Source organism: Ascaphus truei, chromosome 17 (genome assembly GCF_040206685.1).
Source record: "Ascaphus truei isolate aAscTru1 chromosome 17, aAscTru1.hap1, whole genome shotgun sequence".
NCBI classification, from domain to species: domain Eukaryota; kingdom Metazoa; phylum Chordata; class Amphibia; order Anura; family Ascaphidae; genus Ascaphus; species Ascaphus truei.
Genome location: NC_134499.1, coordinates 43,213,133 through 43,327,873, shown reverse-complemented (window position 1 = coordinate 43,327,873; position 114,741 = coordinate 43,213,133). Strand labels below are relative to the sequence as shown.

The 114,741-nt window shown below is 43.7% G+C and overlaps 1 protein-coding gene across 1 annotated transcript; it reads left to right on the top strand.

Moving 5' to 3' along the window:
• Positions 1-1,107: 1,107 nt before the first annotated feature.
• EFCC1 (EF-hand and coiled-coil domain containing 1) lies at positions 1,108-95,954 on the top strand. The gene is made up of 8 exons (XM_075573666.1): positions 1,108-2,081; positions 10,185-10,594; positions 76,892-77,034; positions 85,298-85,433; positions 87,122-87,287; positions 88,395-88,568; positions 92,195-92,264; positions 93,550-95,954. Exons 1-8 carry the CDS (start codon positions 1,167-1,169, stop codon positions 93,675-93,677), a joined length of 2,142 nt encoding a protein of 713 aa, XP_075429781.1. The 5' UTR covers positions 1,108-1,166; the 3' UTR covers positions 93,678-95,954.
• Positions 95,955-114,741: the final 18,787 nt, after the last annotated feature.

The following is a 114,741-nucleotide window of genomic DNA, read 5'->3' as shown; positions in this document are numbered from 1 at the left end:
AGAGGCTGGACTGGGAGACAGGCAGCACTGGGAGACAGGCAGGACTGAGAGAGGCAGCACTGGGAGACAGGCAGGACTGAGAGAGGCAGCACTGGGAGACAGGCAGGACTGAGAGAGGCAGCACTGGGAGACAGGCAGGACTGAGAGAGGCAGCACTGGGAGACAGGCAGGACTGGGAGAGGCAGCACTGGGAGACAGGCAGGACTGAGAGAGGCAGCACTGGGAGACAGGCAGGTCTGAGAGAGGCAGCACTGGGAGACAGGCAGGACTGAGAGAGGCAGCACTGGGAGACAGGCAGGACTGAGAGAGGCAGCACTGGGAGACAGGCAGGACTGAGAGAGGCAGCACTGGGAGACAGGCAGGTCTGAGAGAGGCAGCACTGGGAGACAGGCAGGACTGAGAGAGGCAGCACTGGGAGACAGGCAGGACTGAGAGAGGCAGCACTGGGAGACAGGCAGGACTGAGAGAGGCAGCACTGGGAGACAGGCAGGTCTGAGAGAGGCAGCACTGGGAGACAGGCAGGACTGAGAGAGGCAGCACTGGGAGACAGGCAGGACTGAGAGAGGCAGCACTGGGAGACAGGCAGGACTGGGAGACAGGCTGGACACTTCCATCACAGAGTAACTTGTAGTCTCTTGAGACTGGATGTAACCTCGGGGCGGAGCAGCAAAGTCTCAGACTCTCAGTGAGCAACTCAGAGCTCAGCCACACGGGCAGGAACCTGGTCTAATCTAGCCCCCCCCCCGGAGTTTATTCTAGCACCCCCGGAGTTTATTCTAGCCCCCCCGGAGTTTATTCTAGCACCCCCGGAGTTTATTCTAGCACCCCCGGAGTTTATTCTAGCCCCCCCGGAGTTTATTCTAGCAGCCCCTGAGTTTATTCTAGCAGCCCCTGAGTTTATTCTAGCCCCCCCCGGAGTTTATTCTAGCCCCCCCGGAGTTTATTCTAGCAGCCCCTGAGTTTATTCTAGCACCCCCGGAGTTTATTCTAGCAGCCCCTGAGTTTATTCTAGCACCCCCGGAGTTTATTCTAGCCCCCCCGGAGTTTATTCTAGCAGCCCCTGAGTTTATTCTAGCCCCCCCCCTCTCCCCCGCCCCCCCCCCCCCCCCCCCGCAGTTTATTCTAGCAGCCCCAGGGCAGTATGCTCTGTGCGCCCGGGTGCGGGGATGGATCTATCTGACGCCTGCGACCCTTATTGCCCCAGCCGGCCTGCACGGAGGACGCAGTGGCTGGTTAGCGCCCTGGCTTATCACTACGGGCTGGATAGGGGGGTGGAGAACGAAATCATCGTGCTGTCCACGGGCTTGGATCAGTACTTGCAGGAGATCTTCCACCACCTGGACTGCCAGGGACAAGGCAGGATCCAAGCGGACGAGTTCCGGATCCTGTGCGAGGTGCTGGGGCTGGGGCAGGAGCAGAGGCTGGGGCAGGAGCAGAGGCTGGGGCTGGGGCAGGAGCAGAGGCTGGGGCAGGAGCAGAGGCTGGGGCAGGAGCAGAGGCTGGGGCAGGAGCAGAGGCTGGGGCAGGAGCTGGAGCAGAGGCTGGGGCAGGAGCAGAGGCTGGGGCAGGAGCTGGGGCTGGAGCAGAGGCTGGGGCAGGAGCTGGGGCTGGGGCAGGAGCTGGGGCTGGAGCAGAGGCTGGGGCAGGAGCTGGGGCTGGAGCAGAGGCTGGGGCAGGAGCTGGAGGAGTGCGAGGGCATCCTGGATAACCTCCCGGAGGAGCTGACCTTCCGCCAGTACCATGCCAAGCTGTGCGGATACTTCAGCACCAGAGCCGGGTCCGGGCGGCTGCCTGCGGGGAAGGAAAGTGAGCACATTGAGACCCAGATCCGGCTCCGAAGTCCCCTGAGGCGCAGGGACAAGAAGAACTTCTCCTGTAAGCCGGCCTGCCGGCCGCCGGCCGAGGACAGGATGGGGAGGCCGGCTCTGGGAGAGGCCGAGGACAGGGTGGGGAGGCCGGCTCTGGAAGAGGCCGAGGACAGGGTGGGGAGGCTGGAGGATGAGAACACGAGTCTCCGGGAGCTGGTGGAGGATCTGAGAGCCGCTGTGCAGAGCAGTGATGCCAGGGCGCTAGCCCTGCAGGTGAGATACTCTGCAGATCATAGCACATCACATGTATGTATGTATGTATGTATGTATGTATGTATGTATGTATGTATCATCCAGCAGTAACACATGGGACATCATAGGAATAAGCACTTCAGACATTAAAGTAACATTAGGAAAAGTAATACCTGCCCCGTAGAGCTTACAATCTAAGTGCATAGGGAGAACTTATAGAGACTGTAGGTGGGTGTTCTGGTAAGTGAGTCTGCAAGGGGCCAGGGCATATGAGATCTTTAACAAGTGTCCATCACGGAGGGGGGGGGGGGAGGGAGGAAAAGTCAGATCTATTCATTGGGGATTGTTGGGATCAGTGGTGGAAGGTACTTAAAAGTAGTGGTCTGTTTGTTACTTAAACACGTTATTTAACATTAAAATCTATTTCTACCACATTTTGCAAGATGTGTACATTATGTATGCTAAGACGATAGAGAGATGGGCATCCTAAAAAATATATATATATAAATATATTCTTTAAATAGAGGAAAGGGGAACTAAGTTTGTCAATAAAAAGTTAGTGGTACTCCAAGGTTGTAAATAAAAATAAATCATAAAATAAATAAAAGGGGGTATTTATCAGAAAGAAAGCACAATAAACATACACATGTTTAGTAATAAGTATCAGCGAGTCTCCCTAATAGGAGTGAAGAGTTCTACCGATGGTAAAGAAAGAAGAATACCTGGAGTCAGTTATTGGGCTAGTGCGGAAATTGAGCTGCCCCAGAGCTTAAGGATAATGACGGATCTTCGTGAGGCAATTTTAATGACAGAAACCTTTTTTTAAGAACAACTGCATCCGCGTGTCTTTATACCACATCAGGATGTGACGTGTAAATCACCATGACCTTCAGCCCAAACTGGAAGACAAAATAGCAGTGCACTGCCAAATAATTAAAAAAGCACAGGGATCAAGTGTAACTAATGATTTAACCTTGCACTGCTACTTTGTCCCTCAGTTCATTGACTTGTATAGATTCCTAATGGATTAATATGAGAGTACTTTGTGGATTAGAAGTGTTCTAGTGGTAATGGGACTGTCTGAGATGTTGTATAGCACAGTTCTTACACAGTTACATAGTTACATAGTTACACAGTTACATAGTTACATAGTTACACAGTTACATAGTTACATAGTTACACAGTTCTTACACAGTTACATAGTTACATAGTAGATGAGGTTGAAAAAAGACGTGCGTCCATCAAGTTCAACATATGCTACATTTAGACAACATATACTTTATCCTATATCTATACTTACTTATTGATCCAGAGGAAGGCAAACAAAAAACCCCAGTGTCATATCATCCAATGATATCTCATATTGGGGGAAATAAATTCCTTCCTGACTCGAAGAATTGGCAATCGGATTAATCCCTGGATCAACATCCTTCCCATGTATACTTATTTGGTATATCCCTGTATACCTTTCCTATCTAAAAAGATGTCCAACCTTTTTTTGAACAAATCTATTGTATCTGCCATCACAGTCTCCATGGGTAATGAATTCCACACTGTAACTGCCCTTACTGTAAAGAACCCTTTCCTTTGTTGCTGGTGAAATCTCCTATCCTCCAACCGTAAGGGATGCCCCTGAGTCCTATGTACTGCCCTTGGGATAAAACCCAATAGTAGCTCAAAGTTACTTTAAAAACAAAGTCCAGAAAATGTGTGGTGCTCAGAACCATAGAGAACAGACAGTATATTTATTACAAATATAATAAAGGTATTTGTAGGTTTCCCATCAGGAGTGCCCTTAATTCATATGTGTAAGGCTTGTAATGGAAAGGTGGAAACGCATGCCTGGAAACTCTCAGATATCACAACTGTAGAGGTTAACACATCCAGTGTCCAGTTATTGCAGAGCAAATCAAATCTCCATACCTTCCCACAGCCATGTAGTGGGACCGGGTAAGCTGTGGAGTGACTGCAAATGAACTTACTCACATAATGCAAAGTCCAGCCTCCGTCCCATGGTCCTTGGGTATTCTGTGTGCAGTCCGCTTGGAATGGAAGCAGGAAACTGAGTGAAGAATGCGGCGATAAAGCGCTACCGCGTGAGACGCATAGGTGGGCTGTTACCTCCGCTTTTCTAAGATGCCCTAATAAATGTTCCTATTTTTATAGGAGCACACTTCTCTTTATTCTTCTTCATGGTTTTTCCCTTGCAGTGGGAAGTTTCTTTAGGACTCCTTCACTAGGTCAGTTTGGCAGTGGCTTGAGTTTTTCACCCACGGGATGGGCTATGCAGTAGGGTGCACTTTGCAGCATTGCAAGTAGGATCCTCTATTTTTGATAATAATAATAACCGTTTCTTTTATCACTGTACAAATAATTTTGCAGGTACAATGAGTGTCTGTAGAGAGTTTACAGTCCAATGTTGGGGCGTGAGGCCCAGGGATATAATGGGATTTACCCAAGGTCACAAAGAGCACCACCTCTAGGGTTTGCTCTGGGTTCACCTGCTTTAAAAGGTGATCCTTCTTTAGCCCTTAAACCCCTGTTTTTCCATGTAGATTGAATGCTCTTAAATGCTCATTTTTGTTAATCAATCATAAAGTATAATTTTTTTGAGAATAATCTAGTTTCCAGTTTCTTCAGCCCCCAAATTAAAAGTAAAACTATTCATTAAAAGATTGTATATATATATATTACAATGTATTAAAATAAGTGGGAGCACATTAATACTGAAATACAAACTTGGGGAAAGATAGTAAAGACAAATGATGATATTTACTTATTCATTCACATTTTTAACAATATTGCTAAGTATTTATTGTTTCAAAGAATGCTCTGACTTAGTTACGATAGCAGAATTGTTAGTAAGTTACATTCTTTTAATAGGGCATTGCTTGTCACAGGGAAACTTTGAGCTTCCTTGATAATGACCATGGGTCCTTATTCCATATGCTGTGAATCTACAAGAATAGAGGCCTATGTATTAAGCATCACAAACAGCTTTTTGGGGGCATGTTTGGCAATTGTCAATTTAAATTTCAGATCTGCTTGTGTGCCCAAATATACTAAACTCAAACTCTCAAAAAATGATTGTTATAAAATTTGTTTTGGGGCTCAGGTATGGATGGATCTTGATGAAGATATAAATGATATGTACTAAAAAAAAAGATATATCTCTGTGCACCACAAAATCAATTAAAAGTAACCCTAGCCCTTATTTATACTGTAGATCAGGGGTACGCAAACTTTTCTGTTTGTGCCCCCTGTCTGCTCTCCTCCCATGCTCGCACCCCCGCTCCTTACCTGCTCTCTGGCTTTGGCGGCGTCATATGACGTAATGTGACGTCGCGTTGCCATTTGACACTGTGGCGTCATTTGATGCTGCAATGTCATGGCGACGCATCGCCGAAGAGCCGGCTGAGAGCAGGTAAAAGAAGTTACAGGGCCCTCACGCCTACCCCATCATTTCATTTAAATGCCTTGGGGAAGAGCACGGGACCTCTGTAACCACCGTTCCCCCCCCATAAAATCCTGCGCCCCCCAGTTTGCGCACCCATGCTGTATGGCCTTATAGTGTACAACACTTTCAATACCTCCTATGTTCCATCTTCACCTGCTTGACCCAATACAGCTGCTAGAACGTTGAGCCGTAATCACAAACTTGGCTTTTTATGTATTGAACAATAAGGCTGTTATTTCCTCCAGATTAGGTTTATGGAATATCCTATGAGGGGTTTTACAGAACTTTGTCATATTGAGTACTTTGCATTCCTGTGTTAGAAATGTTTGTAGAGTAATCACACCTTTAGGGCAGGGCTACTCAAACAGTGGACTTCTGTCCTGATGTGGACTTTTACCAGAACTCCCCAGAATTCAGGTTCCTCTTCCTCACTCTAATTCACAGCAAAAGACTGAGGGAGCGGCCCAACCATGTGCTTGATTGTCTGGATCATATACACTTAAGTTAACAAAAAGTGGATTTGCCATGAAAAAATGAGTAGATTGAGAATTTACCCAGAAAAAAACCCAAACATTTCTGGGGTTGGGGAAAAAAAGACCCATTCGTTCAGATACAAATATTGTGTGATATTGTTCCCCCAGATAACACAACATATCCAGTTATACTGGAGAATATCAGAGTTCCATAGCATTGAAGGGCAGTTTTGGGGCAGAATCACATTATATTCCACGTAACGTACCAGAGGAGACAGTGAATCCTGCTACATGTGTAACCCCTGCACTGTGAGTCAGTCACAGGCTGAACAAACCAACGCAGGGCCTGTGATAGTGGCAGGTTGCCATTTCATGCCCTAATGCCTTCATTCTGCTGTGAAATTAATTCACAAACAACATCTCCGTTTTATCCACCTCCTGGTTGTCATCCAGACAGATGTTGACTGGCACAACTGGTATTTTGTAAGTATAGGCTCTCTGGAACCAGTACACGAGCCCCGTGTATCAAGTGATGTTTACTGGGACAGAGACTCCTGGTTCCATATAATATGTTACATTGTTAGTCAGTAATCCTGTGAGATGGAGTTAATGGTGACTAGTATACTGTGATTAATGGGGCCAACAAAGACACTGAAGCCAAACAGGCAGCAGGAAGGAGAATGCAAACAGAGGCTTTATGTGGAAGTGTAAAAATGCAGGAGAGTACTGAGTATGTCAGAATATGAGAAATAGCTGGGTCAGAAAGGTCTCTACCACTGATAGAAAATTCATAAGCACCACATTAGAAAAGGTACATTCTTCTGGTATACAGTACGTGGTATAATCAAAAAGCATAATGCTTCTTTTTTTAACTTTTTTTAATTTTTAACTTAATATTCATTTGACTCTTCGGGGGAGATGCAGGAAAGTGCTGCACATTCTGGGGCAAAACAATCACAGCAGATGTCTGAGGAAATCCTATTGCTTTTAATGGGATTATCCCCCCCCCCCCCCCTCTTGATAAATCTGCACTTTTGGACACAGAAGTGCATCACGTTTTCCTTGATACAGATGAGGTCATGTCTCTTAGTTGTACCAAGTCAACAAAATGTAGGAGTTGCTTACTTTTAAGCAAATAATATACATAGGAGATCCATGTTCCAAATATCCTACACTCTAAGGACACACGTGGAGTAAATATGGAATGTATTACCCACATATTCCCTCTGTTCTTCACACATGCTTTTGCTCCCAACAAAATTCCATTGTTTTGTTCTCCCCAGGGACCTCTTCCTTTCTCTTCCAGCTTCCTCATTCTTTGGCTCGCTCACTGCTCCTTTCTCTCTTGCTCTTTGGAGCACATTTCTATTCTGGCCTCATTTGGGTTCTTCTTGTGAGAATCTTTTATCTCTCCGAGACTATCTTCACCTTTGACAGAACAGAGGAGATCACTAACATTTTGCAGATTTCACTCGTGTGTACAGTGGCACACACGTATCTAATTCTTTATGGCAGCAAAAAGGGCAAAGGACATAGAAACATATAGATAGAGAAAAAATAGACAGCTGCAAACTGGGATAGTTCCTTTGTTATATTGTAAGAGATTTCTGGTGGTGTGGTTATCATTTAGTTGGGGCAAATCATTCCTGTATATATAGTACATCTTTGCTAAGATGAAAAGCATAACCTACTGGTTGAATAGATGTGTAAATGTCATTAATTCTGCCAATATTTCAGTAAACAGCGCTCTCTGAAAAATAGATAGATCTTTCTTATTTTTTTAAGTAGTCTTTAAAGCAGCTTGTCCCATGCTTTTCAATCATGTGTTTGTTATCCTTTTGCCATTTTTATTTCTGAGATGAGCCGTGAAAGACAGGATTCCTGTGCTGGGTGTGACCCAGACATTGGCTTGAGGAACCACAAAGGAACCCAAAAAAATCAAACATTCTTCATTTAAATAATAAAAAGTTAGGATTGACAAACAAGACTGCATTATAACATGAATTTAGATTTAAACGCATTTTTGTCACTTACATTTTACTGTACTTTCATATATTACTGAGAATAAGAGAAATCAATAAAAAATAAGAAACAAAATGTCATTATCTATTGCAGAAAAAGAATAATGTTCAGAATTTGCAGTGATATTATCAGAAATATAAAATAAACAGAAACCTATAAAATGGGAAGATTTAAAAAAGTAAAAATAAATTAAAATTGAGAAAACATATTTATAAGATATTAAGAAATAATCATTCATCTAAAAATATATTTACTTGAAAAAAAGGGGGTTGTTGTCAAAGTTATCAATAAATAGATTCGACAATTTTTATAACCATTAAATGCCAACATCTTTGCTATATAGTTTAATCACAAAATTCATGGTATTGCTTGTAATGGATTCCTTGAAAAACTGAAATATTAATGACTATAATATCACACAAAGTTATTGAACAAATAAGTACATCATTGACTTTAATACAAATGAAACAAACTGGCTAGGTTTAGAACAGGGGCGGCCAACTCCAGTCCTCAAGGGCCACCAACAGGTCAGGTTTTAGGATATCCGAGCTTCAGCACAGGTCGCTCAATCAGTGGCTCAGTCTTCTTAGTCCTAGTAAAAGTGTAGAGAGCATTGGACAGCCAAAACCCATGACTGTCCATTGGCAGAACGGCCCTTTCCTCTTGCACCTGAGAAGTCTCCTGGGATAAGGATAGATGGGTTGGAGTAGGGTGTGTATGTTGGACAGACCTTCCAGTCTGAATGCTTTTTGTCTGATTACTTTGTTTAGCTTCTTTACATTTAGAATTGGTCAATCGGAACCACCTGGCTTCTCTACATGGAAGTTACCCAGTCCATAACTGCTAACTCTATCCTGCCCTGACGTAGGGCTAAAGAGTGAGGAGATGAGAGCTGCAGGGCGTTTCCTAACTGCATCCTCCATGTAATCTATGTGAAGGAAAAACCTGCTGCCAATAGTGCGCACTCCCGCTCACGTGACACGCACTCGCTGCTTTCTTCGGCCTGCGCATAGGTGGCGAGCCTCCCAAACAACAAATAGAGAAGCAAACTTTGCATTGGCTTTTTAGACTGATGTAGCACTCTGAAAAATAAAAACATAATTATATAGAGGTGTCATTATAGATGTAGCACTTACAACAGAATGTAAAAAGTACAGGTAAGTCGTTTTGGGTAAAGGACATACATTACCTAATACTTGGTTTTCATATCACAAATATTATAACAAATGGGGAAGATGAATTCAAAAACAATATGACGTTAATGCCCTGTAATATTTGTAATCCTGACTCAAATGTAAGAAAGTTGTTCCTCAAGTTTCCTGCACTTGGCAAAGGTTGAGTTTTTAAGCTTAAAGTAAAGGGGAAGCAATGATGCAGAATCTGATGCACTGCTTTCAAATACAGATTTAGCTTGTGACTTCTTCCCCCAGATAAGCCAAATGATGTACCCTGTTATAAAGTGGTGTTTCCTTAATATTCAGTGGCAATCACAGACACAGTAAAGCATTATCTGTACATGCATCCGAGAGCTCCTTCTGTTGACACTGACCAAATTGCAAACTGCTGAACACAGAGCAATATTAATAATAACAACTTTATTTCATATAGTGCTTTTCTCCCAATGGGACTCAATTGTGTTTTTGGTGCCTGAGATACAGGGAGATAAAGTGACTTGCTCAAGGTCACAAGGAGCTGACACTGGGAATTGAACCAGGTTCCCCTGATTCAGACTGTGTTGTTATCAGAGTCACTGTCTTTACTCACTGAGCGCTCCTCTTCCCAATTACTGGAAAGTGCCTTGATACACAGGCACAGGGGTAAAATATGAAAATGCCTTGATAGTACATCTCCATCATGTAGCCCCCCAAATATCCCTCTGCTCAACAAATTCCTTAAACATGCCCTCAATATGCTCACCATTCCCCCCACTCACTCTCTGCTCAACAAACGTCTGGTCCCTAAAAATTCTGTCATATATTTTTGTTCACACTTTAGATTATAATGTATCTTTGCTTTTTCGCTGTGTGTGTGAGTGTGTGTGTGTGTAGATTATAATGTATCTTTTGCGTGTGTGTGTGTGTGTGTGTGTGTGTGTGTGTGTGTGTGTGTGCGCGTGCGTGTGTGTGTGTGTGAAGTATACGTTCTAATTTTAGCATTCTTTGTTCATTTCAGGTTGGACTGCGGAAAAGTCAAACAACTCACAAAATGAATGGGGGCAGCATCATTGCAAACAGAAGGTTGATGTCTCACAGTCACACGCTGACCACAAAGTGCTTTCAAAGTGTCCTGAGGGAAGTAAACTTAATCCAGAGCTCCAGAGACAACCAGATTGAGGAGGTTATTAAAATGAATAAGGAATTAGAAGAGGAGTTTAAAAAGTCTCAGGAAGATTTGGTCTACTCAGAAGATTGTAATCGACAGTTGAAAAGAGAACAAGCCGACATGAGAAAGAAAGCAGAAGACGCAAGACAAGCCGTTCGGAAATGTCTTGGGAAAGTTAAGGAATTAGAAGAAAAATCAGACAAAGTGCCACTTCTCCAGATGCGCATAAAGCAACTGGAAATCGAACTGGACCATTACAGGTAACGGAAACTTGTTGTAATAATCACGGATATATTAACTTGCTCAGAAGATAGCTGGTGAAATTACTGTAAATTGCGGCTGACATATCTGCATGCGGTTTCTGTATTATAAAACCTATTACAAATAGCTTGTTTCCTGTGCCTAGCCTAGTATTGCTGAACAGAATCACTGACTGGTAATTTTGTAGGCATCAAAGAAAAAGCTAAACCGCCACCAGCAGAAATCAGTAAGCTTTTCATGCCATCTCAATTAGGAACTATTATTAATAATTTCTGAGCATTTATGCCTCTGGGACTTAACACATTTTCCAAGCCAAAATGGGAAATCAATAAATGTTTTATCTACTACGGATTTCTGCCGCAGGCATAATGTCGGAAAAATGAATCTGTAAATAATAGCTATAAACAGGGAGACAGTATTATACAGAAAATTGGTCTTTCTAGGTAGCACACTTAGAAGGGACCTGCTTGCTATTTAAGATCTTAAGATCTCTGATCTTTTGTTCCTCCTGAGAAAATTGACCACAATTTAACATGTTTAGATATGTGCGTGTGTAGAAACTATTGATGTATTCTTCTTGTGATCTACCTCTCACAATTCTAAGCTTGTCATCCAAAAGGTTTACCCTGTTTTCAACAGTCTATAATAAATTGATGATATTAATCAATGAGGTGATTGTCATGTAATTGCTCTTTCTTGTTATAGACATATTATCCCATATTTACTAAGTGCTGCTATGCCACCTTCCAGCCCACTGACCCTTCCTCTTTGTAACTATGACATTGTCTATGTCATACTCCATCCTTTCTTGCAGTTTTTAATCCTTTCCCCTTTTCTCTGTCTCATTTTCTGGCATGGTCTTGTGCATGGACTTTACTAGGGATTAGATTTCTAGGGATTAGATTACTAGGGATTAGATTACTAGGGATTAGATTTCTAGGGATTAGATTACTAGGGATTAGATTACTAGGGATTAGATTACTAGGGATTAGATTTCGAGGGATTAGATTACTAGGGATTAGATTACTAGGGATTAGATTACTAGGGATTAGATTTCTAGGGATTAGATTTCTAGGGATTAGATTACTAGGGATTAGATTACTAGGGATTAGATTACTAGGGATTAGATTACTAGGGATTAGATTTCTAGGGATTAGATTACTAGGGATTAGATTACTAGGGATTAGCGCGTGTTTAATAAATCTTTCTACTCCATCACTTTTTAAACTATCACATCTTTCAGCTTCCATTAAAAGATAGTTCTCGGTTTGAGGCATGTTTGCTTTTGGCTAATCTGGGTTCCACGTGTTCTGTTTGGGGTATAAAACGTTGCAGTCACTGACATGAACACGCTGCAGGAGAAATGTATACCGTGTATGACTCCTTAAAGAATAAAGTGCTTTTGACCTTTTGCGCACTGTCACTTCACTGTGTATACTAGATGTGTTATGTACAGATGTAGCCAGACAGGGATTAACACTGCGCTGGGGGTGGGGTGTCGCTAAGAAGACATGGACACCCCCAGTTCTCACCTTCCCAGGAGCCGGCTACAAAACCTCTTTTGTTGTTGCTGGAACACTAAGGAATGCACCCACCTACCTCCTCATGTGCAATAATAGTTAGGAAAAGGGCGGATTTATCCCAGAAACTAACGTCATTGCCTCCAATTTCTTTCTCTAATAAATCTGTGCTGCTTTTGCACTTCTTAGTTGTCATTGCCAGATTCTGCCATGACCAGAGGGAATAAGTACTGTATATATGCACTAAAACTCAGAGCAGAAATTGTTGTCTCTCTTTGGGCCTTATTCTAAATATGCCAATGGTGCTTTTTAAACCATTTTGAGAGGAAAATCCAAGTTGAAGTGTGAGATTTGTTGCTGCTTTGGCAGATATAGAATGACCCTTTGTCTTGTAGTATTCTGTTCTACAATAACATTGATCTGCTCAACAGTGCATCGTAACAGTCACTTCAGTTACACCAGGGGTCGCAAATTGGGGGGGGCGATCCCTCCCAGCGGGGGAGCGAGAGTTTGTTTGGGGGGCACGGCAGTTACAGAGGTCCCCACACTCTTCCCCAAGGCATTTAAATTAAATGCCAGGGAGTGCGCGAGGCCTCTGTGACTCACTTACCTTGATTCAGCCGGCTTCGGCTGACGCATCGCCATAGGGGTCACATCACATGACATGACCCGGCGGCGTCATTTGATGCCGTTCAAAGGTAAGGGTGGGGGGAGAGCAGGCAGGGGGCACAGAACCAAAGGTTTGCGCCCCCCTTAGTTACATTATAGACAACAGCTTTATAAAGTACGTTTCCCAAGGTGCTTCAAAGACAGTTGAGATGTAGTTTTATTGCATTTTACCAATTGTTTGTACAAATGGCGTCATGCTGACTTATATTGTACAGAAGATGTACATTGTTGTACTTTTGTTCCTAGATTAAAAGAATAGATGTCAGATCATGCGTGGGCACATACAGAGATCTGTGTCCTTCCTGATCCAATCTTATGTATCCAGATCAAAGTAATCTCTGCCGCAAATAAAAGCAGAAAAAGTGCTCCTAGGCTTCAATAAAATGTGGAGATCTTTAATTAGTGGCACTGTAGCACTTACAGGATGAAGAGATGTTCTGCTTTTAATACATTTCCTCAGCCTGGAGCCACATTCCCACTGCTGACAACATGTGTGATTAGAATGCACAGTTTGGCAAGCTCACCCAATACATAACAATGTAACAACCTTGCTGTTTCTTGGGGAGTTTGGCTGGGGTGTGACCTTATATACACGAGAAGAAATAACAAATACAGATGCACAGCCCTCCAGCTTTACATCTTTCTTCCACTTCATGCTGCGTAACCGCTTGCAATACAAATACAATGAATCATTTCTTATCTCATATTTCTGTTCATTATGCTGCATACAGCCAACATCATTAATAATAATGTTTTTCTTGTATAGCGCTGACAGTGTAAACACTGCTGTACATACAACTTTTGCATGCACAGGTCCCTGCCCCATAGAGCTTGCAATCTATGTTTTGTTGCCTGAGGCACAGGGAGATAAAGTGACTTACCCAAGGTAACAAGGAGATGACATACAGATTTGAACCAAGCTTCCCTGTTTCACACTCGGTGCCATTGTTTTCAGAGTCTTTACTCACTGGGCCTTTACTCACTGAGCCTTTACTCACTGGGCCTTTAGTTGCCGGGCCTATACTCACTGAGCCTTTACTCACTGAGCCTTTACTCACTGGGCCTTTACTTGCCGGGCCTATACTCACTGAGCCTTTACTCCCTGAGCCTTTACTCACTGAGCCTTTACTTGCCGGACCTATACTCATTGAGCCTTTACTCGCTGAGCCTTTACTCACTGAGACTTTACTCCCTGAGCCTTTACTCACTGAGACTTTACTCCCTGAGCCTTTACTCGCTGAGCCTTTACTCCCTGAGCCTTTACTCCCTGAGCCTTTACTCCCTGAGCCTTTACTCACTGAGCCTTTACTCACAGAGTCTTTACTCCCTGAGCCTTTACTCCCTGAGCCTTTACTCACTGGGCCTTTACTCACTGAGACTTTACTCACAGAGCCTTTACTCACTGGGCCTTTACTCACTGAGACTTTACTCACTGAGACTTTACTCGCTGAGCCTTTACTCGCCGGGCCTTTACTCTCTGAGCCTTTACTCGCCGAGACTTTACTCACTGAGCCTTTACTCGCTGAGCCGCTCCTTCAGCCACGGTTATTATTTATTCAGCGTTGCTATCGCATAAGAGACACTTTGGCGCTGAAAGAACCTTAAAGCTTATTTATGTGAATGGACAGTAAGGGGTCTTCTTGCGCTCGAAGGTGTTTTACGGATTAGAACAGCTTAGTAAATATGGACCTAACTCATTCAAAAGAAGTTAGTTTTGTCCTTATTTCCTGCCCCTAAGTTCCAGTTTAATGTTTTACGTCTCCAGTGTTTCTCAAAAATAGAAAAGTACTGTAAAGGAAATATTTTCAGAATAGCTTAAGGCTGAGGCCCCGCTCCTCAGTCAGCGCGCCCGCACTGCATGCAGGCGGCGCGCTGAGAGGCAATGGCGGCCTGTAGGGAGCTGGAGCGGGGGGGGGGGAGTGGTTTGAGCGGAGGGCTCTCGTGCTGTCCCCCCCTCCCCGTCAGTCCCTCTCTCACTCCCGGAGCCCCCTCTATCCCCCCTCCCGGAGCAGGGGCAGCCTGCAAAGCGGGCACCGGAGGAGGGGGGGACTATGCCCGGCTGCACAGACTTCCCTGCCGTAGCTCCGGACAGCTCCCCTCCTCATTGGCTCACTGCGAGGTCACGCGACGCGTTGCCGCTTGGGATCACGATCCTCGTGTTTCCCCTGCTGGCTGACGCGTCACAGTGCGCAGCGAGGAGGGACTGGGGCTGGTGAGTGACGCGCCCGCGCCGCCGGACGGAGCGGAACCCAGGCCTAAGAATCACGGTGACGTATTGTCTGTTTTATAATTCAGCCCTGGTTACAAGAACGTGACTCAGTTTGATATAAGTATGTGTCCTTTATTCTGTGATTTCATGGCCCATGCTCCTCCATCGGACAGCTTCCCCCTTACTGCATCATTCAAGTGAATGGGCCTGTGAGGGGTGAAGGGTTAATTCCCTCACTGTGCCGGCTCAGGAGACCACATGTAGCTGTAAACTGCCAGGCTGTTGGCAATTAGCTCTGGTGCAACATAGCCCTTTAAAAGACAGGAAGTTTCTTTGACATACGGCTTCCTGTTCCTGAAGCTGAGAGAGCTGGAGAGAGCAGAGGGACTTTCCTGGGAGCCAGGAGCAAGATCTCCCAGAGGAAGTGCCGCCTGGAATGGAGTTGGACTTGTCTTAAAAGCTGAAGTCAGAACTGAAACAGGTTTGGTGATGTTGCACTGTCCCTTTAAGGGCCTGAGAAGCTGTTTCCCTTGCCTGCCCAAATAAACAACATTATTAGTGAAATATGGTGTGAGTCCCTTACTGACCCAACGTGGAGGCCGCCTGTCACAAGGCTATGAAGGACCTTATTTACTAAGCTGTGCTGGAATGTGTTATGGAGCAGCACTGCTTAATAAATATGACCATTTGTGTTGTACATTTAATAGCAGCATGTATTGTGTGGCCATTGTCATGTGTTGTGTAAATAAGAACATGAAGTAGAGTAACACAAAAAATGAATCATATAACAAATGTAAATATGATCAAGTTAGTTAGATGAGAGAAGCGCTCCCAGCCTAATTACACTGTCCCCCCAGCTGGAACATATTTGTTTAGAAAACCCCTAATTTATAAATGTTGTTGCAGACTCATCAGAGTATTGGTAAAAAAACTGTGTGACCGATCCCAGGCAGGATAGTGTCCTGAGCTCGTGGGGGGAACACACAATTAATAAGGCCCCAAGCTGCACATGCGTGTCTGCAGACAGCTTGGGTGCTAGAGCTGTCAATCACTGTGGGAGCTTCCAAAGTCACACCCCACAATGCACAGCAGCTATGTCACCCACACAAAGGTGCAGTTTTTTGGCCTAAGTGTGCAGTCCCCACACAGGCGCAGGAACCTGCGTTACTGCTAGGGAGCTGCCATTACATATATTCTTGGGCGAACCCCTTGGAGACATCCCATGATTCATGAAGCCCCAGGGGCCCCCGAACACGGAATCTGTGTTTGCAAAATGTTCCCTGACTTTGTGTGTGTATGCGTGTTCTCTGACTTTGTGTGTGTATGCGTGTTACCTGACTTTGTGTGTTTATGCGTGTTCCCTGACTTTCTGTGTGTATGTGCTGTTCCCTTACTTTGTGTGTGTGTATGTGCTGTTCCCTTACTGTGTGTGTGTGTGTGTGTGTGTGTATGTGCTGTTCCCTTACTTTGTGTGTGTGTGTTTATGGTGTTCCCTGACTTTGTGTGTGTGTATGCGTGTTCCCTGACTTTGTGTGTGTATGCGTGTTCCCTGACTTTGTGTGTGTGTATGCGTGTTCCCTGACTGTGTGTGTATGCGTGTTCCCTGACTGTGTGTGTGTGTATGGTGTTCCCTGACTTTGTGTGTGTGTGTATGCGTGTTCCCTGACTGTGTGTGTATGCGTGTTCCCTGACTTTGTGTGTTTATGGTGTTCCCTGACTGTGTGTTTATGGTGTTCCCTGACTGTGTGTGTATGCGTGTTCCCTGACTGTGTGTGTGTGTATGGTGTTCCCTGACTTTGTGTGTGTATGCGTGTTCCCTGACTGTGTGTGTATGCGTGTTCCCTGACTGTGTGTGTATGCGTGTTCCCTGACTGTGTGTGTATGGTGTTCCCTGACTTTGTGTGTGTATGGTGTTCCCTGACTGTGTGTGTATGCGTGTTCCCTGACTTTGTGTGTTTATGGTGTTCCCTGACTGTGTGTTTATGGTGTTCCCTGACTGTGTGTGTATGCGTGTTCCCTGACTGTGTGTGTGTGTATGGTGTTCCCTGACTTTGTGTGTGTATGCGTGTTCCCTGACTGTGTGTGTATGCGTGTTCCCTGACTGTGTGTGTGTGTATGGTGTTCCCTGACTTTGTGTGTGTATGGTGTTCCCTGACTTTGTGTGTGTATGCGTGTTCCCTGACTTTGTGTGTGTATGCGTGTTCCCTGACTTTGTGTGTGTATGCGTGTTCCCTGACTTTGTGTGTGTGTATGGTGTTCCCTGACTTTGTGTGTATGTGTGTTCCCTGACTTTGTGTGTGTATGCGTGTTCCCTGACTTTGTGTGTATGCGTGTTCCCTGACTTTGTGTGTGTATGGTGTTACCTGACTGTGTGTGTATGCGTGTTCCCTGACTTTGTGTGTGTATGCGTGTTCCCTGACTTTGTGTGTATATGGTGTTCCCTGACTTTGTGTGTATGCGTGTTCCCTGACTTTGTGTGTATGCGTGTTCCCTGACTGTGTATGTGTTTGGTGTTCCCTGACTGTGTGTGTATGGTGTTCCCTGACTGTGTGTGTATGGTGTTCCCTGACTGTGTGTGTATGCGTGTTCCCTGACTGTGTGTGTGTGTGTATGCGTGTTCCCTGACTTTGTGTGTATGCGTGTTCCCTGACTTTGTGTGTGTATGTGTGTTCCCTGACTTGCAGGTCACATCTGCTCAGTTTTCTAATTAACATCACATTGCTTACAATTTGCTTTTGCTCGGTGACAATAAATTGTGTAGGCTTTGTTCTTTTGCTCATAAGAACATCCATCATTGGGATAATAACGTTCTGCTGATGTCAGATGAAACAATAAAAAATGGTGAATCCAAGACATTTTCCTGAAGTATAAACTTTGCTTATTTTAATCATTAAGCATAATGCATTTTACATTTTATTTACAGTAGTTTTAGTCAATGGTTGATTACCTACAACTGCTTCATTATTTAAATAGCTCATTTTGTCCAATATGTGATCAACCAAAATCCTTGTTTGTCCAACACATGAAAAAGACCAAAAACTAATTTTGTAATTAGGGCAATATCAAGCCGATGCATATAGTGCATTTTGTGTAATGTTTATAGATATAGAATTCTATGTATGTGTGTGTGTGTATAGATATATAAAACAAAGAAGAAAAGAAGTGCCAGCTCCACAGCACAATACTGTATGCAAAATGTATTTAAAACCGAGAGTAGTCACCAGGACAGGCACTCACATAGTGGGTTTAAAAACCTTCCGGTTGAGACAAGCTGTAAGCTGACGTCACCAGCCGGGGGGCGGCTCTGGTCGTGGTCTGGTCAAACAGTAGTGCTCGAGTTTCAGGATATACTCATCTGGGTACAAGAAAACAAGGGGTATAACCGGGCACTCCCAAATAAAGTGTAACAATTACAAACGTGCAATAATTTACATAACGTGCTATAACCCAATGTATAAGTGCAATTTAAATGTGCAAATAATTTGAAAATAAAGTGAATAAATAGAAAATTCAAAAGACCTTTAGTATCAATATAACCTTCACCCAATATAGTGAAAATGTGATTTAAAAGTATAAATGCAGCAGCTCAAAAATCCCTTGTGGACCGTCCTCTGGTCCTGAAATAGTGTCGTTGTCCAAATGTGGGGAGCGCTCGCAGATCTCGTTGTGAATATGAAAGATAAAATAATACGAATAATGGTGTAGCCAGTAGATAAAAAATGATCTACTGGCTACACCATTATTCGTCTTTTTTATCTTTCATATTCACAACGAGATCTGCGAGCGCTCCCCACATTGGACAACTATACTCATCTGGGGTAGTGGAAGTCCTCAGCAAGGCTCATAATTCTCCCCAGTACCAGCGATATTGATCTTACCTGACCGTACCGTGGTTGGTATGTAGAAGCAGAGTAACCCCTCGGCATTTGGTCCGCACCTCTGCGTTGTTCGTCACGACGTCCCGACGCGTTTTGTCACGTGAATGACTTCCTCAGGGACTGCAGTAATTGCGATCAGATCCTGCATCAGCATCCTTCCCATGTTTACTTATTTGGCATATCCATGTATACCTTTCCTTTCTAAAAAGATGTCTAATATTTTCTTAAAGACATTTCTTGTATCTTAACAGCCCTTACTGTAAAGAACCCCTTCCTTTGCGGCGGGTGATATCTCCTTTCCTCTAATCTCAAGAGATGGCCCTGTGTCATTTGTACTGCCCTGGGGATGAATGCTTCACTTGAAATTCCTTGTTTTGACCCTGAATATATGTGTAAATAGTTATCTTATCCCCTCTTAGACACCTCTTTTCTAATGGAGCTAGCCTCTCCTCGTGTCAAACCTTCCACCCCCTTTACTTTTTCCACTTCCATAATGTCTTCTTTCATGGATTGGTGCCCAAAACGACTCCATGCTCTGTACTAATGCTTTATATAGTGGTAAAATGATGATGTGTTCCCTTCCATCCTTATCAAGTTTAATACAAGATAATATCCAATTGCCTTTGCAGCTACTGTTTGAATTGAGCATTATTTCTACACACGCCTAAATCCTGCTCCTTTCAAGGACTGATCTAATTCTGTTGCCTGTTTTTATTGCTTTCCAAATGTATAACCTTATATTTATCAGTATTAAAGATGTCCAAGTTTCCAATTTATCAAAGTCCTTGTGTGAAGTCCTGCTTTGATTTTACTACCTTACATAATTTAGTGTTGTCAGCAAAGATGGAGAATTTTCTCTCTATGCCAACCTGAAGGTCATTAATAAACAAGTTAAAACAGTGGCCTCAGTACCGAACCATCAGATAGGTTTAAGGCTACTTGGAAATTCAAACTGACAAATGGGAATCGAGCCTAAGGGGCTAGGACCCAGACCTCGGTTCCCATTTTGAGCCCGATAACCTCCCGCGAAAATAGGCACCTCAGAGTCGGGGTTGAACCACGGCTCAGCCTTGGAATACATGTTCCCCTCTCCAGAGTCCACGGCCTTCCCCACTTCCCCAGTGTTCCCAAGCACTTCACCCAAATGAGATTACAGCCCAAGGCTTCAGTGTGTGCTGGCCGGGCTGAGTGAGTAACCAGGCCACCACACAAAGGAGCCTTTCAAACACACAAGCAGAATACACAAAGGAAAATAAAAACTGTCTTACATGGGGACACAAAATATACCTTTGGCAACAATTGTGGCTACGTAAAATGGTCATGTTAATTTATAGCATGGGTAGGCATCTTGACGGGTAGCAGGCTTAACTTTAATATGCATGCAATGCTGCCCCTACCACCACTACTATTACTAATAATTTTGCTATCCAATAGTATTCCTGGATTTTACTCTTGATAAGCCTTCAAGTACTTTCCTCACTATTGATGTCAGGCTTACAGATCTGTAGTTCCCCAGTTGTGATCTAGCTCCCTTTTTTATATAGGCACCACATCTGGTTTATGCCAATCTTGTGGTACTGAGCCTGTGGAAAAGTAGTGCTTGAATAATTAATATAACTGGCTGGATATCACTGAACGTGACTCCTTAAGAACCCTTGGGTTATGCCATTAGGGACAGGTGCTTTATTTACCTGAATTTTAACAAGCCACCTTTGCACGTCTTCCTCTGTTAACCAAATATTTGTTAATCTAGAGGTTGTGGCTTCCTCCACTTACAACATTTTTGCTATTCCTCCTTTGTATATACAGTAGCAAATAATTTGTTTAATACCTTCACCTTCTCCTTTTCCGAAATAAGGTCCCTGCCCATCTCCTACTAAATGTAAAATAAATATTTGTGGGGTCTCGTTGATTACAGGATTTACATTATTTGTAAGATTTTTCTTTAGAATTTATGAAACATAACCACACCATATTCACTAGAATAAATGTAAAAACTGCATATTTACTTTTATATTTGATTCCGAAGGATGTGTGAATAATGAGAAAGTGTAGTATACAGTATGTGTAACGTGTGTGTAAAAGATTTGGTTTACCTTCCTCACCAGCCAGCACCAGTACAACGGATCCTACTGCTTGTATTTGGCCTCTGTTTAGGGCCCCCATGACCCTCAGTGGGAGGGCCTCCTCCAATCCTTGCAGTGTACTATATTTGGAGAAATCTTTAAGCTCTTATTTGAGCCTTCGCCTGTAGTCATGCCCATTCTGTAGAGCAGGGGAGTGCAATCTTTTTTCCCTGCGCCACCCATGCCGGCTGTTCCCCTCTCTCCGCCCCCCACCCCCCCTCTTACCTTGGCTCCGGCGTCATGATGGCACGTTGCCATGGCAACATGACATCACATGACCTAGTGGCATCATTTGACGCTGCGTTGCCATGACGACGCGTCTCTAGAAGCCGTCAGTGCCAAGGTAAGTGCAGTTTACCGAGGCCTTCGCTGCTTCCCCGGCACTTCATTTAAGTGCCTTTGGAAAGTGGGCGGAGCCTCTAAACCCCGCCCCCCCCACAGACAATCTCGCGCCCCCACTGCTGTAGTGCGGTAGCATTGACTTTTCTGCAGATAAGCTTCCATGTTGCCATTTTCTCTGGGTCTTCTGTTCTCATGGAGGCCTTTCAAAGGGCTGAGAATGCAGCACTGAGCATTTGGACTTCCTCCCTGGTAAATGTGTGCTTCCTTCTCCTCTCCGCGTGCATGTTATAGGATGTATTATACTAATTTTTTATGAACAGTTGTTTGTGACTCTATTGGCGTCTGCTTTCTGTGAGATTGCAATGGCGCAGCGCTATCTGCTTTACGACAATGCTAGTTTGTGACTGCATCTAAACTGGAAATCAGGTCCATAGATTATGATCTTTGCATTACTGTTCCAAATAGTTTTGTCCTCATAACTCTATGCCCAGGACATACAGTACGTGAAAACGAGAGGTAACTCTCAATGTGTTACTTCCTGGTAATAACTGAAGGAACACAGGGCACAAACGGATTTGAAGTAACAAAACTAATTTATTGAGCCAAACACAACGTTTCGACCTTAGCGGTCTTTATCAAGTGACATAGTGGCATAGTGGCATAGTGACATAGTGGCATAGTGGCACAGTGGCATAGTGGCACAGTGACATAGTGGCACTATTCTCGAGTTTGTGCCCTGTGTTCCTGCGGTTACTACCTGCATTGGATTGATCACAGGCTCTCGTTCAAGCCCGGAACACGGTAATTGTATCACTGGTTATACTATTCTTTAGGTGTGCAGCATTTACCTTCTATGCATTACAGTACTTCCTGGTAAAACATTTTATAAATAAATACACAAGAAGAAAAGCGGTATTCTATTAATTGTAGGCATTGCCAAAGTATATCCATTGCTAACATTTTACTTAACAACACTTATTTTGATCAACATTCACAAATATTTCTTTTTTTATATACTTCATGTTGGAGATTATGTGATGAAAGCTTCACCACAATTGGGAAGGATAGGGGTTTTTTTTGCATGCATTGCTGGATTATATTTACACTTTTTGAAAGCCGGGTAGTCTAGGCTGATTTTTGCATTTGTAATATCTGTCTCCAAGCAACCTTGTGAAAGCCTCTTTGTGTGAGTTTAGAATGTATTAGCACTGGTTTTATCATTTACTTTTCATGTCGTAAAGACAGTAATGAAAAAAACCACAAACACAAAAGCTACATTAAATATACATTTATTATTTCATGTACAGTATACAAGCACTTATTGTGCAAAACTCACACTAACTGTTTGTTTTTTGGAGTATCTGATTTTAGTGTGTGAGAATTAGTTTGAATCATTATAGGTTCTGATACTACTTAGGGGAACAATATAGGTGTTCTTTACAGATTTTATCTCTGAAGGACCCTCATGTTAGTCCCCTAAAAGATATGGATGAAAATCAAAATAAAGGGAAGACATTCTCATATTCCTAATAATTTGTAAAGTTAGAGAAAAAACATTAATGCTCAAATCTTGGATAAATAAATTCCAGAGCAATTTCCTTACATTTACTATACATAGGAAAAGAGATCGTTTGATAAATTATGTGTGTAGAAAAACCTAGATCTATATTTATATATTATACTTAGGAGGTTTTTCTACATAAATAATATATCAAAATATAAAAAAAATATTTCCCTATTTCTCCTAAATTTGAGCTGGAATGCATTTATTCCCGCCTCCCTGTGTGACCGCTGGGGAGGGTCCTTGTTCTCAGCAGCAGCCCAGTCATTTATAGGGATTTTGTTTTTTTTATGGTATTCACTAATCGATTCACTAGTGATTCAATGATTACACATTTTCACTGTCACGTAACATCATTTTTGTTTGGTTAAATGCTTCCTCTTCATTGTGTTAATTCAAAATATAATGGGTTATAAAGCAGCTATCCTGACAGTTTTAACCTCCCCTTTTATAGACAGGATGGAACCGTGGGGTTCAAAGCTAAACTGCAATGTTTTCAGCTGCGGGGATCCCCACTTCCCGAGACTCTTACTGGTGAAGGTAGTAAGTATTATCTAATACAGGGGGGTGCAAACTTTTTTCCCTGCACCCCCTCCTGCCGGCGGTCACCTCACCCCCGCACACCCCCACCCCCCCCACTTACCGCGGCTCAGGCGTCATGACGTCACATTGCCATAGCAACGGTTGCCATGGCGATGCGTGTAGAGCCAAGTTAAGTAAAGGTTTACAGAGGCCCTGCAGCTGTATATTTAAGGGCCTTCGGGAAGCGGGGCCTCTGTAAACCGCGCGCCCCGACGCAGGCAGCCTCGCACCTCCCCTGGGGGTCGCGCCCCCAGTTTGCGCACCGCTGATCTAATACTACAGAACTGATTTATTTATTTTTAAAATACAAATGGACTTCCTCTTTAAAATGACATTTTGTTAAACAATAGTGACAGTGAGATTGCTTTTGTTACGTTTGTTTCAGTCATTACCTTCTTGCATCTAAACTCTGTAATGATTTATGTACAGGATATAACTCCGGCTTTGGGAGCTTGTTTCTTTTTATATAACACCCATAAAAAATCCAGACGTTTCAATAAGGCTGCGCTTATAGTGCTGGCGACAGCGACGCGACGTCGCGGCAAAACAAATGCATTGGATGATGGACGGATTGGTCGCGATCGCTGCAAGACATCTCTATTTGATTTTCCAGCGACCGCCGTGTCACCGGCACTATAAGCGCAGCCTTAGGTGGATAATACTTTTTTGTGTCTACTGGGTCTTTATTATTAATACATATAAACGATTCTTGTGGTATTTTAAATTAATCTAATTTCTCTTCTTTTTGTAGTCCAAATGTTGCATTATATTGTGTGTGTGTGTGTGTGTGTGTGTGTATATATAAATAGTGGGTGTGTGGGTGTGGGTGTGGGTGTGTATATATATATATGTGTGTGTGTGTGTGTGTGTGTGTGTGTGTGTGTGTGTGTGTGTGTGTGTGTGTGTGTGTGTGTGTGTGTGTGTGTGTGTGTGTGTGTGTGTGTGTGTGTGTGTATATATATATATATATATATATATGTATATACAATATATACACAATTTCTATTGATCTTTACTAACCTCTTGGTCCCTTATTGTGCATCACATATCTCAGTGTCTTTCTCTAGGCGTGACACTTTAAGTTTAAACCATGACATTTGATTTCATGAACCTGGCTAAAATCAGAATAATAATAGCTGCACAAGAACAAAATATTTCTACATATTTGGCATGTAATCTGGAATGACTAAATATCTCAAATCTTTCTGCAAAACAGGATCATTCTTTTAAATGGAAACTCTAAAAGTTATGCCAGATATCTTGCAGATGTTCAGTGTGAAAAAACTTTTCAATTCCTTTCTCCGGCCCAGATGAAAACCCATCAGAACCCTGCTAGACAGCTTGTAATAATCACTCATTTCATGTAGATGCAAAAAATACACTTTTTATCGCAATTTCAATCATAATTAAAATATGTTATCTATCTCTACTTTAATTGAACTGCTGTAGTACCAATCGGGTACTATTGTACAGAAACTCCCAATAGGAGTTTGATCGGCACTATTGCAGATAATTGAGCAACCATCTAACATGTTAACCTTTGGCCATTCCACTCAAACAGATGGGGTTTTGATTTTACCATCTTTTTATATAGGAATGTTGTGCTTTTCCCCATGTCCTATATACAATACTGCATTGTTCTTTAGGTACCTTTGAGGACCAATAAAGCTAGCAGAAATGTGACCTGCATTATACCGATTGATGAATTGACACTATGGCATAGTCACTTTGTCTCCCCTACAAGCAATTCAATTTACTTGACTTTAAAGCGCCATTAAGAAGCCTTTAGAATAACAGTGTAGGAACGCTCGCTCTTTTCTTCCTGAACAGAATATCTTCTTTTTTAATCTCTTGGATTTAATATCTGTGCTTACATCATTGAGCTTTTTTCATTGCTTTGGAACACATATAAAAACCTGGTGGTTATTTGTTTTTTGAAGATAATATAATGTTTGTTTGAAAGGCAGCTTCCACCTATTCAGGTGGGATAGAACTTTCCGCCACAAATAGCCACTTTCTGCCCCTCCCTGAACTGCTTTAGTTTTCTGAACCTGGTATGTATGGGGTTGAGGGTTAGTGAGATGTTATCTGAACGTGTCTCCCAATTGTCCAGATGTAATGCAATGATGCCGTTTTATTGGCAGAGTCATGTGATTATTTAGGAATATGTTTCTGCCACTAGAGCGGGGGAAGCACAGCCTCTAAAGTGGGCACGTTTATAAGGGAGAATAAGAGATATGCCGGAGATCGGGGGGGGGGGGGGGGGGGGGCAGCTCTCTGGCAGCCTCACAACCCTGTACTTTCAACTCTACTAAAGTGAGGTACAGTCTGGTCTTTTTTATCTACATTTCTGATAACGAACCTGCTACTTACCTCTTTACTGTGGCTGCATGCAAAGGTTACTCTCTTCAATACTGGATTATTCAAAACAAACTATTTTTAAACCCTGACAAAACTGTAACAATGGTATTTGGGACTAAGGGTAAATTTCTAAAGCTCCCAATTACTGAGCTGCAGATCCGACCCAACTCTAATACCATCATATCCCTCATCACTAGTTTTAAATATCTGGGCATATGATTTGACTCCCATTTTAAATTTGGGTTGCATACTAATACCCTGACATCCAAAACCTATGCCAAACGAGGTGTATTTTATGGGAATAAATCCTCCATAAGCCCGCTGGTCATAATGCGCATCGCACAGCAGATGCTAATGCCAATTGTAGGCTAAAGCTGTTAAATTCCGGGCATTATTGAAATCCCTGCTCTCTGATTGGTTAAAATTCCGGGCATTATCTAATCAGTAAATGGCCCAGATTTTTGGGCACAGTGCCAAGTTTTTCAGCCCATCAGCTTTTAGTTCTCATTCACAAAGAGTGAGATCAGCTCTCAGACAGGGGAGGTGATTGGACAGGAGGCAGCAGCCAGGCACTGACTCCTCCCCCTCCCTGCAGCCAGGCACTGACTCCTCCCCCTCCCACCCTGCAGCCAGGCACTGACTCCTCCCCCTGCCTGCAGCCAGGCACTGACTCCTCCCCCACCCTGTCTGCAGCCAGGCACTGACTCCTCCCCCACCCTGTCTGCAGCCAGGCACTGACTCCTCCCCCCACCCTGTCTGCAGCCAGGCACTGACTCCTCCCCCACCCTGTCTGCAGCCAGGCACTGACTCCTCCCCCACCCTGTCTGCAGCCAGGCACTGACTCCTCCCCCACCCTGCAGCCAGGCACTGACTCCTCCCCCACCCTGCAGCCAGGCACTGACTCCTCCCCCACCCTGCCTGCAGCCAGGCACTGACTCCTCCCCCACCCTGCAGCCAGGCACTGACTCCTCCCCCTCCCTGCAGCCAGGCACTGACTCCTCCCCCTCCCTGCAGCCAGGCACTGACTCCTCCCCCACCCTGCAGCCAGGCACTGACTCCTCCCCCTCCCTGCAGCCAGGCACTGACTCCTCCCCCACCCTGCAGCCAGGCACTGGCTCCCTCTCCCTGCCTGCAGCCAGGCACTGACTCCTCCCCCTCCCTGCAGCCAGGCACTGACTCCTCCCCCTCCCTGCAGCCAGGCACTGACTCCTCCCCCTCCCTGTAGCCAGGCACTGGCTCCTCCCTCTCCCTGCCTGCAGAGAGCTCCGCACAGGAGAGTGAGGGGAAATGTTTGTGTGTCTGTTGTGTGTTTTGTGGGTGTAAAGGGGACAGCAGTCTATTTTGTTGGTGTATGTCTGTTGTGTGTGTGTAGAGGGGGAGCTACAGTGTGTGTATCTTCAGTGTGCGTTTTGTGGGTGGAGGAGGGTGCAGAGTGTTTTGGTGGCGTGTGTCTGCAGTGTGGGTTTACAGGGGTCTGCATTGGGTGTAGGGAGGGGGCTGCTGGTGTGTGTTTTGTGGATGTGGATGTAGAGGTGGCAGAGTCTGTTTTGTTGATTTGTGTGTATCTCTAAAGTGAGTGTTTTGTAGTGCAGAGGGGGGGCTGCAGTGTGTGTTTTGTGGGTGGAGGAGGGGTGTAGAGTGTTGTGTGTGTGTGTGTGTGTGTGTTTTGTGGATGTAGAGGGGGGGCTGCAGTGTTTGTGTCTCTTCAGTGTGTGTTTTGTGGGTGGAGGAGGGGTGCAGAGTGTTTTGTGTGTGTGTCTGCAGTGAGTGGGTTTACAGGGGGTTGCAAAGAACTAGGTTGGCCATCACTTGAGTCCAGACACAAAGTTCATTTTGTCCTGTCTTGCCTTCAAATACTTTCTGAGCAAGCTCCCCCCATACCTGAACAAGCTCCTCACCCCCACCACATGCAGCACTTATCCTCTGAGATCTGACTCCAGAGATTGTTCACGTCCCAAGGCTCAACAAATATCCGTCCGCTCCTCCTCGTACCGTGCACCCGAAAACTGGCTGGTTCTTTCAAGACTTCAGCTCTCACATTTTGTTTTTGCAGTAATAATACTAGCTAAATGTATGTATCAAATAAAGGATGCGATTCGCACAATTTTTACATTTCATATACAGTATACAGTAGACCAGGCCTGCACAACCCAGTATGACTAAGCCACTAATTGAGCCAGCTGTGCTTAAGTAGGGATATCCTGAAAACCTGGCCTGTTTGCGGCCCTCGAGGACTGGAGTTGTGCAGGCCTGCAGTAGACAAACAAAAAGAGTGCTGTGATTTTTTTTTATGCACGTTTATGAAGCTACATACATATCCCATGTTGAGTGCAGTATGTGATCACTGTATGTATAATAATAGTGCTATATCTGGGGAGATTTAGAAAGCTCTACTTTTGATAATATAAAATTGGCATACAACATCTAATTCAGTTACTACTTCTATTTTAATGGGTAGCATCTGATCACAGCATTTTTCTGTTCTATATAAAAAAAAATAGTGCTACACAAGTGAGATCGAAGGATTGCTAATTTACTGCAATTTACTCATTAATACTCATTATTACTCCTGAGCTGCTTTTAAAGTTAGTAACACGTCTTTTGCATTTTAGGCTAACATTCATCACTGATTTCAAACTCACAAGAGAGTAATTAATGCTCTGGTTTTGCTGCATCTTAATGGTTTTAATATTATAAGACTTTCATCTCGTTCATTATATTGTATTAGATGTGGAAATTGTAAAACAAGTTACAGAATAAAGCTTTAGTTAGTATTTAAAGTAATGGTTTGAATAAAAATGTTATTAAAAAAAATACCTCTGCAGTTATGTGGCATTATAAAGGTAATGCATCCAGAAAACAGCACAAAAGGCACCCCCAGTGCGTAGTAACATTTTAATGCTAAAAGGTAGGATGAGTACTGCACTCACATAGTAACAGCCGGTATGCCAGAGGCAGGACTCGGTGCAGCTCGGGGCTCTGGGCCGGGGAGGAGACTGCTCGTATGGAGGACGCGTGCATAGCAGCAGAATGCACTGATCTCCTTAACCCCTGCGGACAGCGCTCACATGTGCCAATCACTCCAACAAATATATATCATGGTCCTCTAAATTAATAAATAGTAACAGATCATCTTAATCTTTTTTTAAGTAGTGAAAAAATACATTACTTGAGGAACTTCACTAAACATAAAGAATGGAGATAAAGCAGCAAAACTACAAACAGGATGTGAAGGTCCATCAGATAACCCGGGGGCCTCAGGCGCTGGCCGCAGTGCACGCGCAGCAGATAACCCCGGGGCCTCAGGCGCTGGCCGCAGTGCGCACGCAGCAGATAACCCCGGGGCCTCAGGCGCTGGCCGCAGTGCGCGCGCAGCAGATAACCCCGGGGCCTCAGGCGCTGGCCGCAGTGCGCGCGCAGCAGATAACCCTGGGGCCTCAGGCGCTGGCCGCAGTGCGCGCGCAGCAGATAACCCGGGGCCTCAGGCGCTGGCCGCAGTGCGCGCGCAGCAGATAACCCCGGGGCCTCAGGCGCTGGCCGCAGTGCGCGGCGCGCAGCAGGTAACCCCGGGGCCTCAGGCGCTGGCCGCAGTGCGCGCGCAGCAGATAACCCCGGGGCCTCAGGCGCTGGCCGCAGTGCGCACGCAGCAGATAACCCGGGGGCCTCAGGCGCTGGCCGCAGTGCGCACGCAGCAGATAACCCGGGGGCCTCAGGCGCTGGCCGCAGTGCGCACGCAGCAGATAACCCCGGGGGCCTCAGGCGCTGGCCGCAGTGCGCGCGCAGCAGATAACCCTGGGGCCTCAGGCGCTGGCCGCAGTGCGCGCGCAGCAGATAACCCGGGGCCTCAGGCGCTGGCCGCAGTGCGCGCGCAGCAGATAACCCCGGGGCCTCAGGCGCTGGCCGCAGTGCGCGGCGCGCAGCAGGTAACCCCGGGGCCTCAGGCGCTGGCCGCAGTGCGCGCGCAGCAGATAACCCCGGGGCCTCAGGCGCTGGCCGCAGTGCGCACGCAGCAGATAACCCGGGGGCCTCAGGCGCTGGCCGCAGTGCGCACGCAGCAGATAACCCCGGGGCCTCAGGCGCTGGCCGCAGTGCGCGCGCAGCAGATAACCCCGGGGCCTCAGGCGCTGGCCGCAGTGCGCGTGCAGCAGATAACCCCGGGGCCTCAGGCGCTGGCCGCAGTGCGCACGCAGCAGATAACCCGGAGCCTCAGGCGCTGGCCGCAGTGCGCACGCAGCAGATAACCCCGGGGTCTCAGGCGCTGGCCGCAGTGCGCGCGCAGCAGATAACCCTGGGGCCTCAGGCGTTGGCCGCAGTGCGCACGCAGCAGATAACCCCGGGGCCTCAGGCGCTGGCCGCAGTGCGCACGCAGCAGATAACCCCGGGGCCTCAGGCGCTGGCCGCAGTGCGCACGCAGCAGATAACCCGGGGCCTCAGGCGCTGGCCGCAGTGCGCGCGCAGCAGATAACCCCGGGGCCTCAGGCGCTGGCCGCAGTGCGCACGCAGCAGATAACCCCGGGGCCTCAGGCGCTGGCCGCAGTGCGCACGCAGCAGATAACCCCGGGGCCTCAGGCGCTGGCCGCAGTGCGCACGCAGCAGATAACCCCGGGGTCTCAGGCGCTGGCCGCAGTGCGCATGCAGCAGATAACCCGGGGCCTCAGGCGCTGGCCGCAGTGCGCACGCAGCAGATAACCCCGGGGCCTCAGGCGCTGGCCGCAGTGCGCACGCAGCAGATAACCCCGGGGCCTCAGGCGCTGGCCGCAGTGCGCACGCAGCAGATAACCCCGGGGCCTCAGGCGCTGGCCGCAGTGCGCACGCAGCAGATAACCCCGGGGCCTCAGGCGCTGGCCGCAGTGCGCGCGCAGCAGATAACCCTGGGGCCTCAGGCGCTGGCCGCAGTGCGCACGCAGCAGATAACCCCGGGGCCTCAGGCGCTGGCCGCAGTGCGCGCGCAGCAGATAACCCCGGGGCCTCAGGCGCTGGCCGCAGTGCGCACGCAGCAGATAACCCCGGGGCCTCAGGCGCTGGCCGCAGTGCGCACGCAGCAGATAACCCCGGGGCCTCAGGCGCTGGCCGCAGTGCGCGCGCAGCAGATAACCCGGGGGCCTCAGGCGCTGGCCGCAGTGCGCGGCGCGCAGCAGATAACCCCGGGGCCTCAGGCGCTGGCCGCAGTGCGCGCGCAGCAGATAACCCTGGGGCCTCAGGCGCTGGCCGCAGTGCGCGCGCAGCAGATAACCCGGGGGCCTCAGGCGCTGGCCGCAGTGCGCGCGCAGCAGATAACCCTGGGGCATCAGGCGCTGGCCGCAGTGCGCGCGCAGCAGATAACCCCGGGGCCTCAGGCGCTGGCCGCAGTGCGCGCGCAGCAGATAACCCGGGGCCTCAGGCGCTGGCCGCAGTGCGCGCGCAGCAGATAACCCCGGGGCCTCAGGCGCTGGCCGCAGTGCGCGCGCAGCAGATAACCCGGGGGCCTCAGGCGCTGGCCGCAGTGCGCACGCAGCAGATAACCCGGGGGCCTCAGGCGCTGGCCGCAGTGCGCACGCAGCAGATAACCCGGGGGCCTCAGGCGCTGGCCGCAGTGCGCACGCAGCAGATAACCCGGGGGCCTCAGGCGCTGGCCGCAGTGCGCACGCAGCAGATAACCCCGGGGGCCTCAGGCGCTGGCCGCAGTGCGCACGCAGCAGATAACCCCGGGGCCTCAGGCGCTGGCCGCAGTGCGCACGCAGCAGATAACCCTGGGGCCTCAGGCGCTGGCCGCAGTGCGCACGCAGCAGATAACCCTGGGGCATCAGGCGCTGGCCGCAGTGCGCACGCAGCAGATAACCCCGGGGGCCTCAGCCTAACCTGTGATTAGAAACAGACATACAGCTGAACCCCGTTATAACGCGAATCCGCTTATAACGCGATGCAATCATATCTCCCAATTTTCATATTTATGAATACTTTACAACACGGGTATTGGTGTCTTAAATACTTTATTGAACAATGCATACAATTGTACATTATTTCTAACGCGATCCCCTTATAACGCGATGCGATTCTTTAGACCACAAGCACAGCGTTATAAGGGGGTTGAGCTGCACTTGCAATTCCAGTAAAAAAAAAGGGCAAATCTCTCTGGATTTCATTTGCAAAAGTGATTTTTTAAATCACTTTACAGTATAAAATAAGAGCTAGGAGGCACAGGGACTTTATAAAAATGGTTATTTGTAGTTTATGAAAGATATGACCGTGCAGGGAAGTGACGTAACCTCCAGTACGCGGTAGCACACGTTGACTGCAATTCAAGTCAGTGACCGTCCATTTGGGATCGCGGCGCTATAACCCGTACCGACACCGAGTGAATCCTGGCGTAAGAGGCATATTAAGCATGAGCCTGTTATTGTCAAGCTACTTTATCCCTATTTTGTCTTGGTATTATCAATTAATTATTTGAGGACTGTGCAGAAGGGCAGTTGACCTTTAGAGTGCCCTCATGATGCCCTCTACAGCTGGTTCCATGGTGGCCCTTGTGATGCACAGTGAACAGCATCACCGGTTTATTCAGTTCCAGTGGTGATCACATCTGCAGCTCTCGGGGACCTGGGAATGGGATCAGATGGGACTATGTCCTTCCTGATGTCACTGAGTGTAATATAAAAGGTGTAGCAGCACGCATATTTGTAATACTCGGCATCACTTTCTATGGATCCACCCATCATTTTGTTCTGGTTTCTTTAACATCTCTGTGCTGTCCCAAGTGGTGTAAACCTAATGGCCTGCATTTAACAGTTTCTATTAACACATTTCTTCCGCAGGCAAAAACAATATAAAAAGCTCTTTGATGTGCATTTAAAGGCATGTCTGTCTACTTCACACTCTGCCTCTTCAAGGTTTCTGAATACAAAAGTAATGGGGGTCTGGATTACTTAGGATCACCACACTTCAACCACTCTTTTCAATGTTCAATTTGTGTGGCTTATACCACAATGCTCTTCCAGCCAACAGTAAGAGCCAAAAGGAGAGTCTTTCCTGGAATTAGGGGCTGGAATTAGTGGCGGCTTCACTAATGTTCAGGTCTCCAAAGTATGATTTTAACCAGGATTTAAAAGTCAACAACTGATGAACATCTCTTTATTAGTATTATCAGCCTCACACTGATTGAAACAGCTGTCTGTGAGTAGGTTACTGGCTCTAGCAGACAGTGTATTTTGTTTATTAAACCTCATGGACTTGCCCTTTGCCTTTGAAATGATGGTTGAGCACAGAACGTCTTCCTCTGAAACTGGAAATGTTGGCATGTACTGTATACTGATTCATTAACAACTTAGGATAAGATTATAGTCCTTACTTGCACGGACAGGTCATGTGAGCAGTTCGCCCAATGAGGGCGAACCAGCTCCGTGACGTCATTGGCAAGCCCATAGACACGCCCACGGACGGCATGCGTAACATGGCCAAAAACCGCACCCGCTTCAAGCGGGTGACGTCACGGCCGCGCTCACCTCAGCACGGGCGAAAGATCCATGGCCCCTTAGGCCGAGTCCATAGAAGGACAGGCTGCGCTGAGCCGTGCGGACGCTCCGCGCTGAGCCCCTGCATCCTCAATGAGGATGCCTTGAGAGGGGGCTCACGCGAGCGTCCGCAGGCGTGCTGAGGCGCTGGATTTTTCAGCTGACAGCCAAGCTGTTTTTCAGAGCGCTGTCGGCTGAAAACATCCAATCAGCGCGGAGCAGCGTCAACGTCACGGTTGACCGCGCTGACGCTGAGGCTCGCCTGCTGAAATCTGCGCGATTTCATGCCCATGCAGGCGAGCCAGCGGGCGCGATCGGAGGCGGGGGGAGACTGAGGGAGGCGGGGCAGTGACGTTGCTGGGCCAATCGCCCGCGACGCACCGACGTTAACGTCACGGCGCCGACGTCACGGCACCGTGACGTTGACGCTGCTCCGCGCTGATTGGATGTTTTCAGCCGACAGCGCTCTGAAAAACAGCTTGGCTGTCGGCTGAAAAATCCAGCTCCTCAGCACGCCTGCGGACGCTCGCGTGAGCCCCCTCTCAAGGCATCCTCATTGAGGATGCAGGGGCTCAGCGCGGAGCGTCCGCACTGCTCAGCGCGGCCTGTCCTTCTATGGACTTGGCTTCAGGCAGCAAATAATACGTATGTACAATACATAATACATAAAGTGGGTTATAAAGCAGATTTTAGAAAATCTAAATGGAGCATCGTTTTTAAGAACACTGATAATGGGTCAAGGGAAATTTGAGGCAAATTGACACAAATTGCACCATTTTCATCTTGTGATTTGGTGTCACTGGGAGATGTTAACATTACACACAGATTATAATGAGAGATATCAAACTCAGGGTCTCTGGGCATCACTTTTTTGTCTGGCATTTTTATTTTTTTAATCCCCCAGGTCTGATTTGGTGTAAACTATTCTGGCTAACAAATTGGATGCAATTTTACTTGATGCAACTGCAAGCAGAAAATGTGTCAATGCATCAACACAACCTTCTATTTGCACTTTTGTTGGGTTTCTACAAGTATTGGAACATTTCACATTGAGCTGTATCATTTGAATGAAAAAAGGAAAAGTTAGGACTATTTGTACTAAAACATTTTTTAGATGCTAAATTATAAATAAGCCCCTTTTAGTATATACAAAGAATAATAAATGAGTGAAAACTATGTCAGGTTTTTAGCCGGGGAAAAAGAGCAGCATAGTTTTTGTGCTGTGTTAAAATCACTGACTTTCTCGCTAGCCTTCTCCTGACCTGGGGAAGGGACGCTTAAATCAAACACTCCTGCTGAGAGATGAAAAAGACTCAGTATCTGTGAAACATGAAGGGTTACTGGGCAATTGTTAGAGGGGATCGCCAGCTGGATAACATTGAAAACACTCAGCTGTCTGTTCCCTTTATTTCATTATCACACAGTATGTGGCTTTCAGAAAAAAAAGGACCTGGTGGGACGAGAATAACTATAACTATAAGAGCCCGTACAGTAATAACTATCAGAGCCCGTACAGTAATAACTATCAGAGCCCATACAGTAATAACTATAAGAGCCCCATACAGTAATAACTATAAGAGCCCCATACAGTAATAACTATAAGAGCCCCATACAGTAATAACTATAAGAGCCCCATACAGTAATAACTATAAGAGCCCCATACAGTAATAACTATAAGAGCCCGTACAGTAATAACTTTCAGAGCCCGTACAGTAATAACTTTCAGAGCCCGTACAGTAATAACTTTCAGAGCCCGTACAGAAATAACTTTCAGAGCCCGTACTGTAATAACTATAAGAGCCCCATACAGTAATAACTATAAGAGCCCCATACAGTAATAACTATAAGAGCCCCATACAGTAATAACTATAAGAGCCCCATACAGTAATAACTATAAGAGCCCCATACAGTAATAACTATAAGAGCCCCATACAGTAATAACTATAAGAGCCCATACTGTAATAACTATAAGAGCCCCATACAGTAATAACTATAAGAGCCTATCCAGTAATAACTATAAGAGCCCCATACAGTAATAACTATAAGAGCCCCATACAGTAATAACTATAAGAGCCCCATACAGTAATAACTATAAGAGCCCCATACAGTAATAACTATAAGAGCCTATCCAGTAATAACTATAAGAGCCTATCCAGTAATAACTATAAGAGCCCCATACAGTAATAACTATAAGAGCCCGTACAGTAATAACTATAAGAGCCCGTACAGTAATAACTATAAGAGCCCCATACAGTAATAACTATAAGAGCCCCATACAGTAATAACTATAAGAGCCCCATACAGTAATAACTATAAGAGCCCCATACAGTAATAACTATAAGAGCCTATCCAGTAATAACTATAAGAGCCCCATACAGTAATAACTATAAGAGCCCCATACAGTAATAACTATAAGGCCCCATACAGTAATAACTATAAGAGCCCAATACAGTAATAACTATAAGAGCCTATCCAGTAATAACTATAAGAGCCCCATACAGTAATAACTATAAGAGCCCCATACAGTAATAACTATAAGAGCCCCATACAGTAATAACTATAAGAGCCCGTACAGTAATAACTATAAGAGCCCCATACAGTAATAACTAAGAGCCCGTACAGTAATAACTATAAGAGCCCGTACAGTAATAACTATAAGAGCCCCATACAGTAATAACTATAAGAGCCCCATACAGTAATAACTATAAGAGCCCATACAGTAATAACTATAAGAGCCCCATACAGTAATAACTATAAGAGCCTATCCAGTAATAACTATAAGAGCCCCATACAGTAATAACTGTGGAAAGCGTAAATAAAAAACACAGTGTGAGGTTATTTTGAAACAGAATAACACGTGAATTTATTCAAGTCAAGTGCACAACGGAGACAGCTTCAAAACAAAAGCTCTCTAAATAATAACACGATATGCCATATATTTATACCTTAAATCCTAAAGCTCCACCCCTTTATGGGGGGGCTTGCACGTCACTAAACATTACCTCATTTTGTAATACATAACAATATTAAAGTTGATGTCATTTTGTAATACATAACAATATTGTATAACTACCTGTCAGCTAGAAACCATTCTGGGGTTAAATGGGATGTGCCTATTCTGTCGCCTAGCAATATGTTATGAGAATAAATTCTACTGCAAGAATCTAAACTTATCTCATGGGTTCTCATAACTTTTAGCCTGTTTACACTTTCAATTTGAAGCTGATTGGATGAGGAAGAGTCAATAAGAGCGAAAACATTCCATTCTCTGCTTCACACATTTGTTTATACAGAAATGAAACACAGAAATTAGACTCACAAAGACAAGACAAGATGGCGGATTGAAATATTCACACAAAATGGCTTCATCCTAAATGCTGTTATGTTGTTATGCCAGACCCCCTAATGTCTCAACTTTGTCAGTCCCTCCTCTGATTCTTTAAAACATTGTTTTTGAGAATTATTGGTATGATTATAGTCCAGAAACACGTTGGGAGGCACAAGGGTGCTCCATCATTTCATAATGCTGCTTGAGGGTATAGGACAGTGCACGAGGGTGCCTGCCAAATGTAGTCATAGTCTCGTAGTATGGCGTTATAGCCAAATTCTTTTCCGGAGTTAGAACATTGTACTTGGCATCTTCTTTCTTCAAGGGACTGCTGTAGATTGGTTCAGCAAACAATGGCATCATGTCTGCAGAGGGGGTTGCATATTTGTGGATCATGCCTTTGACAAACGTAACACAAACATAGATGACAACGAGTATCACACTCACACACATTACCGCATTCAAAAATTTCGCTCCTAGTGATCCCACCAATCCAGTCAGCCCCAAAAGGTCCCAGTCTGTGTCACCTTCTTTCCTAAGTCTTTCTTGAATTTCTCCTATCTTATCTAACTCATCTTGTACCTTGCCACTCTGATCTTGGATGAAAACACAACATTGTTCTTTAATTAGGGCACATACACCTCCTTTTGATGCTAAAATATAATCTAAAACCATTCTATTTTGTAAGGCCATAAGCCTGATCTAAACCTGTTCTTGGTTTAATGATGAAATTAAAAACTGCAAAATTAAGGCCACATCCTTCCTGTAAATTGTTATCTGACTGAACATACATTTTTACACAGGTTTCATTGGTTGGTGGAGACACTTGACCCATAAATTGATTCTTGTTCCTAGTGTGTGATACACCCTTTAAAGAGGTTCCCTTAAAAAATGGGAAAATACAGAAATTATACACATAATACTAAAAACCTTATTTTATGCAAGCAACCTTTCTTTGGATATGCAGTTGCTAGATAAAGGAAATTGCATCTATCTCTATCATCATATACTTTCAGCTATTACTGAGAATTGAAGGGGTTTGGTATCTGTGGAAGCGAAATGCATGATCCTCACCCCTGCACGCATTGTATACATCATTCACTCAGAATATCAGAACAGACAATGTCTGCGATGGTCAACATGGCTGACTTATGATCCTATCCTTGTGGCTGACACACCCCCTGGGTGACCCCCTCCTCTTGTTGGAGGTGCAACACACTTCTGGATCAAAGTTTTGCTGCATATGACACATACATAGAGAGTGATGAGTACTGCCAAAACACATACAAGAGCTTTCACAAGCCACGCTTCCAGGAAACCAATCCTCCAATCAAGGCTCAATTGTACATACACCTTAAATTTCTAACTTAACACACTCTAAAGAATAAAAATATTGAGTCTCTGAAAAATAAAATGTTCTGATAGAAATCAGGAATATTGAGTCTCTAAAAAATAGAATGTTTTGAGTCTTTGAAAAAATGAAATGTTCCTGATAAGACCAGGCCTCTGCCTGGTATCTTATTTTCCTCGTTGGTTAATGGTCAAAGTTTATGTCTCGTCAAAACGTTAACTTGATGCGGCTGTGCTTTAGATGACTTTGGTCTTTGGTGGAGCTGGAATGAGCTTTACTGTACTTTGGGTCCAGGGAAAGAACTCTGCCACTTTAATTGCTGTATTGGTGGTTAGTATGGGCCCTTTCATCTGGGATGAAGAGCATGCTTGTTTAGGAACTACTTGACCTTTAACTCCGTCTCGTGTAGGTGCACTTTTATCATACCTTATGCCTAGAGAGACTCAAAAAATATATTAGTGGCATACAATACTTATTAATTGTTTTATTACCAATAGATGGTCCTTAATTTGTTCCTTTGAACTACTGATAGTCATAAGTCATCCCATAAGTGTCTCATAGGGAGATAATTTATACCTAGGAACAAATTCTTGTATCAATGTGTTTACTACTGTCTTAACATCCGCATATAGACAGAGGTATCTCCTATTAATGCTCCTCATATTTAAAACTAAGCAGCTAATGTGGACTTTACTGTACTACAATCTAAGTTCCTAAGGCTTTGGGCCTCAGTCATTGTCAAACCAATTGCTTCCATAATCAACTCTATCCTGTCTACAGGCCATATCCCTAAGACCTGGAAAACTACCAGAGCTGTCCCAATCTTCAAAAGTGGGGACAAAAACACTGTCTCAAACTACAGACCAATATCTCTTCTCCCAATACACACTTGCTCTCATTCATGCCTCACTATCATCTCCTCCGATGCAAATGGTATCAACCTTTTCATAAAATACTAACTAACCTTAAAACTTGCCCCACAAATTAAACATCCCAATAGCCTGCACTCATGGCTATTATTTCACACACAGTCACTCCTACCACACCCATTGTGGCCAAGCACTGCCATCTACAGCACTTATTCCCTCACCTGCTATCTCTGTAAATTTCCCTTAAACCTTAGATTGTAAGCTCTTAAGGGCAGGGATTTCCTTTCCTATTGTCTGATTTTGCTGCACTTACTATTCTATCATAATTCCCTCTACTGTATTCTTTATGAAGTGCTGAGAACATTTTTGACGCTATATATATAAAGTCATACATTGCAATACACTACTATCCAAAGTCATGGACAAAAATGTGTTCACTCCCAATTAAACAATTACAATACTAAGACAAATACCCCTAGCCAATTCCAGTCAGGCCTCCACCCCAAACACTCCATTGTAACTATTCTGCTAAAATGTGAAATGCCTTGCATATAATATATACTCTGCTCACTTATGTAACTGTATTTGCCACTATATATCACCTGTCCTTTAACTCTATACCTAGAACATATCCAAAAATGAGAGGTGACTCCCAATGCACCACTTTGGCAAAACATTCTACAAATATTTTAACAATAACTACTGCTTATAATAAAATTGTACACCTATGGAAAAATAAATGGTTAAATGTTATAAAATATATCACATATTCAGTTAATAGACAAATGATTTTGTATAAGACTTCACACTAATGTCTTGCTTTATATAATCTCTTTGCACAGTGCTGAGCACACGGTCAGCATTATTTTTTTTTTTAAAGACACTCAGAGAAAAATTTCAGAGCTTGTTTATCTTGGGCAATTTGCCAGCCCGGGCGTTTCGCCAAAAAAGACCTTGAAAGTGCAAAACAGATAACAAAACAGTTTCTCCGTCTTCTAAATATTAATTACTGGATTGAAACTTCAGCTCAAAGTTAAAAATGGAGCTCTCTACACAGCAATAAAACCGAAAAAATGTATGGCCTCTCAAAAATAAAAATATGGCCTCTCAAAAATAAAAAATATGACCTTTCAAAAATAAAAATAAGGCCTCTCAAAAATAAAAATAAAAAATATGACCTTTCAAAAATTAACCAACGGGCTTTTATATAGCTGAGGTTCATATAACTTCTTAACACACAAATAACGCCACACACTCATGCTATCTCCCTCCACTCAGTTCTCTTTAATGCCTTCTGTATGAACTTTCATAGTTTCACTGATTTAATTCACTACAAATTTATGCTATCCTATTGCAATTCTGTCCTTTCTCAAGCTACACAAACCTATTTCTTTCCATTAATCAACACTCATAAGTCTACCCCACACAAATTCTTCCTTCATCTCACCCCAGGACTTTTGCTGACTATTTTTAAGAAAGAGGTTGAATCCATACACCAGAACATTCCCTCTTCTTCCTCCTATCCTACTTTGCTTCCAACTCTCTACCTGCTTTCCTTGACTCTTTTTCCACTGTCTCAAAAGAGTGTCACCATCACTGTTGATCTCCTCTTCTCCTTCTAATCTGCTACATTTCCATTCTCCTTCAAACATGTAATAGTTATACCATGACTCAAAAATAGCAAGCTTGACCCTACCTCTCTTTCTAACTACTGAACTTGTCTTGCATTCTCCTGTTTGCTCCATTTTCTCACACCCATTCTCTCCTTAACCCTCTACAATCTGACTTCTGCACTGCTCCCTCCACGGAGACAATTCTCACTAAAATAACTCATGACCTATATGCTGCTCAAGACAGAGGTCATTACACTCTGCTCCTATTACTCCACCTCTCTGAAGCATTTGCCTCTGTGGACCACACTCTTCTCTTTTCTCTGTACACACTCTCTCTAGGTGACCTAATAACATCTCTTAGGTTTAAATATCACCACTATGCTGACAACACCCTCATTTACTTTTCAACCCTTGACCTTACACCTGCCATACAAACCTAAGTTTCTGAATGTCTCTCTGTTATCTCATCCTGGAAGGCCCTCTTTCGCCTTAAATTTAACATGGCAAAAACAGAGTTCCTCATACTTCCTCCCAAACCTGACCCTATTATCTCCTTCCACATTACTCTTGAATCTTCCATCCAGTAGCTCAAGCACGCTGCTTAGGGGTCACTCCCAACTCCTCTCTCATATTCTCCTCTTTCATTCAAAACATTTCTATAACTGTCGCTTTTTCTTCCACAATATCACAAAGATACACCTGTTCCTCTGTTGCTCAACTATTAAAAACTCTGAGTCAGACCCTCATTCTCTCCCCTCTTGATTACTGTAATCCCCTGCTATCCCAGCTTCCTGACTTTCACCTGTCTTCCCTACTATCTATCCCAAACGCTGCTGCGAGAATCACTCTACTCTTTAAACTCTGATTCTGCGTTTCCCCTCCTGCCTCTCCTGACTTCTAATCAAGTCCTACTGTTTCTGTATGCTCTCCCTACCTACCAAGTAGATTGTAAGCTCCTCAGAGCAGTGACTTCTCTTTGCTCAACTTTTACTTTTATGTCTGGATCACTTATTCTATGACCTCTTACCTTTACCATTTGATAACTATATGATTACGACATGCACCACTCCTGTGAAGCGCTGAGCCTATTAATGGCGTTCTATACATGAAAACATACAATACAATATATACTTCAAACAATGCTTATGAGCTTTTACCCATATTTTTAAACACAAAATATTCCATGTGTTTTTACTGGTTACACACAATACAGAACACACACAATACAGACACCCAAAGAACATAGACACAAACTTCTCTCCTACACAGCTTCTCATATAAATAACCTGCTTTTATTCTCTTTCTAGTTGCCATTAGAACAGAAGGAAAAAGAATATTTTCTGGTTCAAAAGACCTATTCGTGTGGCCAGTACGAACAAATCTTTTCAATTCCATTCTTTTTCTTCTACTCTCTCTCTTAGGGCTGCTCTGCAATTACTGGCAACATGTCCTACCTTTTTACACTTATAACACTTTCTGTCCCTTCCAAACACTTTCTGTCCCTTCCAAACAATATACACACAGTCTCTAATTTTATCCCAATTTTTGCATATAAACCTTTCATAAAAATAACCCTCTACTTCCTCAACACCACATATGCCTTAATTATCTATCGGCAAATTCACTTGCTATTTCTTTCCTATTCACTTTCTTTTTCACTTGTTATTATATTAACTTCTGTCCTGGCAATGGTAAAAATTAATACAGCGGGACCCTTCTGTCCCTCAACATAATTCTTTTGACCCATATTAACGTAAGGTATGTTTCCCTGTGGGATTCAAAAACACACGAGACGGCGCTCCCTGAGCTTATCAATCCCACAGAAAAAGACCCCTCTTTCATTTAAACATCTGCGCAATTAGTTGATAATAGTACAAACAAAAACAGTGCCATTCACTGGCCAACAAAATATTTATATTGTCTCTTTTCGTTCTCTGTATTCATTCTTTATCATTTTCGTCTGCAGACACACAATCCTTTGAGAATTTTTGGTTTCCCATTATTCCCCTGTTACAGAAATCAAATTTAATTGACCTGTACAATACTTCTTCGGTTACAGAAATCAAATTTAATTGACCTGTACAATACTTCGGCTACAGCAATCAACTGTTAATTGACCTGTACAATTTAGCGTTACAATAATCAACGCAAGCTGATTACGTACAACTCTTTTGGCATGTTATTGTTCTGAATAGTGTAAATATGCAGATAAGGACCTGTCACGAGACTGTTCCCCAATCACATTTTCTTACCATAACTATACCAAAGAAAAACTTGAATCACTTCAGCGGGTCCAACCCAGTCCTGATAAACCTTATACTTTTATAACATGGATACAGATAAGACTTTCTAACCAGATCTCCATGAATAACTCACTTGGTAAGTAAATGACAAAACAGAGCAAATGTAGAATCAGGGACCCGTCCTGCTCAGACAACAAAAATATTTATCACAACCCAGGACGGTCTGAAAACAATCCCTTTAAGCACAAAAACACTCACTTTCATCACCAAAACACCAAAACCTTTAACGGGACTCTTACCTTAGCCCCTAACAACTCTTAACAACTCTTACACTTTAAAATGAATACAGGAACAGAGAATAATAAATTCACGTGAAACTGCTAGGGATTCTTACTCGTCACATCAGATAAGACACCGTTCAAAAATCAGCTCCACGCACCACTCAAAACAATTTAATCAGGCTGTTTGTCTAAAAAATGCAGGTAGCCTTACCTTGATTCATATGTGAGCTCAGGTTTGAGTGATGGAGGAGTGATTCATCCGGGTGCTCGATTCCGATGATATTGAGTCCCTACTTCGGAATGCGCCATCTGTGGAAAGCGTAAATAAAAAAAACACAGTGTGAGGTTATTTTGAAACAGAATAACACGTGAATTTATTCAAGTCAAGTGCACAACGGAGACAGCTTCAAAACAAAAGCTCTCTAAATAATAACACGATATGCCATATATTTATACCCTAAATCCTAAAGCTCCACCCCTTTATGGGGGGGCTTGCACGTCACTAAACATTACCTCATTTTGTAATACATAACAATATTAAAGTTGATGTCATTTTGTAATACATAACAATATTGTATAACTACCTATCAGCTAGAAACCATTCTGGGGTTAAATGGGATGTGCCTATTCTGTCGCCTAGCAATATGTTATGAGAATAAATTCTACTGCAAGAATCTAAACTTATCTCATGGGTTCTCATAACTTTTAGCCTGTTTACACTTTCAATTTGAAGCTGATTGGATGAGGAAGAGTCAATAAGAGCGAAAACATTCCATTCTCTGCTTCACACATTTGTTTATACAGAAATGAAACACAGAAATTAGACTCACAAAGACAAGACAAGATGGCGGATTGAAATATTCACACAAAATGGCTTCATCCTAAATGCTGTTATGTTGTTATGCCAGACCCCCTAATGTCTCAACTTTGTCATAACTATAAGAGCCCATCCAGTAATAACTATAAGAGCCCATCCAGTAATAACTATAAGAGCCCCATACAGTAATAACTATAAGAGCCCCATACAGTAATAACTATAAGAGCCCATACAGTAATAACTATAAGAGCCCCATACAGTAATAACTATAAGAGCCCCATACAGTAATAACTATAAGAGCCCCATACAGTAATAACTATAAGAGCCTATCCAATAAAAACTATAAGAGCCCCATACAGTAATAACTATAAGAGCCCCATACAGTAATAACTATAAGAGCCCCATACAGTAATAACTATAAGAGCCCCATACAGTAATAACTATAAGAGCCCCATACAGTAATAACTATAAGAGCCCCATACAGTAATAACTATAAGAGCCCCATACAGTAATAACTATAAGAGCCCCATACAGTAATTACTATAAGAGCCCATACAGTAATAACTATAAGAGTCTAATTCTCGAGACTGGAAATAAAAGGCCCAAATTGCACGGAATTGGACATCGCTTTTCACATCCTCAGAATCTCTGAGACAATGGTGGGAAATAATTAATATTGACAGCTAGAAGAGCTATATTTAATTGGTTCCTTATGTCTCGAGGGGTTAAATGGATTGAGAATTTTGCAACAGTTTTTGAACAGCAATTCAGCAAATACAGTTAAATGGAACAAAACTCGTGCAGCAAAATCTTACATCTATTACAACCAAGTTAATGACTTGTATTAATCAATGATATTACATATAATGATTCAACTATATTGAATATATATAGTTCAACCATTTGAGGGATTGCCTTATAGGAAGTAAACACACACACACACACACACACACACACACACACACACACACACACACACACACACACACACACACACACACACACACACACACACACACACACACACACACACACACACACACACACACACACACACACACACACACACACACACACACACACACACACACACACACACACACACACACACACAACACACACACATATATTAAGTTATGGTGGGTGAAAAAGGCAACAAGAAACCTCCACCGTATTGCATATAGAAATTAAAAAGAACACTTGTGAGCACATTCACGTATTAGGCATGAATATATTCATAATTGTGAAATGAAAGCAAAATAATGTGCAAAGAAGCATCTAATTTTTCCCTTAAGAGAGATTTCTAGTTGTGAATTTTATCAGAGATTACATCACAGATTCCTGCAGCCCGGTAATATATTCAGGGCGTCTGTATAGCACCAAATATATATATTTTCTTTAACTGTGCACGCAATGTCTTGTATATAATGTATACCCTGCTCATTATGTAACTATATTTGTAACCATGTATTATTTGTCTTACTCTGTGCCCAGGACATACTTGAAAACGAGAGGTAACTCTCACTGTTACTTCCTGGTAAAATATTTTATAAATAAATAAAATAAATAAATAGTTAATGTGGCTGTTTCATTGTAAAAGCACCTTAAATTCTTTCATCTTAATTTATATTATTAGAGGAGCTAAACCTTACACTATAGTGAATACATTGATCCCTTTATTCTGCATTGTTTCACACACACACACACACACACACACACACACACACACACACACACACACACACACACACACACACACACACACACACACACACACACACACACACACACACACACACACGTGTTGTGTGTGTAAAACAATGCAGAATAAAGGGATCCATTTATTCACTATAGTGTAAGGTTTAGCTCCTCTAATAATATAATATACTCTCAAATAGTTATACACATTAAGCATATAACGAATGTTGCGAAACCAGCTTTAGAGAAGGAGCCCTGAAGGCTGAGGTTTATGTTCTGAATTATGTAGAAAGCCATTAAACCTTCCAGCACCACTTATATTCTGGTCAAAGTCTGGTTTGTAATAAACAGGAAGTGGTCTGTCTGTTTAGCCATTAACTACTAACATCTGGGCTTGCTCCTGCTGCACAGAGTAACATGGCTTACCTTAACAAAACCGGACCATGTCTGCCTTTTATTGAATGGTTAAAGCCCTTCACCATCAGAAAGACTCTGGGGCCTATGCAGAGAGCAGCGCTTTTTAAAATTGGAGAGGGGAATAAAAAGTAAGTTTAATGGAGAGTTTTATTCTCCATATGCAGAAATGGGCGAAATCCGCTATTTTTAGCATTACTGCATGTGGAGAATTGTAAATGAGGAGATGCGCGCAGCTGAAAGGGGAAAAAAAAAATTGCGCATTTTTTTTTCCCCTATAGCCGGCGAGCTCCTGCTTCTTGCCAACTTTAGTTGGCGGAGAAAATTGACGAAAATCGCGCCAAAAACAGCCGCTAGATGGCGAGCGCGCCTTTCTGAATTCGGATACTTTTCAGACTGGCGCAGCCGCGCGGCGAGATTTTGAAATAGAAAAAAAAATGGCGCGTTTTCCCTAGCTCGCCATTTTCAGCTGTTTTTAGCGCGATTTTCTCCGGAAAATGGCGAGATTTCAAATAGCGCTGCTCTCTGCATGAGGCCCTTTCAGCCAATTGTAGACCAGAGTAATGGCTTCAGATAATTGGGATAGAAATCTGGTTATAATCTTGTGTCAACAGGAAAAGCCTTCTTGTAGGTAAACGGTCTCAAATCCATCCGCCATCTCGAGTCCAATCTAAAAATGGATTTAATGTACCAAGAATATATTTTCAACAATGTGACACATGCTGTGCTCAGCTTGTATAAATCTCAATTCCCCTTTTTTTTTTTAAAGAAAGTATGTCCCCCAACCCCTAACCCTCACCCCCAACCCGCACCCCCAACCCACACCCTCTAACCCCCACCCTCTAACCTCCACCCGCATCCCCAACCCCAACCCCTCACCCCCTAACCCTCACCCCCAACCCGCACCCCCAACCCACACCCTCTAACCCCCATCCTCTAACCCCCATCCCAACCCCTCACCCCCTAACCCGCACCCCCTCATTTACAGTTATATGTTTTCGTGATAGGTCTCAATTATGGAATACAGGGGCAGTTAATTAGGATTCAGTTTCAACTACTTTTCTTGTTATATAATGTTTTTTTGTGCATATGCCACCAAAATGTACAAGACAGATAAAACTTTGCGGATGTCAGTATTAAGTTTTACATTATTTGGGTACGTTCACATCAATATTGGCATCTATAGTTTGTATAGTTTGTTTAGTTTGCTGCTCACTACAACGAACAAATCACCCAAAAACTATAGCAACAATATGCTCTTTGTTTATTATCACACTTTAAAGGTTCTCTTCCACCTACATTTTGTTTTTCTTGTAGTTGGGGAGCAGGGGTTCTCCAGAGCTTAACCGCGCTCATTTCAGCTCTGGGGACCGGCTGCTTCCATAGGTACCTATCTCCGTAGGGGCTGCTTCCATAGATACCTATCTCCGTAGGGGCTGCTGGTAGCATCCCCGGCTGCTTCCATAGGTACCTATCTCCGTAGGGGCTGCTGGTAGCATCCCCGGCTGATTCCATAGATACCTATCTCCGTAGGGGCTGCTTCCATAGATACCTATCTCCATAGGGGCTGCTGGTAGCATCCCCGGCTGAGTGAACAATATGGAGGATTAAATCTCCCGTGGCACGGGAGCCAATAGGAAGCCGCAGCATAATCTTTCACAGCTTCCTATTGGTCCGGGTGACGCAGGGGAGGTGTCTCAGGAATGAACGCGGGAAACCTCGCGCAGTACGTCAGCTATTTCTTATTCCATCTTGTAACATACAGTATGTGTTGAATGTGAGGACATTGTTCCAGTTGTGACATGGTGAGTTCTGTTGGAACATAAAGGTGGAAACGAATATGCAATAACACGCAGAATTTACATTACTGTTGTGCTGTCATTAACCCATCGTACACATGCCTATTATTTATTTATTAATTTATACAAATGTTTCACCAGGAAGTAAAACATTGAGAGTTACCGCTCGTTTTCAAGTATATTACTACATATAGCCACTGCCAACATTTTTTACTGATGCACACAGGGGGAAAAGGGTTACCCCAAATTTAAAACTGGAACACTGCACTCAACACGTGCGTTTTAATTCATGTTATACACAGAAAAGTAAGGCTACGTGTGCGCGTGACTACGTGTGCGCGTGACTGCGTGTGCGCGTGACTGCGTGTGCGCGTTGGAGCGCCTGGAAGCGCGTGCACCAGTGTGAGCTGCGACCTGTGGTCTGTGGTGAAGAGCAGGAGATCGCGACGGGTGGGCCTGGTGGCGGCATGGCCATGACATCACGCGGCTGGTTTGTCCTCATTGGCTGAACCGCCGCCGTGACGTGGCCAGTGCTTGGTCGTCGCGCCAAAAGACAGAAATCCAATCTTTTGGCAAAGGCGGTTGTGCATCACACAACACACGCCGGCTGGGACCTGCGCCATCACGCGCGCAGCCGCAGCCACCAGGGAAGTGCTAAGCCTAAGAAGTGCTCCGAGATACCTGATCTTCTTCTGAGACGCTGGGGGGTTCTCTGCTGGTCACACACTTTGTATCGGTCCCAGCACCTAGGGAGAAATGAGACGTTAGAACGCTTCCTCTGGCGGAGATTGCACTCGGACATGACCTCTATTTGTCAGGTTCAGCCAGCTCTGTGAGGCACAAGTAACACTGAATAATGAAGACTATCTAGGCAGAAGTATAAATGACTTGCTGTAAATTCGGCAATGTGTTAAATCCCGGTTTCCTGCAATCGTTACTGTCCTTTGTACAAACTATAACCTGCAACTGAATTGCTACAACATGTTACAATTCACACATTTACATTTGCAGCACTGTCACTTCCCAGCAGCACCACGTGTGCAGTGCAATGCGGATATTGAAATAAACTGAACATGGAAGTGAATGTGTGCGTGTTATGCAGAGAATGTGTAACGTGGCACCTCTGGGCTTCCCAAGTGCACTGGTTACTGGTGTGCCTGTGTTCTGCTGAACTGTAAGGAATCTGTAGGATGTACTCTCCATTCACTCATTTAAATGAATGAAGTAATCAGGGTTGTGCTGGAAACGGGGGAGTGTGGGGCCATGGCCAATTATAGCACCTTTTATATACATAAATAAGAGAATAAAGAAGAACGTCCCATGTAAAAAAGATCGATTTATGTACAAATGAATGTACCGAAGTTAAGTAATGTATTGGCTGCTGGTTTTCTTTTGTTCTTCTGGATGAACTCTGATTTATTAATGAATTTGAGAAAGCCCCATTAGATTGTCTGATACTTTATGGCTTAGGGAAGTGAAACGCGTTAGAGACTTTGCTTTTTTTTCTGCCGTGCAAAACCCGGATGGGCCAATAAATCGTTTTTAACCAGCATCATCATGTTGCAGCCCTGGATTTTTTCTGACAGAGCTGTGCACCTTCGTCTTCCAGCTCATCAGATGGATACTCTGTGTCCCCTCCCTCCTTTTCCTGCCATCTTGCCTCCCAGTGAAGCGGCCCTGGTCACAGGATTTGGCTGCCTGTCCCTGTAAGACCGCCATTATACTGCCGGCATGCGCGTGACTGCGTAACGTCCCCCAGGCATTGGGCACACGCGAAACCTACACTGAAGTCTAGAGGCATCGAGCGGCGACAGGGAGGCATGGCGGAGGCGTGGTCGCGACGTCACGTGAGCTGCTTGCCTTCATTGGCTGAACCACTCACCTGAAGCGGACGTGACTCAGCTGTGAAGCGGCCGTTGCGTGGCAAGAACAATTTCAAATGTCTTTAAAAAAATCGCGTGCTTGGACGCATTGGTTGCGCACAGCGTCGTCTATAATCGCGGTCTACGGTGGAGCAGCGGCTGATGGTGGAAGATAGGGGCAAATTGTGCATGACCTCTTTCCCCGAATCCTGCCGTGCCCCTGACAGCTCAATGACCAGAGCTGCTGCAAAGATTGGGGAACATTGCTGCAGCTCTGAATATAATTAAAAAATGGAAGTTATAATTAAACATTTTAGCTTTCATAGCTGATGGTATTATCAGGGGTTGATTCTATAATTAAAAATAATTAGGAAACAATAATTAAAAGGTAGAGAAACTAATCTGTGTATAACAAGAAAGGCTGGCTTCCAGTTATAATTGGCTAGAAGTATGCAAATGTAACACACATGGATAGGGATAGCTCCCCAACCGATTCCTGCTAGATACATTGTGAATAACATTTGGAAATTGTATAGCAGATAATACATATAGATCCCCACCCACGTATATCAGTAATTCCATAGATACAATGAATGCTGTACTGAAATGAAAAAGAATACTAACACTATAATAACTGGTAGACCCAGAGACAATGACAGACTGATATAATAAGCCATGGACTGACACACTAAGCCACTGACTGACACACACTGACCTCTTTTATGTTACCGCAGGCCAGGAGACCCCCCACGTGGCGAGACTTCCCTATTAGCCAGCAGGTTAAGCTAGAGGGCAGAGCGGCAAAGCCGAAGCCCAGTAATACAATGCAACACTCTCAAGGTCACATACGCCTCTGAGAAGAGCTGTAATTAAGCTGGCCTTGGAACGGGGCGGGCAAAATAGAGGATTTTTATCACTGACGCATGTTTATTTTTAGAGGTGTAGAAATGTCTATACATCCTCACAAATAAAATGTCGCTGCTGGTTAACAAGTACCGGAGCTGCCGAGTATCCTCTCAAACTCTGCTATTATTCAGCCGCGGCTCCTAAATCTGTATCTTGGGATATTCGGAAGACTGCCTCTCTGACAGCACCTGGTCACACTTAGGTGCGTAACAGACGCGACCTTCACGGAGCTCCCATGATGCATTTTGTCACAAGTAAATATGGCGATATTTAATAAGCTGTGCTATACCATAAGACACCTTCCAGTGCAAGAGGACACGTATATGGGCTGTAAAGTGTCATCCGGCGCCAAACAGTGTCATGGAGTAGCACCACTTAGAAACATGGGCCTATATCCTCCCTACAAATAAATGTACGTGGAAGACTGAAGCGGGAAGACATGGAAACGTCAAATTTCACTTCATTTTCTTTTACTTCCGCGGCACTTTCCTCCTCTTTATATTATTCTATCCTGTCTTCCACTGATACACTGTTATTGCACATACTGCAAGGGGTCTAATGACTAAAGCTGAGATTATAGTCCGTGCGATGGCGCTCACACGCACGCGACAAGAACAACAGGCAGAACCCCTATGAGGCCGCCCCTAGTGTGTGCACGACGGAGCGCGATGGCGCGACCGCGTTTTGAAAAGACAATTTTTTTTGTCTTTTCAAGCAACGGCCGCGTGACATGAGCGGTTCAGCCAATCACGGCGAATCAGCCTGGTGACGCATCCGCCACGCCTCCCCATCGCCTCCCCAAGCGCTAAAAGCTGAATTAACCCATCGCTTGGACGGGAGGCGCTCGCGACGGCATGAGCGGGCGCCAGCGCGGACTATAATCTCAGCCTAAGGTACAATATTCAATGATAATGAACGTGGCGACTATTTAACATTAATTAGGAGACCCATTGGGTCTCTGAATACTTCCATTATTAGACCAGTCAATTATCTCTTAAACCCTATCGCATCATCAATCCTTTCAGACAAAAGAATATAGAAAAGATATCGTGACAAGTGTGCTGCATAAAGCCTGAAAGTGACAAGTGTGCTGACAAAATAATCAGTTGTATAAAAGGAAGAAAGTTTAAAGTGGTGTTTACATGTTACATACGTTTGCAGGGATATTTACATGTTTACATGTTACATACGTTTGCAGGGATATTTACATGTTTACATGTTACATACGTTTGCAGGGATATTTACATGTTTACATGTTACATACGTTTGCAGGGATATTTACATGTTTACATGTTACATACGTTTGCAGGGATATTTACATGTTTACATGTTACATATGTGTGCAGGGTTCAGTTCCGTGTGATATTCGGCGAATCCCTGTGCACTCCTCGGACATACACTTTTACATCATTTCATTCTCAATGTTCCTTCGATGGCAAAATATTGTATGAAAAGATTTTGTCCACCACATTTGAAGAAGGGAAATCTAAATTGAATATGTTTTTATAACCCTGAGGAACATCCTAATGACATACTGTACCTGGCGTGACCGTTACTCTCTTGCAGCAGTTTAGTTTCTTGAAAATAATTGCTCACAATGTCTTGGCGGCCGGAGAGGTTATCCCACAGGGGCGCGGCATAAAGCCCTGAGGTTAAAGCACAAACCATTGATGTACAAGAAGCACAGACTCACAGCGAGAACAATGTGTCCTTGAAAAAGTCATTTTGTTTTCTTGTGCTTTTGGTACCAAAAGTTACATGGAAAGTTGTTTGGCGCATGGATACAGGTTGACATTTATTGTGGTTAAAAAAGGTATCTTTAGCAGTAAGAGTAAGTCAATATGTAGTATGCTTTGAATATCTGAGATAACTGGTTAAATATCGGCGTTTACTAGAATGTATGAATATTAGATTCATTCATAGTTCAGCTGAGTGAATAAATGTATTTCTCAAACAGAGTCCATTACTGTAACTAAAACAATGTGTTTGATCAGATGTACCATGTAACACAACATACCCCATTATAACACAGAGTATCACACAGTGTCTATAGGATTCAGTGGCGCTGTAAAATATCACAACGCATCTCAGCATAGCACCCCACACAGAACAGTCACCCCGCCACGTTGTATCAGTATTCAGACTGTACATTGGAGAGCATTTACGTCCTAAGAACTCTGAGCTTCTGACTGCTTCCAGTCTCGGGCCCCATGCAGTAAAGTCCGATAAAAAAAAATCGCCACGATTTTTAATCAAAACTTGATTTTTGCTCTTATCGGGGTTTACTAAATTGCTGTAGGCTTTTTTGGTGATAAGCGGGCGATAAGGGGCTTATCGCTGCTTACTGCATGAGGCCCCTAGTTTGATACCTGATGCTCATTCTTCTCTGCTTCCCTTTCCTTTTGCAATAATATTCACCATATCAATGAGTTAACAGGAACTGCATGGAAATAATTTGCAACATACAGTATAATATTTGTCCAGCAATACCTCGAGTGACTCGGCAAATTCATCACTGTGCACGAACAACACAAAGTAGATCTTAAATATTATAATGAGAAAAGCCAGATTTGCAGTAAAACTACAAGGGAACCGTGAGAACGCGGCCTCATTTCATGCCTGAGAGTATTCTGCATAAACACAGGAAACACTATTACAGTTAGACAAATAATAAATAATTATAATAGCTCTAAAGGAGAAAAGCTGTTTCTCAGGAACACAGTTAAACAATGGGGGCTGTTAATCCTATTACAACAATGAAGATGATTTGTATTATTGAAACCCAGACTGTCTGCAGAGTATAATATTGATCTCGAAAACAGTGAGATATTTGGTCTCTTCCTCTCTCTCTCTCTTCCTTTTTCTCTCTCTCTCTTCCTTTTTCTCTCTCTCTTCCTTTTTCTCTCTCTCTCTTCCTTTTTCTCTCTCTCTTCCTTTTTCTCTCGTTCTCTTCCTTTTTCTCTCTCTCTCTTCCTTTTTCTCTCGTTCTCTTCCTTTTTCTCTCTCTCTCTTCCTTTTTCTCTCTCTTCCTTTTTCTCTCGTTCTCCCCCTCTATCTCCCTCTTTCTCTTGTTCTCTCTTCCTCTTTCTCTCGTTCTCCCTCTTTCTCTTCCTCTCTCTCCCCCTCTTCCAACAAAGGCCTTTTATCAGGGTCTGCATGGGACTAATGTTAGCACACACGTAACGTTGTGTTTTCGGAAGGTAGAGCGCAATGTTTAAGTCTGTGCTAATGACATATGTAACAAACGTTGTTTTAACAACGTTTAACCTATTATTAGTTTGTAAAAATGACGTCCGTTAGAAAATTACGTTGTGACATTATAAGCCGCGACATAACTGAGCCTGGTGAACATGACCAGAGGAAGAGAGAGAGGAAGAGAGAGAGGAAGAGAGAGAGGAAGAGAGAGAGGAAGAGAGAGAGGAAGAGAGAGAGGAAGAGAGAGAGGAAGAGAGAGAGGAAGAGAGAGAGGAAGAGAGAGAGGGAGAGAGAGAGGGAGAGAGAGAGGAAGAGAGAGAGGAAGAGAGAGAGGAAGAGAGAGAGGAAGAGAGAGAGGAAGAGAGAGAGGGAGAGAGAGAGGGAGAGAGAGAGGGAGAGAGAGAGGGAGAGAGAGAGGGAGAGAGAGAGGGAGAAGGAGAGAGAGAGAGGGGGAACGAGAGAAAGAGGAAGAGAGAGGGAGACGGACAAGGAGAGAGACGGAGAAGGAGAGAGAGAGGAAGAGAGAGTGGAAGAGAGAGTGGAAGAGAGAGTGGAAGAGAGAGGGGGAAGAGAGAGGGGGAAGAGAGAAGGGGAAAATGAGAGAAAGAGAGAGAGGAAGAGAGAAGGGGAAAATGAGAGAAAGAGAGAGAGGAAGAGAGAAGGGGAAAATGAGAGAAAGAGAGAGAGGAAGAGAGAGAGGGTGAACTTGACCCATTGACTTGAATGGGCGGAAGGTGCTTTTTGGCAGAAAACTGCTTAGTAACATGGCCCTAAATTCTGTGTCCCGTTGTACAGTGAGGAAATGAGAAGTATCTCTACACATCAATATATTGATGTATTTTTGTCATATTGGAAGTAGCTCTGGGCTCCCTTTGGGTTTTGTTTTTTGTATTTATAGGGAAGTTATGCATTTAGCCTATTCTTTTAAATAATGCCTTGCATGTGCTGAATATTTTTTTAATCAGTTTGTCAGATCGCTCAACAGTATGTCACAACAGTATGTCACAACAGTATGTCACAACAGTATATCAGAATGTTTGCCTGTCAGACACATAATGGCGACCAAGGAACAGCCCGGCAGCCAATAGAAAAGCTGCAACATAATTGGGAGATGATGTCACAGCTTTCTATTGGTGACTTTTATTTAGTTACATGATTTGATCCGGGAGTTTCCTGGAGCTAAACTGCGGGATTCCAGTTGCCGGGAGAAGTCCCTTTCTTGTTCTCTTGGCAGTAGTTTCTAATAAGAATACGCTGCTCTCTCTTGGTCTCACATGAATAAACTGTTGACACTATAGCTAAGTAACATCTGTAATCCAGCCGCTGAAAACAATAGGGTCCTTTGTAATACCACACGATGGTTTTTTAGTTTATTTATTGCTTGACTAATATGTTGCATGCCTTTCTGGTTTATTGATTTGAAAACAACATTATATGTCCAATTTCTCTTTCTAAACCCAACAATATATTTGTTCATATTCTCTCTACCACCTTTTTTTATTCTTAGCGTATATTTAAGTTTTTAGTAGTTGTCTATTTCAAAGAAAACAGATGAAAGTTAATATATATGGGGTGCTTTACATTTTACAACTGAAATTACGGCCGTTATCTAGTTATTTGCATTTTATATTAAATTAGATTCAGGTTATTGATTTTGGTCCTAAATTTGAAAAAAAAAAACCTGTTAAAATTATTCTGCACATTTTTAAAAATATTCTTTTATGTCCAGCTACTAGTAATATGACGTTTCATTGAGAATCTATTGAGCAGTTTTATATTTTTGAAAAAATTGTACTTTATGGTGATTCCATACCGGCCAACTAACTTCAGGTCAACAGTGCTATAATGATCCAGTCCACCTTTAATACAAGGGACCGGGGATTATTATCACAGGGGTGCTGCAGGCGGTCACTACATCACATTCCTGCAGTGATCACTATGAAACTTCTGTACATCTCTCATCTGTTGATCTTAAAAGTTCCCGCAATGCCCTGTCCCCCAGTACTGAAAGTGTTAAACACGAGTAAAAAAACAAGGGCCCTGATTCATTAAAGCTGCAGTTCAGTCTTTTTTTTTTTTTAATTTATTTTTTTACTTCAATAGTTTCATGTGGGCAATCTCTAATTACCTAAAGAACTGCATAGCTGCCGGTCAATTCGTTCTCCGTGTATTGATAGGCGAAATTTGGTGACATAATTAGACCTGGCATATGTTTTTCTTCTGCTTCTGTCACTCAGTTGAAGGTCATGAATATTCATGAGCACTCCTGCACTGACATGTGCTAGAGGGAGGGCAGGGCTGACAAAGGGGTGTGCCAGGGCTTGTGACAGGACATGAAGGGGCGGCGCCTTAGCAAATGGTTGTTAAAATAGAATACAAGAACATTGGTCTTTCAAAGTTGTTTTTTTAAAAACAGAAAATGCTAAAAGTATTTTTTCTTACTACAGAACTGATTTATTAAAAAAAACACACATGCAGGATATTGCCTGAACTGCAGCTTTAAGCGGTATTAAACCAGGGGAAATTATACTACCGTAACTAGAGCCGCAACTGGTGTTATTCCCCCTGAATTAACCCCATATTCATGGGGTTAGCAGGAGTTATTCCCTCATAGCACGGAGGTGTGCTAATAGTAGCTGCATGTGTACTATAATGCCTGATCTGTTTCACAAATTGCTCTCCTCCCTCTCTACCTACCAAGAGATATTATATATACATGCCCCCACAAACCCTACAAATATTACAGAGACATTGATGACCTGTTTATAATATGGACAGAGGGTGAAGGAAACCTAAAGCAATTTCACGAGTCCCTAAACCCATTCCATCCATCAATTAAACTCAAAATGGATTATTCGGCAAACCAAGTAAACTTTCTAGATACAGCAGTAACCCTGAATGTATAATGTAAAGAAAAGGATACTATGCACGTCTCGTAAATAAATGAATAGTAAATATATTCTGGGGATGTTGAAATACAATACAACAACTCTTTATATTTCAGGAACCGTGTGCTGTATTTTTTCCTGCAGGCTGTGGGGTTGGGTAATATATTTACTATATACACTGTATTTTTGGAGTGACTAACTAGGGTTACCAGACATTCCAGTTTTTGGCCCTTTGTTCCGGTTCCCAAATTTTCTGTGCGCTGGCCGCGCATGCGCACAGACGGTCAGCAAGAGGCGATCACGCATGAGCATAAGCGGCCGGCAAACACCGATCGCGCACGCACAGCCAGCAAGTGCTCATCGCGCACACGCAGTCGGCGCTCGCCGTACGCGCATGCGCCACATTTATCCCCGTGTTTGCCGGGACAGATATGGCCACCCTATTTATAACATCAATATGTTTTCTTTTTTTTTAAAGAACAAGAAGAGAACAGAACATTTTTGGGGTGTAACCCCCCTGTAAAATGTTCTTGGCCAAGCAGAGCATTAAATTCTGTGTATTCTCCATGCAGCTGTCAGCAACAAATGAAGTTCGTATTACCATGATGAAAGTAAAACAAGCTTTATTTTCTGACTTTTTATTTATTTGCACATCCCTGCATAATTCAATAGCAATCATACCCTTTAGCAAAACAGTCACCGCTAAAATGAGTTCTATCTCATGCAGAATCACACTTTATAGATTACAGTAATTCTTCCAGGTATAGTATTTAGGGATCAGGAAACAAAATGATAATATCTGAGGTTACGATTTCATCTATTTTCTTAGCTCTTTGTATTATTCAATGAATAATAATACTCAACAAAAATCTTTTTTTACAAGAACTTTAACATCGGGCTGTCAACAATTTTTCTTTGTCTTTGAAATAAAACTGCTTTTATTTTTCCTTTCCTAACTAATTCATGTATTTTATATTTTTCCAGTAGTTTGCTTTTTTAATTATGGAGGAGGTTTATTCTGTGGGGTGCTGTGGCAACGCACTGCTGGGCACCCCAACACTCAATGGGTAAACAAATGGCCACATTCTGACTTTTGTAAGAGCAGCTATGTAACTCAGATCAGCACAGCTTTGGATTTACTGCTGCGATTCCGTATTCAGGTCTCAGCCCATAACTACAAAGGAAAGGAGATGTCACCAGCAACAAAGGAAAGGGTTCTTTACAGTAAGGGCAGTTACACTGTGGCATTCATTACCCATGGAAACTGTGATGGCAGATACAATAGATATGTTCAAAAAAAGGTTGGACATCTTTTTAGAAAGGAAAGATATACAGGGATATACCAAATAAGTCAACATGAGAAGGATGTTGATCCAGGGAGTAATCTGATTGCCAATTATTGGAGCCAGGAAGGAATTTATTTTTCCCCTTATGAGATATCATTGAATGATATGTCACTGGTTTTTTTTGTTTGCCTGTAACTATGTAATGTAACGATGTACACAGAGACTTGTAAGAAAAGTAATATATAGATTTTATGATAACTGTAATATTTTTCTTAGTTAGATTTTAGGGCCTTAAATTGTAAAATCTAGGAACCATGTAAATTAAAACAATAAGGCCCATATATACAGCTCAACCCCATCATAGCGTGATCTGCTACAATGCGGATCCGCTTATAACGCGGTCTGAGCGTTGCTCCCGATCTCCATTTCGCTATTTCATCGCGAGAGGACTTACCGGCATCTAGATCTCTCTCCTCTCCCTGCTTCATAGGGCTGTGTCCAGATGCGCGGTAGACTTGGAGCACAGAGGAGTGTCACATGACACAACACACATCCCCCTACACCATGTGGAAATTTTAGAAGTATATGGAAGGTCCTGAGTTCGATTCCTGCATGTGTATTATATCAAATGTATTAATGTTCAATTCCCACATGGTGTAGGTGAATTGTGTCTATGTGTCCGTTAGCAATAAAGCATTGAATTGAATGTTTAAAAAACAAAAACAAAAAAAAAAACCTCCTCTGCACTCCAAGTCTACATAAGTGCCATACACGTGGACACAGCCCTATGAAGCAGGGAGAGGAGAGAAGGGAGAGAGAGCTGACAGCTGCAGGGAGGAGAGAGCTGCAGATGCCGAGGACGTGGCAACATTTTATAACGCAATCCCGCTTATAACACGGTCTCATTCTGTGGACCCCGAGGACCGCGTTATAATGGGTTTCAGCTGTATATAAGTAGTGCTTCTCCATTAGATACCTTGCGGCAGTGAAAGGAATGGGCTGTAAAGGGTCTTCCAGCGCCCAGTATAGCCTTACAGAATAGCCCCACTTTGTAAATATGGGCCATTATAAGAAATTATGTGATAGAAATTGAACAAGTGCCCTGATGAGTAACGAGCATCACAGCAGCTATCTGATTTAGCATTTTCCTTTCAGGTTCTGAAAACATATTACAGTATTACATTTAGATTTCCCATCTTGAAAGTGGTGTACAAATCCTTTTAACGCAATATTGTACAATGTAAGATACATTGGCTGGGACTGGATGCAGCGTATCTCACTGCACCCCGATGCAGCGTATCTCACTGCACCCCGATACAGCGTATCTCACTGCACCCCGATGCAGCGTATCTCACTGCACCCCGATGCAGCGTATCTCACTGCACCCCGATGCAGCGTATCTCCCTGCACCCCGATGCAGCGTATCTCACTGCACCCCGATGCAGCGTATCTCACTGCACCCCGATGCAGCGTATCTCACTGCACCCCGAGGCAGCGTATCTCACTGCACCCCGAGGCAGCGTATCTCACTGCACCCCGAGGCAGCGTATCTCACTGCACCCCGAGGCAGCGTATCTCACTGCACCCCGAGGCAGCGTATCTCACTGCACCCCGAGGCAGCGTATCTCACTGCACCCCGAGGCAGCGTATCTCACTGCACCCCGATGCAGCGTATCTCACTGCACCCCGATGCAGCGTATCTCACTGCACCCCGATGCAGCGTATCTCACTGCACCCCGATGCAGCGTATCTCACTGCACCCCGATGCAGCGTATCTCACTGCACCCCGAGGCAGCGTATCTCACTGCACCCCGAGGCAGCGTATCTCACTGCACCCCGATGCAGCGTATCTCACTGCACCCCGATGCAGCGTATCTCACTGCACCCCGATGCAGCGTATCTCACTGCACCCCGATGCAGCGTATCTCACTCCACCCCGATAACTTGAGTGTGATACCCCACATTGGCTCATTGAGATATGCATCTTATAGTCAGGTAGGGCCAATGAAAGCTTAACGATTTGTCCTTTATTTAATGAAATTGAACCTTAAAACTTGAGTAAAATCAAGATCAACATCTTAACTAATATGCAACAACTTCTACTTACGAGCTACTTCTTGAATCTAAGGTGTCTTGTGGAATAGCACTACTTAGTAAATATGGGCCTAAATGTTTGAAAAGATGTATCTTGGCCAAGTGCTTTCACTGTATTGGCAATCTAATATATATTGCTAAATGTTTTTTTCTGGTAGTTGATTGTTGATCGTAGTCTTGTGTTCCACTACGAATCAAGTGAAAATACTCTGGATTCAGTGTCTAAGTAAGATTAGAATTTGTAATATTTTTTTTCCACATGAATATAAACAATTTTTGTTGTATGTTACATATTTTTTTTAAATTCAGAGTAGACAGGATTTCATATTTAAATAAATGTTAATAATGAAGCGAGGCTTTTGAAGTGTTTTTGCACCAGTGGAAACCAGTAAAACTTTAAGAAATGTCCCACTTTCAACATCATACTGTTGGAATATACATTATTATATTTTAACAAACAATAACAATACATATTTGTATCTAAAACATTTAATGCGTGTGCTTTACAATATACAGTATTGTTTGATAATTTGGTGGAAAGAATAAGGAAAGTCTCACATGTTGTAATTAATATATATTAATATTTAATATACATGTTGTATTTAATGGTTTGTTTTCCATACATGTTTTAGACATGGTGTGGGTCCTGATTATTCATGAGCATTTAATTCGGGTCTAGCACTTAAAAAATCTATTTACTGCTACATTTTCACTTAAATAAGAGAACGTTTTCCAGAGCACAATGGTTTACAATGAATGAACGCTGTTTAAATGTCCCCATTGAAACGCTGTCCTTGTGTCAGCGAGACAGAATTCCCAGATTCTCAGGCAGCTTCTGCATTACCATTGCCTGTGATCTGTGCCCTGAGAAATGTTTTATTCAGTCGCCTTTTTTTTAAAATACCCTTTTTAAGTCCGAATCAATGAAACCGCCTTCTGAATTTTCTTTAATAGATCTCTGTGGGTTGTAAACCGACAAAAACAAATATTCAGTAATAGAAATTTGCCTACAATCACTTAAAAGACATGGTTGATATTTTTGATATATTAACACATTAAAAACAGCATTTTGTATGTTCATTTTTTCTTGTTTTATGGGATACGATAAACTGTTAACAATACACAGAAAATGCTCTCCTGGTGGTAAAACACCAATACAGTTTAATGTATATATATAATGTATAATCAGTCCAGTATACAGTATATATAATGTATAATCAGTCCAGTGTAATATATATATATATATATATATATATATATAATGTATAATCAGGACAGTGTAATGTATATATATTGTGACAGAAACCAGGGGTTGGTAATAAACTCCATATACAGGGCTCCCAGGATACTGAACAGTTTCTGTCCTGTCTAAGCTGAACAGGGCAGCCTCGTGGTACAGGCACTCCATTCCACAGTTTGTCTGCTGCCTGTTTTCTGTCACCTGTCATGCTGATTAGAGTTCAGGTATATAAGACCTGTTTCCTGTTTCCTCTGAGCCCCGCCCAAGAGCCTGAAAGGCTGCTGAACTGCAGAGGGGTGAGAAAGCCTCTTTCCCAAATCGCTTCATTCATTCTGTTAGTTTGTCTAAAGACTGCAAAGGTACTTATTTTGTTGGTGGAAGTGGACAAGCCACTTCCAACTCTGAGTCAGGGACATCTAAGTTTAAGTTATCGCTCAGACGAGCAGCTTTTTGTTTGGCTTTGTTTTCTGTTTAAACTGTGGCAGTCTCAGTGCCTGGGACTGAATAAACCAGGCATAGCCTGTTTAAAGGAACAGTACGTGACGTCTCATCATTTAACCTACCCTAAAAGACCGTGTTCTAACAGTCCCGGACAGACGGCGGAGCCCCGGAGTAAGCCGTTTGTCACATATGGTGGAGAATGCAGGCAGAACACTGAAAGGTCTGGGGGTTAAAGAACTTTAAAAAAAAAAAAAAAAAAAAAAAAAAGAAGGTTTTTTTTTCTCTCTCTCCAAACAAGATGGAAGACGTGGTGAGTGCGCTGGTACGCAATGTCGCTGTCCAGAAAGACGCGAATGAAGCCCAGCAACAGGCGAGTGAAACCCAGCGACAGCTGTTAATAGCCCAGCAAGAGACTAATGCAAACCAGCAAGAGACAAACCGCCTGCTGAGAGAGGAGCAAAAGCGGTTCGCTCAGGGCTTACAGCAGGAACTCGAGATCCTGAGGGGGACTATCAGTAACCTTCCACTGGCAGAGGCAGCCCCAGTTCCGAAAATGACCAGGGCAAGCCACTACCTTCAGAAGATGGGACCCTCGGATGATGTGGAAGCCTATCTTCTCACGTTTGAACGCACGGCACAGAGAGAGGGATGGCCAGAAGCTGAGTGGGCTGGTCTAATCGCACCCTTCCTAAGCGGCGAACCCCAGAAGGCTTACTTTGATCTAGAGCCAGCCGAAGCTAACGTCTATGCAAAATTGAAGTTCGAGATCCTCGCCCGCCTCGGCGTAACCACGGCTGTTCGTGCCCAAAGGTTTCACGCATGGTCCTTCACGATGGATAAAGCCACCCGAAGCCAGATGTATGACCTCATCCACCTCGCCCGGAAGTGGCTACAACCCGAGATCAACTCAGCAAGCCACATCGTGGAACGGTTGGTCATGGACCAGTTCTTGAGGAAACTTCCATCTGCCTTACGCCGTTGGGTCAGTCGGAGTGACCCCCACAATGCGGATGAGCTTGTGGCCCTTGTAGAAAGGTACAGTGCAGCAGAAGAGCACCCGCAACCCACAGTCGTGGAGCAACCCCACTATCCGAGGTTCCAGGACTCTTCCAGAGACGGTAAAAGGGTACCGGGGTTAAGGGGCGCTGAAGAGCAGCGACCACCTTCACGCCGCTCCAGCAACAGTGGTTCGCACACTAAGGGCAATAGCCAACATGGGGAGCCGGGAAAAGGCTCTAAGTGGGACACAGACTATGTACCTAAATGTGTAAATTGTCATGAGAGGGGCCACACAGCAAAAATCTGCCCACTAAATGATGAGCCCATGCAATGCAACAGCGTGGAACCTTATTCGCTGTTGTCCCAATGTATGGGCCCTAGCCCAGAGGACCCCTTGAATAACCATCTGTGGGCATTTGTAAAGGTTAATGGTAAGAGGGTTCGGGCACTTCTTGACTCTGGGAGTATGGTCACACTAGTGTCCGAATACCTATTGCCCATTAAGAAGAAACAGGTAAACAGTTCACAAAGAGTGGCAATTTGTTGTATACATGGGGATAATCATGAATATTCCACTGTTGATGTTTTTTTTGAAACAGAATTTGGTTCTTTAGATTTCAAGGTGGGTGTTGTACCCAAACTGGCACATGATGTGTTAATAGGGACCGACTTTCCCCATTTTCTAAAAATGTGGTCCCCAGCTCAGAATAGCGCCCAGAGTTCAATAGCAGACCATAACGAAGTGTTAGAAGAAACAAATCCTTTCCCTTTTTCAGAAATGGAGGTTGACGAGGGCCCAAATAAGAAGGGGGAAAAGGAGGAGTGCTGTGAAATTCCCTTCCCCATCACTACTTTGGTAGGGAATACCCCAAATCAAGATGTTGATCAGGCACTTACCACCCCAGTACAGGATAAGACCCTCGCTGACCTAGAGGTCAGTCCTGGGAGTTTTAAGAAGGCCCAGTGGGAGGACCCCACATTAGCGGTAGCAAGGGGAAATATACGGGACCAGAATAGTACTCATGGCCAACCAGATAGGTCACTTGCTTACCCCTACTTCGAGGTAGAGAACGACCTAGTATATCGGGTTGATAAAAGAAAATCAGTTACAACTAAACAATTGTTGGTACCACGGACATTCCGTAACGTAGTATTACACCTCGCACATAGTCATCCATTGGGGGGACACCTAGGGGTGGAAAAGACAAAAGAAAAGGTTCTCCGAAGCTTTTATTGGCCTGGGGTTCTGGCAGAAATTACAAACTATTGTTCCTCATGCCCAGAATGTCAGATCACCGCCCCGTTCAAAGCATACCGCAGCCCATTGGTACCCCTTCCCATAATAGAGGTACCATTTGACCGGATTGCTATGGATCTAGTAGGACCCCTAATAAAGTCTGCTAGGGGACATCAGCATATATTGGTAATATTAGATTATGCTACCCGATATCCGGAGGCAGTTCCCCTACGTAGCACCTCTGCTAAAAACATAGCAAAAGAGTTAGTACTTCTGTTTTCCCGGGTCGGAATTCCTAAAGAGATCTTATCTGACCAGGGAACACCATTTATGTCCCAAGTAACAAAAGAGCTATGTAAACTCCTAAAAATCAAGCATCTCAGAACCTCAGTCTATCATCCACAAACAGATGGTTTAGTGGAAAGGTTCAATAAAACCTTAAAGAGCATGTTACGCCGGGCGGTCGATAAGGATGGGAAAAACTGGGACTGTTTGTTACCATACCTGTTATTTGCCATTAGGGAAGTTCCCCAGTCATCCACAGGCTTCTCCCCGTTTGAACTATTGTATGGCCGACATCCAAGGGGCTTACTGGATATAGCCAAAGAAACTTGGGAACACGAGGTTACCCCTTACAGAAGTGTAATAGAGCATGTTGCCCAAATGCAGGACCGCATTGCTGCAGTCCTACCCATAGTGAGGGAACACATGGAGAAAGCTCAAGAAGCACAAAGGAATACGTATAATAAGGGTGCTAGGGTCAGAATTTTTTTTCCAGGTGATAGGGTACTAGTTCTGGTTCCCACCGTGGAGAGTAAATTCCTTGCTAAATGGCATGGGCCATATGAGGTCTTGGAAAGAGTGGGAGAAGTAAATTATAGGGTAAGGCAGCCAGGTAGGAGGAAACCTGAGCAAATTTACCATATAAACCTACTCAAGCCCTGGAAAGATAGAGAGGTCTTGTTAACCCTAGTACCCCCAGGTCCGTCAGAGAATCAAGAAACTGACCCAGAGGTTAGCATAGCTGAAACACTGTCCGTGCATCAGAAACGAGAGGTCCAGAGTTTAGTGAGAAGGAACAAAGAAATCTTCTCTACACAGCCAGGTAAAACTAACGTAATTAAACATGACATAGTCTCTGAACCGGGGGTCCGAGTTAACCTTAAACCGTACCGAATCCCAGAGGCCAAGAGAGAGGCTATAAGTTTAGAGGTTAAAAAAATGCTAAAACTAGGCGTAATTGAGGAATCCCAAAGTGGGTGGAACAGCCCTATAGTTTTAGTCCCAAAGCCAGACGGTACAACAAGGTTTTGTAATGACTACCGGAAACTAAACGCGGTGTCAAAATTTGATACTTATCCTATGCCCAGGGTGGATGAACTTGTAGAGAGACTGGGCAAAGCCCGATATCTCACAACCCTAGACCTAACAAAAGGGTACTGGCAGGTTCCCCTCACAGAAAGGGCAAAAGAAAAAACAGCCTTCTCAACCCCAGACGGCCTCTTTCAATATAAGGTGCTGCCTTTTGGCTTACATGGAGCTCCCGCCACATTCCAAAGAATGATGGATAAAATTTTAAAACCACATGTTCGGTACGCTGCCGCCTACCTGGATGATGTGGTAATCCATAGTGAAGATTGGCAGTCCCACCTTCCAAAGGTCCAAGCTGTGCTCGACGCAGTTCGGTCTGCTGGACTAACTGCTAACCCCGCTAAATGCACTATTGGTCTGGAGGAGGCCAAGTATCTGGGGTATTCTATTGGTAGAGGGTTACTCAAACCACAAACACTCAAAGTAGAGGCGATACAAAATTGGCCAAGGCCAGTCACAAAAAAACAAGTAAGGACCTTTTTGGGGTTAATTGGCTACTATAGGAGGTTTATTCCCAATTTTGCAACTAAGGCAACCCCACTAACCGACCTCACAAAAGCAAGAGGACCGCTAATGGTAAAGTGGTCCCCCGAAGCCGAACAGGCCTTTAGAAGCCTGAAAGAAGCTCTCTGTGCCCAACCAGTGTTGGTCACACCTGACTTCTCCAAAGAGTTCGTAGTCCAAACCGACGCATCTGAGGTAGGGCTGGGGGCGGTACTCTCCCAGGAGTCTCAAGGGGAGGAGCACCCCATCCTTTATTTAAGTAGGAAACTAAATCCCCAGGAGAAAAATTACTCCATAGTCGAGAAAGAGTGTCTCGCAATAAAGTGGGCTGTAGAGACACTCAAGTATTATCTGTTGGGGAGAAAGTTCCGATTGGTCACAGATCATGCACCCCTTACCTGGATGTGTCAAAATAGGGAGAAGAACGCTAGGGTGACCAGGTGGTTCCTAAGCCTACAGCCCTTTAAATTTTCTGTGGAACACAGGTCGGGGCACAAACATGGCAATGCCGACGGGTTGTCAAGGATGCACTCCCTAATATCCATGGTCGCTCACCCCTCGAGGTCTGAGCTGGGGGGGAGGATATGTGACAGAAACCAGGGGTTGGTAATAAACTCCATATACAGGGCTCCCAGGATACTGAACAGTTTCTGTCCTGTCTAAGCTGAACAGGGCAGCCTCGTGGTACAGGCACTCCATTCCACAGTTTGTCTGCTGCCTGTTTTCTGTCACCTGTCATGCTGATTAGAGTTCAGGTATATAAGACCTGTTTCCTGTTTCCTCTGAGCCCCGCCCAAGAGCCTGAAAGGCTGCTGAACTGCAGAGGGGTGAGAAAGCCTCTTTCCCAAATCGCTTCATTCATTCTGTTAGTTTGTCTAAAGACTGCAAAGGTACTTATTTTGTTGGTGGAAGTGGACAAGCCACTTCCAACTCTGAGTCAGGGACATCTAAGTTTAAGTTATCGCTCAGACGAGCAGCTTTTTGTTTGGCTTTGTTTTCTGTTTAAACTGTGGCAGTCTCAGTGCCTGGGACTGAATAAACCAGGCATAGCCTGTTTAAAGGAACAGTACGTGACGTCTCATCATTTAACCTACCCTAAAAGACCGTGTTCTAACAGTCCCGGACAGACGGCGGAGCCCCGGAGTAAGCCGTTTGTCACAATATATATATATATATATATACAAAAACCCTCCACAGGAAAGCAAATATGCAAATATAACTGTATGCTCATCTGCATGTCTTAGGCAGGTCTGCAGGCGGGAAAGGCGGGGTTGCAGACCTGCCTAAGACATGCAGATGAGCATACAGTTGTATTTGTGTATATATATATATATACACAAATACAACTGTATGCTCATCTGCATGTCTTAGGCAGGTCTGCAACCCCGCCTTTCCCGCCTGCAGACCTGCCTAAGACATGCAGATGAGCATACAGTTATATTTGCATATTTGCTTTCCTGTGGAGGGTTTTTGTCACTTTTTTTACTCACCATAACTTAACTCAGTATTATGGTATATATATATATATATATATATATATATATAATGTATAATCAGTACTGTGTAATGTATAATCAGTCCAGTATACAGTATATATTATGTATAATCAGGACAGTATCTCCCTGAGCTCTAATAGCAGCTAATATCATTCTCCAACAGTTTTCTGTTTCAGGAAATATTCATATATAATCATTTTTCACAGCATTATTAACCCCATTAATCAGGGTGACCAGAGGTCCCGGTTTAGCCGGGATAGTCCCAGATTTGTAGCAAGTGTGCCGCTTTTGACTGCAGCTGCAGAGAAAGGGGCGTGGCAAGTGTTGGCAGGGTGCGGGTCAGTATTAACAAGGCGAGGACAGTATCATCAGGGGCAGGATCTGCAGGGAGCGGGGCCAGTATTGGCAGGAGGCGGGGCCAGTATTGGCAGGGGGCGGGGCCAGTATTGGCAGGGGCAGGCCAGTATAGGCAGGGGGCGGGGCCAGTATTGGCAGAGGCGGGCCAGTATCGGCAGGGGGAGGGCCAGTATCGGCAGGGGGCGGGCCAGTATCGGCAGGGGGCGGGCCAGTATCGGCAGGGGGGAGTCAGTATCAGCAGGAGTTGTGACCGGAGCAGGGCGGCCGGGAGGAGCAGCGCGCCCCAGCGATTTGACTAAGACGTCTTCTCTGACTTCCGGTGTCTGCCGCTGCTACAGTGCAGCTCTTCGCCGGCCGTCCTTCCCAGCTGCACTTCTCAGCTCACATGGTCCTCAGTCTTCTTCTTCCTCCGCTGACGGCTCCCCTGTTCTGCTCCTGCCACTCTCCTTCCTCTTCTCCCGCCGCCCCGGAGGAGAGAACCCGGCACCATGTCCCAGCGCCCTGTGCCGGGATTACGGGTACTAGAATTATGACCTGGTATGCTGGGTACTGGGTGCATCAGTAGTAAATAGTATATATGATAAACCAAGTTAAAACCGCTGAAAAGGAGTTAAAAGGCAGTGCTCCCTACATGGGCCCAGAACCACAAAGGTCCGATAAATCAGTAACGGACGTTAATTTCCCTCAGGTTAACGCATATCCACAAAGCTAATTAATTGTATGCAAAAAAACAGCCGTTCGTGATCTCATTAGCATAGACTTAATGGCATGTTAAATTAGCTTCAAATACCACTCGCGTTAAGTACCTCTTAGGCTGCGTCCACGCTGCCGCTGAGTGCGCTTGGGGTGCTCACTTCATTTAAAAGCAATCTGTACGGTCACGCGGCGCACTTGGGGAGACAGATATACCTTGCATCCTACTCCATCATATACCTCGCATCCTACTCCATCATATACCCCGCATCCTACTCCATCATATACCTCGCATCCTACTCCATCATATACCTCGCATCCTACTCCATCATATACCTCGCATCCTACTCCATCATACACCTCGCATCCTACTCCATCATATACCCCGCATCCTACTCCATCATATACCTCGCATCCTACTCCATCATATACCTTGCATCCTACTCCATCATATACCTCGCATCCTACTCCATCATATACCTCGCATCCTACTCCATCATATACCTCGCATCCTACTCCATCATATACCTCGCATCCTACTCCATCATATACCTCGCATCCTACTCCATCATACACCTCGCATCCTACTCCATCATATACCTCGCATCTTACTCCATCATATACCCCGCATCCTACTCCATCATTCACCTCGCATCCTACTCCATCATATACCTCGCATCCTACTCCATCATTCACCTCGCATCCTACTCCATCATATACCTCGCATCCTACTCCATCATATACCTCGCATCCTACTCCATCATATACCTCGCATCCTACTCCATCATATACCTCGCATCCTACTCCATCATATACCTCGCATCCTACTCCATCATATACCTCGCATCCTACTCCATCATTCACCTCGCATCCTACTCCATCATATACCTCGCATCCTACTCCATCATATACCTCGCATCCTACTCCATCATTCACCTCGCATCCTACTCCATCATATACCTCGCATCCTACTCCATCATATACCTCGCATCCTACTCCATCATTCACCTCGCATCCTACTCCATCATATACCTCGCATCCTACTCCATCATATACCTCGTATCCTACTCCATCATATACCTCGCATCCTACTCCATCATACACCTCGCATCCTACTCCATCATATACCTTGCATCCTACTCCATCATATACCTTGCATCCTACTCCATCATATACCTCGCATCCTACTCCATCATACACCTCGCATCCTACTCCATCATATACCTTGCATCCTACTCCATCATATACCTCGCATCCTACTCCATCATATACCTCGCATCCTACTCCATCATATACCTCGCATCCTACTCCATCATATACCCCGCATCCTACTCCATCATATACCTCGCATCCTACTCCATCATATACCTCGCATCCTACTCCATCAGATACCTCGCATCCTACTCCATCATATACCTCGCATCCTACTCCATCATATACCTCGCATCCTACTCCATCATATACCTCGCATCCTACTCCATCATATACCCCGCATCCTACTCCATCATATACCTCGCATCCTACTCCATCATATACCTCGCATCCTACTCCATCATATACCTCGCATCCTACTCCATCATATACCTCACATCCTACTCCATCATATACCTCGCATCCTACTCCATCATATACCTCGCATCCTACTCCATCATATACCTCGCATCCTACTCCATCATTCACCTCGCATCCTACTCCATCATATACCTCGCATCCTACTCCATCATTCATCTCGCATCGTACTCCATCATATACCTCGCATCCTACTCCATCATATACCTCGCATCCTACTCCATCATTCACCTCGCATCCTACTCCATCATATACCTCGCATCCTACTCCATCATATACCTCGCATCCTACTCCATCATTCACCTCGCATCCTACTTCATCATATACCTCGCATCCTACTCCATCATATACCTCGCATCCTACTCCATCATATACCTCGCATCCTACTCCATCATACACCTCGTATCCTACTCCATCATATACCTTGCATCCTACTCCATCATACACCTTGCATCCTACTCCATCATATACCTCGCATCCTACTCCATCATACACCTCGCATCCTACTCCATCATATACCTTGCATCCTACTCCATCATATACCTTGCATCCTACTCCATCATATACCTCGCATCCTACTCCATCATATACCTCGCATCCTACTCCATCATATACTCCGCATCCTACTCCATCATATACCTCGCATCCTACTCCATCATATACCTCGCATCCTACTCCATCATATACCTCGCATCCTACTCCATCATATACCTCGCATCCTACTCCATCATATACCTCGCATCCTACTCCATCATATACCTCGCATCCTACTCCATCATATACCTCGCATCCTACTCCATCATATACCTCGCATCCTACTCCATCATACACCTTGCATCCTACTCCATCATATACCTCGCATCCTACTCCATCATATACCCCGCATCCTACTCCATCATATACCTCGCATCCTACTCCATCATATACCTCGCATCCTACTCCATCATATACTCCGCATCCTACTCCATCATATACCTCGCATCCTACTCCATCATATACCTCGCATCCTACTCCATCATATACCTCGCATCCTACTCCATCATATACCTCGCATCCTACTCCATCATATACCCCGCATCCTACTCCATCATATACCTTGCATCCTACTCCATCATATACCTCGCATCCTACTCCATCATACACCTCGCATCCTACTCCATCATACACCTCGCATCCTACTCCATCATATACCTCGCATCCTACTCCATCATATACCTCGCATCCTACTCCATCACATACCTCGCATCCTACTCCATCATATACCTCGCATCCTACTCCATCATATACCTCGCATCCTACTCCATCATATACCCCGCATCCTACTCCATCATATACCTCGCATCCTACTCCATCATATACCTCGCATCCTACTCCATCATATACCTTGCATCCTACTCCATCATATACCTTGCATCCTACTCCATCATATACCTCGCATCCTACTCCATCATATACCCCGCATCCTACTCCATCATATACCTTGCATCCTACTCCATCATACACCTCGCTTCCTACTCCATCATACACCTCGCATCCTACTCCATCATATACCTCGCATCTTACTCCATCATATACCTCGCATCCTACTCCATCATACACCTCGCATCCTACTCCATCATATACCTCGCATCTTACTCCATCATATACCTCGCATCCTACTCCATCATACACCTCGCATCCTACTCCATCATACACCTCGCATCCTACTCCATCATATACCTCGCATCCTACTCCATCACATACCTCGCATCCTACTCCATCATATACCTCGCATCCTACTCCATCATATACCTCGCATCCTACTCCATCATATACCTCGCATCTTACTCCATCATATACCTCGCATCCTACTCCATCATATACCTCGCATCCTACTCCATCATACAGTATACCTCGCATCCTACTCCATCATATACCCCGCATCCTACTCCATCATACACCTTGCACCCTACTCCATCATATACCCCGCATCCTACTCCATCATATACCCCGCATCCTACTCCATCATACACCTCGCACCCTACTCCATCATATACCTCGCATCCTACTCCATCATATACCTCGCACCCTACTCCATCATATACCTCGCATCCTACTCCATCATATACCTCGCATCCTACTCCATCATATACCCCGCATCCTACTCCATCATATTCCTCGCATCCTACTCCATCATACACCTCGCATCCTACTCCATCATATACCTCGCATCCTACTCCATCATACACCTCGCATCCTACTCCATCATATACCTCGCATCCTACTCCATCATATACCTCGCATCTTACTCCATCATATACCCCGCATCCTACTCCATCATATACCTCGCATCCTACTCCATCATATACCTCGCATCCTACTCCATCATATACCTCGCATCCTACTCCATCATACACCTCGCATCCTACTCCATCATATACCTCGCATCCTACTCCATCATACACCTCGCATCCTACTCCATCATATACCTCGCATCCTACTCCATCATATACCTCGCATCTTACTCCATCATATACCCCGCATCCTACTCCATCATATACCTCGCATCCTACTCCATCATATACCTCGCATCCTACTCCATCATATACCTCGCATCCTACTCCATCATACACCTCGCATCCTACTCCATCATATACCTCGCATCCTACTCCATCATACACCTCGCATCCTACTTCATCATATACCTCGCATCCTACTCCATCATATACCTTGCATGCTGGGAAACAGCTCGCATCCTTACTTAAGGGAATGGGTTATAAAGAGTCTTATATTCTCAATCATGCTGGAAGGTGTTTTATGGAATAAAACGGCTCAGCAAATATAACCCATAATTACCATTAAAATAAACATTTTACCAATTTACTTCTTTTGACAAGAGTATAATTTGTTTTTTTATAACTCAAATTTTATTGAAGTTTACGTCATACAACAAAATATACATTTGTCTTCATTTGAGGTAACAGTATTATACCGTAAGACAAGGGATCGCAAACTTTTTAAGCTGCGCCCCCCTGCCAGGCCTCCCCCGGTCTCGCGCCCCTTCTCCTACCTTCCACATGCGTCAAATGATGCTCCCGGGTCGCGTGACATCATGTCACGTGACCCGCGGCGACATTTAGCGCCGGCGACGTCACATGACCCCGCGGCGTCCTTGTTGCAGAGGCCTCGCGGAATCCCCCGGCATTAAATGAAATGCCTGGGGGAAGAGCGCGGCGCCTCTGCAACGGCCCGCGCTCCCCCAGGCAAAACTCCCGCCCCCCAGTTTGCACACCGCTGCCGTAAGACATGCATGTAACAAAGTGCAAATAAAGAAACAAAAGAGAAGGGGGGGGGGGGGCGTCAGTCTGTCCTCCTCTCCATCCTCTGCGTGTTTCTGTACTGAATGTGTTTCCATTTCCGCGGCTTTAGTTGGCTCCCGCGGTCTGATCCTCTGCTTTCTAACCAAATTCTTTTTGCAGGTCCCAAGTGTCACTTTCCCGTCGCCTTTGAGTCAGCGGAGAACGTGCTTCCAGTACTATCATAGCAAAATTATAGTAGCAGTCCCTCCAGGGATGAATGTTTGTGCAAACCACATGATCCAGACTTTAGAAATTTAGCGCCAGTATCATTAACCAAACTCGTTCATTTTTCCATTTGGCATACGAACCAAATTCTAAATGTATACGTTTTTGGGGTCCTATGTATTTAGAATTTAATGTACTAATTATTGTTCTTCCTTATTAGTTTCCACAAATCAGCTTAGCAAAAGGAGTACAGATGGACAATTTTCCTATATACTCTTGAAGGATTTGGGTTACTAACAGCAACGAGGGCACATTAGCAGCAAATGGGTTATTCACAGATATAGCTTTCAATTATTCTTTTTTCTAAATAAGGAAGGCAATGCAGCTGTAATTAATGTGACAAAATCCACTGTGTACAGAAATGATATCCAATTATGGGGACTACACAGAATAATGTGACAATTAACAGATGATATGCAGATAAACTTTATAAACCAAATACAGCCTTTTTTTTTATAGCCAGCACTATTCATTGTTACTTTGAAAGTTAAATGCCTTTGATTTTTCCCGGGACACCATTTCACATGACAATATTTTCGGTTACATTTTGGCTCACAGAATCGGAGCGGCCATGGTCTTTTGAAACTGACAGAAGCCGTGTTAGATTAAACAAAAGCTCCGCATAATCCGTGTATTTTATCTTGGCAGCAGGCTGTTGCATTGATACGTATAGAATATTGCTTGTGACGCTTCAGTGAATGCGTACAAGGTGCAGTTCCACGCATCCAGGCTAATTCCCCTGCTAATAGCCTGCAGGTTCCCTGGTGTCCTGATCACACACTGTACTTAATTACTAAATCCGCCAGTCATTTTCTGTCTAAGACCGGTAATAAACAGTCCGAAAATCACCAAGTCAACGTGTATAAAAAAAATCCAATACATCGAGACTCTGGATAAAGGTTGGTTTTTGGGCCGAAACGCCGACCCTCATTATTCCCCAGGGTGTCAGCCGATTATTCTTTCATTGTTTGTGGGAAGGTTTTTCCACCGGTACACTGCATTTTAATATTATATGTATTCAACTTTTCACATTGTATGTAAACTATTGTGATCCTTTGAGTCTTGTACTGTGATCGCACTGCGCTGTGGTACAGGTAATCCTCGGGATCAGCCGAGTGGTTTATCCGACGCGGCATACTGCAGTCCGCTGGACACATTATCCGATGGCGGAACCGCTTATCTGACGCTCACCGCCGCAGATTAACATGGACCCGCAATCTGACGGTCCGTTATCCGACGGCGGAACCGCTTATCTGACGCTCACCGCCGCCGATTAACATGGACCCGCAATCTGACGGTCCGTTATCCGACGGCGGTTTGGGGGACGTTTTCCGCCGGATACGCGAGGACTGTCTGTATCGGATGCAATATACCTATGGACATTTATTTTGTGTCTTGGTACTTTTTGTAGTGTTTATTGCTCATTTTTCCAGATATAGAGTATTTTAGGGTGGGAATGAATTAGAGATACCATCTTGAGATCATTATTTACATATTTAATTCCTTTGCATTACCTGTAGGGAACTCTGGGGTGTTACATCTTACTTCTTATAAGGGAAAAGATGGAGCAAAAAGATTTTTACTTTCTGCCTTAAATCTTCTTTACAACAACAAAAAGTTTTCTTTAAAATGCCCCCTCCGCATTTCTGCGTCACGCTCCTAACCTTACTGACCCTTCCCTAATTTGAACACAAATCTGTGCTGCTTAGGATAGGACAACATGATAGAACACAATCAGGTGACGCTTTAATTCCAGTCTCATTAAGTCACCGCCCTCACTGGCAATAAACAGGAAAGATAAGAAATACAAATGATCAGGGGAAACGAAAACGCAGCCATGAGTCTCCCTCACAATGGAGCCGTAAACCTGCATTCATTTATAGGTCATTATATTTGGGGGAAAATAGGTTACTATTTTCATGTAAGATGTTTAGCTCAGAGTTGATTTTGGTTGTGATTGCGCCATTAAAAATAGAAAGCAGTAACTAACTCCTCTGCCCCTCAACCTTGGAACCGCTGCTGTATTTTCTCCCTCACGTATAGGGCCATTTTACTAAGCAGTGCTACTTCATAAGCCACATTTACATCAGGCGAATAGGGCCTATTCAAGTACATTGTATTGTATTGTATGTCTATTTGTGTAGCGCCATTGATGTACATAGCGCTTAACAGCAGTAATACACGTGGTAATCATATAAATAACGAATAATATAAAAAACAGGTCATGGGAATAAGTGCTTCATACATAAATGTAACATTAAGGAAGAGGAGTCCCTGCTCCAAGGAGCTTACAATCTAACATGGGCTGTAAGACATCTTCCAGCATGGGAGGTGTTTTATGGATTAACATGGTTTAGTAAAGTGCAAAGTTCACTTCACTACAACTCTAGTGTACAATATATGATGATATGTGGGATTCAATGAGCCCTAAGGCGTGTTCTGGCACCATAAGGATTTTCTTATTGAACTGCGCTGCTTACTATATACTGTATGGCCATATATCTTTACATGGTGACAGGGATGTCAGTCAGTTTTGGAAAAGATTACCCTAAAATGTGTTTGTTTTTTTATTACAAATATGTAAGGGATATGCTGTACTCAGGGAGACATAGTGTAAACAAGTTATCTTTGCAAGTTTTGACAGTCCTCAGGTGAGTGGGTGAGGGGTAAGTGGGTGAGGGGTAAGTGGGTGAGGGGTGAGTGAGGGGTAAGTGGTTGAGGGTTGGGTGAGGGTAAGTGGGTGAGTGAGGGGTAAGTGGGTGAGGGGTGAGTGAGGGTAAGTGGGTGAGTGAGGGGTAAGTGGGTGAGGGGTGAGTGAGGGGTAAGTGGGTGAGGGGTAAGTGGGTGAGGGGAAAGTGGGTGTGAGTGAGTGAGGGGTAAGTGGGGGAGGGAAGTCGAGCCAAAAGTTCTACAGCCACCTGTGGGAATGAATAAGATACAAAGGGAAATGTAAAAGCAATTGCTTTTTCATTCCATCATTTTTGGACCGAGTGAGTTACTTTGGGGTAACCAGTGTTGCCCGGTGCTGTTCAGCTACATATACAGTACATTACATCATACATTGCGATTGCTCTGCCCAGTCCCACTTGACATAGCCACAAGCACACAGGAATGGAAGTAATAGCCATAGCTTACTGATATCTATAACACACATTACCAGCTGGGAATTCCAAACCAGAACCAGTAAAAGAATCTTCGATATACAGGAAACCCCAGTAAGTAATCTTGTCTCGGTGTCTGTATTAGGATCATGAAATGAATACACCATTAATTTTTACACAGTATTTACTAATTACCTTTATTATTGCAGGGTATTTGATGGTAATAATATTGAACAAACCGGTGTACATATTTCCCTTTATGTATGCTTGTAAATACAATATATCTCAAAGAGTGTTTTATTGCTTGGTCCATTCTAAATGTTGCTATATGTCTTTTATACTTCAGGTCAGAGGCCAGGATGCTTCAGTTGACTACACATGATAGCATAGAGCAGAAAAAAGGATCTCTCAGGCAGGCTGAACAGTATCATTTGGCTGCTCAGCAGGACAGAAATTCACCAACAGGAGATACAGAAAATATCTACAATGGTATGTACAATATAACCTGGGTAAGAAAGAGTGCCTGTACCTTCACATGAAGACCCCATATTTCCAGTTATACATTGTGTTGCCTGCTCAATAGCATCCGTATTGATTTTTTTAAAGAAATGTCCTGATTATTAATTTGAAGGATAATGGAATCAATGAAGGTTTTCACTTTGGGTCGTCTGTGAAATAGACCAACAGAGTAAAAAAAAAAAAATTCCGTTAACAAACCAACACACAATACTAGCATCATTCCAATATCATAGCCAACATTTTCTTTAAAAAACAGGCTACACCCCAAAAACTGTTTGTTCTTTCTTTTTTAAGGCAGTTTGAAGTTATACACAGTTTTTTGGGCTGCTGCCATGTGGCCTAGTATTATAATTTATGGTATATAAACAGTCAGGTACTATAGACAGAAATGTAATTTAATATAACTTTCAGCTTTCCACAGGGGACAGAAATATACAATGTTACTAAATGATCAAGCAGCATACATACTTGTAACACTAATTTGTTTTACCAGGAAATAATACATTGGGTTAGGGTTAGGGTAACCTCTTGTACTGGTGATATATCACTGCTAAAACAAATTTAGTCTTCGATTAAAAAAGTACAGTATATTCAAATCACAACCTTTTAGATCCCCCATCTGCTGTTATCAAATAGTCCGTTAACGCAGAACTCATAACGTCATGTTATCAAAATCAGTAACCAACGTTCTGTTTCCTGCGGGTAACGGTGTTTTGCATCATTTCTTGTTGAAGTGCCGTAGAATTATCTCTAACGCATTGTCATACAGCAATAGCTCGTATTTATGTATTGCCTTTTAATGCTAAACAACTTTCAAATGATGCTTTCAGGCAATTTTCATGGAAAGGGGATGTTTATCAGAAATATAGAAAACAGGTCTGTTTGTAAGATTGTGCATAAGGAATTAAATGGGATGCGCATGATAAATTGGATTAATTGACAAGCTTGCTACTGTAGCTTGATATTATATAATATACTAAATTGTAACAATCTAATCTAAATATATATTCTAGGGTGACCGTAACCCCTTTTTCCTGCTCATGCCCCCGAGCTCCAGGTCTTCATGGCTGAGCACTTGTTGGCTTGAAGACTTCTTTGGCTGTGTGCTGGAGTTTGCTGCCAAATCTTTTGCTGCAGCCAACACTCACTCAAAAGCTCACCTGGTGCCTGGCCTCTCCTCTGTTTTCCCTTCACTATTTCCTCTTTACATCTCCAGTCCACAGCAGGTCATTGCAAACTTCAGTCAGAAGTTCAAGACATACTGTATCATTGTCCAACAAACTTCAGTTGTATTGTATGTCTTTATTTATATAGCACCAAAAGTGTACTCAACGCTTCACAAAGAATACAGTACAGGGAATTATAATAATACAATAAGCGCAGCAAAATCAGACAATAGGAAAGGAATCCCTGCCCCGAAGATCTTACAATCTAATAGGTATGATGGGAGACTTAAAGAGCCAGCAGATGAGGGAATAAGTGCAGTATATGGCAGTGCTTGGTCACAATGGTTGGTAGGAGTGAGTGTGGGACAGTAACCATGAGTGCAGGCTATTGGGATGCTTGATTTGTGGGACAAGTTTTAAGGTTAGTCATTATTAAATCAGAAGGTTAACACAATTTACTAGGGAAAAGATGGCAGGGGGGCGTGTGTGAGATCTGGTGCGTTTGTCTGGGTTCAGGATTAGGGGAGATCCCCAGCTTTCCCTATAAATGTGGGACAGTAGACAAGCATACAGTATATTTTATGTAGTCTCGCAGTCATATTTACAAAACTGGGTCATATATGAGGAAGATATGTTGTATAGTCTTGAAAACACATACTTTAAGCCATTCCTTTATTCTTCATTATTTTCATGCTTTCGTGTTGATCTCATAAAAGGTAGCAGGAGAGTTTTACTTTGACCTAGATAAATACAGCTTGGTAGATTGTAGATATACTTACAGGTATGTTCAGAAACAATATGTCCTTGCTCAGAAGAAGGTCAGTTGTTATATGCATGTGCCATATTAAGTAGCGTTGTTACTACGTGGATGCACAAAGGCTGCATTCCTAGTCTTCAGTGATACTCACATAACAAGAAAACGTTCCAGTCACTGTATGATGCAGAATATGCAAACGTTTCCAGTCATGTATGATGCAGAACATGCAAACGTTCCAGTCATGTATGATGCAGAACATGCAAACGTTTCCAGTCACTGTATGATGCAGAACATGCAAACGTTCCAGTCATGTATGATGCAGAACATGCAAACGTTTCCAGTCACTGTATGATGCAGAACATGCAAACGTTCCAGTCATGTATGATGCAGAACATGCAAACGTTTCCAGTCACTGTATGATGCAGAACATGCAAACGTTCCAGTCATGTATGATGCAGAACATGCAAACGTTTCCAGTCACTGTATGATGCAGAACATGCAAACGTTTCCAGTCACTGTATGATGCAGAACATGCAAACGTTTCCAGTCACTGTATGATGCAGAACATGCAAACGTTTCCAGTCATGTATGATGCAGAACATGCAAACGTTTCCAGTCATGTATGATGCAGAACATGCAAACGTTTCCAGTCGTGTATGATGCAGAACATGCAAACGTATCCAGTCATGTATGATGCAGAACATGCAAACGTTTCCAGTCATGTATGATGCAGAACATGCAAACATATCCAGTCATGTATGATGCAGAACATGCAAACGTTTCCAGTCACTGTATGATGCAGAACATGCAAACGTTCCAGTCATGTATGATGCAGAACATGCAAACGTTTCCAGTCACTGTATGATGCAGAACATGCAAACGTTCCAGTCATGTATGATGCAGAACATGCAAACGTTTCCAGTCACTGTATGATGCAGAACATGCAAACGTTTCCAGTCACTGTATGATGCAGAACATGCAAACGTTTCCAGTCACTGTATGATGCAGAAAATGCAAACGTTTCCAGTCATGTATGATGCAGAACATGCAAACGTTTCCAGTCATGTATGATGCAGAACATGCAAACGTTTCCAGTCGTGTATGATGCAGAACATGCAAACGTATCCAGTCATGTATGATGCAGAACATGCAAACGTTTCCAGTCATGTATGATGCAGAACATGCAAACGTTTCCAGTCATGTATGATGCAGAACATGCAAACGTTTCCAGTCATGTATGATGCAGAACATGCAAACATATCCAGTCATGTATGATGCAGAACATGCAAACGTTCCAGTCATGTATGATGCAGAACATGCAAACGTTTCTAGTCATGTATGATGCAGAACATGCAAACGTTCCAGTCATGTATGATGCAGAACATGCAAAGGTTCCAGTTGATGTTCTTGAATGCCGAAAAAATACTACAAAATATCAGAAGGTGTGATAAATAGAAAATGATGGTTATTAAATAAAATATTTTAGCGGCATTTGATTTTTGTTGTCTCAAATCGGTCAAAGCAGCATTTTTAGTAATTCCTGTCTGGAAAAAAACAACAAACGACGCATTGGAAGGAGATTTGTATCGAGCTCCATAACTGTCCGTACTGGTCACTGTAAATGTGCTTCTTTTAGGTCCTGAAGCTTGGGCTTCATTGGTTCTATACCAAGAGGTCCCCTGGTTCCAGACACATTGTTCTTGGCAGCCTCCTGTCCGGTGACCTGTCCAGTGACCTGTCCAGTGACCTCAGTTGCTGTTGACAAGTTTAGGCTTCCAAAAATGATACTTTGGAGAATAATATCTTCAGAACCGTGTGGTGGATAAGACAGCACTTTTTGACCTCACTGTTAATTGAATGTTAATAATAATACAATCATTGAGCATTCAGATTTCTGCTTTTATGTCAGTATTTTTAGGAACTTTGGCCTGGTTGTGCTCTGCTTAAGTCTAAGTAGTAGTTCGAGTGAGTAATGAAGGAGTTAGGGAGAAGATATTGTGCACACATACAGTAGAATGCATCATTTTTGCGTAACCTGCCATAATTTTTCTTCACCCTTTTGTGCGCCAAATAAACATCAGATCTCATTTGAATTAAACTTGTCTCTTCATAAACGCGTAACATCTATTTACAGATAAATACATTAAAAAATTGGCAAACATCTATTCTAGATTGTTGTTTACAAAAAATCTTAATCCTCTGGAAAATTAGATTTTACATTGCGTATTGTGACAAGATCTCGTATGTCTGAAGCGTCCATTTTTAATTTATATTTCAAATATTATTTAATTACAGCTAAATTATGGAACATAAATGACACAAATGAATACTCCCATGTGTGTTGAAGTTTCAGTTTGAAATGCACAGTGCACTTCCGGTGTACTATAATTAAATATTGTAGTGTAGGGAACCAAAGGTCGTCCCTGCTTTGCAGATTAATTATTGATCGTGATATCCTGTAAACTAAGTAAATTGAATATGATGTGAAGGTGAATTGACTTCACATGCAGATCCCCCTTGAATAGACAATTAATTAGAAATGAGTATACGCTGTGAAATCAAAAACATCTGGGTCAGTAACGAGTGTTAACCCCTGATGGCTAAAGCAGTAACCCAACTCCAAAAGTGTTTTTATTTCCCTGACCTAATGGTGGTTCCCAGGACTATACGCATTCAGATCTCGCTTCTAATAAAGTCCCAGTGCAAGAAACATTGTACTCAGCTCATCCCAGCATTTACCTTACGTACCATATCATGTTCCCCTAGTTCAATGGCTCCGGAAAGGGTGATTCTGTACTGGAAGTAACACTGGGGTGGGGGAGGGGGGTTGAGGGATGTTTGTAATCCCCAGTTCAGATTGAAAGGGTTGATAGCTCCTTTTAAATGTGAAAGATGGAAAACCAGTTTAGAAATGATTGTGGTTGTTGCTTCTTTAAACTATATGAACGTGACTCAAGGAAGTTTTTGGTAACTATGGTCTACCCAGTCCAGCATACAACTACTAAACTTATTTTATTATGTATTGTACATTAGCTGAGTGATCCTACTCAATTGGCTTGCCTTAATTAATAGGTAGGGACAGTGTCGGACTTGGACATGAAGGGCTCACAAGATAAACCAATTGTAGGGGTCCCCTACGGGGACATAACCTAAAAAAAAATCTGCATAAATGTATGTATTTATATATACGTGTCTACATTTATTAGCTTGAAAGTCTATGTTATGCCCCATATATTTCAACACTACCCTTCTAAGTAGCCTTATGATTGGTGGGGAAGTTGAAGCCAAAATGTTGACCCCCATATTGTCTGACCAGAAGATTATGTTTTTTTTTGGGTGAGTTTATGTCCACAATTCTACTAATACTATTTAGGGGAAAAGCTCAAAACATGTCCTTTGCTTTGGCCATGCCCCGAACGCGTGTGCCCCAGCAACATCGGCACACAGCTGGAGCTCTAGGTTGGACCCATAATCATTTACTGTTAAAATGGGAAACATTCCTGTCATGGTAACTTATGACAAGATATAACAAACACCAAATATCTGGGTTGAACTGAACGAGGCTTAGATATAATAAAATATATTTATTCCTTAAAAAAGGTGAACACAGCAATATAGTACAATTAACAGGCAAGAAGGTAACACTTACTTAGGGTTGGGGATGGAGAAGTATCAGCAATCCGGTGACATTCCAGGTGAAATTAGAAGAACTAGAACTGTAGGGTTGACACAGTTTATATACCTTTGTAACCCTATTCTTAACATTGAATACAGACTATTGGTGAACAATTATCTGCATCCAATCCCTAACGTGGAGACACAGATTAACCCATGCCCCCCAGCTCGTTAGCCCATGCGTACTGGGACTCTGAGGGTCTTATTTCTGTAGCCCCATAATTAAATCAGGGGCGACGACCAGTCTACCAGATGAAGTATCTGGCAGGATCTTCATTGTTTGTAGGTGTAGATATAACACTTACAAACCACTCCAGTTTGATGCTTCTCCGCCCTCAGGTAAACAGTTAGAGTGGCAGAGTCTTTTGATCAGTACTTGGTTCCTAGACTTTGGGTTGCCCCCCTGACCATTTGCATTCCTTTGTGTGAAGTAATCTGCGCGGGTTTTTATCCCCGCCTTGGAATACAATATTAAAGTTAAAACACAGACATATTAAAATATCCGGTTCCGTTAGGTCCAGCGGGTCCAAACTTTCCAGATCTTAATGCTGGAACTGGGACATCATATGATCCAAGTTTTAGCCTGCTGCGACCTTCAGAACCGGAGATACACAAATACCACTTAAACCGTTTCATACTTTAACACAAAATTCTCTGCTGTAAAATAAATCACAGTTTGTCACTAAATCCCCATTGTGGTGCAGACACTGATATTATAGTGAAACATGGGAACAGGGGAACATACAGTTTCCTGACATGACAAGGTGTAAGCCACATTCCTGGACCGCAGTCCAGTTAACCCCTTGCCTCCCTGGTGAGGTCAGGGGGTGGCCATATGGGGTGCAACCCCTTTAATACCGGGCCAACCCCCCTCTCCCTCTACAATTCCCATATCAGCAGATCATTCTTATGCAGTGATCTGGTTTCTAAATCTCCATCCTTCTGCGGGAGATCTGCCCCACAGGGATCCCTGCATGTGAACTGTAGCAGGCACAGTAATGAGTGCATCTGTTTAAGCGTACCTTCCTTGCCCTAATGCATGGTGGATTCGCTTCCTCCTAGCTTTGTCACCATGTCTTTAGGTAGTCTGAACTCCATAGCCACTGTATATATCGTTATCCCCAGGAATTATATGACTTCAATTGGGCTCTCTGTCTTATCGTTGGCTATGGGTGTGCCTTAGGCTGCGCTTATAGTGCCTGGTGATGGCGACGTGATGTCGCTCCAAAACAAATCAATTGACTCCGTCGCAAGCGTGACGGAGCGACCCACAATTTTGAAGCTGGGTAAATTTGATTTTTAGAGACAGTCGCCACATGTGACTGTCTCTAAACCAATCAGAGAGCGCTGCCCGCCCCCTTTCGGGACATCACTGGCCTTGTCACCAGCGACGTCGCTGAAAACCAAATTATGACTTTCGCTAATGGCGACGGGTGACATCATCGGTCGCCGTCGCCAGCACTATAAGTGTGGCCTAACTCATGCATTGGTTAATAAACAAATCCAGCAGGAATGAGCAAATCTTGGATTCAGGACGACCCTCTATCAGAAAATGATCTGGATAGGTTTGAAGACGATAACATATTATCTTGTCAAATCAACGTGATTTGATTTTTTTTGCATAAATATTTTGACATCTAAACAGGAAGACCTTGTATATACACGTAGACAGGTTACTAAATACAACAGAGGCGCAGCATTGTCACAGTAGTTTGCGAACCAGGTGAAATGTGACAATTTTATTTAGCTAAAAATTTCACACAAATTTGACTGCTTCGCAAAGACTCAGTAAGTTATTTAAACCAGACTCTGAAATAGGGCTTCTGCAGGAGAGATAGCGTCACCTATACTCTATGGGGTGAGATACCTGTGAAGTTGAACACATCTATTTGGAGGTATATACTATAAGTAAATGGGTCCTCTTCTAAATAAATCTCTCTCCTGCAAAAACAGTACAGGCATACCCCGCATTAACATACGCAATGGGACCGGAGCATGTATGTAACTATGTAACACAGGCATACCCCGCATTAACGTACGCAATGGGACCGGAGCATGTATGTAACTATGTAACACAGGCATACCCCGCATTAACGTACGCAATGGGACCGGAGCACGTATGTAAAGCGAAAATGTACTTAAAGTGAAGCACTCCCTTTTTCCCACTTATCGATGCATGTACTGTACGGCAATCGTCATATACGTGCATAACTGATCTAAATAACGCATGTGTAACAGGCTCTATAGTCTCCCCGCTTGCGCACTGCTTCGGTACAGGTAGGGAGCCGGTATTGCTGTTCAGGACGTGCTGACAGGCGCATGCGCGAGCTGCTATTTGCCTATTTGGTGATATGTCCTTACTCGCGAGTGTACTTAAAGTGAGTGTCCTTAAACCGGGGTATGCCTGTATTATGTGTTAAATAGAATAATGGAATTTAGTGACTTGGGGACTAATTCCAGCCCTATTTGAAAAATGTTTGCTCATTTAATTTTGCAACTCTCACGTAGTTAAGGAAACTTCCTAAATCCCCCTTGAAGACATTTGCATGTCTGTCCTACAAACATAGCGATGTGCTTGTGTGTCAGTGTGCAACACGACTCGCACAGAAGCTGCTCATTTCTGCGTTCTTTTCAGTGGAAGATGAGATGTTTCGCTCGGTGGAAGGACAAGCAGCTTCTGATGAAGAAGAGGAGAAGTGGGCTGGAGATCAGCACTGTCAAGCAGCCGAAGTAAAGAAGCTTTTAGCCCGGCTTTCATGCTGTGCTAGTGGGTAAGTTGGTTTATATAAAGAGTGTGTGTGCTAATGACAAACGAGCCTTTCTGCGCACGGAGACAGAAGCAGACGTCACAGCTCACAGAAAATGACATTTATTTTACCGCTGTGATAAAAAAAAATTTTTTTTTTAAAGTAATAGAAAACGTTGCTGTTGATAACATGGAACACTGAAAATAGAATGATTTGTTTCATATTTCAATCCATCATATAATATATATATTTGGACCTTGTTACTAAGTGGTGAAATGCCGTAAGACACCTTATGGTTCATTTTCTTTAACCGACCAAAAAATAGAAATGTAGCCAGGCTAATGTTTGTTTCAGCCGGGGGGAGCTGGGGTGGTCCCATGCAAAAGTAACGTACGACTCGGGGCAAACCATGGCTGTCACTTTCACTGAGGCCTTTTTAAGCTGAACCTTTAGCAAAAGGGAGTCTGGCTACTTCTGTATCTCCCAGTTTCAGCAGGCGGGTTGTGCTGTAGCACCGCTTAGTCAATAAGACCCCTAATCTTTCAGGATTTAAAGCAGTAGCAGAAGCTTCAATGTGACAGCCTGGAAGTGGGAGTATGAGTTACCTTGTAATGCAAAGTATTTAATTCTGTCAAACAACGACTTTACATTGAGATGTAGCAATACAATGCAGCAATGCACATATTTGCCCTTGTTCATCTATGATTGTGTGATTACAACATGAACCTTGTGTCTGTATCAGTGGATTGTGCCTGTTGATGACCTTTTCCTATCAGGAGGAAGGGTTTCGTAGCATCTGTCGCACACAGTATCAGCTCATAGCAGGCTTCCTCTCATAACGGCAGCCCGGAGCCAGTAAGCAGCCAGTAAGCAGCCAGGACAGTATCTCTCTTCACCTTACTGTCTGGATCTTAGGGATCAGATGAATTGTGACAATGGTTTTGGATACTGCCAATCATCATTCCATCTAAGAATACCTAAACATTATACTGAAATACAATCAATGACATCTGTAAGATGATCTGTTCATATCGTACAACATATTTACTGGTACAAATTATGTGTTTAATCAAAAGTATTCTGTGTTAATGGGATGTGCAGCCTCCAACATGTTTGGAATCTATGTGTCTGATAATTTAATCACAACTCGTATTACAATCACTGTTTGGTAATCCTTCAGTGGATAATTTATTAATATGTATTTCACATAATATTTGATCATGTGTAATAAAGCTGAGATTGGTGTTGGATAATAAGGCAGAATTAGGCAAGATTAAGTACTTCTCAACGAACACCTCTGAAGTCGGCCTGGAGAGCAAAGTGGCAGCAAATCATAACACACCCTAGCGGTTACCCTGAGTTGAACTTTGACTTAGCACTATTAAGTGAATCTGGACCATATTGTGCCACAGACTTTGTTTTCTATATAACTTTTTTTAACTTTACAAGTTATATTTGATAAATGTTGATTTAATGTTAACATACATTGTTTAACTCTACGCAAATTGTAAAATAAGGGAAACAATACAGAGAAGTTAATTTTATTAATGCCTAATTTTTATTCGTATTTTAGCATAAATGCTAAAACTATTTCAAACCTAGCACCGCCATGCTTAATGTGACCAAAATGATTGTAGATGAAGGCATTTTCTTTTCTATCAATGCACCAAATTGCTAGTTTCTTACCCTTAAAAATGCATTTCTCTTTACAGATGTGATGACAAGATGGTAAAGGGTCTGTTGTCTTATGTTGGGAGGTCTAACAATATTGATTACAGAAATACTATTGTGGCTTTGGTTGAAATAATTACAAGATTAACAGAACAACTGGACATGAAAGAGCAGGAAGCAAAGAAACTTGAAATGATTATGGAAGAGGTAATTAATAATAATATTTTAGCAGTGTCATGAGATCCCCAACTAATGGTAGCCATTGTTCCAATCCATTGTCCCCTACTTAAAGGGACAATCCATCCTAGTACAATGTGAACCAATGCCAGTCACCTACAGATGTAGCGGAGGTTATTGAACCACCGACGCGCTTCTGCAGGTCAAATAGCACGCTGACCACGCTCCCTTTTCTCTGGCGGCTGATTCACCGTCCGCCTCTCCTTCTGACACGTTGTGTTTGTCCTGCAGGAACGCGCTAGTAATTGCACTGTCTGCTACACCTGTGCAGGTGTATTAAACATGTCAATAAGTTATTATATAAACATAGTGAGCTGGGGGGGGAGAATTAATATAAGGTCAAATTATTGATATTTAAACCTTTTTAAATACAACACATTACAGCACAAGGCATTGCTTGCCCACTCTGGCAGCGAAAGTGTTAACACCGTAAATATTATTTATGTATTTTGATCCATGAGCTTACATTTTGCTGTGTTAAGAATAAAAAGTACATTTGTTGGTTTGCTGTATTATATTTGTAGGTATTTTGGCATGAGCGGTGTAACTCCAAGTATTACCAATATTTCCTGTATTATATACTGATTTTGGCCATGCATACCAATTGGTGATCTGTTGAGATATTAAAGCTTCTATTCTTGTATATCCATATATACAGTACTGAGAGCCGTAACTTGAATGGAGCATTTATAAATGATCTCTTTTGGAGGACAGTTTTTTAGTGGATTGAAACTTTAAACATTAGGGTTAAGTTATAGCGTTTTACAAAGAACAAAATGTAATTGAAAGATCAGTTAATTTAACACAATTTTGACCATGTTAACTAAGCAGTTCTATTGCACAAGACCCTTCCTAGCACCAGACAAAACCTTACAGTTCATTCACAGGAAGGAGTATTGTGGACAAGCACATTCTACTGGGGCAGCTTGAATGTAATAGACAAGTTTTCTGATGAATGCAAATTGTCACTTCATTGTCTCGAAACGTCACACACATGAACACCTAGGATTAAGCTTCATGCTGCTCCAATGAAAGGTATCAGAACCATTAAAGAACTGTATTCCTTTTAATTCCCAGTGTTGTGCTGTTCAGATGAAAGACCCACTAATACAAGAACTGGAAAAGAAAGTGGAGGAGATAGAGCTACTTAGGGTGGAGCTCCAGATGCTGGAGACCGAGAGGGTCAGATTATCACTGGTAGAGGAGAAGCTGCTGGACGTTTTACAACTTCTCCAACAACTACGACACCTGGTGAGATATGTTTGGAATGACTTCCCCTTTCTTTTGTATGACTGTATGGTAAGATCTTAATGTTGCTATGTTATAATGGGCTACATCAGAAAGGAAATCTTTAATTGCCACTGCGCTTTGTCTTGGCATTGATGAAATCTGCCAGTCCTGAGTTGATGGTGTCCCATGCTCCTTATAGACATCTGGCACAAATATGAGAAATATTTGTAATAAATAATAAGTGACCTCCATACATTTGATGCTGGAACAAAATGATACCAAAAGAAAATTCTTCAAAATGTCACGATAAAAAGAAATACATAGCCCAAAAATGTTATTTGAATTGGCAGACCTTTTATAAACATTTTAAGGAAGATAGTCCTGTCTCTTCTTAGAGCTCATTCATTTTACTTACTTGTAACTCATTTGGAGAGGGTTAGTTTAGATTGCGATGCTGAAGGTTCACAATTCCTCTGATCCCTGAACGTGACCCAAAGAAACATTGTGCAGAATGGCCAATATTTACTCAGCGATCCTGTTCCATAAGGCCAGACCATCTGGTGCCAGAAAACCCAATTAGATGGTAAGCTCCTCGGCATATCACTACTTAGTAAATATGATTATACAGATATAGTTCATTTATATGACTCACATTATATAAAATGTGCTTATGTTATACAGAGACTGCCCCAGAAATGCAAGGAAGGGTGTGCGCGTGTGCGGGTGTGCGTGTGCGTGTGCACACCACAAAGCAGAACGCCACCATTTACCTTTCCAATCCCTGACCCAACTTGTCAGTCACTGGCATGTCATTGTTTACCATACCACATTCCCATCAAACATTATTCCGATTCACGGCCAATATCCTCCCCTGTGACTTTACATCAGTCAAGTAATTTGCTATGAATATGTATGTATATCTGCGATTTTATTCTCAGTAGCTACTGAATTGGAAATAAAGGTTTCCCTTTTGTATATAAGTAATGACATGCAGTGTGGATGGTAAAGTACAAAAAATAAATGTAAATTAACTGACAGAATGGGCTTTAAAGTAAATATTTATATCCTTGTCCAGCTGTCTTTAAATAAAATGCATTATGGAAAATAAATATGCTACTACTATTCCTAGATGTTTACCTATTATGTAATTCTTTTGATAGCAAATAATTAAACTATTTAAATACTTCTATTTATATGTAGTTGCGTATATATATATATATATATATATATATATATATATATATATATATATATATATATATATATATATATATATATATTTCTTCCAAGTAGAAATCAATGCAAATGTTTTTCTCACAGTTGTGTTACATAGTTGTGATACATCGTTGTTACACAGTTGTGTTACACAGTGAGTATACACAGAACAGGTGTTATTCTGTGGTAAAGTGAATGCTAAACAGTATTTGGGCCCATTTTGACATATGTTGCTATTCCATAAGACCTCAGACAGCTGTAGGCACCTTACAGAGAATTCACTTGCATTGGTTATCGTTTGGATACTTGTTCTTGGTCTCCTGTAAGTAGTATATCTTTAATGAAGAATACATTTGTTACAGCTGCCACGGTTCAGTTCTCGGTCTCATGCTTCTAAAATGAATTGCTGCTTGAACTAAGTAAAAATATTATAAATGCATTAGTTGTTCCTAGGTGTTCCTGCAGATTAATGTGACTATGAGATGTGAATATATTTGCATAGATCACTTTTAACCTATATATTCAGAACATTAAGTATTGTACTATTCATTCTAGGTACAGGGATATAATTTCTTCAGCATGATATTAGTAGCGCACTTTATGTAGTTAAATGAGCAGTTCATGTTTATAGGGAAAAGCTTCACAACTCTGGAAAAGACGAGTGTAAATATTCTGTCCCCTGCAGTAACATGTATCAGAGGAGCTTTACCTGCAGCATTCTGATGTTAGTGTTTGGGGTTAGTTTGCATTTGGTTATTGTGGTCACTCGGCTTTCAATGTATGTATATGGTTTATATATATATATATATATATATATATATATATATATATATATATATATATATATATATATATATATATATAGCGCCATCCCTGAACATAGCGCATCACAGCAGTAACACACGGGACACATAATGGGAATAAGCACTTCGTACATAAAAGTAACATTAGGAAAACGAGTTCCTGCCTGAAGAGCTTACAAATATATATATATATAATAAAACAGAGGGGCAGCTGGCACTCCCATCAAAGTGAAATGGTATGGTGCCTGTCCTATAGAAATAAACAGAGAAAGCAGTCATCCCTAGCGAGGGAAGACAAAGGACAGCACTCAAGGATAAATGGCAACAAAAAAACCTGTATTCAGATGATACAGCACAAACAAGACCAACGTTTCGGTCCTTGTAGGACCTTCCTCAGGCTCCCCCCTCCCCCCGCCTCTATCACCACTTCTCTACCAGCATCCCTATGGCTCACACCTGTATTGCAGAAGCCAATGAGCAGACAGTAGATGAGTGGGCAGCAGCAGCATCTCCCAACTCAGATGTTGTCAAATGTGCGAGTATTTCTGCGCAGTCTTGTATTTTGTATTTAACAGAGGTACCGGATTAGCAGCGAAAATCGCTGGGACTTGCAGACCCGGAAGGAATTCACAGCTTAAAAAAAAGCCGGTATCTCATGGTTTGGACATGCGAGAGGGGCTTTTAGATTGCGAGAGGGGCTTTTAGATTGCGAGAGGGGCTTTTAGATTGCGAGAGGGGCTTTTAGATTGCGAGAGGGGCTTTTAGATTGCGAGAGGGGCTTTTAGATTGCGAGAGGGGCTTTTAGATTGCGAGAGGGGCTTTTAGATTCCGAGAGGGGCTTTTAGATTGCGAGAGGGGCTTTTAGATTGCGAGAGGGGCTTTTAGATTGCGAGAGGGGCTTTTAGATTGCGAGAGGGGCTTTTAGATTACGAGAGGGGCTTTTAGATTACGATGAGCTGCATTTCTGAGTGAAAAGGCCTCTCTCTGCACGGATATGCACTTCTCACAGCTATTACAATAGGCCCCTAAGCGTTCCCACTTTGCATGGCCTCATGTCAGTTTGCTGGGAGGTCGGTTTTCCTGTATTGAAAAGGAGTTGAAATCTTCCCAAGCAAAGGAAGACGATTGCTTCACAGCATATGATAAAAGGTTTTTAGACCCCTCAAAGGTTATAGACTAACACAATAATATACAGTGCACACTGTATATAGACCCAGGCAAGAACATAGTTATGACATTATGTAACTTTCATTAGAAGCCAGGCTCGTGTCATCTGGTTTACATTGAGTAAAATGAATTCACTTGTAATAAAGGATTTTTTTGCCAGAAGTCATAGTGAATAATTGGAGCTGGTGACTAAGATAAGAAGATTCATTGCTTTGATTCAGGAGAGCTAACAGTTTACCAAGAGCTTCATCAAATGCATGTGACAATGCTAAGGAATTGTTTATTCACTCATTTGCTTATTACGGCTTTATCCCTATGCAGCTGTGTAATGCGCGCATCAATCAGCGCTCAATGGCAGATTGTTGTCATCCATGAACTGAATCTTGATTCCACGTCGTGGCATTTCCAAGTGATTGATTGCTGACATTTCTCTTTCGGTTTTTTCCTTATTCTTTTTTCAAGAAAATATCAAAACGAGCATTGGGGAAACTGTTACTGGGTACGTTGGAAGCATGCAGGGAACCTCACCATGGTAAGAAACAACTTATACACATCCCTTAACCTGTACACATCGGGTAATAATTATCGAGAATTTGGCACATATTAGGTGGAACCAAAGAGCCGTACCGTATATAAAACTGTTCCAGATATGCAGATACGTACATAAAACTGTGCCAGATATACAGGTACAGTGCATGAAACTGTGCCAGATATACAGTTACAGTGCATAAAACTCTGCCAGATATGCAGTTACAGTGCATAAAACTGCGCCAGATATGCAGTTACAGTGCATAAAACTGTGCCAGATATACAGTTACAGTGCATAAAACTGTGCCAGATATACAGGTACAGTGCATGAAACTGCGCCAGATATACAGGTACAGTGCATAAAACTGTGCCAGATATACAGTTACAGTGCATAAAACTGTGCCAGATATACAGTTACAGTGCATGAAACTGTGCCAGATATGCAGTTACAGTGCATAAAACTCTGCCAGATATACAGATACAGTGCATAAAACTGTGCCAGATATGCAGGTACAGTGCATAAAACTGTGCCACAACATATATATAAGCATATGAGTGTCACAGAGGAGTGCTACTGAGCATGGCAATATATATTTAAAACCAGAGACAGAACATAAAACACAGACAAAGCTCAGTTTTTAGCACATCCAGTGAAACTCATACACGGTACAGTGCCTAAATATATATGTATAAATATCAAGTAAAATGGTCTTTTAGTTTAACATTTTTGGCCAAAAATGTTAAACTAAAAGACCATTTTACTTGATATTTATACTTATTTATTTAGGAACTGTATCGTGTATGAGATTCACTGGATGTGCTAAAAACTGAGCTCTGTCTGTGTTTTATGTTCTGTCTCTGATTTTAAATTTAAAGTGGGAAGGGCATATTATTTGATATTAGACACCCTGAAAAATTATGGACCACGTGGTTTGGGTTTTTGTTTCTCAAATAGCTTGGCACACATACCGTAAATGTCACAGAAGATCAATGTGACATGTTACTCCGCTATCACAAATTGAGCTTCCGTGATGCTGTGGAGAGGGTGATGTGTGCCTGAGCTCAGAACTAAGATATTCACAGTGCCATTATCGATAGCATTGAAAGTGTAAGGTCAAGTCGGGAAGTATTGTACAGGGCATCACTTAACTGGCAGTTTAGCAAGCCCTTCCAATCTCTGCATCTTATTATTTAGGTTCCTGTGTATACTACCAGGTTCAGTTGTAATGACATGTAAAATGTTTCTTAGGTTATGATCACTTCAATCTGTGTATTTTTTCATATTCCAGAAAAGGCGCATGTCTGTGACATTCTGGACACCCTGCATCATGAATTGTCCGCCTGTGACCTGTTCCAGCCATCAAATCCAAACGAAACCCACCAGTCATTGACAAACTCTTTGGTCATATCTTGTTGAACAACAGCGCCCCCTACTGTACCGCTTTCCATGCTTCATGTCTCAGAGCGACACTAACTCGTTGAATGTGAACAGACCGTAAGAATTTGCTCAACTGAATTGGATTTGTTGACAAGAAGAGTTCAATATTCATTCATCTGCCTCAAGCTGCTCTTCAACATCTAAATCACACTGTGTTCCTGCAAAGCATTCTGGGTATAGGCAAACAAATACGCACATCAGGTGTTCATTTGTTGGCAAAGATTACAGTTATTTATCCTGCTACATCTGCAAGTCAAGTGTTTTGTTTGCTAGAAAATATCTAATCTTTCTTCATCTTGCGCCTCAGATGCTTCGGGTATGTGAAACAGCTATTATACAGTACACACATTCCAGAAAAATGTAGCTTTCAAACGGCTCCCAGAGGATTCCAGTTCTGCGATAATGTCCCTGTGACTGCGCTGCGAATATTAAAGTTATACTTCAGCAATGTACAGCGTCAACATTAATGCAGAACTGGAGCGGCCAACGCCAGTCCTCAAGGCCAACAACAGGTCAGGTTTTAAGGCTATAAATGCTTCAGCACAGGTAGCTCAGTCAATTACTACACCACCTGTGCTGCAGCAGGGATATCCTTAAAACCTGACCTGTTGGTGGCCCCTGGGCACTGGAGTTGGCCGTCCCTGCTGTAGAAGATGATGACCGTTCCCGTAGACTTTAACAGATATTACAATCCATCTCGTCGCATCTGTTTATAAATATGTTGGATTAACGAAAGCTAATATTATATTTCCATTTGTGTTATTATGTGAATTTCTTTTCTGATATATGCATGCATAAATATGAAGTTATTATCACTATACCAGAGGAAATATACCTGCAGTACCTGTACAAATGTATTAGTGTGTGAATGGCTGGAAATGTGAAATATGACCATATATTTGTATCTTATTTAATACTTTACAAGAATGATTTGTAGAAACCATTCTATACTTAATAATTATACTTAATAATAATATACTACAAATAATTTAGAATTGTAGTTTATATAACTGATAGTATCGCTTTACTTACACTTTATAATCCTAGTATATATATTAAACCATACTTTAGCAAACACAATTATCAATACTTTTGATCATTTACATCCTGTTTTATTCATATAATTCTTACAGAATTTCACAGAAAAATATGCCTGCCTCAAAAATGTGAGTGAGCAAGGTCACAAGGGGAGTGAGCAAGGTCACAAGGGGAGTGAGCAAGGTCACAAAAGGAGTGAGCAAGGTCACACAGGATGTGAGCAAGGTCACAAAGGGAGTGAGCAAGGTTACAAAGGGAGTGAGCAAGGTTACAAAGGGAGTGAGCAAGGTTACAAAGGGAGTGAGCAAGGTCACAAAGGGAGTGAGCAAGGTCACAAAGGGAGCGAGCAAGGTCACAAAGGGAGCGAGCAAGGTCACACAGGACGTGAGCAAGGTCACAAAGGGAGTGAGCAAGGTCACAAAGGGAGCGAGCAAGGTCACACAGGACGTGAGCAAGGTCACACAGGACGTGAGCAAGGTCACAAAGGGAGTGAGCAAGGTTACAAAGGGAGTGAGCAGGTCACAAAGGGAGCGAGCAAGGTCACACAGGATGTGAGCAAGGTCACAAAGGGAGTGAGCAAGGTCACAAAAGGAGTGAGCAAGGTCACAAAGGGAGTGAGCAAGGTTACAAAGGGAGTGAGCAAGGTTACAAAGGGAGTGAGCAAGGTTACAAAGGGAGTGAGCAAGGTTACAAAGGGAGTGAGCAAGGTCACAAAGGGAGTGAGCAAGGTTACAAAGGGAGTGAGCAAGGTCACAAAGGGAGCGAGCAAGGTCACAAAGGGAGTGAGCAGGTCACACAGGACGTGAGCAAGGTTACAAAGGGAGTGAGCAAGGTTACAAAGGGAGCGAGCAAGGTCACATAGGAGCAAGCAAGTTCACAAAGGGAGCGAGCAAGTTCACAACGTGAGTGAGCAAGGTCACAAAGTGAGTGAGCAAGGTCACAAAGTGAGTGAGCAAGTTCACACAGGACGTGAGCAAGGTCACAAAGTGAGTGAGCATGGTAACAAAGGGCTTGAGAAAGGTCACAAAGTGCTAACACCGGGATTGGAACCGGAACCCCCGCCCCTCCCTACAAAGGCAGAGAGGTTGCCACTAGATTGCGCCTCTCCAGCTGCTCAGTGATAGTAGTATACATGTTGTAGCTTTTATCCTCCGTTTGCCTTTTTGTTCACACACTTTACTGTACCTTTAAAATAAAATTCCTCTTATTTAATGATAATGTATTTGTCGGACTTCTCACTTAAGGCTGTGTTGGCAATTACACTTTGGGTTTTGCGGCCCCTTCCCAGCCTCGCTGGTTATAGATATCCGTGATGAAGAGAATTATAGTCCAGGCACATTTTCAATCTGCAGCGTGATATAGCAATATAGTAAAATATACACAAAATCAAATATGTAACACACTTACTGTATTCCTTTCCCGACTACACTGTATGTGCGTTTATATTTCATGCACTTGTATTCTAATTCTCTATATTCATGTCTTTTCTGTGAAGCTATAAGTACATTGCTGCATTACACATACATGAAATGCATGCCCTAGTAGCAGTGAAGAGGTTAATAATAAAATGAAGCGTCCTAGATTTGAAGACTAATACCACTGCCTCCAAATAATAGAAAAATAACTATTTCATAATAACGCAGGCTGGTGTGTTGGAAGGAGCCTGCGCTGCTGTATTATAGTATGTGGCAATATCAGGAATCATAGGAAGTATTTAGACATTGTGTTATGCATACAAGCCTTCACTTTCATATATAATTGTACCAGTTACGCAATCCCTAGGGCTACAATATGTGCTACCATCTTTTGTCATGTGTTTTGCATCACACATTTCAGCACTAAAAAGCCAAACCTTCATAACATGCGCGTTGTACGATGAAGCTTCACACTGTAGTATGTATCATTTGCTGTGAAATGAAAGTAGACGCCTTCGGTCATATAAAGTATCTGATTTATACAATTTAGATGGAAACATGATGATGTTTATTTTATCATTTATAACTAATTTAAGTAAATATCACTTCAAATTGTACTATTTATAGCAGCCATTCTGTGAAGATTATACATTTTGTTAACCCACTGTATATAATGAAACATCCTTGCTGCGGCAAATACATTTTGGGGTTGATACTGTAGCAACTTCATTCTGGGCTAACAAAATGAAGGGTTTGGGTACCGTTACACCTGTACACCTGTACACCTGTACACCAGGCACCGCCATGCATCGGTTGAGAAATGTGGAGTTAGTACATAGGCCCAAACAAGCGCCAATTGAAGTAGAATTTGGCGTGCACCAATCTTGCACTAGGAGATGTTTGCCATGCTTAGTACAGAGTCCCCGCTTTCTGTGGTGACGCCACATTTATCTTATACTACTTTCCTTTTGATTAGGGAGAGGCACATTTTTTTGCGGCTTTGGATCTGCCTCAGTTCCTTTGGTCCATGGATCAGCCTCAAAACGGGCGATCCACCTTTTTCGGATTTTTTCTATCACCGACAATCCACGTGGCGGATTAATAATCCGCGGTTGGTTGTTATTAATCCGCACTCAGATTATATAGGGGAGAGAGAGAGCAGATGTTTAATAATCCAGACGGATTGTATCCAATGCTGAATTTTCGGATTTTTAGTGCCCAATCTGCAAACTGATTTTGGTGGGGGGGACGGACGGACGGATTTAGTGAAAACAATACTCCGAATTCCGGGGAACGGACTTGGACTGGTTCTGGCATCTCTACTTCTATTTATTTATAAAATATTTTACCAGGAAGTAATACATTGAGAGTTACCTCTCATTTTCAAGTATGTCCTGGGTACAGAGTTATGATGACAAATACATGGTTCCAAATACAGTTACATAAATGAGCAGGGTATACATTATATACAAGACATTGCGTGCACAGTTACAGATTACATTCTTCAGAATCCTAGAATCCTACATCTGTAATAAACAACGTAATAGATGACTCATCCGGTAACACATGCCTATAACAATAACAGTCGTATTATACTGTATATTGTCTAAATCAGCCATTTCGGGAATTTTCAACCCAAAATCACCAATGAAGCCAATGGGAATTTGCTGCCGAAGACGGCCCAAGAGGCTGCTTCATGCAATATAACATTGTTCTGTAGAGGTAGGTCATTCACTTAGGTGATTCTGCAATATATTGGGGCACAGCAAGACAGTGGAATGGATGAGGTGGCGTCAGCGTGTGGCATAGAAGACCGAAGCGGTAAGTAAGAGAGAGGCAGGTTAGGGCTTTTCTTTATTGAAGAATGAATACAAAAACAGAATACAGCAGCTTAGAACTCATTGGTCACGTTGGCTGGGAAAGTCTCAGCGCGGCTCTAGGAAATAATATGGTTGGTGAGGGAAAGTGGAGCCGCTTTGTAGCTAACAGCGCGTGCCTGCAGACAGAGGCCGTGGTTAGAAAGGAATGGTCAGTGCTATTGGTAGAACAGTTGACAAGCTCCTGTATGTGAATATTACTCTGTCCCAGGTCAGCAAGGTTTGTAAGCAATGCCCGGAATGGATGCATTTAGCAATCACACTTATAATAAATAATATTGTATCTGTGCCCTGCTACTGTTTTAGTGTAACCAATTATTGACTGGTATGCAGGCTTACGACGCTTTGGCCAAACGTCAAGGTATAACCAAATTAATGCAGGTCCTGCACTACACTGGGAACCCTTCCCGTTACCTCTGTATGAGAGGAAAGAACCATAGTAGGTCCTGTTCTTGCAGCAAAGTGAAAGACCTCCCAAGTTAAAAAGGTGGGGAGGGGCGAGCTCTGGGGGAGGTGCCACCTACCTCCATACAACTGTTACCAGTCAGACATTGATTAACACACGCATTCCCAGGTAGCTCAAACTCCTACATCCACCTCATCATGAATATATATGTCAAAAAAAGAGTGCTACTGGGCGTGGCAAATATATACAACAAAAGACAGGGGGTGCCCAATTCTTCATCCAATTGACAAAACATCTGGTAATAAGTATAACGTTGAAATACTTCAGTAATAATAATAATTACTTGGTTATTTAGTTTAACTCTTTGGCCAAAGCGTCGTGAGTATTCTGGCGCCACTTGCATGCCCTACATATCAAATACCCAAAGAATCATTTCCTTTTATCCACTTTCTTTAACACCTAGGGGCCCATTTCTGCTTAAGATTTGGTGCTCTATGTCTATATTTTCATTTGTTTTGTCCGTTTGTCCAAAAAAAAGTTTATTATTTGATAGCAATGGCCCACAGAGGTATTAAACAACACCAAAGTGAAAAGGCCGGCGCTTTCAGAGATTACGCGCGCTTATGCAGCTTAAAATAGACACACATGTCCTGTTTAATAGGTACAGCTGGACTTACAAGAACCAAAACATGTAGTATAGCTGATGGATGGGTCCAGTTGGAGGTTTTGTTCCGGTTCCGGGTAATTGCAGCAAATCAGGAGAAAGCTGCTTGCAATTCAGATTTTTTTTTGCCTTGAAATATCTGAATGAATATGGAGAATGCGCCAGAGTTAATTGAGTGCCATTTTCGCCTGATTTTGCTTTGACGATGCTGGAGTGTAATGAATATCTCTATTCTCCCGCTAGAATGATATACGGGATCTCAAGTGCAAAAATACTCATATCACTATGTATTACACATTAATCTTTTGTGGGCGGAATGGGGCTGAACATGAATTGCTACTTTCTTTAATGTTTTATCATCGATCTCATACTTCATTTCAAATTCAGAAATGCTTTATATCTGGACTAATTAAAGAGACAGCGATTCTTTAGAAGTGCCCCTATAAAGCAGTGTGTTGGGATCCACTTTGGGCCATATTTGCTAAGCAGCGCTACTCCGTCAGATGTCTTCCATCCCATGAAGACATCTTATGCCCCATTTTGTTGAATGGGCCCCAGTGTCTTACAGCATGGCGTATATATGATGAATTATGATTGACAAGGGGATATATAGCTCCAGATGAAGCAGAATGTATTGTTCCCCAGGATAACACACATATCCGATCCCAGAGAGAGGAAGCCATTCTGTGCTGCAGAATGTTTACTTCGCAATACACACGATATATGCTGACATTGCACAGTCAGTTGATGTTCATTTATCGCAATTTATTTAGCAGTATCTTGCTCTTTCAAGAGAACTGTGCATATGTCATAGATTAGGAAAAACAGTGGATTACAAGCAGGGCTGCTGACAGGGGGGAGAGCCGGGACAAATGTCTGCGGGGGGCCCGGCTGGCCGGCACTGGAAGTTGGGTCAAGCCTTTGATTGTCACCAGGCCTTTTCCCCCTGGTGTGCACTGGTAGCCGGGCCCATGGCCTGCGTCTCCCCCTCCGGTGCGTGCCGGAAACTGGGTCTGTGTCCTGCCTCTCCCTTTGTTTGGAATTGTGTGTGTGTTATTGTATTGTGTGTGTGTGGTTATTGTATTGTGTGTGCGTGTGTGATTATTGTATAGTGTATGTGTGTGTGGGGGGGGGTTATTGTATTATGGGGAGGATTTGTGCGGAATTGTGTGGATGTATGTATTGGTGGGGGGATTGTGTGTGTGTGTGTGGTATTATTGTATTTTGTGTGTGTGGGGGGGCGGATATTCAGTGGTGGATTTCCCATAAGGCCCGGGCCTAGGTCGTCAAAATTTAGGGGGCAGCAAAAATGTCCGCCCCATACACAGATGTTGCGCTCTCGGGCCTGATGGGAAGACGCTTGCATGTGGTGGCCGCCTCGCTGTTGCCGCTCTCCTTCTCTTTCCAAATCGCCACTGTAACGTCACACGGAGTCTCATTGCCATGGCAACATGACATCGCCCCATCAAATGATGTCATGATATGGCGTTACCATGGCAAAGCGATGCCGTAAATCATTTGACGCTGCGATTCGGAAGGAGAAGGAGTGCGGCCGCCACGTGTAAGCGCCATGGGGCGGCGGATATTGAAATCCGCCGCTGGGGTATTGTATTGTGAGTGGGATTTGTAAGGAATTGTGTGTTATTGCAGTGAGTGTGTGTGGGGGGGGGGAGGGACTGGAGGTATTGTATTGTGGGGGGGTTTCTGTGGAATTGTGTGTGTATGTGTGGAGAGGGGGATTGTATGTGTGTGTTATTGTATTGTGTCTATTGTGGGGGCGGGAAGTGTGTGTGTGTGTGTTTGTGTGTGCCAGGGGGGAAGGGAAGAATGAGTGTGAGAAGGGGGGGATTGAGGGAGCGGGATTAAATGAGTGAGGAAGAGTGAGGGAGGGGGGAGAGAAATACATGAGGAGAGGGAGATGAATAGAGAGGGGTAAGAGCGAGGAGGTGTAAAAGAGGGGGGGGGGGGTTGCAAGCCTGCCGACACACGGGATGGGGGGGGGGGGTGGAAACTCCAGTCCTAGGCCCTGGGAAAGCTGTCGGCGACCCCAATTCCAAGATGCAAACACATTGAATTTGACCTTTCTGCCCAGTTTGGCCACATCAGATGTAAACCATGATTTCCTTCTTATCCTTCCCTGGAAGCCGCCCTGGTTCCATTCCGCAGGCCGAGATATATCTTTGTGCTCAGAATGTTGACCTTGAGGTAAATATAGAACCATGATACAATTCAATCCGTATTCATGAGAGACCACAGGGAGTCCTATCCTTTTCTGGATTGTTTTACATATAAATCAGACATGCCAAACGTACATACAGCAAAGACAGGGGAAATATACACCGAAGGCTGTTCCGAACTCTCATTTACATCAAAATACAGCAAAATACCCATTTCATTCCTTTCATGTCCATATTTGTGTGTTAAGAGCCAGGATATCAATCTGTGTGGATGGGCAGTGCTGATATATACACAGTGGTCATTCAGCCTCCGATAGTCACGCGGGAAAATAAGAACACAGCAAAGGAGGATCTCTACATAAATGAGACGTTACCGATAGGGTAACATAGGATATAAATCAATGCACTTAGGGGCAGGGTCTTCGGCAATACCATTTACTGTGTTTTCAAAATTACAAGTATTTGTAATATAGTGAAAATATAAGAATGCCATAAATAACACAAATAGATCAAAAATATCCATTTCTTGTAACAGAAGCTGAATAAAGTCATCACTTGACCAAACATGAAATTAAATATTTCACCATATCCTTTTCATGAACACCAACAGTTCATTTAATACCTAAAGTACACAAAAAGGTTGTTAACCTCCCGGGCAACGTAATGTTTCCTTGCTAGAACCTTTATCCAAACATGTTGCCCAATATCTATTGTGTAGGGATTTGTAACAGAAATCGTGTATAAAATATTCCGCGTATGTTCTATTACACAGTACCTCGATATAAAGGAAGGGACTGCCATGTCCATTAGACATAGCACAGAAATATTCTACATAAAACTGCTTTAGAGATGTTGGTGTTCATATTATCTGATTGAGTTGGGTATTCACTAGCGATACTGTTACAAATGGCTGAGTTTGTTCTGTTATTGGATCATTTGTCTCTTTTGGAATTTGATGTTACAGTTAAAGGAATTGCAGTGGGTTTCTCCATGGCCCCCTCTGTAGCTAATTTGTTTGTAGACCTTTTGGAGAGTTTATTTCTCTATAATTACAATAACCCCTATAAGAACCATCTTTTGATGTGCATACGGTGGCTGTGTCCTTCTGCTATGGAAGGGAGGTGTATTTTCACTAGAACGTTTTCATACTTATCGCAATTCTAATTTTGGTGGTTTCAGTTTTAGATTTTTCTGTATTATCATTTATACAAAAGACAATATACCCTGTTCTACATTAATCAAAAACCTCTGACCATAATACTCTATTAAGATACAATTAATTTCGGCCAAAGCATATGACTAAGAATATTCCTAAGGGCCAGATTCTTAGGTGATTTGCAGCGTGTGAATATCTGACTGATCTTATTTCTGACACTTAGCAACTGATTAAAAACGTGTAAAAAGCAACAGAAGAATTTTGTATCCACTTTTTTGACAAATATGAGAAACATTAATAAAATAATCCAGAAATATAATTATTTCGTTAAAAATGAACTTAATGTACAGCATCTTCCAAAAGCCATTCTGTCTTACACACAGGAGGGGGAATCATTTTAAAGACAAATTGACAAATACAGTACATTTCTGGGACAATATTCTAGTAGTAATACAGTAGTTGGTAACCTCGATAACCAGCGGACATTGGGCACAATGCTGATTAACAGCAAAAATATATTTTACATTCCAGAACTGGGAGAACGATATGTATTAAAGAATGTAATTGTACCGCAACATTTGTTATCTATTTGTTGATATGCCGCTGTGCTAAATTCTGCGTAGGATGCACCAGTAGGAGTTTAAAAGGGGTGTGTGATTATAGAACATATTCTTCAAGCTGTTGGATTGAGTTAGTGGAAAGGGGTCGTGACCAGTTTTAATATTTATTTCAACATGAAGAACATTGGTTAGAATATTTAAGAGGCTATAGTTGGCTATTATCTGCATCGGCAAGATAGACCTAACGTCCGTATCGGGTAAGTCAGGGGTGCGCAAAGTTTTTTTGGAGTGTGCGCCCCTGCCTGGGAGCCCTAGCATTCACGCCCCCCTCTGTTAGAACCCGGCATCAAATGACGTCGCGGGTCATTTGACGTCACATCACATGACCCCACAGCGTCATTTGACACGCATTGTCATGGCGACGCGCACATCACGTGACCTTACAGCGTTGCCGAAGACCTGGCTGGCAGCAAGTAAGGGACGTTACAGAGGCCTCAAGCCTCCCCCAGCATTTAATTTAAATGCATTGGGGAAGGGCGCGGGGCCTCTAACTGTCGTGCCCCCCCTAGCAAATCTTACGCCCCCAGTTTGTGCACCCCTGGGGTAAGTGATAATTGCCGATAGGTTTTGCTGTAGCCGGTTATCTCTAGGCAGGGGTGGATTGGAGGTTATTTGTGGCCCGGGCATTTCGCTTACTAGCTGGCCCTCCCCCTGTGGTGTCATGACGTTGCTGCATCACGCGATGGCGCGTTGTCATAGCAATGTGTCACCATGTGACATCATAACGCCATGATGATGCAGCGTCACAGGACACCGCACCGTCGATGGAGGGCCACTCTGGAAAAGGTCATTCTTACAGAGGCCACGCTCTCCCACCCCACGGACTCTATAACCACGATGCACAGCACACAGCATGCCCACTTACCCTAAGTATAATAGCCACGGCAGCACCGGCATTTACCCTGTGTCCCGGCGGCTCAATCCGCCCGTCTCTAGGTATCGAGGTTTTGTGTAGAACAAGTTAATGCTCATAAATAATTTTTTAGCGGTTATACTATTATTTGCATATTCACGCGTATTAAAACTATTGCTGAAATATTGATGCAGTAAAAAAGTCCGTCACAGTTTTACCGCTGGGTTTAGTGGACAGGTCGATGCATAAAATTGTTCTTAAATAACGTCAATTTTTTCATTTATAAATCTTCAATGCACCGAGGCTTCCAGCTGCGGCAGAGATACTAACCCCTAACCCTAACCCTACTGTACCAACATTGATTGTCCTATAAGGAAGCTTTGAACAGTCTGGGTTTCCTTCGTCAGTGGTTATACGTACTGTTTGCTATTTTAATCGAACTGACTGGGACTGACACTAAGATATCAGTTGTTGAATCCTGCATGTTGTGTATTAAAGTTTGAAAGGCAAATAACCCCTTTGGGACCATTTAATGGTAACAATGTATCAAATATTCTATTAATTCCCTTGGAGAATTTTCTTTTAGAAATGGTGTGACTCTTGCAGGTGAAAATCTGGAGAATCATTTTGATAAATAATCTCTGCTGAATTGGAAATTAATAAAAAAACATTTAAAAAAAATGAATAATTTGTCTCCTTTCAAAGGTACAAATGTGATGTGGAAGCTGCTATTTTTCCCCTGGTCCCAGGCAGGTGTTTTTATTTAATTATTTTTTATTAACAGGGAAAGAACTTTCGGGGCCATTAAAGTTGACAAGTCCTGCGCAAATTAACATTTTCAAGCCAAAGAGCCATTATGAAACTATCAATGAAGAAGATAAACTTACAGAGGAGAAATCACAAAATAATGAATAAAAACTCCCCATGACATTTCAGCCAAAACACTTGTACGATGCACAAAAGGCAAGAACGTACAGTACTTATTTCGTCATGAGATGACATATACTTTGAGTTCCTACAAGTGTTACATTCAGTTAAAAAGGGAATATACCGCCACAATTGTATCTCAAAACCTGGAGAATGCAGCGGACTGTTCATGAATAACAATTATTATATGTATCCTGAGAGAGAAATAGAGGGATATAATTTTATCAATTATTTCTGTAGTATTATATTGAAGTCTAAATCTGAATTATCACTTTGTGTCCAGCTAATTTATTTTCTATAATAAAAAGGATTTTAAGAAAAACAATGGATTGTAAGTTATTAGTGTGTTATTGTGAGTTATTTGTGTGTTATTTGTGGGTTGTGAGATGATTTGCTGAATCAGCAGCATGCTGCACGATTCATTGCAGACAATAATTGTGTATTGATTTTATCCATTACAATTATAAATGTACCGAAGCTTTGCTTTCAGGGAAAGTCCTGATTTGATGAATTACAGAGGGGAAAAATACACTGCTATCTCACAACAAAGCTACACAAAAATGGTCATTGTCACGATGACACCAACTTTTATCAACACATTTATATTTCTGCGTACTTGATTCAACAGAACAAGTTGCAAATAAATTGTGATTTATTTCCTTAATAGACAAACACACGACATCTGCAGAATTCATTTAAAACAACACTCACTGGAATAAGTGACATCCGCCGACTGAAACTTAACATGGCATAAACAGAGCTCCTTATTCTTCCTCCCAAACCTGGCCCTTCTACCTCCTTCCACATTACTGTTGGAAGTTATGTCATTCACCCAGTAGCCCAAGCACGCTGCCTAGGGGTCACACTCGACTCCTCTCTTTCATTCTCCTCTCACATTCAAAACGTTTCTAAAACCTGTCGCTTTTTCCTCCGCAATATCACACAGATACGCCCTTTCCTCTGTTACTCGTCTGACTCAGGCCCTCATTCTCTCCCGTCTCGATTACTGCAACCTCCTGCTGTCCGGCCTCCCTGCCTCTCACCTGTCTCCCCTACAATCTATACTAAACGCTGCTGCCAGAATCACTCTACTCTTTCCTAAATCTGTCTCCGCATCTCCCCTCCTGAAATCCCTCTCCTGGCTTCCTATCAAATCCCACATCTCACACTCAATTCTCCTCCTCACTTTTAAAGCTTTACACTCCTCTGCCCCTCCTTACATCTCAGCCCTAATTTCTCACTATACACCATCCCGACTCTTGCGGTCTTCTCAAGGATGTCTTCTTTCTACCCCCTTTGTATCTAAAGCCCTCTCCCGCCTTAAACCTTTCTCGTTGACTGCCCTGCACCTCTGGAATGCCCTTCCCCTCAATACCCAACTAGCACCCTCTCTATCCACCTTTAAGACCCACCTTAAGACACATTTGCTTAAAGAAGCATATGAATAGCACTGTAGATAATCCTGGACACATGATACATAAAGCTTGGTCCCCTGCAAACGCACTTACTAGAACTGCCTCCTACTGTCTCTGTATGTTCTCCCTACCTACCAATTAGATTGTAAGCTCCTCGGAGCAGGGACTCCACTTCCGTAATGTTACTCTTATGTCTGAAGCACTTATTCCCATGACCTGTTATTTATATTATTTGTTATTTATATGATTACAACATGTATTACTAATGTGAAGCGCTATGTATATTTATGGCGCTATATAAATAAAGACATACAATACAATAAGGGAACAAAATAAATTGTCCTTGGAACAAAAGAAATTGTCCTTTGTTTGCAAGCACCAGAAATGCAACCTTGGTTTTAAAAGTCCTGTGGTTATGTTGTTATTAACCCCTTCACTCCAGGACTGGTTGCTGCTGTGCTGGAACAAAGTCTTGCATCTTTACATCATGGATTAAAATTCAGGAATCACCCTGGTGATACCTGGGGAGCCACAGTTATATACTGGCCAAAGCTATCTTTAACATGTGGATCCAATCCCCCTTGTGGGAACAAAAAAGCCACGAATAGCCAAGTGACCCACAGTTCATAAGACCGGTCAAAAGGGCTGTCCGGTGGGCAGGGCGCATGGGTCAGGTTGACGCCCATGCCACTTAGCATCCCTGGGCTACACCCATAACTTGGTGCCGCTCCGTTTGATTATTGACCAATAAATGTCAATAGACTGGCATCTGTGATACCTCAGAATGCCGGCCGTGTATAACTTATGGGTATCTGGGTCTTTTCATAACTGACACCCTTTTAGACAGGGAGACTCTAAATCTGTGAGACCCCTTTTGAGGCTCCGTCATAAAAATACCTACAGCTCATTGAGACCCCTTTGAAGCTTCGTCATAAAAATACCTACAGCTCATTGAAATGCCGGTTTCTATACTGCCATCATGTGTCGGTTAGAGGGTATGGCGAGCAATGCATTTTGACTTTTCACATGGCAGCCAGGGAATGGCTTGTAAATGGGGAACAAAAACGTCTGCGACAGGGCAAACACAGTACTGCATAGCAAATCAGGTATTAACCCCTTCCTCCCCGTCACAGTCATCAAATACATAACACAGACAAACACCTCTCAAAAAGGACAGATATTTATTTTACATGCGTGAAGATTATTTTCCATGTAATTATGCAAACCCATATATGGATAAATAGATGTAGCAGACGTTATTACGCCCATTATCACGCTTTAACGTGTTCCCTCTGCGCTGGCACGCGTTTGAACATGGTATCGTGCCCCTTGCAATGCAAACAAATGGGGCGGTAACAGGCCACATCACGCGATAATGGATGCAATAACGATGGTTACATCGGTATGTCTGAGAAAACAACTTGCAAAAACAAGAGACAGTGAAAGTATAATATAGTATAAAATGTATTATTTTGAGAAAGATTTAAATTGTAGGGTGATACTGTAACCAAACTTTTCTCTCAACTGCCGGTATCTTCAGGGACACAGAAAACAGGATGAAGGAGCCGGAGAGGTTGGAAAGCTTGTAACATATTAACTCCTAGTTGGTCCAATAAAAGGTATCCCACCCACTACTCCCTCTCCCTCCTGTGTTACTACATGGAAGAAAGGACCAACACAGCATCCCCACCCTTCTCTGCTTGTCAAACAGGGATCCTTTATGTAGAAATAAATTACAGCAACAAATCACCTGGACTGGGCTGCCGGCCCCATCTAGTATCACAGGCACATCACTTAGAGGGCACTGGATGCAGCATGGCATAGGCTTGTTGTAGGAACTGTGGCCGGATTCTGGAAGGTCTCAGTTTAGAAGGAAGTCTAGCAGTGTAGCCAGAAACTCGTCCTTCAGAAGGAAGTCTAGCAGTGTAGCCACCCGAGTGCCACCGCCGGCCTGTAGTATAATTCCTGTGCATCCCCCCCAAAATTAAGCTATTTGATGTATGTTAGTGGGGTATAGGGGTTGTTGGGGGCACTGGGGGTGGGTGTGTTGTATATTGAAATGTTAATTGGGGGCAATTGTCCCCAATAAACATGCTATTGTGCCTTAACCCCTTCATTGCCTTAGCGCAGCGGTGCGCAATCTGTGGGGCGCGACCCCCAGGGGGGGCGCGAGACTGCCGACGGGGGGCGCGGGGTTTACAGAGGCCCCGCGCGCTTCCCGAAGGCACTTAAATTAAGTGCCGGGGGAGCTGCAGGGCCTCTGTAAACCATACTTACCCGTGGCTCCGGCGGCTTCCTCCCGGCGTCGCCATGGCAACGCGGCGTCAAAATGACGCTGCGAGGTCATGTGACGTCACGTTGCTATGGCAACGTGACGTCATTACGCCGGAGCGCGGGTAAGTTGGGGTTGGGGGGGGCGCGGGAGCGAGGGGACAGCCGTCAGGGGGGCGCAGGGAAAAAAGTTTGCGCCCCCCTGCCTTAGCGTATAGCCGCAAAGATATTGAAGCTGCTTTAATGATTTTTTTTAATAGTGTTCGGGAGCAGGGGGTCTCCTGAGCTGAACCGCTTTGATTTCTGGCTCAGGGACTACCTGCTTCCTGAGTTACAGGCCCGGTATGGGGATCCCAGTGTCTCCGCCATTTTTATTGAGTCCACGTCGCGTGACATGTGATATGTACATAATGGAGGAGATACCGGCACCCCATATCTGGGAAGTAACTCAGGAAGTAGGGGGTCCCCAAGGCTAAAATCAAAGTGGTTCAGCTCAGGAGACCTCCTGCTCCCGCACACTATTATTATTTTTTACATTAATGCAGCTTCATTACCCTAGCGGCTATTCGCTACGGCAATTAATTATTGTTTATTGATATGTGTGTTTTGATACTAGTGTAGATGAGCAGGTGGTCTCCTGAGTTGAACCGCATTGGTTTCAGCCTCGGGGACCCCCTACTTCCTGAGATACAGACCCCGTTATGGGGTGCCGGTATCCCCCTGCAGGATTTAAATCCCCCAGTCATGTGACACAGGAGCCCTAAAAGCACAGGGGATACCGGCACCCCATAACGAGGTCTGTATCTCATGAAGTAGGGGGTCCCCGAGGCTGAAACCAATGTGGTTCAGCTCAGGAGACCCCCTGCTCATCTACACTATTAGTATTAAAATGAATATTTTTACTGTACGATCGCCTGTAACAGCCGTGCATGGAGATGCAGCATCTCCATGCAAATGTTACAGGCGGCTTTTTTTTCTATCAGCTATCACGGTTTAACTTTAAGGCCGATAGCAGGGGGTCCAAAAAAAGCACGCACGATCTGGCAAATTGGAGCGCGGCCAATCCAGAACGCTCGGAACTTCTTCGTGAATCGAGCCTCTGGCTTCAATTTTTAGCGGACATGAAAAAAAAATTCACGCCGGCGCAAAAGCTCACTGCTTAGTGCATACCCCCTTTGTATCAAGTGTACAGGCATAAATGAATGAAGGAATGAGTTTGAATTATCTTTTTTCTAGGGTGATCCTGCTCCTTCTGGAATTTGGAGGAGTATACGTTGACATTTGAGGACTTCTGGAGACAAGTCCTCACCAGAGTTGTTGAGCGTATCATACACTCAGTATCTATCACCTACATCTGTTTATCCACTTACACGGTATTATGTTATTAGTGTGGGAGTGCCGTCCATGCTTTGGGTGACAGATATATTCCAAACAAACAACTAGCTGGATAAACATTTGTATACCGGTAACTTAACTTTTAACTTAACTAGTAGTGTTGGGAAATTAATTTCTCTCTAGTCCAGATGCCATTGTTCACAGGAATCAGTAAGGTTCGTTTACAAGTGTATATCCCTATATAAAGTGTATATCCCTATATAAAGTGTATATCCCTATATAAAGTGTATATCCCTATATAAAGTGAAGAAGAAGAATAATCTTAATCATCAAATGAAAAAGGAATCCTTGGCACATTAAACCCCTTTTCATTTGATGATTAAGACCGTGCGCCTGATTCTTCTTCTTCACTGGATCTATTTGGGACATCAGGAGCTCCCCAGAACCAGCGCACCGGCGGTTAAGTACCCCACTTTCACCTGTTTGCTTGTGTGCGTGCACTACCTTCATTCCATGTATCCCTATATAAAACCACATGCCATGTATCCCTATATAAAACCACATGCCATGTATCCCTATATAAAACCACATGCCATGTATCCCTATATAAAACCACATTCCATGTATCCCTATATAAAACCACATGCCATGTATCCCTATATAAAACAACATGCCATGTATCCCTATATAAAACCACATGCCATGTATCCCTATATAAAACCACATGCCATGTATCTACTATATATTTGTGAAATCACTGTATGTCTGCGTCCCAAGGGTCAATCGCATTGGACCTTGGGCCTGTCACTCCGGCTCAGGCCATGCCCGCCCCCGCACACCTCTCATTGGCCTACGTCCAACACCAATGCCACACTGTCCCACCCCTCACTGACTCTCATTGGCCTGCGTCCAATGCCCGCCCCCGCACACCTCTCATTGGCCTGCGTCCCACCCCTCACTGACTCTCATTGGCCTGCGTCCAATGCCCGCCCCCGCACACCTCTCATTGGCCTGCGTCCCATCCCTCACTGACTCTCATTGGCCTGCGTCCAATGCCCGCCCCCGCACACCTCTCATTGGCCTGCGTCCAACACCAATGCCCTAATACAGTGTTTCCCAAACTGTGCGCCGCGGCTTGGCTAGAGGGGCGCCGCGATCAGGGCCGCCAGCAGCGGGAAACAAGGGCTGCTAGCTCATTTAAAAAACAAAAAAAAAAACCTCTGAGGGGAAGCAGAGGAGCGGTCACGTGACCGCTCCCATCCAATGGGACTGCAGCCTGCCCGGCATTGCAAAGCCACCAGACAGAGAGGTGTGTGTGTGTGTGTGTGTGTGTGTGTGTGTGTGTGTGTGTGTGTGTGTGTGTGTGTGTGTGTGTGTGTGTGTGTGTGTGTGTGTGTGTGTGTGTGTGTGTGTGTGTGTGTGTGTGTGTGTGTGGTGTGTATATATATATACAGTGTTCGACAAACCTATACATTTGCTCGCCCCGGGCGAGTGGATTTAACCCCCGGGCGAGTAAATATTGGCCCAAGCAGCACACGTTTGATATACACACACACACACACACACAGCTACCAAGTGACACACACACACAGTGATACCCGCCTCCCAAGCGCGCTTGCTGTCTCCTCTGCCAGGACAGCAAAAAGCTCCTGGTAGAGCGAGCGGCAGCAAGCAAGAGCGAGCAGCAGCACCTAAGCGCTTACTATGTCCCAGGCCGGAGGAACTATAGCCGCGTTGATTACAGATGCAGGGGCTTTGTGCATCTGTTCAGCCCGGCTCAGCGACGCTGAGCTGCCTACGCTGAGAGAGGGAGGCCCGGCGCTCACGCTGGAGGAGCAGCACCGGGAGACAGATGTCTCCCAGCAGCACTGCAGCGTCACCCCCCCCCCCTCCCTCCCCGCAGCACACCGGCCCTCCCCCACGTGGCACAGGCCCCCGCAGCACTGACCTCCCCCGTGCAGGGACCGGGCCGTTCAGCCATACCCTCCCCCACCCCCCCATATCTGTGTGTATTTATTTGTGTGTGTGTGTGTATCTGCATCAGTGTGTGTGTATCTGTGTGTATTTATTTGTGTGTGTGTGTGTATTTATTTGTGTGTGTGTCTATTTGTGTGTGTGTGTGTGTGTGTGTGTATTTATGTGTGTATTTATTTGTGTGTGTCTGAGAGAGAGAGTGAGGTCAGAGAGAGAGAGAGAGAGAGAGAGTGAGGTCAGAGAGAGAGAGAGAGAGTGAGGTCAGAGAGAGAGAGAGAGTGAGGTCATAGAGAGTGAGGTCAGAGAGAGAGAGAGAGAGAGGGGGGTCAGAGAGAGAGTGAGGTCAGAGAGAGAGAGAGAGTGAGGTCAGAGAGAGAGAGAGAGTGAGGTCAGAGAGAGAGAGAGAGAGAGAGTGAGGTCAGAGAGAGAGAGAGAGTGAGGTCAGAGAGAGAGAGAGAGAGAGAGTGAGGTCAGAGAGAGAGAGAGAGTGAGGTCAGAGAGAGAGAGAGAGTGAGGTCAGAGAGAGAGAGAGAGAGAGTGAGGTCAGAGAGAGAGAGTGAAGTCAGAGAGAGAGAGAGTGAGGTCAGGGAGAGAGAGAGTGAGGTCAGAGAGAGAGTGAGGTCAGAGAGAGAGAGAGTGAGGTCAGAGAGAGAGAGAGTGAGGTCAGAGAGAGAGAGAGTGAGGTCAGAGAGAGAGAGAGTGAGGTCAGAGAGAGAGAGAGTGAGGTCAGAGAGAGAGAGAGAGAGAGTGAGGTCAGAGAGAGAGAGTGAGGTCAGAGAGAGAGAGTGTGAGGTCAGAGAGAGAGAGAGAGAGTGAGGTCAGAGAGAGAGAGAGTGAGGTCAGAATGAGAGAGTGTGAGGTCAGAGAGAATGTGAGGTCAGAGAGAGTGTGAGGTCAGAGAGAGTGTGAGGTCAGAGAGAGAGTGTGAGGTCAGAGAGAGTGTGAGGTCAGAGAGAGAGGGAGGTCAGAGAGAATGTGAGGTCAGAGAGAGAGAGAGAGAGTGTGAGGTCAGAGAGAGAGAGTGTGTGAGGTCAGAGAGAGAGAGTGTGAGGTCAGAGAGAGAGAGTTCTGAGAGAGAGAGTGAGGAGAGAGAGTGAGGTCAGAGAGAGAGAGTGCGGTCAGAGAGAGGTCAGAGAGAGAGAGGTCAGAGAGAGTTAGAGTGTGTGAGAGAGAGTGAGAGTGTCTGAGAGAGACACCAACTGCGCACTGCAACTGTTAGGTATGTTTGTACACCTATGTATGTATGTACACCTTTGTTTTTACTTTGGGCGCCGCGTAAAAATCCTGATCGCCTTGGGGAGCCTTGAAAAAATTCTGATTGCCTTGGGGAGCCTTGAACCGAAAAAGTTTGGGAACCACTGCCCTAATACTTCCACACTGTCCCACCCCTCACTGAGTTTTGGGAACGCTTTGCTTTTGCAACACCTAATCCTCTAATCCTCAACCTGCTCTGGGGCCACGCTTCACAGCTATCAAAACCTTCACGTCTGCTACCACAGACTGCCGAATCAGGTACAGAATCTACACACAACGCACAAACACAGCACACACACACATTCACACAACACCAAACACTGCAGACTGCCTCTTCAAACCCCCCCTCCCCTCCACGCCACACATCTCCCTCCCGCAACCGGACCGCGAGGCCGCGGCCTCCACTCACACACCATGGCAACGATGTCCCTCCCCCTATCCCGCCACCTCACACAGTGTAGCTCCCGCGAACCGCACAGCACGCCTCATCTCCTGCACCTCACACAGCTCCCTACCGCAACCAGACCGCGAGGCCCCCTACCCCGCTACACCATGCCACCAATGTCCCTCCCCCTATCCCGCTAGCTCACACAGTGTAGCTCCCGCGAACCGCACAGCACGCCTCACATCTCCTGCACCTCACACAGCTCCCTACCGCAACCAGACCGCGAGGCCCCCTACCCCGCTACACCATGCCACCAATGTCCCTCCCCCTATCCCGCTACCTCACACAGTGTAGCTCCCGCTACACACCACTCCCTCCCGCTACACACCACTCCCTCCCGCTCCATTCCCTCCCCGGCGGGGGAACAGGCAGGCTGCCACGCGGCGCCTAAGATGGCGGACCCCCTTCCTCCCTCGCGCTACATTCCCTCCCGCTCCACTCACCTCCCTCCCGCTACATTCCCTCCCGCTACATTCCCTCCCGCTCCATTCCCTCCCGCTCCATTCCCTCCCGCTCCACTCAGCTCCCTCCCCGGCGTGGGAACAGGCTGCCACGTGGCGCGTAAGATGGCGGACCCCCTTCCTCCCTCGCGGCGCCGAGTGAGAAGATGGCGGCGGCCGGAAGTACAGGTAGGTGTCGCGTGTGTGTGTGTGTGTGTGTGTGTGTGTGTGACACTGCCCCCCCTCCTGTCCACTGCCCCCCCTCCTGTCCACTGCCCCCTCTCCTCCTGTCCACTGCCCCCCCCTCCTGTCCACAGCCCCCCCCCTTCTGTCCACAGCCCCCCCCCTCCTGTCCACAGCCCCACCCCTCCTGTCCACTGCCCCCCCTCTCCTGTCCACTGCCCCCCCTCTCCTGTCCACTGCCCCCCCTCTCCTGTCCACTGCCCCCCTCTCCTGTCCACAGCCCCCCCCTCCTGTCCACTGCCCCCCCTCTCCTTCCACTCCCCTCTCCTGTCCACTTCCCCCCCTCTCCTGTCCACTGCCCCCCTCTGTCCCTGCCCCCCTCTCCTGTCCACTGCCCCCCCCCCTCCTGTCCACTGCCCCCCCCCCTCCTGTCCACTGCCCCCCCCCTCCTGTCCACTGTCCACCCCCTCCTGTCCACTGTCCACCCCCTCCTGTCCACTGTCCACTGCCCCCCCCTCCTGTCCACTGTCCACCCCCTCCTGTCCACTGTCCACTGCCCCCCCCCTCCTGTCCACTGCCCCCCCTCCTGTCCA

Bases quoted from the DNA above. Each gene is read 5' to 3' on its own strand.
- EFCC1 (XM_075573666.1), top strand. From the start codon at position 1,167: ATGGATCTATCTGACGCCTGCGACCCTTATTGCCCCAGCCGGCCTGCA. The intron at 85,434-87,121 runs GTAAGTTGGTTT...TTCTCTTTACAG, and splicing joins CTTTCATGCTGTGCTAGTGG to ATGTGATGACAAGATGGTAA. The intron at 87,288-88,394 runs GTAATTAATAAT...TTTAATTCCCAG, and splicing joins TTGAAATGATTATGGAAGAG to TGTTGTGCTGTTCAGATGAA.